The sequence below is a fragment of the Haliotis asinina genome, chromosome 13, assembly GCF_037392515.1.
Source record: "Haliotis asinina isolate JCU_RB_2024 chromosome 13, JCU_Hal_asi_v2, whole genome shotgun sequence".
NCBI lineage: Eukaryota > Metazoa > Mollusca > Gastropoda > Lepetellida > Haliotidae > Haliotis > Haliotis asinina.
This window is the reverse complement of record NC_090292.1, coordinates 376443-479898: the sequence shown is the minus strand read 5'-3', so window position 1 is coordinate 479898 and position 103456 is coordinate 376443. Positions and strand designations below refer to the sequence as shown.

At 41.2% G+C, this 103456-nt stretch overlaps 4 protein-coding genes and 1 pseudogene across 4 annotated transcripts; 4 read left to right on the top strand and 1 right to left on the bottom strand.

Moving 5' to 3' along the window:
* The first annotated feature begins 6042 nt into the window (after window positions 1-6042).
* On the top strand, window positions 6043-7078 carry LOC137260303 (uncharacterized; annotated as a pseudogene).
* Window positions 7079-7189: 111 nt separating this feature from the next.
* Window positions 7190-73166, top strand: LOC137260300 (E3 ubiquitin-protein ligase DCST1-like). The gene is made up of 17 exons (XM_067797984.1): window positions 7190-7469; window positions 25652-25783; window positions 35289-35492; window positions 36450-36589; window positions 40164-40232; window positions 40527-40704; window positions 43195-43332; window positions 47019-47152; window positions 52577-52731; window positions 59758-59857; window positions 60273-60368; window positions 61861-61987; window positions 63619-63735; window positions 65669-65811; window positions 68896-69009; window positions 71533-71718; window positions 73062-73166. Exons 1-17 carry the CDS (start codon window positions 7190-7192, stop codon window positions 73164-73166), a joined length of 2418 nt encoding a protein of 805 aa, XP_067654085.1.
* Window positions 36786-40041, bottom strand: LOC137260275 (uncharacterized). Its single transcript, XM_067797966.1, has 4 exons — window positions 40025-40041; window positions 38175-38291; window positions 37020-37169; window positions 36786-36792 (listed from the first exon to the last, which is right to left on the bottom strand). Exons 1-4 carry the CDS (start codon window positions 40039-40041, stop codon window positions 36786-36788), a joined length of 291 nt encoding a protein of 96 aa, XP_067654067.1.
* LOC137260274 (uncharacterized) lies at window positions 53930-56531 on the top strand. Its single transcript, XM_067797965.1, has 3 exons — window positions 53930-54717; window positions 55130-56084; window positions 56505-56531. The coding sequence occupies exons 1-3, from the start codon at window positions 53930-53932 to the stop codon at window positions 56529-56531; spliced, it is 1770 nt and encodes a 589-aa protein (XP_067654066.1).
* On the top strand, window positions 56909-57997 carry LOC137259877 (integrase/recombinase xerD homolog; the record flags this gene model as incomplete). The annotated part of the gene is made up of 1 exon (XM_067797509.1): window positions 56909-57997. A coding segment is annotated over one exon (1020 nt), but the record flags the coding sequence as incomplete, so codon positions are not given.
* Window positions 73167-103456: the final 30290 nt, after the last annotated feature.

The following is a 103456-nucleotide window of genomic DNA, read 5'->3' as shown; positions in this document are numbered from 1 at the left end:
AGGTGGTCGTGCAGATAGTCTAACAGAACTGTTCCAGCAAGCAGGGATATGCCGTAGGATCTGTTTGCCACACGGACAGAAAGACATATGATTTTAATATTACTTTTCATCACTTTATTTCTTTAAGTGGGTACCATACATACTTCAACATAACTTTAGCATAATCATTTCTCTTCTCTTTTTCACCGTTTCATTTGTGCAGTTACAAAATGTACATAGCGGCGAAGTTTTAAGTTTATGGATAAAGGCATTTTGATTTGCTGTACGTATTCGGTGGAATTATACATTTCCCAATCATGTTTATTAATATCTAATCCTATTTCTATTTCCCGTTTTCTTTCACTAGATATTTGATTCGTAAATGTGTTTGCTTCAATTAGTTTTACGTAGAATTCTTTGACTGTCTCAAAACTGCCGAGAGGTGGTCCAGGTGCATTTAGCAAGAGCTCAATATTCACTTGCTAGTTGTGATCGTCAAGATTCTCAACAATGAAAACCAGCAACGAGGATCTGCATGACAGATGATTTGGCTATAGCGTGGGACAGACATTTTAAAAAGACAGAGTTAAAAATGATATGGCTGAACAAGTAATTGGTTGAGTGAACGTGAGAATGTCGCTCTCCAGGCAATGGACATGGTTGAGTGAACTTGTGACTGTGGCTCTCCCTGCAATGGGCATGGCTGAGTGAACGTGAGAATGTGGCTCCCCCGGCAATGGGTATGGTTGAGTGAACGTGAGAATGTGGCTCTCCCTGCAATGGGTATGGTTGAGTGAACGTGAGAATGTGGCTCTCCCGGCAATGGGTATGGTTGAGTGACAGTGAGAATTTGGCTCTCCCTGCAATGGGCATGGCTGAGTGAACGTGAGAATTTGGCTCTCCCTGCAATGGGTATGGTTGAGTGAACGTGAGTATGTGGCTCTCCCGGCGATGGGTATGGTTGAGTGAACGTGAGAATGTGGCTCTCCCTGCAATGGGTATGGTTGAGTGAACGTGAGTATGTGGCTCTCCCGGCGATGGGTATGGTTGAGTGAACGTGAGAATGTGGCTCTCCCTGCAATGGGTATGGTTGAGTGAACGTGAGAATTTGGCTCTCCCTGCAATGGGCATGGCTGAGTGAACGTGAGAATGTGGCTTCCCCGGCAATGGGTATGGTTGAGTGAACGTGAGAATGTGGCTCTCCCGGCAATGGGTATGGTTGAGTGACAGTGAGAATTTGGCTATTCCAGCAATCCGCAGTAAGCTATTACACGTTACCGTAAATAATGTGAAATATTCATTATGTCAAATCTAATCGAATCTAAAATTATTTTTTGAAGCATTTTAGCTTATGGGATAGTCAATTCAATGCTTTATGTTTTCTGATAACTGCTTGAGATATGAGCTATGCCGGCTGCCCCAATTACCTACACTAATGCTAAAAACTGGGCAAATAAAATATGCAAAAGTTATGACTAAATTTTCAAAAATCAGTATTCTTGCCATGGCTGCGGTGATGACATTTTGATTAAAAGTTGAAACGTCAAAATAAATGTGATGGACAATTCTTGTCTTAACTTCTGTGCTCATACAAAATGTCAGTCATACAAACCAAACTAGTTTACATGAAGATATAAACGAATAAAAATACAGTTGTCTTAACATCAAAGGCTGAAATTGCCATTGCCCACAGAATGTCCATTAGCATGCATGTCAGAACACATGGTATCAGAACACATGGTATCAGAACACATGGTATCAGAACACATGGTATCACTTCTTAACTAAAAACTTCAACAAGAGTTAAGAAGTCGCCCATCATATGTTAACGTAACAAAGAGAACAAGTCACTAAAACAATTTTAATCCTTTGTGATCAGTAGGTGACGCTTATTTGGAAAACAACGGTATTGATCCCCTTACTTATTGCGGCTTTCTCGGCGATTGGTATTTTTCAAATGTGGCTTTCCCGTGTGGACACTGATGTACTCTACTCTGCCATACAAAGTAACAAAGTTTCGTCTAAATGTGCAATTAAAATGAACACCCTCGTGCTACCAGGAAAGCACTTTTGTTCGTTTGTGTGGCAAGTGATGCTAAGTCGTTTACCTTCAACTGTCAGTTCACAGCTGAGGTCCATCTTGTCCTCTAGTTTCATTCAAAACTGTGATTTCTGTTTCATACTCACTATCCCATTAAGGGCACGATACAATTGTCTCCGCTAAGTGAAAATATACGAGTAATAGTCGTGGCTTACAATAATATGTGATCGTGTTCATTTGAAAACGTAATTTATAAATATCATAACTAACAAATTTACCCCAAACCAAACTTTGGGCATTAATGATTTAACGCTGCCATCACCAACATTCAAACTATACGCCGGCTGGCTTTAGATACACACGTTCCGAACCATGATTGACTTCATGATTATACTTACACTGATGCATTCTGGGATGTTAAATACAAATACCAAGGTAACATAACTTTTGTTATTCAGTTGTATTTCAAACTTTTTCCCGAATCACCAGAAATTAACCGTTTCTTGGTTTGCGACTGCTTCGCTCGGCTAACGTCACTGGAGGAAACGTTACGTTTAACGTTTTTCGATGCGCATAGCGAATGCGCAATGGACAGATTTGCGTGACTTGAACCAGGATGTCTGGGTGGATGTTCCTGTCTGGGTGGATGTTCCTGTCTGGGTGGATGTTCCTGTCTGGGTGGATGTACCAAGGAGGCGACTCGTAAAAACACAGCAAGTGATGCGTGCAAGGATCATTGGTGTGGTCGAAGACGGAGAACAGAAGATGTTTCTTCTGATTACAAGCTAAGCATCTTGGGTTTTGTAAAAAACACACTTGTTCCATAGTTTTTCTTATTTTCTTCACGTCTTGATTTTGGGGTTCGCAGATTTGTCGGTCGACGTGTACGTCAAGTTCAAAACACGCCACGGACACTTCTACAACTGGCCATCGCATCGCAGGAAGAGAGGGGAAGACTTCGCTTGAGAGACTTCGTTGACGTCGACGTGTGTGCCGAGACGAAGGCGACCAGTAGGTCACTGCTGCCAGTGGTGGCCATACAAAGACTCCCGCCATCTTGTGGATTCAAGTAAACAGGGATGCAACAAGTAATGCTGACTTTTATCTGTAGATGTGTGAATTTTCAGGGAATAATTGCTCTGAAACTAAAGCAATAAATTCGGCATACGAGTTTGTTGGGGTTTTTTCCTGTTATGAAAAGTGTAATAAATAATCTTTGTTTAACAATAAATCACCCATTCTAACTGATAAATTAGAAGTGTACATCCAATAATTTCAAAAGATTCCAGAATACTGACAGGGATCACATGACCTTGACCTATTCACGTTTACCGTGACGTTGCAATTGGAAATTATACCACGACATTGTAGGATACCCGATACTGATTGGTTGATTGTTACATGTGACCGTGCACGTGACCGTCCTTAAACCCTAATAACCAAACGGCAGCCAGTTACACGCAGAGCGCGTTACCTGTGCGTATGAATACATATCACGCGCTGACCCTATTGTTAGTGAACAAACATTTCATCTGAAATCAAACTCCGGTAGTCTGTACGAGATACTGGGGAAGAATTTGATTTAAAATCGAAATGGTTCGATGACAAGCTACTGGAATATAAATGAAATTCTTGAAAAAGAGGAGACAGGCACATCTATTAGCATGCATTCAGTGAATGAGTGAGTTTAGTTTTACGCCGCAGTCAGCAATATTACATCTACATGGCGGCGGTTTGTAAATAATCGAGTCTGGATCAGACAATCCAGTGATCAACAACATGAGCATCAATCTGCGCAATTGGGAACCGATATCATGTCAACCAAGTCAGAGAGCCTGACCACCCGATCCCGTTAATCGCCTCTTACGACAAGCATAGTCGCCTTTAATGACAAGCATGGGTTGCTGGCGGCCTATTCTACCCCGGGGCTTTCACGGGTCACCATACATTCAGTGTCACTAAATTAACTTAAGATTAACGCTAGGTGGAGTCGTAAGGAACACAATGCACTTAACTATTTATTTCTGTTGTGACATATAACGGTTGTTTATGTATTTGATGATTTAGGAATATCAGATTTGTCAGATACTGAATTTTTGCTTATTTGTATATATGAAATATTGTGTATGCACACCATGTTGCATGCAATATTAGTAAACTTAAAAATTTCACTCTATTATCACAGGAGTCATATTCGTATGTTTGCGAGTGCTATGTGCAATAAACAAAATGTGATAAACTGTTTGTCCGCAATTGCCGGCATACGTCCATTTCTATTACAGACTATAGCTTTAACAACACAGCATTTTGGACAACAATTCGCAGTATCTATATTTCTCAAGCCGCCGTGGTAGTCGCACTTACATTCATAGCAACTTTGTAATTTTATGGCCATACGTATCCAGGACCACACGAGCGCAATTCTCGCACAACCTACACTTTTTGTATATGACCGCAAAACAGATTACCTTTATCTCCTGATTTGAAAAGATTTGACAGGAGAGGTTCGGGCAGTTTGTCTTATGTTAACATGGTTGTTAGACTGAGATAGAGTCCACGGTGTCTGATTATTATTGGAGCCTTGCACACTTGAAGAGCTGTGATGAAGAGTTCCTCGTGTTTGAATTTACAGACTGTTGGGGGCGGTGGGGTAGTCTAGTAGTTAAAGCGTTCGCTCGCCACGCCGAAGACCCAGGTTCGATTCCCCACATAGGTACAATGTGTGAGGTCCATTTCTGGTGTCCCCCGCCGTGATATCGCTGGAATATTGCTGAAAGCGGCGTAAAACCAAACTCACTCACTCACTACCGACTGTTCTGGCGTCTTGAATGCTGTGACAGACAGCGCACATAGGCAATATCGAACATGGTTCCAACATCGCAAGGTGAGAGAATTATTAACAAGTAAAAGACTAATCACTCATGAAAATTCGTCCGTGGCAGCGATGTTCGCTTCGTCCTCTCTCAGTGGCGCTCTAGCCGCATCTTAGAGTGCGGAAATACACCATGACGTCACAATGCCTTCGATGGCGCCAAACTAAACCTCTATGACGTAAAACCGCGCATGACGTCATACATTCATAAAGAATGTTCTCTGTGATAGAAACTGGGACGGTTGACTAAAATAACGCCAGTTACGCAGGCGACAGTGTATACAGTGACGGGGGCGACAGTAACAACGAAAGTACGGAAAGCAACGATGTGCACTCACGACCAAGAACAGCCATGAATAAGCAATTAGACAGTGAAGATACGGGTGTGGATGAAAAGACATCTTTGATGTTGGCAACAAGTACAAGTAGCAAAGGTAACACATCAAAGACTGATATATTTCTTTGTGTACACACAGAACATATTCACTACACTACATTTTTCATTAAAAAAAAAAGAACGAGGAGCACTATTGCTGTCCCCCTAAAATTCTTTTATAGATTACTTTTTATGCATTATATCCTGCCGTCTCCTTTTTTCGACGTTCTCCTATTTTCGACGGTCGTATTTATCGCGCTATCGTACGAGAGCACGAGCGAGGTCAGAGGTCACCGGAGTTGTAAACATCAACATCGGACCTCCGCCGCTCCCACACCGACTGGCTTCAAATATGGAAATCCGTAAGGTACTTACAACAAAAACTACTCACCAAATAACATTTTTCACCAAGATCACTTATGTCCAAAAATTTCTAACTTCTGATGCAAAAATTGAAGGTTTCACTTTTCACATATTAGTGTCAAAACAAGTCGTCTGCATATCTCGTGTATTTCCAAAAATAGCAACACACTTTCTAATGACGTCATTCGCTGCAAAGAAAAAAAAAGTATGGAAGCTGAAAAGGGTCATCCCTTGCGGCAAAAATTACGATATTGGGTTAAAAGAGACGATGTAATTTTCTTTCCGACTCTTAAGAGGGTTAAATATGACGTTATAAACTTTCGCTACAAGCAATAAACGGTACTTTTTCAGCAAATCACTTCATCTAGAGGGTCATACAGAAAGGGCTATACACAGGATGACTTACAGAACGCTTACACTCTTGTACTTGAAGAAAACATACTTGTCCAACAGGCTGCAATTCGCTGGGGTGTTCCCATCACAACTTTGAAAGATCGTGTTAGAGGCAGGATCCACATTGATACAATAAAATCTGGAAATTCAACCCTTTTTTCACAAGAAGAAGAGTCATCGCTTGTATCCCACATCCGGGTAATGAGTGAGATAGGCTACGGCTACACTCGTCAGGAAACCATCAACTTGGCAACAGATTACGCCCACCACCTTGGCCACAGAAACAGAGCTACACCGCTGAGTTTACGATGGCTGTATAGTTTTCTATCACTCTGGCCCGAGATACGTGTGCAAAAGCCAAGAAAGCTGGAATACGCTGGCGCCAGATCTGCCACTCGTCAATCAGTGGACACACAATTACTTTTTAGAGCTGGAGAAAATTATGACAAGATACAGCTTCCAAGACCGTCCCCAGGATATCTTTAACATCGACGAGAAGGGGTTACAGGCTGATATTACGAGAGAGGAGTTGTTGGCGGGAGCGTCCCCAGGTGTTGATGGGACTGTGTCTGAGACGGGATGGTCCAACACGGACATTTTCAAGACTTACATGGAGTCCCATTTTGTAAAACATGTGGCAGGCGGCAATGTAAATTCACCTCTACTTGTTTTATACGATGGACATAAGAGTCACGTCTCTCTCGGCCTTCTCCAGTGAGCAAAAGCACACAACATCGTTTCGTTTGTTTTGCCGCCACACACCAGTCACCTATTTCAGCCCCTTGATATTGGTTGTTACGGGCCCGTCGAAGCAGGATGGACGTCGGCATGTCACAGATTTCTGAGGGAATCTGGTGGAAAGGCCATTACAAGTTACGATGTTTGTGAGATTGCTTGCAAGGTACTCACTTCTACGTTGACACCTCACAACATCATATCGTCTTTCCGACGTTCAGGCATCTTCCCGTTCGACCCTGACTTTGTGACTGACGAGCTGTCGCCCCTTCCCTCACATTCAAGCCTACGAAAGTCTCCGAGGATTCGTCAGACATGACAGATGTACGTGATTTCCTAGGCAAGAGAGGTGGCGAGATACTTGCTAACGTGGAAACAGCAAAAGTCAGAAAAACTGTCCGTAAAATTGTCGGCGGAAAACCCATCACTGATGACGACGTCACTAGCAAACTCGTACAACATCACAAAGAACAAAACAAGCAAGGTATCTGGGGACAGTCTTCCATCAGAACAAGGCAAAGCGACAGATCGGACACACAGCAACGAAAACAGGAAAGGTAACTGCAAGGCTAACAAACGTAAAGGGAAGAACATCGTACGTAATATTCCATCATCGGACGAAAGTGACACTGACCACTCAACCGACACTGAAGATGATAAGTGTTGTGTTGGTGGCAAATTCATGCCAAGCGATTTGAGGAACTGTGCCAGTTTGACATTTGTCAAATGGGCCGAGTGTGTTACATGTGGACACTGGTTGCACTTGAAGTTCTGCACGTCCGTTGCAAGTGTAAGAAGACATGCTGTTTTCTTTTGCCCGCATTGTCTGCCTGAAGTTGTGGAAGAGTAGCGATTACTTACCTACTGGACTGTATATATCCCAATGTTAGGGGTTTTCGACGGTATAAGACAAAAAAGTATTTTTTATCCTTAATATCATTCTAAGTTTTGATATTGCTAACCTTGTGTGATAAAGGTATATTCATCTATTTCACCAAAAAGTTTCATGTGTTTCCAACAAAAATAGCGTTTTTACATCGTATTGGAGAAACTGTCGCTTGTCACATCCGGGTATTTTTGTATGTGTTTTCGACGGTGAGCCATACTTTTCCCTCCGCACTGCAAGAGAGTGTTTTGATCACGTGGCTTCCTGTTTCATACATTACCTGTCACTAGCAGACTACTGATCTTGTTGAAGTTTGCTCGCTATGTTTTGTTATATAGGCAGTTGATATTGCATCTGAAGTGGTATTAACGATCGAGGGGAAATAATATTGTTGTTTAATTGCTCTTTACATAACTTAATTTCTTAATTTCAATCGTCAATACGTACTTCCTCGATATAGCGCTAGCAATGGAATCGTCGAAATCACCAGAACGTCGAATTTAGCTCGCTTTGGGATATGTTGGAGTTTGCTACCGTTATCACCTTCATTGTTGATGAGTTCATGGAATCGCTGTTGGAATCATTTGTTTGATTTTCCGAATTATGGTAAGTAAAAATATTACGTCTCCATACATTTCTTTTCCCCATTTCCAGTGTATTACGTGACCGTCGAAAAATGGTGACGTCACCATTTGTGTACACAATGATGGGTCCGCCATTATCGATCGCCGTAGCGGCATATCCAAAACAAATCAAAGAAAACCTGATGTAGCCAATAATACCATGATAGATAGGCTTTATTGCTCATACAAAAGGATACGCCTGTTTCTTCCGGATTTCCCGTATGTAGCCATTATTCTGTTACACCGTCGAAAATAGGAGAAACCAGGGTATAACGTTGACAGTGCTCCCTTATTAAGAAAATTAAACTACGGACCTGTATAAGATTTATTGAAACTAATGTTAAAAATCATCTTTACAAATTATAGGCTCGTATACGGTTACTCGTACTTTACTACAATATAAGGACGGGGCATTCGGTTCGTGTTTCTTCTCAGCCAAATTTACATATCTACTTATCAATATGTCACATACTACTGATGAAGCCTTGATGAATCCGCATATTTAAATTTGCATACGCGATCTAGTCTTGATGGATTCACATATCTGCAGAGTCGTGCCAAAGGTATTCCGACACTTGACGTAATCATACTAGACTTAAATGTTAAATTAGTGCAGCATAAATCATATTCATGAAATGACACAGGTTCGCGTAAGTATCAAATATGCCGGCGTAAACAGATTTACTCATTGCTAGGGGCTTTAACTTTTTGGATGCCGAGCTTATGGGGTTTTTTTCAAGAGCACATTTTCGTTAGGTTTGAAAAGTGGACGTTGTTCGAGAATTGCACTGTGATCCTCGATCTGCGTACGGCTATAAAATTACACAGAAATGTAGAATATTTAATTTCCTATCCGTTGGTATAAATATAACTGCGACTCCATCAGGGGTTTGAGAAATAGGCACCGCTAAATGTTGTCCAAAACTTTTGTATGCGTTAAAAAACAGTAAAGGACAAGGCATGATAAGGGTGATTTTTGGTCCAGTAATAGAACTGGCTGATAACATGTTATATTTGGTTAGAGACAAGTTAGCTTTGCATAAAAATGTTACATTTTATATGATCTTTATATGATACCATAGATTACCAAACTTAGGAAAAAATGCAATATTTGAAATAGAAACAACAGTTCATCATTGAAACCATTAGGCCACACATTCCCCTGCCTCACAATGTGAAATTAAGCTTATATATTACACTTTACAACAATGTATCACTTGACGTGTTCATCATCTGCTGGACCTTCATACAATGTTTTTATTCCAGTAAAAGAAACATCCTTTTCATATGACAGTTAAGTGTAGTCATTTTGGTTCTATGAAATCTAATATGTCATTGGAAACATCAAGGTGCATAAATTCTTGGAAAATGTATATGTTTATACATGGCAATCCTGCTGAATTGCAGTGTTATTTTGACAGTTACAGGTGACTCAAAGGTTTTTGAGATGATAGAACGACTATGATCAAATTCTGACATAATAACAAAGATTCTCATCTCTACAGTGCTGCTTGATCGTATCTTGAAAATCTTCAGACGTCTTCTTACTTTTCTAGCAGAAACCAACACGGTCTCCAAAAACCAATGTTTACCTCACATAAATGCGAGTGCCTTATGATATTGAAAATTTTAGTAAAGATGTTTGATACGTGTATTTTAGAACACAAAACCATTCAAAATGTTATGTATGATGGCATAGATGTGTAAATGTGATGGATAGTTTCTAAAGACGTTATTTTATGTCAATGTTTATTTTTTAGATGTATGGGGTAATTTCATAAACCGAAAAACGTACTTTTTTAAACATTTTGATATGAGCAAAAATGGCGGCTTCGCTGACAAGGGTGCACAGGAAGTTCGAGGACTCTTCCCTTGATTCAGGGATCGTTTGCACATAAATATGAGATGTAAGTAATCAGAATGGTTCTGACTATATGGGTATTGTTATGTGTTTTTATGGTTTACACTGTAAATAACGGAAGAAGCCAGAAATGTTGATAAGTACCGCTGTCATTCTGCGTGTCTTTGCGTCAGTCAGTCGTCACGCTGCACGGAAACTTTGACAGTTTCTTATCAATTATCAAATGATTGCGTTGAATCTATTTTTAATTTGCTTTTTCTTGCTACGATGTTCTTCCTCTGAATATTCTATACGTATAATTGTAAGCAATTATTAGACGGCGGGATGTCGGAAATTTTCCGAAAAATATACGCAGTGTAAAATCGGAATTTTTCTTTGTTTCTAAGACGTATGGGGATTCTAATGATGCATTTGTCGTAGGTGAACATGAAATATACGCGATGTAATAGGAGTCTGAATACTGGCCTTCTCAAAACGTGACATTGTAAACACTATCAAATATTGCGGAAAGCGCATTTTGGTGTTCGTGTAAGCGTATTTTTGAGAACAGCCCAACAGATTCTGGCTTCATCGGCGACGTTTCAGAATTAACATTACTGGTTACATGAAAACTTGTTATCAGTGATCATCAATAGGCTAGTTTTGCAATTCAATACTCCAAATAATTATCCGATTTTCACATTTCAAAGCATACAGCAAATAAAGCTGTGAATCGCGATTTTGTATAGTTCGAAAAATGGCGACATTTGAAAGGTAATTTTAAGCACTTTTTTTAATTTTTAGCTTTGTCTGTGATAATTGTGGATGGTATCAAGTTTAGTGTCCCCAAGCTCGTGCAGGGTCCAACACAAACATTGTCAAGCAGCTAGTCGATGTGACGCCGAGGAAACTGTTAGCGATTCGAACTTTATAGGACAGCATTCCTGTTTTCTCTAGAACTACTCCAGTCGTCCACTTCTCAAGTGTCCTGTAAGACCTGATGAGGACATGCTGTCCTGGTGACAGCTGTCTGACTGCTTTCTCTGAATCCTTACTTGCAGCTTGTCATTCTTGAACAGTCTTGTGAAGATTTGGCTTCACCTAGTAAAGCCTAGTCTTTAGGTGTCTTCCACACAGCAGGATGGCTGGTGTGTCTTCTGTTGTTGCATGTGGCCTATTTCTGTAAGCTAACAGGAGGTTTGCAAGTTTCTGTTCAACTGTTATATTAATTTTCTTCCTTTCTGCTTTCAGTCAGTTCTTGAAAGATTGGACGAATCGCTCTGCTAGTCCGTTGCTTGCTGGATGATACGGTGCTGAGAAAGTATGCTTGAGACAATTCTTCTTTGTGAAACTAGATATTTCTCCTGAGATGAATTGTGGACCATAACCTGTGACTATGCTGTCCGGTATTCCATGACGAACGAACATCTGGCGCAGGGCTGAGACTGTCGCTGTAGCAGTAGGTGATTTCATGATTTCCACTGCAACCATACACATTCTCTCCATTAAAGGTCCAGCAAAGTCTGTGTGCTCTCTTTCCCATGGTGCCGTAGGCCATAGCCATGGATGTACAGGTGTGTATAGAATGCAGATTCTTCCTGGTCTCCAGGCATCAGCGACAGATCTTGGCCATCTGTTCGATCTGGCAGTCGATGTTGGGCCAGCATACATAGCCTCCAGCGCGGGCTTTCATGCGAACCACACCCATGTGACCTGTATGTATTTCTTCTAAGCACTGGCTCTGATGACAGGAAGGTACGACAACTCTAAGCTCCTACATCAAGCAACCTTGACTCACAGACAGTTCTCTGCGTCTAGTGTACAATGGTCTGAGCTCTTCACCGGAACACGGGTCTGGCCAACCTTTTAATGTAAGTTCTAATACTTGTTACAGAACAGGGTCTGCTTGCTCTGTTCTTGAGTTGGACCTCCCCTCTTCACATCGATGAGGTCGACGTCACACTCGTTCACGTTTACCTCTGTTCTTGAGTTGGACCACCCTCTTCACAACGATGAGGTCGGCGTCACCCTCGTTCACGTTTACCTCTGTTCTTGAGTTGGACCTCCCCTCTTCACAACGATGAGGTCGGCGTCACCTTCATTCACGTTTACCTCTGTGTTCTGTATCCTAACATGGACAGTCACCTGCCGCAAAGTTGAAAGTTTTTATTCTGTATAAGTCTTCAGATGAATGTCAGTATCTATTTGTGGTACTCCAGGCCCCGATTTCTCTGAACAAAATTAAGTCTAAGTTTTGACGTAAGTTGAAGTTGTTGCTCAAATTTGAGAAAATGCAGGGAATTGGTATCCAGTTCAAACATAGTAGATTTCTTTAGTTGTTTGGACTTTTTAGTCTAAAAAATGCAGTTGAGATAAAAACTCAAATTGTCAAACTCAGTTTGAGATTTGAGTTAAAACCTAAGTTTGTTTCGAGAAATCGGGCCCAGGAAAATACCTATCAAAGTCTAGAGTGAGAGAGAGAAGCCCCAGTATCGGGCTCCATCTTCACTGGTTTATTATTGATAAGCGACTGTACCCATATAGTGTCACTGGTTTATTGTTGATAAGCGACTGTACCCATATAGTGTCACTGGTTTATTGTTGATAAGCGACTGTACCCATATAGTGTCACTGGTTTATTGTTGATAAGCGACTGTACCCATATAGTGTCACTGGTTTATTGTTGATAAGCGACTGTACCCATATAGTGTCACTGGTTTAATGTTCGACAGTAATGGCTTAGGACATGAGTGATTTCTCAAAAGTTCTGTCAATTGTTTTAGAGTTTTCTCATCAGGTTTAGCCGGCGCAGTCAAATCTCACAAGCTGTAAGTCGTCCCTCCTACAAAACTCAACAGTGCAGCGACTCTCACGTCTTGTGCAATTTCACTGGAGATAAAATGCTGATCTAATCTCTCACAGTAAGCTGACTAATTATCCTTTCCATTTCTTCTAAGCAAAACAGTTCATGAATATTCCAGACTATGAAATTCCTTTAACTCCGGTCTACTCAGAGCACCTGGTGTTCGCGTATGGGAGAAAAGAAAATGGCGGATAGCAGAATTCATGAAATTCGTGAAATATTTATGAAACATGACCACCCGGTGCCGGTCTTGTGCTCCAACGGATTTAGCTGGCTTGGATATTGTTAGTAATCATTCTCGTCGCCACTATAATTCCTCTAGACTCAGGTTCCAGCACAAATATACCAACACAGACAACGCGGCTCACAGCACGACCGACCGAACACTCGGGTGGTAGGGGTACGAGACAGTATATCACCGGAACTGTTGATACACACATAACAGGGAGATAATCCACTACACGCGTAATCCGTATTGGTATTCACATACACAAGATCAAGAAACGGGGAATTTTCCGCTGAATTCAAAACTGTGAAGTATCTATATGTGCGTGATATATTTAGAATTTTATTTGACTTCAAAGTGAGGATTGAAGAGGAAGGACGCCTATGCCCCTGTGGCATCCTGGGAGTGAATGAGCAACTATTAGCGTATCCCGAGAAACGTTCCTTCCGGTACCCGGCATAATGCATTCTTTCCTTTGTTTTCCTGGTCATACAAGTATAAATATAAGGGACATAACTGCGTTACCGCCAACACCTGGCTGTAGAGCTTGCGCAGACAACGTGACTTGTACTTCCGTAGTATTTCACACATTGACACATCACAAAAGAGACAGGCTGCAAGTGTTAAAATCACTCTAAGTAGTATACATTGTGGACGTTAAAAATATTGATCCATCGGAAGATTAGACCCGAATATCGCGTGACCATTAGTGTGTTCATAAAAAATGAGAATTGATTGAAAATCACCCTGGCTATGCTGTGAATCTATGACATTACAGTTCGGCCCATAACATATGCAGATTTTAATATGTCTAAACATACCCGTAATGCCAACAGTCACTCACTTTGAATTGGCCTACATTTCCCTCTACGTTGTATGCCATTTACCATGCAGACGATACTGACAAAATATAACTGTCTGTTTTCACTTTTATGTTTACGTTCTTCCCAGCGGAAATAAACTTACGTAAATTCCAAACAACAACTCGAAGTATCAACTTTGATAAGTTCCACTGCAGGGCGACATCTGCATTTTCCTGTCATGTATATCAGCATCTGCCAACATCCACAATGAGAGCGACTTTTGTTCTTGAAATTTCGGCGAGTTTCTTCAATATGTAAAGGTTTGAAGCACAATAGTTTTATGACCAAATTTATGTCACATTTGCTGAGTGAGAAATGGCAATAACTGGTCTTATTAGTTGTTGAGGAAGCACAATACACACAGCCGCGTGTCCTGTAGGCCTCGTTTCAGAGAGACACGGTCAGGAACTGTAAAGAAGCGGGAAACCTCGGTGAACAGCTAATCTATCGTCAAAGTAAAATGCATTTCATTGTGTTATGAAACAATAGAGCAAATAGTTAAAAACCACTGAAAGGCGATAAGTGGCCGCTGGCCAGTAGGCGGGCTATGTAACGCAGATCACATGGAGAAACTTTGGTGTGAATACGGACGCCATATTTGCGTTATGTTTTGTTCCCGGGGAAGAAAACTATTCCAGAACAAAGTCCCCCAACATTTTGGTAGTTTCACAATGTATGAGACGAGATAACAATGTACTACATGAGAAAGCACGGGATAGCGATCTGATGACACATTCCGATCCTTGGTTTGACATTCCCATTTTCTCCTGTTGGTGTAGATTTATTCTGACCAATCTTGCAGCATTAGTAACACAGTACTAGCTAGTTACTGAGAATAGTAGTTGACTTCATTATTTGTTTTATGCATTTTGCGACGTCGGGAAAAACGACATTGTATTTCTGATTAGTGTATATATATCATCTAATGGCCATTAATCATGTGAAAGGTCTCGGTTTCAGTGTCGGACTTTAACACGCTCACATGTTTGGCATCATATTGTCGTGAATGAATAATATTTCACAACACCCGAGTAATTGACGATCTTTTTGAAATTTATCTTCCCTTCACTAGAATCCACTAGGTGTGCTCATCCGGACGGTCCAACCTTAAACTGGCAGCGTTACGTCGTATGTGCCATGTGAGCTGTACGTATTACTAATATACACGGAGACAGTTAACCAGTACAGGCTTCACCTTCACCGGTAACGTTCACGCTGGTGCATGGACCGTGTATCAATTCCGTTTTACGATGATATATCAAGTGTTATGTCCTGAAGTACTGATTCTGTGATACACCTGGGATGACCATAACTGCTTACTTTGCAATAATTAATGACACGCCAAATGGCAGTTCGAAGCGAGGTCGTGGAATCAGCTGATCGTTTTCAGGTCATACGTATAATGTCGTTTTGTTGACGGTAACTGAAGTCTGGCACTAGATGTCTGAATATCACACATTTGAAAATACAGTGTATTTTCGCTTTCGTATTACGCCCGATTAGACTGTATTCGTGTAATTCACGACGTCGGGGAGCTGATGCGGTGTGCGCAGTGTGAAGGTCTTGTGAATTTCGTCGGGTCATACAAGATGGGATTGGGATGTAGACAACACAAATAGTTAGCAGGTGCAGAGAGAGAGGTGAGAAAGAATGATGAAGTAATTGTAAAATAACAGTAACGGGCGAATTATGTCAGTCATCCCCTACATGTAGCCAATGTTGAAATATGATAAACGTGGGCATGACTAAAATATAATATTAAAATACTCATTCATTAAATATACCGCGCAGTACCATGGTTTCGGGGAGAAGCAAGTTTTCGGGGTATTTCTTTTCCCCGTAATTTCTTGCGTACAGTGAGATGACAGCGCCACCAGTAAACACCGTCTCGCGTGGAGAAGCTTCCGTCGCAGTCGGAACACGAAATGTTTGAAATGTTCAGCTTTCACGGAAGTTGTGGCCTAAGTTCTGTCAAAGTACTAAAATTCTACCCTAGAACGTAATGCACTTTGAGAACCTCCGTAAATGTGATCATAACTTTTGAAATAACGCTCGCAACTTGTCAAGCAAACTATCGTCTGCTCGAGTGAAAAGCTAAACATAAATACCACGTGATTCGAATAGTATGTTGCCGACGTAATAAAAAAAAAACATTAAACACAGAATTAGACAACTGTTACATATATTTTTTTCGTGCTGCAGAATTCGTACCAGGCACGTGACCTCTGGGTTCATTGAAAATACTACTGCGATGTCGCTGTACTGCGCAGACATGACATGTTTTATTGTCCCCGCCACGGCGGGCCATGCAGACATGGAAGAATGAATGTGCAAATGGTTGAATAATTTACCTGTAAATATGTTTATTTTTATCGAATTTCACAGAACAAAACATTAAAACAATCAAGAAAATACTTACCAGTACGGTACGTCACTTCTAGCGCTCGTGCTTGCCGACAAGACACGAAATGTAGGCGGCACTGCAAACCAGCGGACGACAGAACATTCTAACAATAAATTTATGAAAGGTGAGGTGATATTTATTGACGGAATTTCAGTTTTGATAGATTACTGATGCGCAATAATGTCCACAATCATCTTTTGCATTATTACCCCGAAAACACGTTACACCATGTGATATTTCAGACACAGAAGAAGCACTGCTACTACGAGGATAAGTACATATTCAATGACACTTTCTTCCAAATTTTATTTTGCATTACTTAGCTAAAAAATACATGTATAATGCCATTAGTATTGGTTATATATTTCAGTCTCTAGTGTAATAAATGACACTGTTAAGTGTTGTCAGCATCAAGTGGTTTACATTTTCCTGCAGTGTCTACATACAGCTACTGTTTACTTTCACAACAATCAGATTATTACAGTAGTCAAGAAGAAGGTCATGCTTTATTTTTAGACCTATCTCTTTAGTCTGTTGCAATAATCCGATTTTTCAAATTCTAGCATTAATATGTTGATAAATGCAATATCATTTCCCGCTTTACATCAATAGATATCTGCACTGCACAATGTTTTCATTTTATTTGGTGTTTTTTTTTGTATGATGGTGCGTGTGTACTTTTATATCACATGACTTTATTCAGTCCCTGTAGATATCATTTACATTTGTGACAATATTAATACATGTATAAACAAATGTTCATAGAGTAGGTGTGGGGTTAAATTCGAATTTATGTCATCAAAAACATAGTTGATGTTTAGCAGTGTTGCTTTCTAGCAAACTGACATAACCTAAAGTTTTCTTTAAGAACTGTGTAATGACAATCAGAATATAACAAGTTACATAGTACTTGGTCTCACATGGAGAATATACTCATGGAAAAATTTAAGGGAACGCATGAAATAGCCGTGACCTTTAATCTTTGAAACAGTAAGAGAAAAGTTCATACAGGTGAAAAGGCTTATGTCAAGTGATGAAAATCAATATCGGATGTGTCCCCCATGTCTCTGGAGAACTGCTTGGCATCGTCGTGGCATGCTGCGAATGAGTGTACGGATGGTACCAATCGGAATTCTACGCCATTCTTCCTGGAGAGCCACGAAAAGTTCATCCAAATTGTTGGGTTGAACAGGTCTGTCCCGAACATTGCGGCCAAGAACATCCCAAAGATGTTCGATGGGGTTAAGATCAGGACTTTTACCAGGTCATTGCAACACCGGGACACCTGCAGCCTGTCTGTCTGTCCCGACAAACATGAGCGATGTGAGGGCGGTCATTGTCATGCTGGAACTCGAACATTCGACCTGCTGTACGCGCAAAAGGGATCACAGTCGGGTTCAAGATCTCATCACGATATCGTACACCTGTTATCCTGCCATCAACACGCACAAGATCTGTTTTGTGGTTAAAGGGAAACCCGCCCCACACCACAACAGAGCCCCTCCAAAATAATCATGCTGTGTAATGGTGCAGGCACTGTGACGTTCCCCAACGCGTCTCCAAACTCGAATTCGACCGTCATTATGGTCAAGGGTGTACCTGCTCTCATCACTAAACATGGTGTTTCTCCATTGACGTACGGTTCTTCCTCCACGGTTCCGTGCAAACTGCAGTCTCAAGCGCTTGTGTTGCTCAGTCATGTTGATTCTAGCCAATGGACTACGACTTTTTAGACCAGCCGATTTAAGACGATTACGCATTGTACGTGAACAAATTCTGACGTTTGTTCTTCGCCTGAATTCCGTATTGATTTTGGAGGAGGATTTGAACCTGTCTCGCAGAGCAATAAGGAGTAGGGTCCGGTCATCCCGTGGGGTGGTTTTCTTTTCCTGTCCCCGACCACGCCTGATTTTGACGTCACCAGTCGCTCTATAGAGATTCCAAAGTCTGGATATCACGCTAACAGACTTGTGAAAAGTTGTTGCAACCTGTGGTAATGAGCTTCCACCATTAACCATACCAGTTGCCTCCCATTTCTGTACCAAAGTTAAGTACTGTCTCGCCGTGTTAACAATGTTTTAAACCGTTGTATTTCACAGTGCACATGCATGTCACGTGTAAATCTAACTGTAGGAGCATGTAGTGCACGTGCATGGAAAGCATTATGGTGAGTTTGAGTGAACTGCTCTTCACGAAAACGATAATACACGATGCTGAAGTTAGTAAAAAGAAATATTGAATTGCCCAAAGAAACATGCGTTCCCTTAAATTTTTCCATGAGTATATATTGTCAACATCATGTTATCAAAACAAGAAACACACATCACATAATTCTATCATGCACATCCTCTTAGGTGGTCAGAATTATCTCTTTTGTTGATACAAATCTCTGTAAATGACTATTTATTTAAGAGCTTCAAGTATTGTTGAAGTTTTGAAGTATTGTTGAAGAAATGAATCAATAAATTCACGTATATAAAATTAAATTCACGTATATAAAACACTGACTTATGGACATATTTTATAAGGGGTAAATATTTTATTTCAAGCTATGTTGACTGATGTTTCTGCAGCAACCAACTAACTAGATACCATGGTGCATTTACGTAAATATACATGAAAATAAAGTATCAGAATTTAAAGCCAAAATGGATGCAGATATAACACTAAATGTTACATTCAACACGGAATTTCTTCAGTTTCATTATTTCATAGGTGCTACGACACCCAAGATTTGCACTGTCGCAGGAAACGCCTTGACAATTTTCCGATTTTTCATGGCGTTTTCCCCGTTATCTTCTAGCTTGTCAACTCGTACTGCACTTGGAAATTGAACAGATGATGCTTTAATAAAACTAATAATCAAAGCAAAACATGTGAAAAAATATTCAAAAGACACGCAAAGCATACAATATAATACTGAAAGTGTAATCTGAAGGATTGGGGAAGGTGTTTACTCTGCTCACACCTCACCGAAATTGTCTAATATGTACAACAATGTTGTATAACACCACTGCCGATGACCGATTTCTTACAAAACGTCAGGTTCATTTTGAAGGGTACACATGGATTTGGCGAGGATTCATCTCTTGATTCAGGGTTCGTTTGCACATAAATAGTGAGTGTGAGTGAGTTTAGTTTTACGCCTCACTCAGCAATATTCCAGCTATATGGCGGCGGTCTGGACCAGGCAATCTAGTGATCAACGGCATGAGCATCTATAATGTGTGTGGAATTCAGTTATGCATTATGTCGCGGATGAACACGACAAATGCGTGATGTAACTGGCTTCTCAATTCCGACCATGGCGAAACGTGATTTTTTAAACACTATGCATCATGGTGGAACTTCGCAGTTCGTATTTTCGAAAGATCCCAACCGATTCTGGGTACATCGGCAACGTTTTAGAGTTATCCTTTGTGATTTCATGTAAACCTGATATCATTGATCATTAATACGCTATTTTGTTTTTAATTAAATACTCCCCAATTTCAGATTTCTAAACACACTGCGAATCGCGATTTCGTATTGAGTCAAAACTGGCGACATTTTCGATGAAGCCTATTTTGAAAGCTTACGCTAAGCACTTCAGCTTTGTCTGAGATGACAAGGGATGATTTCATGAAACACGGATTTTCCAACAAAATGCAAAACTGTGAAATATATTTGTGAGCGTGATATATTTAGAATTATGTTGGACTTCAAAATGAGGGTTGCGTGAAGTTGGGATTCGACAAAGAAGGCCAGTTGTCATCCCTGTTTTGCGACGTTCCCACCGGCGCTATCGCTTCCGTAGAGTCCACTCTGGCTCGGTGATGAATCATGATTTGGAGGATGAACGGTTTGTCCCTGTAGTCGACAGATCCACAGATTCAGTGGGAAGAGTGCAGTGGTGTGGGTTCTGATATCCAGCACACGAATAGTTGATGTATTGGTGGATCAGGAGGATTTGACAGCAAATCGGAACATCAACGAAGTCCTTGCAGTCCCATTATGGACCGACAATGGGAGTTGATCCAGCATGACAAGGCCACTTCCCATACACCACGAATCATGGTCCATTAGTTAAAAGCAATTTCCAGTCCTAATTTTGTGTTTTCGGTCCCACAGTATTTTGTTGCTGATTTTGTTAGTTTAAAATATGTATCTACATTTAGGTCATGAAACAGCTTGATGTCAACTCGGCATCCTCGAGGGTTTTGAATAAAATACTTTAAGACGCACCCTTCACATCGCATGCGTCAGCAGAGGCCCACGTGGAGGAACGATAAGATTCAGGGTAAGTAGCACAAAATGGAGTACTTCCTGTGAAGTCTGTTTACATTAGCTCATCAGCTATAAAATCATCTGCGCAAATAATATGGCACAACGGTAATTCATTTTTGCTGTCCAGCTGGTTCATAATATTTACAACCCAGTACTTTAGAGTAAGTTTAGGAAATATATATGATAAAAAAATCTGATCAAAATACATCTTGGTGTAGAAAAGTCTCCATTCGCTTGAACTTGAACTTGAACCGATGTATTAACATTTGAGTTGGCAACAGTGCCTACTTCTTTGTTTACTGATTAAGGTATCAAGTGAACAGCCACAAACATATACTATGACAAATTGCATGTTCAACTGTCAGAAAGTTTCCTCTTTGACCAAGAAGCATTTATCACTGATGTTTCTGCAAGGCTGTGGGTGGTTTTGACTGAAACATCTCCTATACATGTGGATGTCAACAAAGGTTTATTGATTCCTCAACATGATCTCAGGACAACCCATGAAGGCTGATGTTATCATACAGCAGGTGGTTTCTTTTGCAGAGTCAATTCCCAATGCATTTATAACAGGGATGTGTGATGACACTGATGTGTTCGTGCTGCTGCTACATTTCTACCTGTGTCAACAATACACATGTTAGTTGTGCATGGTGTCGACATCATCCATGAATATGCATGAAAGCCACAGCTGAGAAACATTCTGGTATTATCCCCAAACGCTCAAGTTCTTCCAGCCTGTGACAGTGGCTCGGTGGTGGGGTATTGGAATGTCTGCTGCAGTGAAACTGTTGAAAAGTAATTACCATCATGTTGGAGATTGGTTTGCTTCCACTAAGGAATCATACAATAGTCAGCATTCTATGGAATCGCTGTATCTTTGATGCATGAGCTTCGATTCAATGTATGGAAATCGAAAGTTGGAAGAAGAAATGCTCTCTCCTCTGTGAAGATTACGTTGTGACGAATCACCCAGGAGGCATTTGAACAGAATGCATTGCTCATCAGCAAACCTGCATCTGGAAACAGGCTTTAGATGAAGATCCTCCAACACTAGATCCTCTCAAGACTGGATGTATGGAAGACACTCTCACCACACATTTTCAGACTGTTGAAATGTTGTTGTGAAAACTGTACCTGAGCAAAGTGTGGATGTGCTGTTGCCCTGTACAATGTTCTGTGAATGTGCATGATGTGATGACTGCTATAACCAGCACTCCCTGAGCTGCCTTGCGAGTGCTCCATGAAAGTGACTAACATGTTTTTGCCTATGACTCTCACTCATGAATGCAGGTACAGATTTGGGTAATTATTTGTATGTTGCAAGTTCTTCTTTCTAGCATTGTAAGTAACAATCAGTCAGTGATGGTCATACAAACTACTGACTATGACGTCAGAGTATGACGTGAACTCAAGTAACCAGAAAGAGAAGTATAGACGCCGATGCTGTGTTGGCGACCGCTTTGTGTATAGACGCGCGCATTGTCACCTTATTGCCACGGAAATTACATGAAATATTCTTAAAAGGCACGTGTTCATTAATATCCCCAGACCGGCCGTAATGATTTTGTTTCCGGAGCATAACTCAAAAACGTCATAGTTCAAAGCCCATATGCCCCGGTGTGGTTATTGTTAACATAAAGCTCTCGGTAAATTTGCAAACTATACATCGATATAATGCAAAATCAACTACTTAATTATAGTAGAGTTTTAGCTTGAAACTTCTTGACTAATACATTTATGCTGAAAAAGTGCCAGACGAACAGGTGACTTTTCATGCAATCTTGCCCTTTACATGGAGACGATTATGTACCGTGTCTTTGTCAGCTTCATAATAATGAAAATTATAAAGTCTTTTTGAAAAAGAACACTGAAATCTGCCAAAGTGTTATGAGAAATATAATTGAGTTTCTTCAGGACAAACTATGGATGAGCAACTTTTTTATTCAGGTGAAGCGACGTTTCGACAGTTTCTTGTACTGATGTCAAGCAAGTATGAGGCAGATAAGTCAGGATGGTAGAGAGAAGTGATAATTGACTTTTCTCTCTACATGTAGATGGCACAAAGGAGACTTGCATCCCTGTCAGCAACACATCATCTCGTAGATAGTTTACACTATTTGTTTATCTATTGACATATTTGTGAAACTTTGATACTAAACGCATTTGGCGAAACAATGGCCTCTGACGTCAGATTTTTATCGGGTTACCAAGTATGCCTCAGCTCAGTGTTGTGTCATTGAATATAAGCATCATTACACAGGAATGGAGTTTGTTTCGTTTTTTATCGAAGCTTCGCACATACACCAGGTAAACCACAGAACATAGTTCCTTAGTGAGAACGGCGCAAAGATTAAGTGCCGGTTGTGAAAGGAGGTGTATTATAGAATCTATGTCGAATATATAATAACATGTTTCTTCTTGAGCGTAGAGTAAATATATTAAATGTTCTAACACCTGGATGCTAGAGGCACATGTATGTCCTTCCTCCTCAACACTCACTTTGAAGTGAACAAAAACCAAACAAATTAAAAATTCTTTAATCATCGCAAAGTTACGAGTTAGATAAATATCGGTCTTTCTGACTTCCTTTTTCTTACTTATAGTAAGTATATCTACATACACCATGATAGGCAGGATATTTTTGATTACTTAAATCACACGTTTACGGACAAATGTTTCCAAATCGCCATTGAGTGCTTTCTCATGTAATACGCTGTCACCTTTTCTTATAAATTGGGATACTACCAAAACGTATCAGGTTGTAGCGGGATCTCTGGTTTGGAAAAGTTTTGTTTACCGTGAACAAAACCTCACGAAAATATCGTGTCCACAACAAATTCTCTCCATGTGATATGTACTGCAGTAACCTAGTATTACATGCATGACCTTGTCCTTTGACGTCATAGAACAAAATCCATTTTCCATATTTATTGCGAGTCATTACAATTGTGTGTATGGCACAGGAATCCATTTCATGTAAACCTATGTTCTTCAGTATTTTGTTCGCTCAAAGATGTGCCAGTTTAAACAATCGTCGCACATTGCTTTCATAGCTGCACAATACAAAAGCAGAAAAATACGGGCAGTTAACGCATTGCAAAATTTGGGACATTTATCTGTGTCATTTTTTTCAAACCACCGATGCATAGGTCCATAGTGGCATATCATCAGATAGGACATTTCTGTTTAATTCATAGCCGTATGCAGAACCAGGACCACGCGAGCACAATTCTCACACAATGTTCACTTTTCAAACCTTATGAGAATGTGCGCCAGAATGAAAACTCGGCATCAAGGAGTTAAAGCCCCTAGCAAACGAGAAAATCTGTTTATGCCGGCATATTGGATACTAACGCGAAGCGGTGTCATTTCATGAAAATGAGTTAGTGAGTGAGTAGTTAGTAGTTAGTCAGCGATATTCCAACTATATGGCGGCAGTCTGTAGATAATCGAGTCTGGACCAGACAATCCAGTGCTCAGCAGCATGAACATCGATGAGAACCGGTGACATGCGAGCCTAACCACCCGATCCCGTTAGTCGCCTCTCACGACAAGCATAGTCGACCTATATGGCAAGCATGGGTTGCTTAAGGCCTATTCTACCTCTGACATTCACAGGGCTTTATGAAAATGATTTATGCTGCACTAAATTAACATCTAAGTCTACGTCAAGTGTCCGAATACTTTTTGCACTAATCTGCAGATATGTGGATTCATCAAGGCTAGATCGGTAGTATGTGACATTGCTGATGTAGAACATTTGACTCAGTGGGTTACTTTTACGACGTCGCTGACCCTCGAGGCATCTCCAGACATGCGCATGGCTTGCTAGTTTGTAACCTATTCTACTCTTCATTCCTTCAGGCATGACAGGATTAATATATACTGGAAATACTGGTGTGGACGTGACCAGCTCACTCGGTTAGTTCTCGAGCAAAAAGTCGAAGGTAGCCTCTTGCATGGCTTGCACGAGAAGCTGAAGACATATCCTCGTGTTTTTTCTTTCAATTCACTATTTGCAAGAGTATGTTGTTGCAGGGCACACAGATAAAACGTTTTTACAAGTAGAAACTGCACATTGTTGCAGGTGTCTTGGGTTCGTTGGTTAGTCAGTTAGGCAAGCTCAGTTCAATCAACCTGGTATGTTCGACATACAGAACAACGTCCGTATGGCTGTCTCCAATCACTGGGTGCCTGTATCGTCTTTCATTGCGTGTCGGTTATCTCGTCTACAATTGCATTACGTCTCAGGCGTAACGTGTCCTTCATGTCATCATGTCCACCTGTTCCACTGCATTACGTCTCAGGCGTAACGTGTCCTTCATGTCATCATATCCACCTGTTCCACTGCATGACGTCTCGGGCGTAACGTGTCCGTCATGTCATCATGTCCACCTGTTCCACTGCATGACGTCTCAGGCGTAACGTGTCCGTCATGTCATCATGTCCACCTGTTCCACTGCATGACGTCTCAGGCGTAACGTGTCCTTCATGTCATCATGTCCATCTGTTCCACTGCATGACGTCTCGGGCGTAACGTGTCCTTCATGTCATCATGTCCACCTGTTCCACTGCATTACGTCTCAGGCGTAACGTGTCCGTCATGTCATCATGTCCACCTGTTCCACTGCATTACGTCTCAGGCGTAACGTGTCCGTCATGTCATCATGTCCACCTGTTCCACTGCATGACGTCTCAGGCGTACGTGTCCGTCATGTTTGTGACTTTGCTTGGGATCCGACAGCAGTTGATATTATGTGGGAAGATGGCGATGTGCATTTTGTGACAGGAGTGTCTGTGAGTGTGTGTGGATTCTGAAGGAACACAGGTTCATGTAGCCACGCTTTATGTCGGTAATTGGCTCCTTCATGTGTCTCCACCTCAGAGGAAGAAATTGTGATGTGCATATTCTCCCCAGGTAAATCTGAGCGATGTGGTTCCTGCAGAAGGCTCTTTGGGCTTCTCAAGCTGCTGTTACGTTCGTCACCTGACCAACACCGGACACTGAAAACTGTCATAGCCTTTCCCATCGGAGTTGCCGTGGCTCTTGGTAAGTAACGTCTCACCTGGTACGTTGTGCCACCTTCAGATGCATAATCTTTGGCAAGGTGGGCATCAAGACGCGCTAGGTTAGTAATACTCGGCAGATAGGTAATCACTACACTGATATGTGTAACGCTAGGTTAGTAATACTCGGCAGATAGGTAATCACTACACTGATATGTGTAACGCTAGGTTAGTAATACTCGGCAGATAGGTAATGACTAGACAGATATGTGTAACGCTAGGTTAGTAATACTCGGCAGATAGGTAATGACTAGACAGATATGTGTAACGCTAGGTTAGTAATACTCGGCAGATAGGTAATGACTAGACAGATATGTGTAACGCTAGGTTAGTAATACTCGGCAGATAGGTAATGACTAGACAGATATGTGTAACGCTAGGTTAGTAATACTCGGCAGATAGGTAATGACTAGACAGATATGTGTAACGCTAGGTTAGTAATACTCGGCAGATAGGTAATGACTAGACAGATATGTGTAAAGCTAGGTTAGGTATAACACACCTGGTAAATTATGACTTGCTGGAAGTAAGAAATAAATTGCCTGCTAAATCCTTACTTGCTAAAAGTAAGTAACACCCCACAGGGAGTAAGTAACAACCCACGGGTGGTAAGTAACAACCCACAAGCCACGGGTGGTAAGTAACAACCCACGAGGAGTAAGTAACAACCCACGAGGAGTAAGTAACAACCCACGGGGAGTAAGTAACAACCCACAGGGAGTAAGTAACAACCCACGGAGTGTAAGTAACAACCCACAGGGAGTAAGTAACAACCCACCTGGTAAATCCTGACTTACTGACAATAAGCAATAAGCCACCAGGTCTATAGGTTATAAAGCACATTCGCTCTCAACTCAGTTTCATGCTCAAATCCGTGCTCGTGCTCAAACGGAGGTTGAATACAAGACACATACAGCTTGAGTATGTGCGCAAAGTACTCTTTGTTTAAGACACAAACGGTAATTTGGAACTCTTCCGTCAAGAAAGGTCCGGATGTTGTCGTCTGCCTATTTACAATGACAACGGTGTACCTAAAAAATTATCACCATAGCGATGACTAGTCACTAGCAAGTTCCCCCAACAATCAGTCTGTTGAAAATAATAACATATAGTTCTTAGTTTGTACAGAAATTATGAGAAACGGAACAATCAATTTCGGCGCTCTGTTGTTTATCATCTTAACGTTCTGATTTGAACCTGACTTAGCTATTTAACACTCAGATTACCTGTAGTTGCTGTGGACATTGATATATCAGCTGAATATCTGTCATATGTTGAATGCAGAAAGTGATCTGAAAATTCATGGAGGGCTTGCTTGTCCCGGTTTATTTTATTTGTTTTTTTGTTTTGTTTTTTTCTTCTCCTTTTATATTTTTTCATTTTTTTATATTTTGTTTTTATTTTTGTGCGGTCATTTATATGCTCTTAATAAAGCAAATGAAATTCATCAGACAGTGATCCTTTCAGTCCCATGGCAGGTTGCTTTCACTGTATGCATCAACAGATCATCAAACAACCGTAAATGACAAGACGCATGCAGCTGGTCGTTTCTGTGTAAAGAATATATCTCACATATGGAATATCAGAATATAACATATTCTAGTTATTACCTTTCATATCATGGGTCTTCACTTGTAAACTTTCAGTAGCCAGATCAGTACCACAAGTGACTGAATGGAGGTGAAGAAAAAAAATGTCAACCTGAAGCAAAGAGGAACTCTTAGTTTCACATCTGATGTAAATGATGAGTAACTACTTGGTTATGTATTGGCGATACATGTATATAAGTAGTTAGTACATACATGCTGTCTCCCAGTCTCCCAGTAACGCATGGACACATGCTATATATAAGTAGTTAGTACATACATGCTGTCACCCAGTCTCCCAGTAACGCATGGACACATGCTATATATCAGTAGTTAGTACATACATGCTGTCTCCCAGTCTCCCAGTAACGCATGGACACATGCTATATATAAGTAGTTAGTACATACATGCTGTCTCCCAGTCTCCCAGTAACGCATGGACACATGCTATATATAAGTAGTTAGTACATACATGCTGTCACCCAGTCTCCCAGTAACGCATGGACACATGCTATATATCAGTAGTTAGTACATACATGCTGTCTCCCAGTCTCCCAGTAACGCATGGACACATGCTATATATAAGTAGTTAGTACATACATGCTGTCTCCCAGTCTCCCAGTAACGCATGGACACATGCTATATATAAGTAGTTAGTACATACATGCTGTCTCCCAGTCTCCCAGTAACGCATGGACACATGCTATATATCAGTAGTTAGTACATACATGCTGTCTCCCAGTCTCCCAGTAACGCATGGACACATGCTATATATCAGTAGTTAGTACATACATGCTGTCTCCCAGTCTCCCAGTAACGCATGGACACATGCTATATATAAGTAGTTAGTACATACATGCTGTCACCCAGTCTCCCAGTAACGCATGGACACATGCTATATATAAGTAGTTAGTACATACATGCTGTCTCCCAGTCTCCCAGTAACGCATGGACACATGCTATATATAAGTAGTTAGTACATACATGCTGTCTCCCAGTCTCCCAGTAACGCATGGACACATGCTATATATCAGTAGTTAGTACATACATGCTGTCTCCCAGTCTCCCAGTAACGCATGGACACATGCTATATATCAGTAGTTAGTACATACATGCTGTCACCCAGTCTCCCAGTAACGCATGGACACATGCTATATATAAGTAGTTAGTACATACATGCTGTCACCCAGTCTCCCAGTAACGCATGGACACATGCTATATATCAGTAGTTAGTACATACATGCTGTCTCCCAGTCTCCCAGTAACGCATGGACACATGCTATATATAAGTAGTTAATACATACATGCTGTCTCCCAGTCTCCCAGTAACGCATGGACACATGCTATATATCAGTAGTTAGTACATACATGCTGTCACCCAGTCTCCCAGTAACGCATGGACACATGCTATATATCAGTAGTTAGTACATACATGCTGTCTCCCAGTCTCCCAGTAACGCATGGACACATGCTATATATAAGTAGTTAGTACATACATGCTGTCACCCAGTCTCCCAGTAACGCATGGACACATGCTTATGTAAGGTTTAGGAATTAAATAGTTATTACATTGTCAATCTCTTAATAACACCTGGACAGATGTCAGTGTAAGGATTATGTATTATTTAGATTCAGATATTTTCCGAACGTAAATATGTGCATTAATACGTGAAGTGAAACAACAATTTGTTTATTGTAACTAAACCAAAGATCGATGGTGTGGAAAGGTCAATGGCCTGAACTTGGGAAGAACCTCTAGCACTAGCACTAAGCAGAGCAGATGAAACCAGTGCCCAGCCATTGGAAGGGCAGCTAGGAATTCATGCTCTACACTCTAGCATTGACTCGGATGGTATGGCTGTTTCCATATTTTATATATCAATTATGAGCAACTATTCTGATAATAATGCTGCCTGTGGCGAGACTTGAAACCTGGCACGTATCATTCTGATGACCAAACAAGAAAAAGAAAACTAGTATTGACACCACTATGGACAAATAAGCACAGCCCGAGACAGATGCAGCAAGTATAGGTCTGTTGTACATGTGATCATAGCAAAGACTACAGTAGTTGTGAATTACATCGGCGCCAAATCCATCAGGTCATTAGTCTGTGGCAAAGAATCCAGGATTACAAATTAATCAATCATCATATTCAGAGCTGCACGTGTACATGTATCATGTATCATGTATCATGTATCAATAACACCTTTAGAAATGTTACAATAGCTGCAAAACACATTTCACTTTCCGTTTGCCTTCAGATGACCATGCCTTTGATTACGTAAATGGCACTGCAGCGGAAAGACAACCAACATTTTATGATCTCGTAAAACACGCTAAGCAAGTGTGACGGCCTTCTTCAGTGACGTCATGTTCAACTGTTTAATGACCTCATACACGACGAAATGCAGAAAGAATGGTTGCTTGGCGGAAGTGATATACAGAGGATAATAATAGCATTTTTATTGAACGAGTTAATGATCTATGTCCCGTTTCACAAAACTCTCGTAAGCCTAAGGTCTCGTAACTGTTGTCGTAGCATGAGCGAAAGCGAGTTTGATACTAAATCTTTCACTACGTGCAGGGTGCATTTTTATGGTATGCCAAAGTATATTTCTTTATATAAATATTCAGTTGTTAAATGTATTTCTGAAAATTACATTAGTGATTGCTGTGAAAGAGCTTCAAATTAATTATTATGAAATAATTATCATTGATCTGAAAAACCACGTGTGCCGGTACTTCTGGGACCCGGTCACCCCGAGCAAGCTTGATAAAGCTTACTTATGAATACATTACGTACTAACATGATTGGCAGCGAATCTGATTCTGAGTTGGAAGAAAGTGACAGCAGTGATTGTTCGGGCAGTGAACAAGAACTGATATAAACGGTGAGCAGGATGTATGTAAAAATGAAAGTCTGGTCATCAACCTCGACTCCACAATCACGCAAACAAGCACGTGATATCCTAGTATCAATTCTGTCCATGTCGCACAGCACGTGGATTCCCACAAACCTTACCTTTCCTTACCTTTCCTTACCTTTCCTTACCTTTCCTTACCTTTCCTTACCTTTCCAAAGAGATAGTCCATGATACAAATGGAATACAGAGAAGCGATTTTTCCAAGTCAGGAATAGAAACCGGAGAGACACAGACGTGATGGAAATCCGTGCTTTTATTGGAAAGCTTCTCACAATGGGCATCGTGAAGCCGATCATGCTCGATACTGATGGTCTCTGGAGGAAGACTTGTGACATCGTGAAGCCGATCATGCTCGATACTGACGGTCTGGAAGAAGACTTGTGACATCGTGAAGCCGATCATGCTCGATACTGACGGTCTGGAAGAAGACTTGTGACATCGTGAAGCCGATCATGCGCGATACCGATGGTCTCTGGAGGAAGACTTGTGACATTGTGAAGCCGATCATGCGCGATACTGATGGTCTCTGGAGGACGACTTTTGTGATTCGTATCAGTTTCGTTATTTCGGTTGATATTCAGACAAAGACAAGCAGGTAAAGTTGGGCAGACAAATAACTCTGGAATTGTGTAGCCCTTGCTTTCGGACAAACAGAAATGCTACAACTGACAGATAGTTCACTGATCACAACAGAGTTAATGTCAAATGGGATAACCGATGTGGGCACTATCAAACAAAAAAGACTGAAAGACCTGTGTACAGTATACCGTGTTTGGATTCAGTGCAAGGGCATCGATTGTTCCTTATCGGTGCAAAGGGATTTGTCTTCTTAGCATGATGCATTCTATCAAAAATGTCGATAACACTGCAAATCTACAACTCAATTAAAGGTGGCGTCAACTCACTGGACCAACAGGTTCATCAGTACACCACCAAGAGGAAAGCAAGACGCTGGCCACTTGTCATCGTGTACAATATGTTTGATTGGACAAACATAACAGCTGTTTCAGCAAATATGTCTACCAGTGATGTCTTTTCTCCATGACAACACTCCCGATTTTCTCTGGGTAAACAAGAGTTGTCCCGGGCTTGCCAAGTTTTCCACCATCCTGAAGAAGAAAAAGAAGGGCATCAGAGTTAGAGTACTAACAGATTTGTCATGTTTACACGGTTAACCAGTTGGCTTTTTTGTACTTAAAATAATTTGTCCGTACATGGTTTTGTAAATGCTCTATAATGAAGGAGAATGTGCACTAAGCTATCAGGAGCAATAAGGCTGCAGTAAAATAGGAGAAAATATCATGATTTTGAGATTTGTGACAAAGGTTGGAAAATAAACTCGCACCAAGTTGTTTCAACAAATATTGAAGAAATACAGTTCGTTCTACCACCATGTATAGTGTAATAAGGCACACTTTCGCCCTGAACTATCATAGTGACAGCACGAGGACGCTTGCGTCCCAGTGCTTTAACGATGTAATAGTTCAGGGCGAAAGTGTGCTTTAGTGCTCTATACGTGGTGGTAGAACGAACTGTAATTCTTTTCTAAGATGCCATATTTAATAATTTCTAAGCCAAAGTTCGATTAATCTACTGCTACACACATATTAGATGATTCTGCGCACTAAACGCATTTGTGACAACAGAGGCGGTACAACGAATTGGGCGAGTACACTTGGCTGCTACAGGTAGCTTGACGATTATGCACTTGCAATACATGCTAACCGTGACATGAAATCAACACCGCTACTGATTAACACCTGTCTCGCTACTGCTTTACACCTGTCTCAATACTGTTAAACAGGTTTCAGTTGTAGTAAAAAATGTCCAAGTTAAGAAAACATGGGCAAATTGTTCATTCTCAGGCAAATGAGATAGCATACAATGGTATAATATATACGGACAAAAATTGTGCAACCAAAGCAGATTCTCTTTTTCAAAGTAGCCTTGCTACTGGACTCTCAACGGCAACTTTAAAGCGCATTAAGGCAGGAGGTGGTAGGAGTGCGAGTGGACCTAGATTTATCAGTCCCACCAAGTTGCGCAAACCCAAAACTTGCAGTTACAAACTTGATGATTTCGACCGGTGTGCAGTCCGTCAATTTGTACAAAGTTTATATGGCGTAAAAAAACAACTACCCACTCTGGATACGATGTATGACATGGCAATTCGTTGGGATTGTTCATGTTCCCAAATCGAGTGTGCTATAACAATGCATGCGTGAAACGCACGGGGAAAATGAACTTCTCGATATTTATCAGACAACCTGTCTCCCTCTTGTTTCAAGTGGATCGTTCTGTGGGGCGTTCCCAAGTATGCAAATTGGGGTCATTTGTCAGGTCGTGGATCATCTTATATGTGTTTACCAGTATGGCAGAAAACAAACGACGGTGTCTGTGGAATAAATTAAGAATCCTCGCACAGGGCTAACGGACGCGCTGTTCTTTTGACGTGTAAGCTCCCTACGTTAAGACAAACGTTACTAGAAACACAAACGATGAACAGTTTGGTGACGGCTTATGTCCGCGTTAAATATCTTCTCCAGATCATTTTAATTACATCTGTGATTCTCCTAAACCATACAAGGCAATATGACCGTCTCATTTCTACTACCAACGAAAGTTTATATCCGTACATTCAGCTGAAGCTGACTACGATTGCATTGTGGGAATGTAAACATTGCCAACATGACCGTGTCTCTGTAAAGTTTTGAGTCGAACTATGAGGCATTTTATCCTTCGGAAAACATATGCGTAATGTTTCCACCAGTGATGTTAGCTGTGTGATGCAACTGCAAACCAAGAAACGGGATGCGACGAAGCAGTTTACTGTAGGAGGCTGTACGAGGCGATGGCAAACTGACATCCATCGTGACGTCGGCTACATTGTGACGTAATGCAAAAAGGCTCAATTACGAGGGGGCCGACTGGAATGGCGCATTGACGTCAACACATTGTGACGTAATGCAAAAAGTGCACGTTATCGTCCGATAAAGTATTGTCGGCGACTTAGATCTTTCACCGAGGCATCTTAGAATTTAAAATCTTACCCTTTATCCCTCAAACGTCGCTTGAAATTCTGCAATGTGAATACAGGTGAAAACGCTTGATTGTGAAATAAACAACTGACTTAAATTCTCAAAGCAAGAACATTGAAATTATTCTTTACTTGCGATACCATTTGGTCCCTTTAACATTTTACAGCTGTAGAATACTACATTACCAAAATGACTCGTTGTACTGCGAAGGATTTACCACAGCGACTAATTTACATATCCTTACACAATTTGTTAATGTATACACAGTCATCAGTCTATTTTAATTCAGAGGAACATTCTTACACAATATCAGTTTTATCCATGAAGATTTTAGGCATGACAACAATTTCTGAAGAGAAAAGCTACTAACAAAATCATTAACTGAGGTATAATCGTTATGAGGCAATTGTAACATAAATATAGACTGAAAAACATCATCAGCTCTATCATTCCGACCTGTAACCAACGGTACATAATTATCAGTAACATTTGGTGTTGGACACTCTAGCAAAAGTGTCCGGAAGAACCAACGGAATGGTTAGCCTGGGTCCCCGAGCAGAAAACCATTATGCTGTCCTGTTGATGGCGAAATGTTGATGCTGTCTCTAACCGCCAGATGTAAAGCACCAATCGCCAAAACCGACGACAGAGGAGAAGTTGCACTAGTTGTGAACAGTGAACACTTCGGCCTGTGTCTCCTCGTAAATTCAGGAGACCGAGCAAATCTAAATCGGAATCTTCATCGGATTCTAAATCTTCGAGCGGGTACGAAAGATCTCGGAACACTCCCGGAGCTTTCCGCCGAATCTGTCGCGGGTGAGCTGCCATTATTGATATCGAACTCAGCGGTGACCATGGTCCACAGATAAATCGAGATGACAGGTAGTTCATGGTCAAGTTGACCACGGAAACATACTCTGACTCTCTAATGAACCTATGTTTACTGAGTTTTGCGTTGAGCACGAAATCGGATTTGAGCATGGTATTGTACTCAGGACAAATGTTTAACCAATCAGTGCTGGGAATAATTGACAACCCTTCTGCCTCATCATGACTCGCTCTTTGGGAGTAGATAACACACCCGGTAAATAACGACACAACGAAAATGCGTGTGTCAGTGTTAGATCAAACAAATAATATCTGCCTGTTCTTGTGGGTATGGTCTTAAATATACAAGGCGTCATTAATACAGGGTCAAATGATATATAGCAAATGTAAATGACATTTTTTTCAGAAGGCAATAGAACCAAGAATGTCAGCACTATGTTTGATGTGATGACAAACGTGACACGTTGTGGCATACAGACAAAACGCTCAAACAGCTCTATCAAACATCAGGATCAAACCTTAACCAGTTGTATAGACCCAAACCCCCAAATGAAAAGTAAGCTTTCGATCATTCAGTATATCTTGTGTAGCCTCCTCGTGCGTCCAAGACACAGGGGCACACTTGTTCTCATACACTTTGACAAGTTAACATGAAAGCTTGAATAGTCTTTGCAATACGAGTGCCACAGGTTGAGGTGCCATCCTTATTTCACAGTGATTCACAAACACATGTTCTCTCATCGTATCGCATAATGACAATCACTGGACTGTTTGCTCCAGAATCCATTTGTTTACAAAGGACATACAGTTTTAATACTGCTGATGCAAATATATGCTTATGATACAGTCATAATTGCTCAATCGACAGTGCTTTATCACACCTATCCCATGGTTCTGGAAGGGTTTTGTCGCTTCTATTTATGTTCCCTCTCCCTCATTCGGCATAATTTTCTCTCGCATTAAAGGACACTTTTGCACGAAAATTAACCTTTGTTGTCATTTCTTATTTAAAACACTTACTCCTTTTGTTTTTTTTCTTTTTGTGCACTTTTTCATCATTTCTTTTACAGTTTCCCTATGGTACTGCGTATGCACCTTTCATTTTACAGCCCTCCACTTAATTGTGATCAATTCCATCAAGTTGCCTCTGACAACGCGACAGGCAGTGGGCGGGGTTCTGGGCCTGGCAGTTGCCCTGGGGTTTGGTCTCAGCACGTCCGTACGGTGCATCGTCCTGCTCGTGGTACCCACCTTCTTTGGCAAGAGCGGCCGCTCTCACATTGTTACGTTTGCCATTGTGTATTTGATCTCAGGTAAGACCACACGTCAGTTATACATAACCTCTCGTAGCTGGTGATTTAAATCACCACTATAAATCCACATGTATGATAAAGACTTGTGGATAAAGTGACTCAACTTTGAAAAATGATACAAGTTCAATGACATTTGATGCTAAACTATTCAAGAATGATAATACTACAAGGTCATGGTAATTGATCATGGTATCTGAGGTGTTTGTTTGTTGTAGGAAATGTACAAATGATTGCAAGCTGTTAGACCCTAGGGTAATTCATTAACAGAATAAAATACATAAAAAGGAATTAGTTGATGATGATCTATGCTCTTTTTGTAAAACTGATTCTGAAAATATTCTCATATCTTTTATGAATATCAGAGTGTTTTCAGCTTCTGGCAGAAAGTAGAGAATTTCATTGATAACTATTTCCACAAGGATCTGAAATTAACAAAATACTGTGCAATTTAAGGGTTAGGCCCAAACACCCATATAGTTAATCGTGTCACTCATAGGCCACAGATGTAGCTACACATCAAGTCGTAAACACTTTACCGTATCATCTGACAGATTTATCTCAACAATAAAGGACAATTCATAACAAGAACAAAATGACAGAAGCAACGAAACAACTACTACGGGAAAAAGGGAAACAATTGCTTGAATTATCAGTTGAAGCTCTCATAAAATGATCAGTCACTGTTGGCCATCATGGTCATTTTAGTTTGCAGAGAGAATGTACCGATGGATTTCACTTTAAACAAGAAAGTTAAATCAAATAAAGTGATAACAGATATATTATAATATCATCTTATTTGTGGCGTGTTAATAGATATGGGATATTGTCCTAATAATGGCGCGTGTGGGTACGTTATGATATCATCATAGTCATGGGATGTTTACGGGTATGGTCCTGTTATTCTGTGTTTACATTTATGCAGACGAGTATACGAGTGCGCTGGATGTTGTGTTTTAGGGCCTGTCCAAAACATGCTGAGCAACGCGGGTGAAATGACAAACTCCCTGACCTGCGTCACTGAGCTGCTCGCCAACCATACTGCTCAGAAATGGTTGTTCCGGATGAAGCCAGTTCAAGACGCCATGTCACAGATACAGGTGTGAATATAGATGAATAGAAATGAATTTCTTGGACCTGGTTTTTATACATGCGAGAATACCACGTCATGATACAGGAAGATACTGATACAGGTTGTGATACAGGTGAGATCATGACAAAACGATTGAGGTACACATGACACAGAAGAAATTTACACAGGAGAACAGGATGCCACGATTCAGATAGAGATGGGATTCATGCTCTGTTAAACAGAGCAATCCTACCGTTGCGACAGAGATTGTAGTAGTGCACGAAATGTGATTATTTGAAACCATCGATAGCTTTGTGCAACTGACCATGGACTGCCACGATACGAATGTAATCAGGTTCCCATGACAACTGTGGACCAACTGATTCAGACACAGGTGTGAAGTATGGAGGCTATGGTTCAGATATCGGTGTGAAGTAGGGAGGCTATGGTTCAGATACCGGTGTGAAGTAGGGAGGCTATGGTTCAGATACCGGTGTGTAGTATGGAGGTTATGGTTCAGATACCGGTGTGAAGTAGGGAGGCTATGGTTCAGATACCGGTGTGTAGTAGGGAGGCTATGGTTCAGATACTGGTGTGAAGTAGGGAGGCTATGGTTCAGATACCGGTGTGAAGTATGGAGGCTATGGTTCAGATACCGGTGTTAAGTAGGGAGGCTATGGTTCAGATACCGGTGTGAAGTAGGGAGGCTATGGTTCAGATACCGGTGTGAAGTATGGAGGCTATGGTTCAGATACCGGTGTGAAGTAGGGAGGTTATGGTTCAGATACCGGTGTGAAGTAGGGAGGCTATGGTTCAGATACCGGTGTGAAGTAGGGAGGCTATGGTTCAGATACCAGTGTGTAGTAGGGAGGCTATGGTTCAGATACCGGTGTGAAGTAGGGAGGCTATTGTTCAGATACCGGTGTGAAGTATGGAGGCTATGGTTCAGATACCGGTGTGAAGTAGGGAGGCTATGGTTCAGATACCGGTGTGAAGTAGGGAGGCTATGGTTCAGATACCGGTGTGAAGTATGGAGGTTATGGTTCAGACACAGGTGTGAAGTAGGGAGGCTATGGTTCAGATACTGGTGTGAAGTATGGCGGCTATAGTTCAGATACCGGTGTGAAGTATGGAGGCTATGGTTCAGATACCAGTGTCAAGTATGGAGGCTATGGTTCAGATACCGGTGTGTAGTAGGGAGGCTATGGTTCAGATACCGGTGTTAAGTAGGGAGGCTATGGTTCTGATACCGGTGTGAAGTATGGAGGCTATGGTTCAGATACCGGTGTGAAGTAGGGAGGTTATGGTTCAGATACCGGTGTGAAGTAGGGAGGCTATGGTTCAGATACCGGTGTTAAGTAGGGAGGCTATGGTTCTGATACCGGTGTGAAGTATGGAGGCTATGGTTCAGATACCGGTGTGTAGTAGGGAGGCTATGGTTCAGATACCGGTGTGTAGTAGGGAGGCTATGGTTCAGATACCGGTGTTAAGTAGGGAGGCTATGGTTCTGATACCGGTGTGAAGTATGGAGGCTATGGTTCAGATACCGGTGTGAAGTATGGAGGCTATGGTTCAGATACCGGTGTGAAGTATGGACGCTATGGTTCAGATACCGGTGTGTAGTAGGGAGGCTATGGTTCAGATACCGGTGTGAAGTATGGAGGCTATGGTTCAGATACCGGTGTGAAGTATGGAGGCTATTGTTCAGATACCGGTGTGAAGTAGGGAGGCTATGGTTCAGATACCGGTGTGAAGTATGGAGGCTATGGTTCAGATACCGGTGTGAAGTAGGGAGGCTATGGTTCAGATACCGGTGTTAAGTAGGGAGGCTATGGTTCAGATACCGGTGTGAAGTATGGAGGCTATGGTTCAGATACCGGTGTGTAGTAGGGAGGCTATGGTTCAGATACCGGTGTGTAGTAGGGAGGCTATGGTTCAGATACCGGTGTTAAGTAGGGAGGCTATGGTTCAGATACCGGTGTGTAGTAGGGAGGCTATGGTTCTGATACCGGTGTGTAGTAGGGAGGCTATGGTTCTGATACCGGTGTGAAGTATGGAGGCTATGGTTCAGATACCGGTGTGTAGTAGGGAGGCTATGGTTCAGATACCGGTGTGTAGTAGGGAGGCTATGGTTCAGATACCGGTGTTAAGTAGGGAGGCTATGGTTCAGATACCGGTGTGTAGTAGGGAGGCTATGGTTCTGATACCGGTGTGTAGTAGGGAGGCTATGGTTCTGATACTGGTGTGAAGTATGGAGGCTATGGTTCAGATACCGGTGTGTAGTAGGGAGGCTATGGTTCAGATACCGGTGTGAAGTATGGAGGCTATTGTTCAGATACCGGTGTGAAGTAGGGAGGCTATGGTTCAGATACCGGTGTGAAGTATGGAGGCTATGGTTCAGATACCGGTGTTAAGTAGGGAGGCTATGGTTCAGATACCGGTGTTAAGTAGGGAGGCTATGGTTCTGATACCGGTGTGAAGTATGGAGGCTATGGTTCAGATACCGGTGTGAAGTAGGGAGGCTATGGTTCAGATACCGGTGTGAAGTAGGGAGGCTATGGTTCAGATACCGGTGTGAAGTAGGGAGGCTATGGTTCAGATACCGGTGTGTAGTAGGGAGGCTATGGTTCAGATACCGGTGTGAAGTAGGGAGGCTATGGTTCAGATACCGGTGTGAAGTAGGGAGGCTATGGTTCAGATACCGGTGTGTAGTAGGGAGGCTATGGTTCAGATACCGGTGTGTAGTATGGAGGTTGTGGTTCAGATACCGGTGTGTAGTAGGGAGGCTATGGTTCAGATACCGGTGTGAAGTAGGGAGGTTATGGTTCAGATACCGGTGTGTAGTATGGAGGCTATGGTTCAGATACCGGTGTGAAGTATGGAGGCTATGGTTCAGATACCGGTGTGAAGTAGGGAGGCTATGGTTCAGATACCGGTGTGAAGTAGGGAGCTATGTTTCACATACCGGTGTGAAGTAGGGAGGCTATGGTTCAGATACCGGTGTGAAGTAGGGAGCTATGTTTCACATACCGGTGTGAAGTAGGGAGGCTATGGTTCAGATACCGGTGTGAAGTAGGGAGCTATGTTTCACATACCGGTGTGAAGTATGGAGGCTGTGGTTCAGATACCGGTGTGAAGTATGGAGGCTATTGTTCTGATGTGTACATGAAATCAAGTGAAAACAAAAGCGAACTCTGAAGTCCGAAACTGCATGACTGAATTGTAAACAAAATCAAATATCAGATTGTATACCGTGCGTAACTTAGTGGTATTTTCGTTTTCTATGACCTGTGAACGAAGCACATAGCATATTTACTGTGGCTACACCACCTATATATATGGACTACTTCAGTTGATGAGATACATGTGTTTTATAACGAAACACCCTCAACATAATGCCCTTGTATGCTGTAGTTAATTACGTAGCAGTTGTTCCTTGTTCTACCAAACACCTCTTTCTTACAAATTTCTGGCTAACATTTTTCATTACAACTTTGAAAGCAGCATGCCCACTGATTCCATAAATAACATATGAATACTTATCACTGATAAGATTCACAATTTCTGAACACCTATCGCCCATACTATCTTTCCATGGCCAGAAAGAGGGATTCCTCATAAAGAAGATTGGAAAAGTTGTCAACGAGGCATTTGGACCAATCAGGAGAGAGGTAATATTTGGGCGTCAACCAATTGTTAGACTTGAATACGCAGTAATATAGAGGCTACAGAAACCACAGTAAATGAAATATTTACATACACACCGCTTTAACTGAAATCTTTCCTATCTCAGCATTTGCCATGATACGTGGTAGGGAATGTATATGGCATTTGCCAGCATCTATATCTTCAGCCTCTTTGTCCAAAGGGATGTAGGGACACCATCTCGTTAATTATCATATCTTGCGGTGAAAATGGAATGGTTCACTTTGGGCTACAACACAGTAACTATTTCTCCCCCATAGATGGAAAACAGTGGATCTATAGAGAAGATGAAGAAACGTGCCCGTGACGTTGACCTCAAGACAGGCCACAAGGACAGAACCTCCGCCATAGAAGAGCGACATAGCATCCAGCCCAGCGCAGAGCCGAGCAAGGCTGTGGAGAACACGTGGGAGAGAAAGCTGGACTATCGCTGCGAAGGTGAGCCAGATCAACCTGTCTTCATAAGTCCAGGTTCAGGTTGAGGTGAAGTTTCTTCCTCAGACCTACTAGGAATGGGGAAAACTTAATGCATCATAATTCGACGATAGTCGCGTGATGTAAAACACTGGGACATGCCCGTGGCGTTACAGGTTATAAATCAATCACCCTGACAAACGTCCTGTGAGTTTCCTTTAAACCAGCAAAATAGAATATAAATAAGACTGTGATATTAAACAACACATTGAATGAACAAATAAGGTTAGGGTAAATGACAGTACACCTCTCAGTGCAATACAGTTGATTTACCAGGATGTTAACGAACGGCTAGAGTAGGCTGTGGGTTGCACTCTGCGGTACTTCAGCCCAGATCTACGAACTAAGATCCTAATTCAGACTGGCATACTCTCAAACTGACTTCCATAGACTCTTCGGTGATTGGCTGTTTCCGGCACCTTCCGATCATGGTCTTGAACTACGGTACCGGTGACCACGAGACTTGTGTAACAGGTCATTTCTTGTCTGGTCATAACTTTCCCCTGGGAGAATCTGGCCTGGACCAAACCTTCCACTGGACAGTTTTGTCTAAGGATATCCTTACCCTTGGGAAAATCTGGGCTAGACATTTTCTTTCCCACCCTTGTTTTTACATAAAAAAGAGTTTGTGGCCTACACAGGCTACTTCTTCCCCACCATTTGCTTATATCGATAGGAGGAGACCCAGTTATCACAAAGTGTCACAGACTAGAGTAAACACAAACCCCAAATTCAAAAGAAAATATAATTTATTAACTAAATCTAGCTTATTTACAATAGTTCATATGGGATTGCATTCACAATTTCATTCTCAAAGCACCAAACACACTCACACTGTTTTCCCTGCACGCCCAAACACGCACATCACACCTCACCATTCACATATACTCACATATACCGTCACAATATCACCACACTACAAATGTCTTTTCAAAGAAACACACAATACTTCATATCATCATATCATGTCCGTGGAAGATGGAATAATTCAAGACATTCATTGAAAGCACAAATCAATAAATAGTATATACTGTACAAATCTCTAACAATGTTGCTCTCACTACACGTGCACGTACACTACAGTACCTTAGTGGTAGGTTAGAGGCCCTTCCCATGCATGTAAATCTGTACGCACTTCGGCTGCATGTCACTATGATCTCTGCTGATCATTCGGTACAGCCTTACTGACGGGGCACGTGACTCTCCCCAGACACACATTGCCATGTCACACTGTGTAACACCTACCCCTAGCCTTGGTGCATATACACAAAATACATAAAACTAATGCTCAAAAGAAAGTATACAAATAAACAAGTACATAAAAACATCGCAAAGTGAAAACTTATGAAATTATCCATACTGAGCCATGTTACCGATGTAAAGACCCATCCTTTCCGAGAACAAACTGAACCAAAATTTCGAAAAATCTAAAAACGGCATTAATGCAAGACCTCATACTGCACGACTGACGAACAACTTTCTACAGAACGCCAACATTGATCTCTTACAATGGCCAGTATGTTCTCCAGACCTCAGTCCAACTGAGTACTTGTGGGATTACCTGGATAGACTGCCAGCGCCACCTGTGACCGTACAACAGCTGGAACAATGTCTCCAACAGGAATGGCAACGAATCACACCTGACGTCATTCGTCGCCTGACGTCATCCATGTAGCGACGTGTTGTGGCCTGCATAAACGCCGATGGAGGCATACACGCTACTGAGCTTGATTTCAATGACATTCTAGAGAGACGCGTTTTTATTTGACTTTTGGTAATGTGTAAATACTCTTTTGACAACAGTGAGCCCCAACTGTGTTCTTAGAAGGGACCTCGGCATCTGTGACAATGGCATGCTCAGTCACTGAGAAGTTTAAGTCGTCGTGCGAAGACATCTTGAACCTCGACCAACAATTTGGCGAAACTCCACTTGGTCCTCTAGTCCCAAATCCTATTTCGACCAAGTAAATGCTTCCCACACATGATCTGAGATTTGTTCCTCTAGGTCACCCAACAGGTAATAACTTTAGCTTCCTCAACCCGTCCTGGGGCCAGATCTACCACGTGTGCCCCTATAGCATTTTTATGTGCTGCACCTTGTGTATCTTCCCGAAGATGTCAGCAATGTTGACAAAGCGGGACCATTCCCTTGGTGTAGGGTCTTCGGCATTAATGCATACTGGTCAGCTCCCAGAATGGGTCCTACCGGGTAGTGTGCTAATTCTTTACTGGCAGGACATGGCACCTTGGCAGCCTCTGAACACTTTTGCCGTAATGACACATGTGACTGAAGCACTTTCACATGCACCCATCTGAAACCCTTTTGAACATCCACGTCTGTTAAATACTCGTGAATATAAAAGTTTCGCAATTGCCTATGAATGCTGACAGATCGGAATAGTAATAACTGTTGTAGTCTGTGTCATGATCACTTTGATATGGTTTGTCTCACAGATGTCTTCACGAAGGGTGTTGAGAACTGTCGCAACTGGTTCCGGGACTTGGAGAAGCGCTGTATGAAAGCTCTGTGGCTTCTTGGCTACATTCTCTGCCTTCCGTTGAAACTGACTGTTATATGCGAAATCGTCAGAGGTGAGGCTACCATAATTAAACTTACAGTGGTGTCTTTTTTATGCTGTCTCCGCCGAAGTTCTTTAATGTATCTCCGCGGAATTGTGAAAACATCAAAACGAACTGGATTGTTTAGCATCTCTGCCATTAGCGGATACGTCATCCACTATTTTGTCAATGACAAAATCAGCAAGAGCATTTGACAATGAGTTGGATTCATCAATTGTTCTTATGTTTGGGGCAGCTGCTGTTATGTCAGTAAGCTTCTTGACTGTTGCCATTAACTGTTTAGAATTATTTTTGTTTTGGCTGATAGCATTCCGAATGTGAGCGACCTAGGCTGATCAAACAACGCCGCTCATGTTTGGCTTTCAGAATTTCTTGAAGTCTTTGAGGGAGCATGAGCTTCAAGAGTTCCCTGTAACACATTGTCGTATAGCTGCACCTTAACATTCACATCCACTAGAAATGAGGTGGTCTGTGGTCGTTAAGCAGTAAGTCGTTGTCCTTGAACTTCATATGTAGGTCACACTAAACGGCGTGGACACATACTTCGCGAGTTTTGCGATGGCTTACTGTTCTCCATAATGGTTTAGGTATTTCAAGGTTGAGGGACAGGAAATGATCTGGTGATCTGATATACCGTGATCAACCGCATCCAAGGACGTGACAATAGTATCATCTACTTCTGTAATAACCAAATCCAATATTTGATCACTCCGGTGAGTTGGCACTGCAACATGCCGTGTCAATCCAGAGCTGTACAATTTATTGCTGAATTCTCCCATGAACACATCATTTGGGTCATCCTTACGGATACTGAAATCCCCGACCGTGAGATATCTATGATTTATACATGTTGTTACTTCAATCAAATGAGAAAGTTCTTGTAGAACAATACTTTAGTTACCTTGCTCTTACTGGAAAATGGCGGCCTGTAAAGTGGAAGAAAGCGATACCTCTATTCAATGCACATAGACTAAGGAACTCAAAGCTTGAGTATTTATCCTCGGTATCATCGACAGGTTTGATCACCACTGATGACTTGTTGGGAAGTGCTAAACCCCAACCCCATCTGTCAGGTCTGTTCTGGGTAATACTGGCGTAGACCCGTAAAGGTCCCGTGGTAGAATAGGCCTTCAGCAACACATGCTTGCCATAAAAGGCGACTATGTTTGTCGTAAGAGGCGACTAGCGGGATCGGGTGGACTAGATTATTACTAGATTATTCACGTCTCTCTGTATCTACATCACCCCAGGACCCGTGAAGGTCCCGGGGTAGAATAGGCCTTCAGCAACCCATGCTTCACCATAAAAGGCGACTATGCTTGAGGCAACTAACGGGATCGGGTGGTCAGGCTTGCTGACTTGGTTGACAGATGTCATCGGTTGACTGGATTGTCTGGTCCAGGGTCGATTGTCTACAGCTGGAACTATCTCATTGATAAACACAGAGTCGCTGGCCTTCAACCAGGTTTCTGTAATTATGCATATGTCAATCTCATTTTCAGAAATGTAATTGTTAAGTTCAGTAGTCTTGTGTCTGACAAAGCTTGCTTTAAAAGTTTCTTTACCTTGTTAATTTGCTGTGATTGGGACATTCCACACCTTGTTTCAATTCAGTCCTGTTTTACATTCATTTCTGCCTTCAACTGAAGTGCGCCGCTTAATATGAACTTTTATTGACCTTGGGATTTTTCTGCTAGCTCTGCAACCTCGCCGTTATCTTTTTCTCTTGGTGATTGTGACATCACACTCAAACATAGACAAAAGTTAATCGCTTCTATAGTTTACTCTGTGTCCACTGGTGATGTGATCTTGGTGTGCGGTCGGAGTGCTCGGGTGCTGACTGAAATGAAACTTGAAATTTCAAACCAGAACACACATAAAAATTGCCAATAACATCCACATACTTATTCTCAGAAATAACTTTGTAGAAGTGTTGTCCAAGTCATCACACACTTTCTGATCCAATTGTCTCAGGATTGTGTGCTTATAAACGGGTATAATTCGAATGTTTTGGAGAGCTATCAGACTTGTGACTTGTAGCTACAGAGCGCAGACAGTCATACGTGATTCAATGTTATTTCATATTATACAATTATAGACTGGTGAATGTGGTCAATTAGGAGATAAACATCATGTGTTGGCCAATTTCCGGGTGTTACTGACGACGTCGGTTCCAAATGCATTCCCGTGCTTCAAATACTCAACAACACCCGGAAATTGGCCAACACATGATGTTTATCGACATTGTAAACACAAAAGCAAGCCAAAGGGGTTTTACTGTCTGCACTCGTTTACATCGAGTAGGGGTACAGCAGTGAAGTGTCATCAGCTGGCCGTTTCAGCTCATTTGTGACGTCATTCTGACTTTACGTCACAATATGATTTGAATGACATCACCACTGTGGATGACTCAACAAAACAATTGTTTGCGAGGTCAATACGCAGTGAATAGTCTTGCAGTTTACGGGAATCTAACACCATTTGATCATGTTTTTCAACCAATCAGATTACAGAACACAGTGACTTTTGGTTCACAATACCTCTTTTATTGCTTTTTGCAACCTTATCTCTTAAGGTCGACCTTATCAGTATGACTTTAGGTTGGACCTGGGCTGGCGTCAATATGCTTTTTCTGCCGACGGTCACGTGACCGCCTCTAGACCAATCAGGTAGCCGGGAAAACAAGCTTACATAATAGAAAGAATTACTACCACGAAGTGTGGCATTCCCAGCAGGGGTAGATACAAATGTTTTCGCTTGTAAGCGGGGTACATAAAACAATAATGGAAGAGCGATCAGCCAAACACAAAACGGCATAGATGTGTGAGGTAAGGTAAATGGTTAGGTGACCAACTTCTGACATCATTATCAATGCACAAATCAAACTTTTTTTATATCGATGACAATGAACAGCCCATCTTATTAGATTTCTCACATAGATGGCAATACAACCCTGTCATTTAAATCTGCTATGGACTGAGGTGTAGTTGATTAAAATCTGTTTATTCTGTAAAATGTATATATGAACATCAAATGATGATGATATATGGCCGAGTGACGGAACAACTCACCTCGGCCGTGGCGTGACATGAAGTCGCCAATACGAAATATTGCACAAAGTTTACCATTTATAATATGGCCTTTACAGCTTTTCACATCATACTGTACTTTGTTATCTAAGTAAATGAGCAGACGTCACTCACGTGCTGGTGCCGGTGTGTAAGGAGTAATCTCGTGCAACGCAATGCATTATAATAGATATATAATAGATATATAATAGATTATTATAAATACCACGCAAGCGCGAACCTGTAAGAGAATACCATTCCTAGCAAAGAAAGTATACATGAAATATACATACCTGTAAAATATATAGACGCACATCACATTAAGATGATGTATGGCCGAGAGTTGTACCAACTCACCTCGGCTGTGGCGTGACATGAAGTCGCAAATATGAAAATGTCTACATGATGGACATTTAAGGCATCACGGAACAGGTAACGGACGAGATACTACTGGTATTACACCCAGAGTAAGAGTGAGAGAAGAAGCGCTCGTAAATGAGAGGAATGAAGTAAGAGGTATGCAATGTATTGGGAAATACATAAGAGACAATACACTGATTTTCTCGAAAGTCTCACAAACTGATCGTACTTCTAAGCATCGTTTAGCCAATGCCACTTTTCCCCCTGCAGTCATGCCAGGAGCGATTGGCCTTGATTGCGACTCCATGAAGGTCGTCAACCCAGGTGTTGGTGAGACATACTCGGCATCACGTGACATGATTAACAACATGGACCAGGGATTCAGCGTCAATATGCAGTATAAGGTTGGAAGATCGATATCAGATGATCAGACTATCATGCGTATTTCACGTTTAGTGAAATTGTTCTCTATATTACGACCATCAAGCTTCATACCAGTCAAGCATTCAATATATTAGAGCCCACTAGCTTCCTACCAGTCACGCGTTCAATATATCAGAGCCCACTAGCTTCCTACCAGTGAACTGTTCAGTATATTAGAGCCTACTAACTTCATACCAGTGATGCGTTCAGTATATTAGAGCCCACTAGCTTCCTACCAGTGAACTGTTCAGTATATTAGAGCCCACTAGCTTCCTACCAGTGAACTGTTCAGTATATTAGAGCCCACTAGCTTCATACCAGTGAACTGTTCAGTATATTAGAGCCCACTAGCTTCCTACCAGTGAACTGTTCAGTATATTAGAGCCCACTAGCTTCCTACCAGTGAACCGTTCAGTATATTAGAACCCACTAGCTTCCTACCAGTGAACCGTTCAGTATATTAGAACCCACTAGCTTCATACCAGTGAACTGTTCAGTATATTAGAGCCCACTAGCTTCCTACCAGTGAACTGTTCAGTATATTAGAGCCCACTAGCTTCCTACCAGTGAACTGTTCAGTATATTAGAGCCCACTAGCTTCATACCAGTGAACTGTTCAGTATATTAGAGCCCACTAGCTTCCTACCAGTGAACTGTTCAGTATATTAGAGCCCACTAGCTTCCTACCAGTGAACCGTTCAGTATATTAGAGCCCACTAGCTTCCTACCAGTGAACCGTTCAGTATATTAGAACCCACTAGCTTCATACCAGTGAACTGTTCAGTATATTAGAGCCCACTAGCTTCCTACCAGTGAACTGTTCAGTATATTAGAGCCCACTAGCTTCCTACCAGTGAACCGTTCAGTATATTAGAACCCACTAGCTTCCTACCAGTGAACTGTTCAGTATATTAGAGCCCACTAGCTTCCTACCAGTGAAACGTTCAGTATATTAGAACCCACTAGCTTCCTACCAGTGAACTGTTCAGTATATTAGAACCCACTAGCTTCCTACCAGTGAACCGTTCAGTATATTAGAGAACACTAGCTTCCTACCAGTGAACTGTTCAGTATATTAGAACCCACTAGCTTCCTACCAGTGAACTGTTCAGTATATTAGAACCCACTAGCTTCCTACCAGTGAACCGTTCAGTATACTAGAGCCCACTAGCTTCCTACCAGTGCATTGTTCAGTATATTAGAGCCCACTAGCTTCCTACCAGTGAACTGTTCAGCATATAAGAACCCACTAGCTTCCTACCAGTGAACTGTTCAGTATGATAGAACCCACTAGCTTCCTACCAGTGAACTGTTCAGTATGTTAGAACCCACTAGCTTCCTACCAGTGAACTGTTCAGTATGTTAGAACCCACTGGCTTCCTACCAGTGAACTGTTCAGTATATTAGAGCCCACTAGCTTCCTACCAGTGAACTGTTCAGTATATTAGAGCCCACTACCTTCCTACCAGTGAACTGTTCAGTATATTAGAGCCCACTAGCTTCCTACCAGTGAACTGTTCAGTATATTAGAACCCACTATCTTCATACCAGTGAACTGTTCAGTATATTAGAACCCACTATCTTCATACCAGTGAACTGTTCAGCATATTACAGCCCACTAGCTTCCTACCAGTGAACTCTTCAGTATGTAAGAACCCACTAGCTTCATACCAGTGAACTCTTCAGTATGATAGAACCCACTAGCTTCATACCAGTGAACTGTTCAGCATATTAGAACCCACTAGCTTCCTACCAGTGAACTGTTCAGTATATTAGAACCCACTAGCTTCCTACCAGTGAACTGTTCAGCATATTAGAGCCCACTAGCTTCATACCAGTGAACTGTTCAGCATATTAGAGCCCACTAGCTTCCTACCAGTGAAACGTTCAGTATATTAGAACCCACTAGCTTCCTACCAGTGAACTGTTCAATATATCAGAGCCCACTAGCTTCCTACCAGTGAACTGTTCAGTATATTAGAGCCTACTAACTTCATACCAGTGAACTGTTCAGTATATTAGAGCCCACTAGCTTCCTACCAGTGAATTCTTCAGTATATTAGAACCCACTATCTTCATACCAGTGAACTGTTCAGCATATTAGAACCCACTAGCTTCCTACCAGTGAACTGTTCAGTATCTTAGAACCCACTAGCTTCCTACCAGTGAACTGTTCAGCATATTAGAGCCCACTAGCTTCCTACCAGTGAACTGTTCAGTATATTAGAACCCACTAGCTTCCTACCAGTGAACTGTTCAGTATATTAGAACCCACTATCTTCCTACCAGTGAACTGTTCAGTATCTTAGAACCCACTAGCTTCCTACCAGTGAACTGTTCAGTATATTAGAGCCCACTAGCTTCCTACCAGTGAACTGTTCAGCATATTAGAACCCACTAGCTTCCTACCAGTGAACTGTTCAGTATGTTAGAACCCACTAGCTTCCTACCAGTGAACTGTTCAGTATATTAGAGCCAACTAGCTTCCTACCAGTGAACTGTTCAGTATATTAGAACCCACTAGCTTCCTACCAGTGAACTGTTCAGTATATTAGAACCCACTATCTTCATACCAGTGAACTGTTCAGTATATTAGACCCCACTAGCTTCATACCAGTGAACTGTTCAGCATATTAGAACCCACTATCTATATACCAGTGAACTGTTCCGTATAATAGAACCCACTATCTTCATACCAGTGAACTGTTCAGTATATTAGAACCCACTGTCTTCATACCAGTGAACTGTTCAGTATATTAGAACCCACTAGCTTCCTACCAGTGAACTGTTAAGTATGCTGGAGCCCACTAGCTTCATACCAGTGAACTGTTCAGTATATTAGAACCCACTATCTTCATACCAGTGAACTGTTCAGTATATTAGAACCCACTATCTTCATACCAGTGAACTGTTCAGCATATTAGAGCCCACTAGCTTCCTACCAGTGAACTGTTCAGTATGTTAGAACCCACTAGCTTCCTACCAGTGAACTGTTCAGCATATTAGAGCCCACTAGCTTCCTACCAGTGAACTGTTCAGTATATTAGAGCCCACTCGCTTCCTACCAGTGAACTGTTCAGTATATTAGAGCCCACTAGCTTCCTACCAGTGAACCGTTCAGTATATTAGAACCCACTAGCTTCCTACCAGTGAACTGTTCAGTATATTAGAGCCCACTAGCTTCCTACCAGTGAACTGTTCAGTATATTAGAACCCACTAGCTTCCTACCAGTGAACCGTTCAGTATATTAGAACCCACTAGCTTCCTACCAGTGAACTGTTCAGTATATTAGAGCCCACTAGCTTCCTACCAGTGAACTGTTCAGTATATTAGAACCCACTACCTTCCTACCAGTGAACTGTTCAGTATATTAGAACCCACTACCTTCCTACCAGTGAACTGTTCAGTACATTAGAGCCCACTAGCTTCCTACCAGTGAAGTGTTCACGACAGTATATTAGAGCCCACTAACTTCCTACCAGTGAACTGTTCAGTATATTAGAGCCCACTAGCTTCCTACCACTGAACTGTTCAGTATATTAGAACCCACTAACTTCCTACCAGTGAACTGTTCAGTACATTAGAGCCCACTAGCTTCCTACCAGTGATGTGTTCACGACAGTATATTAGAGCCCACTAACTTCCTACCAGTGAACTGTTCAGTATATTAGAGCCCACTAGCTTCCTACCAGTGAACTGTTCAGTATATTAGAACCCACTAACTTCCTACCAGTGAACTGTTCAGTACATTAGAGCCCACTAGCTTCCTACCAGTCAAATGTTCACGACAGTATCTTAGAACCCACTAGCTTCATACCAGTGAACTGTTCAGCATATTAGAACCCACTAGCTTCCTACCAGTGAACTGTTGAGTATATTAGAACCCACTAGCTTCCTACCAGTGAACTGTTCACCATATTAGAGCCCACTAGCTTCATACCAGTGAACTGTTCAGTATATTAGAACCCACTATCTTCCTACCAGTGAACTGTTCAGCATATTAGAGCCCACTAGCTTCCTACCAGTGAACTGTTCAGTATATTAGAACCCACTAGCTTCCTACCAGTGAACTGTTCAGCATATTAGAGCCCACTAGCTTCCTACCAGTGAACTGTTCAGTATATTAGAACCCACTAGCTTCCTACCAGTGAACTGTTCAGTATATTAGAACCCACTAGCTTCCTACCAGTGAACTGTTCAGTACATTAGTGCCCACTAGCTTCCTACCAGTGAAGTGTTCACGACAGTATATTAGAGCCCACTAGCTTCCTACCAGTCAAATGTTCACGACAGTATATTAGAGCCCACTAGCTTCCTACCAGTGAACTGTTCAGTATATTAGAGCCCACTATCTTCATACCAGTGAACTGTTCAGTATATTAGAACCCACTAGCTTCATACCAGTGAACTGTTCAGTATATTAGAGCCCACTAGCTTCCTACCAGTGAACCGTTCAGTATATTAGATCCCACTAGCTTCCTACCAGTGAACTGTTCAGTATATTAGAACCCACTATCTTCCTACCAGTGAACTGTTCAGTATGTTAGAACCCACTAGCTTCCTACCAGTGAACTGTTCAGTATATTGGAGCCCACTAGCTTCCTACCAGTGAACTGTTCAGCATATTAGAACTCACTAGCTTCCTACCAGTGAACTGTTCAGTATATTAGAACCCACTAGCTTCCTACCAGTGAACTGTTCAGTATATTAGAGCCCACTAGCTTCCTACCAGTGAACTGTTCAGTATATTAGAGCCCACTAGCTTCCTACCAGTGAACTGTTCAGTATATTAGAACCCACTAGCTTCCTACCAGTGAACTGTTCAGTATATTAGAGCCTACTAGCTTCCTACCAGTGAAGTGTTCACGACAGTATATTAGAGCCCACTAGCTTCCTACCAGTGAAATGTTCACGACAGTATATTAGAGCCCACTAGCTTCCTACCAGTGAAATGTTCACGACAGTATATTAGAGCCCACTAGCTTCCTACCAGTGAAATGTTCACGACAGTATATTAGAGCCCACTAGCTTCCTACCAGTGAAATGTTCACGACTGTATATTAGAGCCCACTAGCTTCCAACTGGGGAAATGTTCAGTATATTAGAGCAAACTACCTTCCTACTAGTGATCTGTTCAGTATATTAGAGCCCACATGCGTCCAGCTAGTAAAATGTCCAGTATATCAGAGCCCACTAGCTTTCTACCAGTGAAATGTTCAGTAAAGTACGGCCCGCTTGGATTCTACTGGATATTTAGGTCTTTGAGTTACGAACATGACAAAACCTGTTGACTAAAATGGGCATGTCTTGAACAGAAACATTGAGGTAAGCCTGAGATTGGGCTGGCATGTTGTTTTAGGCTTATTTAGGTGCCTTTATTCAGCACGGTTTCTCAATCTACCAGGTGGTGGCCGACACCGAGGCTCTAGACTACACCAGAGCGGAGGAGGCACGGAAAGCGACAATGTACGAATTTTCTCAGAAACGCGAAGCAATGGAGTTTGTAATGATACTGATCCAGCGCATCCTTGCCTTCATGTTTCTGCTCATTTTCTACAGGTATGTAGCTGAGAAGTAACAACCTCATACCAGTCAGTCATGGTCTGACATTAGTGAGTCATGGTCTGACACCAGTAAGTTGTGGTCTTACACCAGAAAGTCATGGTCTGACCCCAGTAAGTCATGGTCTGACATCAGTAAGTCATGGTCTGACATCAGCAAGTCATGGTCTGACATCAGTAAGTCATGGTCTGACATCAGTAAGTCGTGGTCTGACATCAGTTCTGACATGGTTCTGCCTCTAGTTGTAAACTGAGACTTCGTTATGAATGTGTTTAATTAAGTTGTATTGATGGTAATATGCTGATGTTATCACTTATATTATTTTAACTTCTTATCACACAACAGCCAATCTTCCACACTCCTTCGCATCGTAGCACACGCCACAATGTTTACAAAAAACACAACAAAAACTCAAGTACAAACTACTTTATCTTAAGTCGACAAGGTCCAATGTGAACAGATCACAGAAGTCCATAAGTCGCCCAAATCGGCTTGCGGAGTCTCATCGCAATGCTTCTTCTAGTCATGAAGGGTCCCTCGTAGAGATACATACATGCTACAATGTTACCAGCTCGTTTCATCACAGAGGTATCATAAGTTCAATATGTATGTTATAAGAAGAGAAAAAGTAAAAAAAGAAAAACATATAACCATCGCTATCTGTACACAACAAAATTCAACCTTCGGCAAAATGAGACGCAAAACGTTTCCTGAGAGGTCATACAGGGAGATAACTCGGGATGGCTTAGTTTATGAGAAATATGCACGACTTTGAGGGTTGAGGTTGTTAAATGGCGAGTGAAATGCACAACTAACACGGGTTATACGCATCTCACTTCTCACAGCTAGTATCACAGCGCGAGCATTCTACACCCCAGAGGGATCATTCTACACACTAGAATAAAAGTTTATAAGGGAATAGATTTACAATAGAATACAACATTAGGTATGAATAGTGTACAGCCTGAACCGGTGTAGCCAAGTATAATGTTTACATTTTAGAAAAGCTAATGTTAAATGAATTTATTTTGGGTTAAATACGGTAGAGCTTGCCTACTGCAGCGAAGGTGTTTTGCACGTGAGATTTGTGCTGAAGCCACGTGACGAAGGTGACGTGGTGAGATTGAACATGAGTTGAGTCATTCGAGGTCTTCGCACAACACGGCGAGCAGCTTTCTTAAATCTACACTCTGCTATGAATCAGCGTACGGTTTCACCTTCACAGCATTCGGAGGACTCTGATGCATCCAAGACGAATCAGCAGAAGGAATCCATAGAAGGTTATGAAACTTTTCAATTATTTAAAGATTACATGGATTGCAAACTAAAGACATTTAAACGTGACATTATTGAAGAGAGTGAAGAAAGATCATTCGCAGCGTTCAAAAGGGCTCGTAGAGATTCAGAAATTCCAAGTTTTCGGTTTAAAGGCAACCAACTTCAGTATAAATTTAATGCTGGTTGTTTGGACAAGATTGACACAGCTTTCAGATACATTAAGAGTAGCAGGTATTCTGATTGTGTGGGGATTCTCCAAGATCTTTCCTCAGACATTTCCAGGAGGAATAAGCATATCCGTTTAGCGGATAGGTCACCATCTGGTTGGGCTGTTGTGGCTGAACTAGAGGGAGATGATATTGCCTCTGGATCCGAGGAAGAACGTAGATTCGAGAAAGCGGAGAACAAAGCCCTGCGCAAAAGACGTGCGTCGTCATTCCGGACCAGAGGGAGACCCAACTATGTTGCACCCAGTGCTACTGTGTCTTCTGCTAGCATGGTTGATACTTCTAGGGAAACTACAACAGGTCAGAGCCAGCCATTTCGTTCCATGGTCAAACGAGGTCCAGCTCCCAACCAACAGTGTTATTTCTGTGGCGGGTTCGGCCACTGGAGGGTCGCCTGTCCAGCGGCAGCCTCACTACGTGCAGCCCAGTCAGCCAGCTCCGATTCAGTCCAGTCCAACCAAGACGCAGTTGTCAAGAAGTAAAGATGTCACTTCAGGTAACCACGTTTCTTTAATAAAGAAGTTATTACTTTAGTCAGATGAATAGTTTGTATCGTTCCTGAGAGTATTCTTACAAAAACTTGTTTTAGGACGAGTTGCTGTGAAAAGTTGCAGTTCCGACGTTCAGACGCCATCAGTCAAGAAAACCAAGACACAACAGAGGGGTGTTACTTGTTCTCCAGTTTGTGACATTGACAGTTCTGCAGGCTCAGGAGGTAATGACCTCGCTTCTGAGTTTATTCAGCTAAGGTCTTACGAGTTTGAATCCGAATCTTTGTGTGTTGTGAAAGGTAGTTTAAGGAAACATGTTTCCTTTTGGGTTAAAATTGGAGCTCCTCAGTTTGTGATCGATACTATAACAGACGGTTATGTCATTCCTTTCATTGATAGTCCTCCTCCATCTTTTTCTAAAAATAACCAATCCGCTTTGAGGAACGGTACTTTTGTTGTACAGGCTATTCAAGAACTTTTAAGAAACTCTTGTATTGTTGAGCTTGATAGTCCTCCTTTAGTTGTTAATCCTCTTTCAGTAGCCATACAGCGTTCAGGCAAGAAGAGGCTTATCCTTGACCTTAGGTTTGTCAATCAGTTTGTTTACAAAAGAAAGATTGTTTTTGAGGGTTACAAAACAGCCTTGGATTTTGTGCAAGACACAGGTTTCATGTTTAAGTTTGATTTAAAATCTGGTTATCATCACATCGACATACACTCTAGTCAACAACAGTACTTGGGTTTTGCTTGGAATGCTAATGGCATTATTAGGTACTATTGTTTCACAGTTTTGCCGTTTGGGTTAACATCTGCACCTTACATCTTTACGAAGTGTATTCGTCCACTAGTTACATATTGGCGAAGGCAATCTATTCATATTGTTGTGTATCTTGATGATGGCTTTGGTTATGCTAGATCCAAGGATTTGTGCTCTAGCCATTCGGACATTGTTAGAGACACTCTAGAACAATCAGGTTTTGTTGTTAATATTGAGAAGTCAGTATGGCATCCTGTTACAGAGTTAGAGTGGCTTGGATTCACATGGAATTTAGATTCTAGTGTTCTTTCTATTCCTGTCAAGAAAACAGAAGATATAGTGTCTAGTTTTTCAGCATTCACATCTGTTTTGCCCAGGTTCACAGCAAGGAGTTTGGCTGCTTTAGCAGGTAAAGTCATAGCTCTTACTCCTGTTTTGGGTGATGTTTGTAGACTTTTCACAAGGCATATGTATTCCGAGGTCCAAAAGGCTTCTTCCTGGGATAGATTTCTTAGGTTAAATAATTCTCATTGTGTGTATGAATTGCTGTTTTGGAGAGACAACCTGCGTAGTCTAAAACCAAGAGCGCTGTCAACGGTTAGTAAACCTATGCTATCGGTGTTTTCAGATGCAAGTGATGTAGGTTGTGGAGGTTATGTTGTGGATTCTGATCATGTGTTTCAATATGTCTGGGACTCTCAAGAGATACTTTGTAGTTCCACGTGGAGAGAATTGAAGGCCATAGAATTAGTTCTTATTGCGTTTACCAGGGTTCTAATGGGCAAAACTGTAAAGTGGTTCACAGACAGCAAACCATGTTGTCATGTAGCTTCATGTGGTAGTTCTAAACAACATCTACAACAAGTTGCCACCTCCATCTTTGTGATAGCCAATCAGTACAACATAAGGTTAAGTTCAGCTGGATTCCCAGATCAGAAAATGAAAAGGCCGATGCTCTGAGTAGGTTTGAAGATTCGGATGACTGGAGAGTTACAGATGATGTTTTCAAATTTTTAGATGGCAGATGGGGGCCACATTCTGTAGATCGTTTTGCAAACCATTTGAACACCAAGTTGAAAAGGTTTAATTCCAGGTCATGGGTACCAGATACAGAGGCAGTTGATGCATTTACTCAGCAGTGGTATGGGGAGAACAATTGGGTAGTTCCTCCTGTGTATTTGGTGTGTAAAACTGTACATTTCATCTTAGCATGCAATGCTTCTACTACACTGGTGGTGCCAATGTGGCCTTCCGCTCCATACTGGCCGTTGTTATTCCTGGAAGGGCAACCCAGAAAATTCATTACAGACATGATTCAGTTAAGTGGCAGCAACGCTGTTTCAGGAGGGAGCAAGCAGAATATATTCAATAGTTTCACTGGGTTCATGGTTGCTCTCAGGTTTGACAACTGATTATATATCTTTTCAGGTATATTTTCCGTTGGTATATGGCGAGACAAGGATGATCTGGTGCACCAGGATTTAGTTGACTTATCTACAAAAATGCCTGGAATAGTTTTAAAATCTAAAGCAGATGCTACAGTGGTAAAATACAGAAGAGCTTTTACATGTTGGAAAAAATGGGCCTCAAGGTTTAAAGAAATAACTGTTTTGCCTGCAAACTCTTTTCATGTAGGTTTGTACCTTACGTCATTGATTCAGTCGGGTAAAAGGTCTCCCGTTATTATGAATGCAGTTTACGGTATAAGATGGGCACACAGAGTAGCGGGTTTACCAGATCCATGTCAACATGACCTGATTAAGAATATTACAGAAGCCGCAAGGAGATGTTACAGTGACCCTCTCAAGATGAAAGAGCCTATAGATGTTGTTATTTTGGAAAAGTTAGTTGTTAGATTTGGCAGAGAGGATTGTTCGCTTGTAGATTTAAGGTTTCTGACAATGTCCATTCTTTCATATGCTGGTTTTTTCAGATTTTCTGAAGTTTCCTCTATTAGGCGGTCTGATATTTCTTTTCATGAAGGATATGTTCGTATTTTCATAGAAAAGAGTAAGACGGATGTGTACAGAGATGGTAGATTTATTGTAGTTGCAGCATCTGGTTCCAAACTCTGTCCAGTCAGAATGCTTCACCGTTATATTTCATTAGCAAATATTAAAGAAGATTCGCATGAGTTTATTTTCAGACAAGTGAGTTATTGTAAAAAGCAAAGGATATATGTTCTCAGAGGTAATAAGCCAATCTCTTACACGAGAACAAGAGAAATTTTCAGGGAAAAATGTCATGAAATAGGAATAGATGTGAACAGTTTTGGTTTGCACAGTTTTCGTGCTGGAGGAGCAACAGCTGCTGCGAATGCAGGTGTACCTGATCGTTTGTTTAAGAGACATGGTCGCTGGGTTTCCGACACGGCAAAAGATGGATATGTTAAAGATGACATAAAAGAGTTACTGAGCGTGACTTCTATGTTAGGCTTATAATTTCCTGGATCTGTAATAAATAGTTCTCACTTCTTTGCCCTGTCTTTTAATTTCGAGCTGCGGTAGGCATTACCCATGCGAAGTATTTTGTTGTACATAAATAGATATTTTATGTTCGTTTGATCGAAGAGAATTAGAACATAAATGAATTTATTTTGGGTTAAATACGGTAGAGCTTGCCTACTGCAGCGAAGGTGTTTTGCACGTGAGATTTGTGCTGAAGCCACGTGACGAAGGTGACGTGGTGAGATTGAACATGAGTTGAGTCATTCGAGGTCTTCGCACAACACGGCGAGCAGCTTTCTTAAATCGAGTGTATTGGACCTTGTTGAAGTTATGAAGGTTTCAGTATTGAACCTTCAATCCGTATGGATAATTCTGGATTACAAGCCGGATGGTTCATGTACGCAGTATTGCGATCTGTATTAGCAGTGAGGTACTGAGATTCGGATGTAAGGAGGAGAGGGCTGACCTGATGTGATCTTATATGACATGGAGCGGCCTGGAGATGGGACCTGACCCAAAATTGAGGATGTAAGGAATTGGAGATATGTATTTTAGTTTTGCCTTGCATTTAAACACAAACAAATGAATAATAACAGTAATGATAATAATATATTAATAATATTAATAAAATGAAGTTAGTATTGCAGGAACGTCTGTAGTATACTTCATATATGTGTAAGCAGTTTTTTCTGGTTTTGAATTTGCTTGTTTTTCAGGTACAGGTTGAAGGTGCAGACGAGATGGTATTTTAATATTCTGCCGGCTCTTTGTATACTCTGTGTTAATAAACCTGCTCGTCTGTGAGCTGCGGTAGGCATTACCCATGCGAAGTATTTTGTTGTACATAAATAAATATTTTATGTTCGTTTGATCGAAGAGAATTAGAACATAAAAAAGTTTCCCCTTTTCAGCCGAGAACAGTAGGTGAACACGTGTTCATGTTCAGTACACAGAACCCAATGACAACCACAAGACACCGCGCGATATCATCTTATTGCAACAGATAATCCAATCAGCCAATCAACATCCGCAATATTATCACTAAGACTCCCACTAACATGAAATGGACATGGCGTACGTATTCATAAACCTGGCATACACAGTAGGCAAAGACAAAAGACAAAGAGAATGACACGAATACTGTAGCCCACAACAACTCTACAACTCAATAAAAAAGAGAAATATTTTAACAGCGTTTTACTGAATTTTAAAGCCATTAACTACAACGTATACAATACGTCACTGCTACAACAACAGCTTGGAAAACAAGGAAAACACTTAACAAGTCTATCTTAGTTTACGTCTATGATGAACAACAGCAGAAACAGAACAACTAAATTTTGTGTTATTGTGGACATATGAGGATTTTACTTCATGGTGTCATGAGTCACTACATAAACCTATATCTTGCTGTACAGCAATGCCTATCGGTAAACAAATAGTCAGGAAGACATAACTGGTAAACCTACTAGTGTAAAATGCACGCACACCTGTGGTCAAGCCAAATGTGGTCATGTAAAATGGAAATACACCTATAGTCTTGTAAAATACAGGTACACCTGTGGTCAGGCCAAATGTGGTCATGTAAAGTGGAAGTACACTTGTGCTCGGGCCAAATATGGTCGTGTAGGTACGCCCGTGGTCAGACCCAAAATGGTCATGTGAAATGGAAGTACACCTGTGTTAAGGCCAAATGTGGTCGTACAATGTGGCCACATGAAGGAATATACTCTGAAAGAGACAAAGCACTTACATACTCTTATTGGTAATCCTGTAACAGATGTTAAGTAGAAAAGATGTCCTAACCCACTTGTATTTCACAGAGCCTACTTGTACGAGAAGAACTATCTGACAGACTTCAAGTACGACAACATATACATTACGAAGTACTTCCGCCATATCGACTTTCGTCGCAAGCAGAAGGTACGTGATGACTGATTGGGTTATTTTCACATAGTGATAACTGCCACATTCACACATACTGGAACTTGTCACTGTGCACGGATCGCAGACATGTTACTATCGTAATCGGGTTAGCAACAGGTATGCGAATGTGTGGCACAATTAGCAGTGTAGACAGGAGTGACCTCGTCTTGTGTCCTTGTCACCTCTAGCAACAGATTAGTGAACATGGAGCACACTTAGCAGTGTTGTATTGTGTTGACTTGACCTGAGTGTCTTTTACCCCCCTCGCTCTATTTACGCCACACTTACAGCCATGTAAATTTATTTACATGATCTTGTTCCTTTGATGAGCACAAGAAAAAAGAATCAAATATAAGTTACAATATGACATATGAAAACCAGTTAAAAATGATTTTTCACAAACATCTTAAAGGGAAAGACAGTGCTGTTGCCCCTGAAGAAGATCGAGGAAAAGAAAGTCATATACCCAACTTCCAGGAAACTGATGGCCTCAGAAAAATCCAAACTGGTATGACAGTAGAATCATGTAACCTATCTCGAGATATGTGTCAGCCCTTCACCACATCAGGTTGTGTGTAGATCTGAAACGCCACCATGTTGTGTAGATATTCGTACCACTATCAGGGTGTGTGTTGAATTGTACCACCGTCAGGGTGAGTAGAGATCTGTACCGCCATGATGTTCTGTGTAGAGATCTGTACCGCCATGATGTTCTGTGTAGAGATCTGTACCGCCATAATGTTCTGTGTAGAGATCTGTACCGCCATAATGTTCTGTGTAGAGATCTGTACCGCCATCAGGTTACGTGTTCATCTGTACCACCATCAGGTTGTGTGTTTTGATCTGTACCACCATCAGGTTGTGTGTTTTGATCTGTACCACCATCAGGTTGTGTGTTTTGATCTGTACCACCATCAGGTTGTGTGTTTTGATCTGTACCACCATCAGGTTGTGTGTTTAGATCTGTACCAACATCAGGTTGTGTGTTGATCTGTACCACCATGAGGTTCTGTGTACAGACCTGTACCACCATGAGGCTCTGTGTAGAGATCTGTACCACCATCAGGCTGTGTGTTGATCTGTACCAACATCAGGCTGTGTGTTGATCTGTACCAACATGAGGTTCTGTGTACAGACCTGTACCACCATCAGGTTGTGTGTAGAGATCTGTACCGCCATCAGGTTCTGTGTAGAGATCTGTACCACCATCAGGTTGTATGTTTCGATCTGTACCACCATCAGGTTCTGTGTAGAGATCTGTACCACCATCAGGTTCTGTGTAGAGATCTGTACCGCCATCAGGTTGTACGTTTCGATCTGTAGCACCATCATGTTGTGTGTTGATCTGTACCACCATGATTTCTGTGTACAGATCTGTACCACCATCAGGTTGTATGTTGATCTGTACAACCATCATGGTGTGTGTACATCTGTGTCCCGATCATGTTGTATGTAGGTCTGTATGCCTATCATGTCGTAGGTACCATCAGAATGTAGATCTGTATCCCCATCATGTTGTATGTACCATCAGAATGTAGATCTGTATCCCCATCATGTTGTATGTACCATCGGAATGTAGATCTGTATCCCCATCATGTTGTATGTACCATCGGAATGTAGATCTGTATCCCCATCATGTTGTATGTACCATCGGAATGTAGATCTGTATCCCCATCATGTTGTATGTACCATCAGAATGTAGATCTGTATCCCCATCATGTTGTATGTACCATCGGAATGTAGATCTGTATCCCCATCATGTTGTATGTACCATCAGAATGTAGATCAGTCCTCCATCGGCGTTTGTGTACATCTCGACTACCATCAAAATGTAAATATATCTCCACCATACCTGTTTTCTGATATATATGGTTTGATGATAAACAGGCTGTGTGATAGATAGTTTGGCAGAAGCTGTATAACACGCTTAGACCCAAGTTGGTCCTGAGAAACAAGATATTATACATACAGATCATGTTTATGAGGGATTGTTTGTACAGGTGAAGGGAACAGTGCAGTTGATGTTCCGGGCTCTCATTACCGGTATCATTATAATGATGGATTATCTCCTGTTCTGGGTCCTTGACGTCATCCGCCGCAACAGCAGGGTCGACTACAAACAAAAGGGTGAGCTACTCACGTATAGGGTCGACTACAAACAAAAGGGTGAGCTGGTCACACATAGGGTCGACTACACACAGAAGGGTGAGCTAGTCACACATAGGGTCGACTACACACAGAAGGGTGAGGTACTCACGTATGGGGTCGACTACAAACAAAAGGGTGAGCTGGTCACACATAGGGTCGACTACACACAGAAGGGTGAGCTAGTCACACATAGGGTCGACTACACACAGAAGGGTGAGCTACTCACGTATAGGGTCGACTACAAACAAAAGGGTGAGCTGATCACACATAGGGTCGACTACACACAGAAGGGTGAGCTAGTCACACATAGGGTCGACTACACACAGAAGGGTGAGCTACTCACGTATAGGGTCGACTACAAACAAAAGGGTGAGCTACTCACGTATAGGGTCGACTACAAACAAAAGGGTGAGCTGGTCACACATAGGGTCGACTTCACACAGAAGGGTGAGCTAGTCACACATAGGGTCGACTACACACAGAAGGGTGAGCTACTCACGTATAGGGTCGACTACACACAAAAGGGTGAGCTGGTCACACATAGGGTCGACCACACACAGAAGGGTGAGCTAGTCACACATAGGGTCGACTACACACAGAAGGGTGAGCTACTCACGTATAGGGTCGACTACACACAAAAGGGTGAGCTGATCACAGATAGGTTCGACTTCACACAGAAGGGTGAGCTAGTCACACATAGGGTCGACTACACACAGAAGGGTGAGCTAGTCACGTATAGGGTCGACTACACACAGAAGGGTGAGGTACTCACGTATACGGTTGACTACACACAGAAGGGTGAGCTAGTCACGTATAGTGTCGACTACACACAGAAGGGTGAGCTAGTCACACATAGGGTCGACTACACACAGATGGGTGAGCTAGTCACAGATAGGGTCGACTACACACGGAAGGGTGAGCTAGTCACACATTGGGTCGACTACACACAGAAGGGTGAGCTAGTCACACATAGGGTCGACTACACACAGAAGGGTGAGCTAGTCACACATAGGGTCGACTACACACAGAAGGGTGAGCTAGTCACAGATAGGGTCGACTACACACGGAAGGGTGAGCTGATCACACATTGGGTCGACTACACACAGAAAGGTGAGCTAGTCACACATAGGGTCGACTACACACAGAAGGGTGAGCTAGTCACATATATGGTCGACCACACACAGAAGGGTGAGCTAGTCACACATTGGGTCGACCACACACAGAAGGGTGAGCTGGTCACACATCATACTGCCACGTTCATGTTATGAATATGTAGTGTCACTGACTCTGTATATCATACACCCGTGTCATCAATCTGTAGTGTCACTGCCTCTGTACATCATACAACCGTGTTCATGTCATCAGTATGTAGTGTCACTGCTTCTGTACATCATACCGCCATATTTATGGCATCTGTATGTAGTGTCACTGCCTCTGTACATCATACAGTCATGTTCATGTCATCAGTAAGTAGTGTCATTGCCTCTGTACACCATACAGCCATGTTCATGTCATCAATTTGTAATGTTACCTCCTCGGTTCATCTTCATGCTGCCATGTTTATGGCATCAGTATGTAGTCGTGTCATACTTTTTTTGGTTTTTTTTCAGGGAAACATCGAGTGAATATTAATGTTCAAGGACGAGGGTTTATCAGCGAAATAGTCCGACTGTTTCTTTTTAACTTTAACTCCAAGCACGAAATCCATCATATCAGCACGAATGCAGGTATGTAACAATGTTCTAAACGTAAGGCTTAGGTCTGTATGTATTCTGATCACTGAGTTGGTTAGCGGATTAACAATTATTTGTCGTTGTACACCTTTGTGTCAGGATAATCTGACAGTTTTGGGAATTATCTTGACGTACTATTCCATCACTAATCCTAGCCCTAACCCTCATCATGGCGGACTATTCCATAGGAACTCTGATTGTGGTCAAATAGAAAACGTGAACTGCACGTAAACTGATGGTATCTGTTGTCACGCCGAGTGACGTCTAGTTTCGATAATGTAGTAAGGTAAGGAATGGTTCTATTCAATGAAGAACAACACCTGTTGGGGTGTGAGCTGTGACATGCTCCACAATTTATTCAGCTCAGATATATGTTTCACCCTGTAACATAATAATAAATATAAAAACAGTCGTTTCACATCTGTACTAACATGGTAGTTTACACATAACATTGCTCTTGGAAACACCTATAGGGACATTCCTGTGAAGAATGTCATTGCGGCGATGTCAATCTTGACATTTCCTTGTGTGCTTTTTGTCAAATGATTGTTCAGTCTTGAAGACAAAGAGGGTTTATTGCCTCAGTACGAAAGGTGCTCATGCACAGGACAATCACAATTTTGAGAAAATTGGAGCAAAACACGTACAGGTGTTTTTGGTTTCATTTTGGCAATTGGACTATTCTGGTTGCGTTCTATACAGTGTTCTTCAATAATTTTATTGGTTTGAACGCAAATTTGTGATTGCAGCAACAGATACACTTGTGTACTTTCTTTTGCTTGTCAGTATATATCAGCATCAAGATATCATAATACGAATCATGATAGGGAACACAAATCTGTGGCAATGATATATACGTGACCTATAAACGCATTAACAGGTTACATACCTAGCATACGTGGTATTCAGGTCGACATATTACATAATCTACCATGCTCACATCTATAAGTAATACATATAACTCGCCTTTAAGCATATAAGGCCGGGCGGGACAACTTAGATTTTTGTTTATTTCACTACCAGAATTATCTTAATTTAACAAAATTAGAGAGTATAAGTAATGATACTGCTGCGTGAGTGGTAGTTTCATGTTTAGTCCTAGTAATAAGCACTTAGCTTGATCAACTGATCTGATATTTTTGTTTCGCTACCGGAATTATCTTAGTTGAATAAGATTATACACCATCGTTATATAATTTAATACAGACTTTCTTTAAATGATGTCGTTTTCCCCTGTTTAAAGCCTATTAGTACCAGACAACCGAGTATTTTACAGTGTGAATTTGACTGTATTTCATTACAGCTTTTAAAAGGCTTATGCATTATTTCCATCCATTTCATTATAACACAGTTGTAAAAACTTCTCAGTGGATTCACGTCGTGAAAGGTTAATTTAACAGTATTGGGGTGCATTTTCTAATCCCAAAAAGCCTACATTGTTTTTGTATGCGATATGGGTTGAAGGCGAATAGAGACGAAACCTGACATATACTACATACATACAATAATAACAATGTAAGACATGTGAGCCATAATTTGAATTCATCAACAAGACCAGCGTACCAGTACAGTACCCAGTTTTGGAGGGTTAACTAGTACCCAGTTTTGGAGGGTTAACTCGTATGTTAAGCTGAGGAATGGGATAGCAGTCAGTGGAATAGCATCATGTAGCATGACCTCAGGTAGACAGTTGACGTGTCTGTATGTGCTTGCTCGTGTCCGTGTGCATCTACTTGTGTTCGTATGGTTTTGCTTGTGTCTGTGTTCCTGCTTGTGTCCATGTGTGCCTGTTTGTGTCTATATGTGCTCGCTTGTGTCTGTGTGTTCCTGCTTGTGTCCATGTGTGCCAGCTCGTCTCCATGTCTTCTATCAGTCGACATGAATGTGGTGTTATCTCTGATTCCTATAATGTGTGGTGTGCCTCCAGACTGCCTGCCTACTCCGACAAAGGTCGACACACGCATTATCGTGACCATCTACTGCATCTACGTGTGCGTGTGGGTTTTCATGTACTTCGAGGCATACGGCCTGCGACTGCGAAGGCAAATATGCTGCTTCTTCTACAGGAAGGTAGGTAACCCTGTTTCAGCTTGAGACGTCTCTACATTGATGGAATGATATAGCCACAGTGACACTGAAGAAAGCGGTTTGTTGTTTTGTTACGGTCTGGGAGAACTATCTACAATGCTAATATGGCTCGAATACTGCAAGCTAAATACATCTTGGTGTTGTTTGAGTTTACTCCTAAGAGTTAGACTTCCCCAAAGTCATACGTCCCAATTGTCAGACAAATCAATCAGGGCCCACTTGCACAAAGCAAGCTTAGTGCTAAAATGATTGTAACTCCTATTCACCAGCATAGGCTTAGGATTGTTATAATGCTAAGATCGTTTTGTGCAAGTGGGCTCAGGAGTGACTGCAGTTACAATCCAGTCTTACCTACTGATACAGTGAACCTGTCCCATACACTAATGACATGGTGTTCACGTTTGCACAGAAATACTATGATCAGAATAGTAATGTTGACTAGCTTACTCAATCGCTGGTGATGTACCGTCAAGACGTGCTCAGGGAAGTGCACTACAACTAGAGACGTCATACTGAATGTGTCTAGTACATACGCACGCGCACGCACACACACACACACACACACACACACACACACCAAGAGAGAGAACCTTGGTAAGGTTCATCAGTACATTGAGAAAGTGGACCCGAGAAGAGACTACACCTTTTCAATCCATGTACAACGATGAAGTAGCTCCGCTGAGAGCTGATGTTGCACACAACATGCCTTCTTTCCACAATGTCAGTAGTGCATTTTACAGATACTTGCAAACATCCATACCAACCCTACTACAGAGTTGACGTGACATCAACCTGTTGACATGATGACACAAGATGGTCGACGGTTCCTGCTTTTCAGCAATTGAGACGATGACGAGTTGATAGCCATTTCAACAGAAGACCAGATAGCCAACCTGCTGTGGGCAGACATCATGTACATGGACAGCGCCTTTTACTCTTGCCCGGCCTTGTGGAGTCAACTGATGCCTGATCGACACAACCTCTGCCAGACTACTCAGACTGGTAAAGGACAAAGTTCAAGAGATGCGCAACCGTGCTGTTAGAGTACAGATTTTGAGCTAGCAGCCATCCGAGCTATAAGTCAAGGGGAGGTTTGCTTTTTTTAATTTCACCTAGAGAGTTTGCAAGAAGACGCAAGATCTTGGTCTGGCTGTCCCGTACAATGAAGATGCTGAAGTACAGAGGTGGATACGGCGAGCTGGTGGGCGTCCTCTGCGTCCTGGAGCGGCGTTCTGGACACATAGATGCCACAGATGAACGAGACACCAGACATAAACGACTACATTGTAGACACATGGGTTGATGATGGGGCCCGATTTCCTTAACATCTTCCCACACACAAACAAGGAAGGCTTCAGCAGAAGATTAAACATCCTCCCCTAGTGTTGATGTCCACGTGACCCGCGGCAAGCATCTAGCATCTACCGAAATCATCTAGAAGATTGAGAGAGAGCCAATCCCAGATGATAAACATTGGTGCTGGTCCCTCAAAGACGAAGAGGATCTACGGGGAAACTGAAAACATCTGCAAGAGACACAGTGTACAGGAGGGATGATAAACATGGCAAACGTTCAGAATAAACTACTGTCTTTAAATAGACAAGCACATATCCTTTTGTCAGACTGCATCATGGCAAACATTCAGGTAGACATGTTCAGTATATGTTACTTTGTCTTCAAATGGGCCAGCACGTATCCATTTTTATTACTTTTGTCAGACTGCATCATGGCAAACGTCCAGGTAGACATGTTCAGTATATGCCACTGTCTTCAAATGGGCCAGCACATATCCTTTTGGTAGAGTGCCATGGCAAACGTTCAGGTAGACATTCCCAGCTCTCAGAATGGGGAAAGTTTGGCATATGAATGATACAGATCAAGACAAGTATTGTTGTGAAGGGACGTTTAGTGTTATGTCCAGAGTAGATGACTACTGAACTTATATACACAAACACATAGTCTTAACTGGGGACAAAAGAAAGTAGTGCTGTCTACATGAATATATCTTGTGACCTTATTCTGAGAGGATACGAGTGTTGTACATGGATATATTCACTTGCTGTTTTCAGAGAGTGGGTGAGTTTAGTTGTACGCTGCTTTTAGCAATATCATGTCGGAGGACACCGGAAATGGACTTCACACACTGTACCCATCTTCATAGTAAGAGGACCCTAGTGTTGTGCATGTATACTTACCTTACCTCACACTTGCATTTGGTACTTAACTCGTGGTAATAATTCTTTATCTCGAATAACATTGAATTGCGTATGATGCACGGAAATTACCGATACATCAGCCTGTATGCCCCGAGGACCAGTGAACAACGAATTCATCATACTAAAACCTCAATGATAACTCTGAATTGTTTGACGCGCTACTACAAAACATTTTTGGAGCCATTTGTAGGTCACATAGTTTCCTTAGTATTCAGTAAAATCCAGAAAAGGTGAAATCAGTACAAAGTATATCATACAAGACTATCCAGACCCCAGTTATTCTACCTTTAGAAGGTATTGTTTGACTTTCCCTATATGAAGCCTCTACACATGCTTACATTACAACCTAACCCAGTTTTCCCAGTGGGTCTCTTGTGGTGGAGAGTTATCCATCAAGCATATACTGCTTGACAACGTGGGCTTTTCAACTACAAGGGGCTCGCATTTCGAAACGACAAATCTGAAAGACCTGTTTTGCCGCGTGAGCGGGCATCTCATTATTAGCTACCTGAGGGAAGTTGATATGTACCATAAATTGTACCTACGTAAATCAATAACGGATGGCCTGTTTTTGATTTTGGTGTTTTGAATTGCTGCTTTTAAATGATAATGCAATGAATATACATGTTTTCAAAATAAAACCCATTTTGTACTTTGTACTTCAAATGGGTATGAAACCAGACTTGATCTCGTCACTGGATTTCACTGGAATACTGCTGACGTGACGTAAAACTCAACTCAACTGTGTAGGCGGGTTACATTCAATTGTAATAGAAGAACCCTCAGCCATCAGAAAACGACATTTATCTGTGAGGTACCATAAGTATACAAATTCACATGCTGATTTCAGAGAGAGAAGAAACGAGTGCTCTACATGTACAATGACATGTTGAAGAAGCGGAAGGGGTTCCTCCGTCAGATGAGACACAGGGTTAGAAAGCAGGTGAAAGCAGGAACTCTCACAGTACGTATACTCATTCTAACTGTATATATACCCACACTACCTGCACGTAAGCCATCTTTACCTTTAAATATATCCATTACTTATACAAGTGCACATTAGCCATCTCAAGGTTTTCATGTTACCACTGTATGTGCATGTATATCCACACTATCTTAACATATACCATCGCTATTTGTACGGCTACCAACGGTAACTGTACGTATACTGCATCTATCTGTTCGGCTACTACCAGTAAATGTACGCATACTATATCTGTACGGCTACAACCTGTACCTGTTCGTATACTACATCTATACATCTATACTATCTGTATGGCTACGAACTTTACCTGTACAAATTTAATAATATTTAGAGGATACCAAACGACCTTCCGTGTTATACCATTTTTATTAAACGAGTTAATGATTTGGTATCAAAAGAGCGAAAGCATTGTGACGTCATACCTTAGTAGCGTAATGACGTCATGCGTCTAGCGATATTATACTAGTGTAATATTGCCGTGCAAATATTACACTGCAGTGTCATCCAAGGGTCGAGTAATAAGCCAAAACATTACACACGTTGTATGTGTTGATAGTTAATTATTTAACATGAAGACAAGCGGTTTTTATGGATGACAACTTCTTTATTCATTTCTTCTCTCGAAGAAGAAAGAACATACCTCGAAACTTCGTGACTCTTCACAATAAAGAAGTTGTCATCCATGAAAAAGCGCGTGCCTTTATGTGTATCACTTCTAAACGCCCTTCAAAGACTCTAATTATTTAACACGGATGTACGTGTGCGTGCCGGTGCCTGGTGATCGCCTTTCACTGAAACACTCCAGAACATGCTAACAGCATACGGAGAGGGGCGTGCGTTGCCATGGTGACAGACTAAAGCTTAGTCTCACTTAAGATTTTGCTGAGACCGTTTCAGGATCCAGTCTTAGCCCGAGTTTTACTTAAGCAAAAACAACCGAACCTGAGACAAATTTCATGCTAAATAACTTTCATACTGAAGACACTTTCATGATCCCGGGCCAAACTAATATGGTGTATGTTGGCTTTAATGTGATTGACTGTGGAGGATTTAGAATCGTTGTTTCTCACTGAGGTCTGATGTTCTTTAATCCTAGTGGTGACTGGTCTTGAGGTTTCACCAGCGCAAGATTTGCCACAGTCGCATTCTATGTGGTAGACAACACCTGTGGGATATGGTTATATTTGTGAGCCCAGAGAGGTTCATTTGAGGGCCTCTTTGTATTCACATAAGAAAGTAAATACTAAGTCTAAGTTCCTACCCAGTTTGCCATGATTTTGAATATAGGATTGACTCTAGATTACAGTATTGTCTCAGGAATAAAAGTTTATTTTGGTTTGGTTTTGGAGACTAAGCCATAGAATGTATACATGGTTTTGGGGTATGTATGTGTGATGTTAAACAGTTCCTCCCTGAAATGTCATGCGGCCAACTTATCATGTGACTCGATTGATGGAATTTAACAGCTCAACCAGTCAGGAGTGATAAGGAGGTAACATGTCCACCCTAATATCCAACACAAAATATCCATGTTATCTCTTTATCACTGTTGATAGATAGAATTACAGTCACACTTCACCTTATCAAGTTGTAACTCTCCTCTTTTTATCAAACCGTGAATCAACTCATACAGATCATGGTGGACTGTCTCCGTCATGTTCTGTTTTCTCTCGTTGTGTGAGAATAGATCTTGTTCAACTGTCACCATAGTACAACTACCTTGTGCAAATGTTGCAGTGTTTAACATCTTATCTTGTACATATATTTCAGCGTGTAACATTCAGTGTTGTGCATTTGTCAAAATAATTTACACTGCAACATGTCCGATTTTCACAAAAGTTGTTCATGAACTTTGTAATGTTAGAATACAGATGTTACTTACAATACGTCTCTTTATTGCTTGCTGGATTCACACCTCGTTCTGTTATGGACTGGTTTCATCTTGGGACTAAACATGCAACAGAAATTGGAGGCTCATTCAAGATTGAAATTCAATATATAAACAAAATCCTTAGTTGAATTTTGAGTGCAACCAATAATTCGTATGGTGTTTAGCGAGGAGAAGCGTTCTTGCCATCCTCGGGAACATGTCGAACTTGCCAAATATTACAGACATCAAATGCGTGCCTAAGGCCGATGTCAGGAACATTTAGATCATGTTTCTTGATCAGGCGGAAATGTTGGATGATATTACTTGGGCCTTCATTTAGGAGACTACTGAATTTAGACTCTAAAAAAGAAAAAAGTGTCAATAGAACAAAAGCATTCTGATGAAGTGTTGAAATATAAGTTAAGAAGGAAAAGAAAACATTTGATTGCAAGCAGGAAAAGGGGGGAAAACAAATGGATGGAAAGTAATCGGCTCGAAGTACAAGATTTTCGCGCTGATCGCATCTCAACACATGATTACAATGAAGTGTTTACGTATAATGTATTCCTACAGGTGTGCTCACTGTATTAGATGCTTGTATATGACCTGTTTCCATGTTCACATCATTACAGCGTCCCACAGGTGTGTTCAGTGCCCTCTTGCAAGAGTTTCCGCGATGCTGCAAGTTCCTGGAGAGATTCAATAAGATCAAAATCAAGTGTCTCATATGTGAGGATCCGAAGGACAACGACTTCCACAAATGTGAAACAGAAGGCTGCAATTTCACATACTGTAAAGACTGTTGGCTTGATGTCAAAGTGGGTAACAGGCATGGCTTGTGTGGTTGGGTAAATCCAGGGAATTACATACCCAGTGTATTGAACATCTGTCTCTCTGAAACACGTTGCTTTTGAAAATCATCAACTTTAATGTCTTTGTATTCTCTGTCTTTATGATCTTTGCATTCTCTGTCTGAAACATTATTGTGTTGTCTGTCTGAAACGTCATTGCATTCTCTGTCTGAAACATTATTGTGTTGTCTGTCTGAAACGTCATTGCATTCTCTGTCTGAAACGTCCTTGTGTTGTCTGTCTGAAACGTCATTGCATTCTCTGTCTGAAACGTCCTTGTGTTGTCTGTCTGAAACGTCATTGCATTCTCTGTCTGAAACGTCCTTGTGTTGTCTATCTGAAACGTCATTGTGTTGTCTGTCTGAAACGTCATTGCATTCTCTGTGTGAGACGTCATTGTGTTGTCTGTCTGAAACGTCATTGTGTTGTCTGTCTGAAACGTCCTTGCATTCTCTGTGTGAGACGTCATTGTGTTGTCTGTCTGAAACGTCATTGTGTTGTCTGTCTGAAACGTCCTTGCATTCTCTGTCTAAAACGTCCTTGTGTTGTCTGTCCAAAATGTCAGTGTCTTCTCTGCCTTAACTTCATTGTCCTCTCTGTCTGAAAAACATCATTGTCCTTTTAGTCGGGAACATCGTTGTCTTCTCTGTCTGAAATGTATTGTCGTCACTATCTTAAACGTCGTCGTCCTCTGTCTGAAACATTGCTTTCTGTGTGAGGCGTCAATGTCCTCTATCTCTTTAACGTCATTGCCTTCTCTGTTGTAAAAGTTGGTGCCATATGTGTTTTAAATGTCATTGTCATCTCTGTCTTAAACATCATTTCCGTCTCTGTCATTAACGTCGGTGTTTTCTCTTTCTTTATAACATTTTAGTCTTCTGTGATTTAAATGTCATTGTCTTCTCTGTCTGAAACATTAGCATTTTCTCTAGCTTTGACATTAACTTCAGTGTCTTAAATTTCATTGCATTTTGTCTTCATAGTGACTGCCTTCACAGTAGTAAACGTCAAGTTCTTCTTGTCTTTAGCATCAATCTACTCTTTCCTTAACTTTATTGTCAGTTCTGTCTGAAACGTCAGTGCCTTCTCTTTCCAAACCGTCACTGCCATATCTGTCTGAAACGTGAGTCTGACATGGCAGCGTCTGCACTATAATAAAAAATCATTGCTTTCTCTGTCCTCAACGTTGCTGGCTATTGTGTCTTAATATCACTGTCTTCTCTGTTTCTACCGTCGCTCCCACCTCTGTCTGGAATGTCAGCATTTCCACTGTCATTAACATGATTGTCTTCTCTGTCCTTGTGTTGCAGAAAAAATGCTATGCATGTCAACAGCCTCAAGCTGGAAGTTACACAGACAGCGTATCTGCTACTGACGATGACAGCGACATCACCGATGATGATATCTTCGATTAGTTTAATTTTGTTGTGTTTAGTATCGTCATTTCGATAAATGTGTATCGAGCAAAACTGCGTGTTCCATGTACAGACGATCGCATCCATGATTTCATTGGCAGTATTGATGTGCGGAAGGTGAAACGTCAGCAGTCTGTTTGAGGTATGAGTAACCTGCCTTCAGCAAGGACATTTTGTTCAGAGCCTAGCAGTGCTGAGAGACAAGTTTCGTTTAGACAAGTTTGCATTTACCACTGCAAAAGTAGGGAAAGTTAGTAAGTAAACTTCGTTCATTTTAGCTTACATTTCGTACGTTTGCGTTACTCTCATACGGATGTATTGGCAAACTTACAAATTATGTTTGTGTAATTTCAACTGCTTGGTTTATTTAATATGTACTCGTTCATTTTAGTGCTATTTCATATTTGGCGTAAATAATTTCAGTGCAGCTTTGCCTATTTTAAGAATTACCGTAAATGTCCTGAATACTTGCATCAATTTATTTTCTAAGAAATAACGCTAATTTCGGGTTTTTGTTTGTCTATATGTTTAAGAAATCTTTTCAAGCAGCTTTGGCCGTTGATATTTTATGTACAATATTTCACGGCGTAAAGCAATGTCATTGTTATTTTCATTACATCTTCTAGTTTCCTACTTGTATAATGCATTATCATTCAGTTTCCTTCTTGTATAATGCATTATCATTCATTATTAAGTAATTGTCATTGTGTCAACGTGATGAACATGACTTTAATTTGAATAACTGTGCATTAAAACTTGAAAATACTCACAATGACATTCCGGCATCCATGGTGTATATAACCTATAACATTGTAATGGTGTTTGCTTCTCACACTTGGATAATTGCAGTTGGTGTATACTGATAATTACAATCAGTTACTGGCCATGTGGACGGAGATGATATAAACACACTCAGATGTCTGCAGCTGATAACGTTCTTGAGTCGGTATTCTAATATACGACAAAATGTTATGGATGTCAACTTTTCTTTATTGTTTTCACAACATTTCTGGGCTATTCCTTGCCCCTTCAGAATTAGTTACTGGCCATGTGAACGATGATGATATAAAGATACTCAGGTTGTTATTCACTGAAGGATAACAATGTTAGTACGCATGGTCTCAGTTACAAATGACTTTCAATGTTTCCAACATTCCTGTTCTTATTTCACACTGGTTTTGAAAAGTGAAAGTGAAATCCCAAATATGACATATGTTGCATTTGACCACTTTCTAAATGGCATCGTGTAATCATGGTTTTGAAAAGTCCATCTACTACTAAAAATGGTCACTAATTAAATACAAACTTTAACAAGACATGTTTTTCCATCTCTTCATACAAGCTCAGTTCCACAGCGAGTAAAAAATTATGAAGGGGTGAATATTGCCAACTGCCAGAAAAAATAAGTCTGGTTACGTGAAGATGTGGGTTAGGATTGGTCTTGAACAACTTATGTTTGTTGTAAGAGAGAACTAATGACTAATGGGTCATATGATCATATATGAATTTGGAAATTTTAACTATAAATTGTATATTTATAAACTTATCCCATTTCACGATTTGCATTTCTCCATCTTCCTTCGACGCTTAGTGCAATGAATTAGAACTCTCCCTGTATGCCTCACTTGTCCATACGCCCGTGTCCCACAGACTGCTCTCCTCATAGGACAGTACCATGCTAAGCACGCGGCACGCTGCCCTATCTACCCACGTGACTACCTTAGAGTGATCATTGTCTTCTTGGAGCCACCACCGTTATCTAAGTAGTGGGGAGGATGGGTGGGCATACATTTCCTGAGATATGATAAGTATGTAAATATACAATTTATAGCCAAAATTTCCAAATTTTTTAACTTATCCTATCTCACGATTTGCACTTATCCCACGGTTGGACGGCGGGTCGCAGATTACCCTTTGTCGCAAAGCAATGGTAGTATACAGATACAAACAAACAAGAGAGGCCGGATGCTACCATCATAGTTGGATTCCCTTGAACCCCTTGATTTAGTAAATTTAAATCAGAAAGCTCAAAGATTTAACGTTCAGTATCTAAACAACACCATATGGCTTTCACTACATACCACAGTAAGACCACAACGGTGTGCTAGGGCACTTAAGAGCTAGAACGCTACGAAATCCGCAAAGGAATTCAGGAAGGACTCGCTACACCGACGTGATTGCTCCATGGAGTAGAGGTCAGCAAGCGAGATTGTCGAACTCTTCTATATCGCAAATGCAGGAACTGACCGCTGTAGATCCGTATAGACACTTACTACAATCAACCAATAACAGTGTGCGAAGAGTTCTAACCCCAGAAGAATCGAAAACAAAACTCATAAGTAGATTTCAGAATTTTATTCAGTATGCACACGAGTGCAAACGTATAATGTACACTATAATTATCTGCGTTGACAGGCCGAAGACAATTGCTGGTTCCAAACTGGGGGAGATCTTGGACGTCAGTGACCGATGAGTCCCTCAGACAAGTGGAAGAATGTTTTAACATTGTATCTGAGCGCCAAAAGCAACCCTCCATGATGTACTCTGACAGGGCAAAGAGATAAATCTTCCTCACCATCAGGCCCAAGAATAGTTGACAACGGACGAATAGTAAACATTCTATCCGGTTTGTCCTGTTCTAACACAAACCCAGAAAAACTCTGCCATGACGTTTCCGTTCAAAACGTACATGATTCACATGAAGAGCGTGTAACTCCGAAATACGAGCCCCAGTAGCTGATGCTACTAAGAAGTTTTGAATGTTATTTGTTCAAACTCCTTATCATATTCACTAAACACCAAGTGACGGAGGATGACTGACAAATCCCATGCAAGAGGACTAAACTTCTTAGACTGGTCAGCAAACCTGAACGATCGAAGCAGATACTGGAGCTCGGGAGTAGTAGACATCTTGGTTCCAGTAGTTCTGGCAAGAACTGAATTATTGGCAGCCAGATAGGTTGGCAATATATATTAGTACCTTAGGTTTGTTTGTGGTCCGTTAATGCTGTTGGAATTACGCAACAACCTGAGGTGACGTAGTGGTGGGAGAATGAATTCTCCTAATACAACAGTGATGTTCAAATTTCTTCCATTTATCCTCATACAATGGAACGAGTCGAAGCCTGTGCGCAGGGGTTACATTGTAGCTACTCTGTGAGAGTAACCCTTGGCTATCAGGGACTTTTGTAAATGCGCCATACGTGCAGACTGAGGGTTTGTGATGGCCCGTGGTACATGTCTACAGGTGGATGACGGAGTACGTCGTTGTGAATGGGTAACGGTACTGGATTCAGTTCTCCTAGCTGTTTTAGGCTGACAAATCAACTTCATGCTAGCCAAAGGGTGCCACCAAAAGCAGACGAATCTTGCTGGTTGCAAGTTCTGCCGCCCAGTGTTGAATGGCTAGAATGATGGCCTTGAATTCCAATTCGTTGATGTGAAGGGTCTTTTCTGCGAACAACCACTGCCCGGCCACTGGATGATGAAGAAACACCCCCAACCCCCGAGGGATGCGTCTACGAACAGGTGAAGACTCGATGTGAAGGGCAGCAAAGAGACTCCGGCGCAGACATTCTGTTCCTCGAGCCACCAACAAAACCTGGACGTAGTTGCACTGGAAGACGAATACCCCCCCCCCCCCCCCCCCCCCCCCCGAGGTTGTAGTTTCGGATGTATGGGCACAGAAACATCTGAAGGGGACGATCGCGAAGTTGTAGTTGGCCCCTGTAAGTCAGTGCTTGTGCCGACTTCAACAACCCGAGTAACTCTTGCCGCAAGGTTCTGGGTGAATCCAATGCCAGAGGTAGAATGTGGCGAAATGTGTCCCATCTGCCCTGAGGTACAAACAACATGCGCTGTTGTATGTCGAATACCGCCCCTATGAATTGTAATCTCCGGCTCGGTCTTAACTCTGACTTAAAGTTCAGGAGCCATCCTAATTGCCCTAGCAACTTGGTGGGTGAACTGCCTGTGGGAATGAAGGACAACTGGATCCTGCTGAGCGATGTAGCTCTCAAAAGTGATTCCCCGACAATGCAGGTAGTTTGTTATCGGCATGGTTATCCGAGTAAAAAGCCACTGGGCCAAAGACATTCCAAACGGTAGTACCATCCATTGGTTATGACGCCCTTGGAACGTGAACCGAAGATATTTCCGGTCGTCTAGATGTATTGGTATGTGAAGATAGGCTTCTTGCAGATCGAGAGAAATGAGATAGCCCCCTCTCTTCAATATGGTGCATAGAAGATTGATTGGCGCCATCGAAATTGGAGCGATGGTGACATAAACCGGGCATTGAACTGTTTCGTGTTGAATCTCAAACTAAGTTTGTTTGAATTCTTTTTCGGCACCGGAAAGATGGGAGAGTAGAACCCCGGAGTATCATGGACAGGATCGACCTGTGGCACAGCATGATTGTCCAGAGGTGTCTCTATATAGTGGCCTGAAGAACCAAGTTTTGATTCAGAGGGTAAGTACGTTATAGAGAAGTGACTGTGAGAGGGGGTTCCCGATAACAGGCATCTGATATCCGTGAGTGAGAATGTCCGAAACGTACGGATCTCCGAGAATGTCCAAGTTGGGTGCATACTTTCCTAACCTCCCGCCCACCGGTCAGTCGAAGGTCGGGACGGTCAGACCAAGTCAGGCAGCGATCTCTGTTGCTTGTAAGAGCCACTTCCGGCCTCAGGACCGGACTTAGGGGGCTGATAGGTGGCGCCACCACGAGATTTCCAACTCCTGTTCCGCGACTGGGTGAAATGTTTGTCACGAAAACAATCCTTCAAATCTGGGTTGGTTGGAGAAAACCGTGGCATTCTGCGTTGAAGGGCCAAAAGAGAAAATACAGGGCTCTATTCTCTTCACCATTTGTACCATATCATTTGGGTACACCGCAAGGACACATACGCTATCCTTTCCATCTTTACGCGGACGATCCTGTTTCTTAGATTAAAATCTATGGGGAATATTTCTGCTGAAGACTCATCCCGAGCTATCACAAACTGTGTAAATGGCATCAGCCTTTCGATGCAGCACACTTTTCTACAGTTTAAGTGACTGTGTTTCAGCCATATTTGTGCTGTTATTGAGTGTAGACGTTATGTAGCTAGTAAAGCTCCAGTATCATTTCTTCAGGGTGGCGAGGTTAGTGATCAGATTCATGAGGTGATTGCTAAATTTAACTCACACGTTAATGCCCAACGTTTTTAGGGCATTCAATGTACACAGAATTAGATAAAGTCGCTGTCTTTAATCCTAGGAGCAACAATCCAGTTAGATGTAAATCAAGGTATAAGCCATATTGGTCTCCGGAGCTTCAGTGTCAGTGGGACAAGGTCAGGGTCGCAGAAAGGGCGCGGCTGGATTGTAAAACTATCAAGAGGAAAGGTCTTAAACATATGTTTGTGTCTGAAAGGAAGATGTTTGATAGACCACTGAGAAAGGCTAAACGTATGTATCAGACGGATGAACAGCAGCGTGTATTAGAGAAATATGCAGATCGGGATTCCCGTATTTTTTGGAAGACAATCGGTGGAATAGGTATTTCTAGTGATAGACACAACAGTATGCCATGGGAAGTAATGGCTGATGGTGAGACTTCCACGGATAGAGCAACTGTTCTCGGTAAATGGCAGGCTGACTATTCTTCGCTGTTCTTAGATGTCGATTCTCCTTCCTTTGACAACACCCACCTTCAGCATGTCAACAATGTAACTAAGGGTGACGTGATTCACATGACCCATCCACGCATTGACACCAGTGACCTCGATTCACCCATTCTTCTAAGCGAGGTTGAACATGCAGTCGCACGTGTTACACGTGGAGAGGCTGCTGGCGCCGACTGTTTACCGGCTCTTAAAAACAAATCCTGTATTGCAATTCTACACAGAGTTTATTAATTTTTGTTTTAAGTTCAGCATTGTACCCGATATTTGGCGTCATAGTTTTATTAGTCCAATTAACAAGCAGGACTCGGACCCACGTGACCCACTTAGTTATCGAGGTATATCCATGTTGTTAGTCCCTTGTAAGATCTACTCGGATATACTCAATTTCCGACTTTGTAGTTGGCTGGAAAGCAATCATCTTTTAGTTGAAGAACAAAATGGCTTCCGTACGAGTCGAGGTACGCAAGAGTATATCTATAGTTTATATTCCATCCTTATGAATCGAAATACAAAAAAAACAGTCTACCTTTGTTTGTTTTATTGATGCAATGAAAGCTTTCGACAAGGTGAACAGACAATGCTTATGGTATAAGTTGCCTCAACTGGGAATTAATGGTAAATTTCTCCATGCAGTTCAGTCAATGCATGAAAATACCTCTGGAAGGGTTCGTGTTAATGATATACTTACAAACGTTTTTGGTATTTTGAGTTGCACGATATCTCCGACGTTATTTTCAGTATACATCAACAACCTTACCAAGGAAATTAATAAGCTTGGGTGTGGTGTGACGTTGAGTCTTCTCCTTTATGCAGATGGCATGGCCCTGATTGCACCGGATGAATTGTCGCTGCAGAGGATGCTGAACTTCGTATCTGATAGGGCTTATAATGTCTATAATACCTTAGTTCAGTCTATCGTCTTCTATGGCGCTGCAATCTTGGGTACAAAGGAAATTTGTTGTATAGATGCAGTTCAAAAGCAGACTTGTAGATTTTTTTCTCGGAGTCGGTTGTAAAATCCAAATTTGGCAGTCAGGGGAGAGATGGGTTGGATAAGTCCTTTTTGTAAACAAAATATAGAAATATTGAGATTTTGGAATCAATTGAACCTTACGCCAGATTTCAGATTATCAAGTGTTGGTCTCGGAAGTTTAATAGATCCTGGATAAATGTTACCAATAAGTTACTTTCGAGTTTACAGCTCAGGACCTGAATAACATGACTGGACTTGATGTTAAAATGTCCTGTGAGTGGGTCCAATCTCTTGATGAACAACAGTGGTTGAGAAATTTGTGGTACGATCGTGGTCAGTCAAATGGAAATAAACATAGAACATATAGGCTTTTAAGAGTTCCTTGGTGACCGAGTTTTACGTTACAGAATTCATCCCTCGATCTCATCGCAGTACTTTGGCTAAGGTGCCACGACTGAATGTTAGCGTCAACGTCAAATTCATCAATGTAAACAATTTTGTCGCTATGTCTAAATTGTTACTGAAAAAGAAACAATGAATGGAGGTTCATTTTTCTTGTGTTTATTGACAATTTGTGATCTGGTGACGGCTTGTTTCATTGAAAAAATAAGTAAATTAGAGTCATCCGCCTGTCAAGATAAAAAAAAAAGTATGGGAACATTTTAGGGACAAAATGGCAGTGAAATCTCATGTAATATACACGATTGTAAAAGTTTTATTTTCAACCGTGAGCAGCATATAATTACATATGAAATTGAATTTATTATGATTTCAGATGTCTGATCATGGATGTCTGTGTTAATTGCAAAGAACAACTTGACAATGGACAACCAACTGTTGTGATAAGAGAGAAGGACAGCAATGGGGTCAACAAAGCTAGCATCCTGCGGAAAGACATCATTACTAGTAAAGCGGGCCAATCTGTGCACCAGAATTGTAGATGTCGCTTTTGCAATAAGAACATAATTAACAAAGATACAAAATGTAGCACGGAAAATGAAACGTCTCGAACATTACGCTCTGAGGAACCAGAATTAAAATTTTGTGAACACTGCCTCTTCTATGGCTGCCCAGCCAAATTCTTTGGGAAGAAGAGGGGATGTGACGTGTTTCCAGTCAGAACATCTGATTTCCAGACAACAGTTCGTCAGATCTGCATGGACCGTAAGGACACTTGGTCACAGAAGGTCCTCCTAAGAATTGAATTTGCTCAGGATTTGCATGCCGCTGATGTTGTTTAACACAAAGTATGTAATATCAATTTCAGAACGGGCAAACAGATTCCCTTGCATTTCCAAAGTACCGCAAAAGTAAAATCGACAGGACGACCAAGGATAACAACAGGGAGGAAACATTTCAGAGAGTCACAAAATATTTGATAGAAAATGACAATGAACAGTTAACCATCAGTGATCTTGTTCAGACAGTGAAGGAATTTGGTGCCAAGACCCCTACAATATCAAGTATATCAATAAAAGAATTGAAGGTTACTTTGGTGATGACGTTCCTGTGACAGCTGTAAATGGCAAAGCCTGTGTTGTGACATTTAGGAAAACAGCATCGACACTTCTTCGTGAATTTTATGAGGCTCCTAAGTTGATTCACTTTGAAGCTGAAAAGTTAAGAATGGTGAAAACCGTAGTCAACCTCATAAAAACTTATATCCAATGCATTGATACATGAAAATCAATCTACCCAAAGCCAGAAGATATGTCATGTGTTGACAAGAATGTTTCATTTCTTTTTGATTCTTTGTATCTCCTCTTGAGAACAATGTTTGCAGAGAAAAATGCTGATGTAAAAATTGCATCTGTAGGACAGGCTGTCATACAGAACACTCGACCACGAGTCATCATAGCACCACTTCAGACAGGATTAGCTGTTCAGATGCATCACCATTTTGCCTCTAAATTTCTAATTGATTCCCTTCACAACCATGGCTTCTGTTCTTCTTACTCCGAGGTGAAACGTTTTGAATCTTGTGCAGCCAAATCACAAGGTGTTGCCCTACCAAATGTTCAAGGTCATTTCATTCAGTACATAGCTGACAATGTGGACCACAGCATCAACACTTTGGGTGGATGCAATACTTTTCACGGCATGGGCATTATTGCTGCTATTAGTCCTGGCGTCAAACGCAGAATTGCAGTCCCAAGGGAATTTGTAACTAATGATGAAATAACGCAAATGGCAAAAACTGACATCCGTTTCTTCAAGTCTTCACTTGCAAATATTCCCTTGAAGTATGACGAGCTTGGAGATGTCAGCTGTGACGACCCAACTTGGAAACTGGACCCCCTGTGGAAAGTAGTGTGGCCTCTTCGTTCTCCAAGACCTGGATGGTCTGGAATGATGTAGACAGTAGTCCAAGGGCCTCATTCTGGGAAATCATCGACCTCATTTATGCCAGTGATTGATATGAGTGCTACTGACATGACATGTATTTTCTCCACACTCCATGTTGTTTGCCAGCAAGCAAGGCGTCAAAATGTACATCCTATTCTGACATTTGATCAACCACTATGGTGGAGAGCACAGCTGATTGTGAAGAGCGAACCGTCTGACATCCCACTGAAATCTATTGTTCTACGCCTTGGAGGATTCCACACGGAAATGAGTTAGAGATGGTGTATGCTGCAAACACCGTAGTTCACATGCTCAGTGGAAAGGCATTAGCGAGAGCAGTTAGGGGCCATTTTCTTCTGGACCTAGCATTAAATGCTATACTTGTACAGAAGACGTTCAATCTTCCATCGTGTCAAACAGGAATGTGTTCATCCACTGAAGCTGCAGATGCCAGGAATGACCACAGCATACAAACAGACACCAGAAGAACATTAGACGACATTTGCAAGTCATCATCCTAGTGTGTTAGTGGATTTAGGTTTACGACACGCTCAGCAATATTCCAGCTATATGGTGACAGCCTGTATATAATCTCGCACAGACAAACCCGTGATCAACAGCATCACCATCGATCTGTGCAACTGGGAACCGATGAATATGTCTGACCAACCGATCCTGTTAGCCACCTCCGACGACAGACATGGGTTACTGAAAGCCAATATTCTTACCTAGACTTGCACAGGTCATGTCGTGACTGTAAGAAGTTATACATTAATAATAATAATAATAATAATAATAATAATAATAATAATAATTCAAGTTACAAGGTGGAGGAGTTATTGAGCATCTTGTGCAAGGTCAGGCCTACACCTATCTTGGAATGCAAATTCGAGACAAGCTCCAGAATGCCCAGATTCAAGATAAAATTCGGGCCGAGTATGAATCTCGTTTAAAGAAAATCTGGAGCTCTGAGCTAAATGCTCGAAACAAGGTCAAAGCCACCAATACTTTTGCTGTGCCAGTCCTCTCCTATTCCTTTGGAGTAGTAGATTGGACAAAACAAGACATCCAGGGTCTTGACCGCCTGACCAGAAGGATCGTGTCTGATAACAGAGCACACCACCCTCGTTCCTCTCTTAATCGTTTATATATGCCAATCAATTCGGGAGGACGGGGTTTGATTAATGTGGAAGCTGTTGTTCAAGATAGAATTTTATTGTGTACTTTTTCACACATTTATTTATCGGATGATCCTCTGGTGAAGCACGTCAAGACTCATGATGAAAGCAAGGAATTCCACAGCTATTTCAAGCGTGCCAAGGTTGTTGGACACAATCTGAAATTTGAAGTTGATTTTGTTGATGGCGATGTACTGCTGGAGGGTACAGTGATGGGAGTAAACCAGGTGAAGTCTTTCACCAAATCTGCTCAGAGTAGGCTCTTTGTAAAGAAGCTGTCTGAGAAGCCATTGCATCGTGTGTATATGCAGTGTGTGGAACAGAACAGCAATCCAACCGACTCCTTCGCCTGGATGAAGTCGGCTGGTCTCAAATGTGAAACTGAGGGCTTCCTTTTTGCTGCTCAGGACCAGTCACTTCCCACTCGCAATCGCCAGAATGTTATTCTTAAAGAAAATATCAACATGAAATGTCGTCTTTGCAATGAATTTACAAAGACTGTCCAACACCTTGTCAGTGGATGCCCTTCCTTGGCACAAACAGCATATCTTAAAAGACATGATGGCATGGCTCGCTGCTTTTACTATCGTCTCCGCCATGCCTGTGGCTTTGACTCCGAGGTCCATCCATGGTACGACCCTGAACATGTCCAGGGCGTCCTGGAAAATGATGCTTTTAAACTTCTCTGGAACAGGCCAATATACAGCCTGAGACGAATTCCAGCCAACAAACCTGATCTTGTCATTTTTGATAAAGCCAATAAAATTATTTATATTATTGAATTTTCTGTTCCTTTTGACAGCAATGTGATTGGCAAGATTCATGAAAAGCATGATAAATATACGGACCTCGCCTTTGAAATGTCTTGTTTGCATCCCAAGTACACTGTCGTCAGGCTCCCCATTGTTCTCGGTGCCCTTGGTTTGGTACCTCCTGATCTCTTGGCGCAGATGAGGAGAGTGCCCGGGTTCTCCACCGGGAGCACAGCCCTTCTGACAATCTGGGTAATGCAGAAGGCTGCAGTGTTGGGGAGCCTTCATATTCTCCGGAAAGTTCTTGGTGGGTTCGAATAGGCAGTGTTTCCTGGGAGAAGTCCCATTCTCTGTCTGGGCTGCGTGTAGAGGGGGCGAGGGCCCTGAGCTGATGATGAGCTTGACCAGCCTGACTGTGCCAGGGTCACCCAAACCCTCTCTGCTGCATTTCATTTCTAATCTGTAAAACATAATAATAATAGTAGTAGGTAAAGGATAAAAAACTGTCAACAAAAGGCAGTAGAACAAGTAGACTATGATAGATGATATGATATTTTAAAACTAGTCATAGAATTTAAAACCTTTTAACCGTACATGACAAGAAAATATTACAAAAGCAGGCAGGCTATAGGTCACCAACAACTGAATCAGACCACCATGCTGGGGACCATGGAGATTCACAGCGCCTTTTCTACGTTCATGGTCCCTAGTTGGAGTTGGAACAGGTTAGCTGATAAAGATAGATTGAAAGTTTTGGGATATACAAAACTCCTCAGGATGACAATCATTTTACGACTGTTTAAGCCCCGTTGAGGATACAGCCACAAAGAGTTGCTAGTTTAAACCACCTCTTGTAAAATTCCATTTGTGTATTTACAAAACAAATTATTCAAACTGTATTTATTTCCTCGAAAACAATTAACATCATAAAAATCTGTTACTGTTTTGGCATTAAAATATTTATCCCTTGTGAAGGAAAGCAGGACATGCTGGGCCGTGATTCTTTCATCACAAGGGATGCAAAACGGAAGATCTTCACCTTTTAACAAGTATTCATGAGTATACATAGTAGGACCAATACGGCTTCGTCGCATAATGACTTCCTGAAATCTGGACTCACAGCCCAAGTAGGTGTAACCGTTATAGGGTTTAATTTCGTGTAGGCTAAAATGTCTTCTTTGCGAGACATTTGCAAGTTGGAGTAGTAGGGACAGATGACAATATATCGATGAACAACTTCTTTATCGCTATGATGGCGACGTTTCGGTGTAGGTTCTAACACCGTTATCAAGCAAGTGATTGAGGTAGGGGAGCATACATACAAGTTAAAGGATATGTTTGCACAGCTTGATTGGGATAGGAAGCCAGACACAATGACAACACATAGGTTTAACAAGAGCGAAGCCTGCACATAGGGGTAGTGAAGCCTGTGGTATGCATAAGGGATTGTCAATAATCGCTTGGGACATGGTAAACTGTTCCGAGCGATTGCTGTTGCTGGCTGGTAGGTGGTTTGCCACTCGCCTCGATGGTGTTCATGATGGTGTTGTTGTTTCTTTTGAAGACGACATCTATGTGTACTAAGCTAGTCCTGAAGAGCCAACAGCGTTACATAGCGAGGAGGTGACTTTTTAAATGTGCCAACTGAGCAGTGAGACAAACAAGTCAAACAAACTTTAGGTAAGGGATAAACACAGGTTATAATGCCCCACACGCAAGAGAGATTCTCAAATGTTCACAAAGACGCGTGACCATAGTGTTTGAACACTGTTCTTTTGTGAAGACGTAGGAAGATATATTAAGATATATTAAGATATATTATTTGGATATGTGAATCCATATTTATACACTTTAAATGTAAATGCTAAAATGTTTCATAACATTAGAAACATTAGAAAATTAGATGTCCATAACAACGGCACATAGTATTTTCAGTCTCAACTCCCTGGGGTTCATACAATTCTTGCAGCCTACCAGGCGCACCGAGTTAATGTGGCTTTCCCATCCTTACGAGGTACCCATTCACATCTGGGTGGTCTGGGACACATAGTCACAGTTCTTAGTCCAAGTTTACTGCACGTTGCTGTACACGCAACTAGGTGTTTGTAAGTATTCGTGTGGCCACCATCTGGTCATATACCAACGGATTCGTCTGTTCTTTTAAGGGCACGGGGTTGTGTACTGCACACGAGGGGTTGTTACAACACTGAAAGAGTCTGCACACAAAGTTGACCCCAAGGTTTTTCACACCCTGTCACAGGCAGGCTCGATCCCGGCAGCTCCAAGCTCGCTGGATTAGTAGTCTGGCGCCTTAGCCAGCTCGCCCACCGGAGTATATGCGCATCGCCCTTTTACATACATTCTGCCACCAGGATGAGCACATATCGAACGCTACAACTGGTGCCAAAACACTTCATATATGTTTTATAAACAGAAATACAAATTGATAATAGCATAATGAGAATGTTGATGAACATCTTTATTCATGACCTCAAACATTGAATTTCACATTAAACATTGATTTTTAGTATCAGCAAACTACATAACGTTTTAACATTTTACACAATTGCCTCAATGCCTTGTCAGTAACGATTTCGGCGTTAAAGTTCTCATAGCAAATGTTTCAGATCTATCATTATTAGCATCATGCGATGGCTTGATGGTCTGAAACCATATCCTGCAAAGCAACCACCTAATTATAGCAGCCACATAAGTATGAGGATATTGACGTTATTAACAGAAGTGTTCACGTGTCTCTGTCATTCTATCTTGAAGTGATGAGAGCCACAGAAGATGTTTCTTCTACCTTTGGCGTCTCTGTCCATAGTATGTGTTTCCCACACGCATGCAAGTAACTATAAAAATCAGTGTCAAGTTGTGCAAGAACAAGTGTATGGAAAGAAGTTCCTATAAGAGTGTTGCATATGACATCGGAACTCTGACATGTAATACAGACCGACAGTCGCTAGCGTCATCTTCCTATATTTAACGTAAGACGAACAACATTTGTTTTAGGATAATTATATTCATTTATAACGAAGAAAAACATAACCTCAGAGAAAGTTTCGTGAAAAGTGCATGAATACATCACTGAAAAGTGCATGAATACATCACTGAAAGGTGCATGAATACATCACTGAAAGGTGCATGAATACATCACTGAAACCCAATACATAATGCAAAAATCAAAAGTAAATTGTATCGCAATGTCTAAAACATCAGACACTACCTCTTGCTTATCACATTTTGGCCAAACTTCGTTTTACAGCCTTCCACAGGTGCTTGCTCAATGAAGACCTGCTTTTCCAACACTCGATGTCTCAAAACACATGAAGCTCATGCAGTGTGTCCAAGGTATTATTGTTGATATATTACTAATAAATTTAAGGGGTTTAATTTCATTTAGTTCACAAGTGATCAGTCTAAACAATAAACATCTACTAATCACTGTGAACATGTCAGTTACCGTTTTGCAGGGAAATCATTTGTTCTGAGATACGAGCTGATGTTTTCACTTTTCATCTTGTCCGTATGTCCCATCTCATTAGTTGTGCCCAACGATCAGCTTTGACGGAAAATATTTATTGGGACACGAAGTTCCGAAATTGCTAACCATAAATATTACCAATCATAAAAATAGAACCATAATTCCACTTATCATGGAATGAGACAACTGCAAGGTTTCACATTCCGCTGGCATCTGCAGGGTTAGTGAGGTAGTCTGAATATATTTAGCAATGAAATGAACGATTTACTCTGTATTGACTGTCCGGGGCGAAGTGGCTCCTCTCGTTCATGAACATGATATCTGTTAAAGTAAGTTTGGCTTAATTACAGTTCCACTGGTAGTAAGATAGAAAACGTTAAAAAACGACTTTACTGGTAAGAGATTAGTGCAGAAATACGCAATGCAGATTTTCTCAAAGTCGAAATCGACTTATTTGGGACAGACCATGGCTTTATGCAAATTAGTGTGCGATGAAATTGTATTACAAATGACACTCTTTGAAGTGAACGTAGCTGAATTATAAACCATAGCTTACGTAAAAAAATATTACTCTTAAGGCGATAACTATTTAGGATGCAGCGACCATGGAATGTCACTATCACTTTCAAAAGAAACGGACAGGAGGGGTCGTATCAAAAGCAAACCAAGGACGGGTGTAGTAAACGATTATTAGTTGGAGCACCTTTAGAATCCCTCGAGATGTTTTGTATGAAAGTCCCTTTCAACCCAATGTAACATCACATGTCAATCACGGACACTTTCACTTAAGAAACTTTTGCAAATATTTCTTCCTTAACAGGGTTTCGAACTGGCGTAGCTCAGTTTTACAGTTCTACAAATATGTTTGATTTCATGTGCACTACATTGGTGAGGGGTGGCAACCCGTTTTTACTGTTATTAAGATATTAAAGGTATCTTGGATTGTTTTAAAGATATCTTGAATTGAATTGGAGATATCTTCATGTCAAAACATGATCCCGCATCGCGGCCGAGAACAGCTCCTGTATACACCCGACTCAGATTCGTTGCTATATGGCTGAAATGATACCAATGGGACGTAAAAATCACCACAACCCTCTTCAGATTCTCGTGGCCGATTACCCTTCGTATTTTCTCCAGACGATCTAGAAATATGTCCCGTAGGGTTTTGAATGAAAAGTTGATATCGAAGTACTCCCAGATCATTTCTCTGTATATACTTTTATGACCATGAATTTATATAATAAAAGGCCAGTAAATAGTTCAATTCTTGAATCAAGGGTAGTTAGCTGGCATGTTGGCATGTAGCGAGCTGGCATGTTGACATGTAGCGAACTGGCATGTTGACATGTAGCGAACTGGCATGTTGACATGTGGCGCGCATGAGCCAAGTTTCTATAGTCCGTTTCTGAGGGTTTTCTGCATTGGCAGCACGCAATGCTAACAAACATTTGCCAAATTTAGATTTCAAAATCCAGGCAAACTTAAATTCATGACAAGCAATTCCTTAGTAACTGTTGTTACAGTCATAAAGTACATTTCTCTGGACAAAATTGTTCATATTATTATAGGCTATTACATTTGAATACGTTTATATTTGTTGTCAGCATTTTATGAATATACAGTATTGGATCATGTACACTACAGGTACAAGTATGAATGATCAAACACGCTCTAAGTGTTCACATTAAAGTATCAATGACCCCCGTGTGTGTGTGTGTGCGTGTGCGTGCGTGCGTGTGTGCGTGCGTGCGTGCCTGCATGCGTGCGTGCGTGTGTTGTTACGGTTAAATATTTGTCGTGACAAAAGGTGTAAGAAATCCTTACCGAACCAGCAAAATATAAAACTGAGAAGTTTGAAATTTTCAATATATTTGTATTCAGCAAAAACAAAGGTAGGGTAGAAAGCAAAATACAGAGATTCACATGAGGTTTCATGTACAATACAACCGATTCAATTCTAAAGTAATGTGTCACAAATATAACGTCAACTCACCGAGGTCTTGATGTGAGAGTGAGAAAGGGTTAATATGCAGAATGTAACACAGTGAGCGGAGATTGGCAGATATCTAGAACTGAATATCTAGAAAAGATATCATGAATTAATTTCTAATTATTATACAGTTGTGTACACTATAATCGTAATTGTTTTGCAGATATCTTTAAAACATTTAGAGACATCACGAAATATGTTCTTGATATCTCTGTAACAAATTGAGATATCGGTAATTCTATTTTCGATATGTGAAATTAATTAGCGATATCTTCAATTGTTTACAGATATATACAACGGCTTGTCGGTTAATCAAGAGATAAGACATATTAATAAACACGAAAAAACATAAGTATCTTTGAGATGGCCCCTTGCGCCATTTGGCAGCATATGCATTTCATGCCACGTGAGGTGACGGTCCGTCATTGTACCTGACTGAGGGACCTAATTGTCATCTATGGTCTGATCTATTGTTTTCAGCAACTAGTATATTTTCCTGGTTTTGCCCGATCTTACGAGTAAACATTCGTTTCTGGATATCCTCTAACGCATCCCACTGAATGCCCAGTGATGCCGAAGTGAGTTATTTCGACATATGTTATTTCCAATTGTGTAAATTTTAGGGATACAGAGTAACAACCTAAACATTTTTTGTGTGTTTCCGACAGTACTTTTTACCTTATGCTGTCAGTTACTAGTTTGACTGGTCAAAGCAAGATTAAAAACAAATCGTCCAGATAATTACAGGATTTAGGTAATTAGGCGTTAATCAACATTGCATTGTCATAGTTCTATCCTTCTTGGTATGAAAACATATGAGAAAATCCAATCTTGATTGAACACAGCTAAACCTACAAACATTCTGAACAAAATATGCAAGAGAAACCAGGACTGTTCATCGAGTAACCTTCAGTGCTCCGGGGGAACCTGCAAGTGCCCCATAGGATTACGTTTCAACCCTGCTGACACCTGTGTCAGACGTAAGTCAAAGGTGATATATAATAACATCTCTTTATCTCACGGTTAACGTTTCTTTAGGTTATAAAGCAATGCTTCATTCTTACTACTGAAACATCTTGTTATCACAACCCCTGAGTGCGAGGCAAGTCAACGGTGATATACAATACCATCTCTTTATCTCACGGTTAACATATCTCTAGGTTAAAAGGTAATGTTTTTGTCAATACTGCGCAGTTTTACAAGGGGAAAGGACCTTGTATGACAACACCACTTCCTTATTTACGCATGGAACATGATATGTATGTATGTATGCATTCGTGAAAATGAAAGTTCACAGGAATATATTTAAAACTTGCAAGTAACCATAATCCAATAGTTCTATGCGCTACAACATCTGCTCAACTCAATGCATTCTCGCGATATGAACAGACCAAGTTACCATTAGACCTTATAACTACCTGCATGGAGACACCCATGAAGAGCATCTTCCTGGAGGTGGGTACTGGGTAACGCTAACAGCGCAAAGAAATTTAAGAGCTACGGCCTGGCTGTCTTTTCTTTAAATGCAGGAAACATATTGAGTTAGAAATAGCCTTCGCTAACATATGATCCTGTACAGGTTTCTCCTCAGGGGATACTGCAACAAGAGACATGCCATTCGTTGTCTCTCGGACATGACTTAAACGGAAATCGTGACGAATTTAAACCACAACCTGTCACCGACGTCAAAAGCTTCACATTGAAGAAGGACAAGGCAGCAGAAGGACATTGAAGAAGGACAAAAACAAATTTATGTTCAGTCTTTTCCAGCTCGCCTAGAAATACGTAAAGGTGGCTGCTGGTGCCTTTAGGTCCAGAAACAAACCTGGACACACGTCCAAGTCATGCCATATTTCAGGTAATTCCATGTAGTGGAACTTCCGAGGATGGTTAATCATGTAACAAGCCTCCTTTGTGCGTAGACACTAGGGCTGGATATTGCCCTGAATGTCATATTGCGATATATTGCACTAATTTGACTGGAAGTGTGTACTTCATAAATTCACAGTAGCTGTTAGTGTGCGACATAATTTTCTTAGTTGCTATTGCTCCATACTATCAAGTTTCCCGTCCTCTTAGTGTATGAAATTATGCTAATGGTGTACAAGTCTTAACGTGGGGTGTTTAACTGAAGTATTGCATCCAAATGTTGTAAACATTATGATACAGGCAGTAGTGTAACAGTATTCACAGAGTCAGTATTGTTGTTTCACCAGAATGCGCGTCAGTGAAGTATGTCATTATCAGTGATTTGTTCAGATTCCAAGATAAACGTGTTAACGTGAAATATTGCGTAATGAATCAAAAACATGATGACCATTTGAGCTTAAAGTCTCAAGTGACTTCCAACAACTAAGATCCCTGACTAAAGTACCCACAGAAATAGAAAAAAATAGTATGGCGTTTATTTGTTTGCTTCTTTTTTAAACCAGGTATTTTTACAAATAATATAATGACTATGTTTTTTCCCAACTTGGCCTTTCATTTTGGTTCTCCAGTCATCATCCAAAATACTTTTACTTACTTATATCGGACACACTTTAAATGTATGTTTCATCATGATATTCGCCAGCACAGCAAAATCTCATGCATTTGTCCGGCATGCAGCAATCAACTGCACTACAAGCTGAAATAACTTATGCCACTGCGTCAGCCTGCCTGACTTACAGAGTCAGAATGACTCACTTCAGACATGTTCGTTGCCAGACCGACTACACATGGACCTTGCTATCTATATTTAGGAGGATGAAGACTTTTATGGATATACAACTTCTTTCTTGCAATGAATGCGGCGTGTCGGTAGGAATTTCTAACGACGTCATCAAGCAAACGATTCAACGCATCATCACCAGTTTAGTGTTTATCGTCGACTTTTTAGCGTAGCCACCTACCCATCTACCCACCTACCCACCTACCCATAATAGGCTGTTTGTTAAGTTGTGTGGTATACGGGGCTAAAAGGTTTAAAGTTGTGGGGCCGGTTGTTGATATAGGTCTATAGTTGCAGTGGGGGTGGTGGAATGTAATAGGGGTAGGGGTGGTGTACTAGTAGCGGGGGATAGAGTTGCTGTGTTGTGTAATTGGAATGTGGGGTTGCGAGAGTTAACTGGGCTGGCTGTTATTTGTTTTACGGATGGCTTGACAGTATTACGGGACGAGCGCGCGGACGTCGGAGAAGACGACCACGCTAGAGAGTATGGATGAGTTCCTAGGTCTAACGGTTGTAGGGGAGATGTGATGGTTGTTTCAACGGAGTTAATTTGTTTGAGATTAATCTAAATCTTATGTATTAGGTTTGTGTTTGTGAGGAAGTTTACTTTTAAATATTTTTGGTGGATTTAGTGGGTTAAGAAGTAGTTGAACATTATTGTGGGATTTGGTTGGAATTGTGTTGTGTAGTTGTGATATGTTTGTTTGCTGTAGGTAGCAGGGAGTAAATATGTGTTGTACTATTTCTGGTGTTTTACAGTGGTTGCATAGTCCACCTGGGTGTCTGTTTTGAGTGTATAGAGTGTGGTTAGATTTGTGATGCCTGTGATGAGTCTGGTGACGTGTGTGTGTCTTGGATGGTGGGAGTCTGAGAATGTTGACTGTTTTGTATATGGGTTTTGCTGTGATGGATTTGACCCAGATGAATCTGTTTGGGCTCATGTTGTGTTGGAAGTTTCGATTGAGGGTATGTGTTTTTACGAAGTGTTTAATTTCTGCTTTGGATTTTTAAAAAAAAAATTTTTAGGGGTGGGTACGGGGGTGGAGTTATTCTTCAAAGGCATTTAGAAGTTGTCGTAGCAATACAGGGCACATTTTATGGATTGCAACTTCTTGAATTTATTTTACGACGTTTCGGGGTTTATCCTACCTAGCCCCCTCATCAGCTCATCAAGAACTTGCAATCCATAAAATTTGTCCTGTATTATTTTTGAGTTGTTTCATGGAGCTGAGTGAATCGGTTATTCGGTTATTAGATAGTTAGTGGTAGGGAGGGAGGGAATTAGGTGGAGTGCAGTGAGGATAGCTGTTTAGTTCTGCTGTTGAGTAATGGAAGTTTGAGGTTATAGGGGGTGTATGTTGTAGATGAGTGTCAGTGCCTGTGATTTTGTTTGTACAATTGGATGCATCTGTGTAGATGTGGGTGTGCTGGGGGTAATGTGCTAAGGTGTGATTTTATTGGGGTTTTTTTGGTAATAGTGTCAGTGTTTGTAGGGAGTGATTGGAGTGTGGATGCTAGGGTGGTGTCTGTGTGTTAGACCAATAACACTGTTAAGCTGTTTTGGAAAACTTTTCATATCTGTTTCAAACAGCCGATTAAATAAATTCATCGAATCTAACGAAATTCTTTCCGAAGCCCAGACTGGTTTCAGAAAAGGATATTCACCATCAGACCATATTTTCTGTTTATTTCAAATGTCGGAACTATTAAAATGTCGCAAGAAGAAATCCTATTGCGCATTTATCGATTTTCAAAAGGCATTTGATACCCTCTTGAGATCAGGGCTCTGGAAAAAACGTCTGCAAAATAAGATATCTAGGAAAAGCTTCAAGGTCATTTTTAACATGTATCAAAATATTAAATCATGTGTCTGTAACGGCGGAAATTATTTTTAATTTCTTCTTGTGTAAACAGGGTGTCAGCCAAGGAGAGAACTTGTCCCCAGTTTTGTTTTCGTTATTCCTTAATGATCTTGAAGATGCTTTAGCCTCAGACTCATGCTGTGGTTTACAACTTAAACCCGGTGATTTCAACAACCGTTTAGGTACGCTCATTACACTTTACCCGGTGATTTCCACAACCGTTTAGGTACGCTCATTACACTTTACCCGGTGATTTCAACAACCGTTTAGGTACGCTCATTACACTTTACCCGGTGATTTCAACAACCGTTTAGGTACGCTCATTACACTTTACCCGGTGATTTCCACAACCGTTTAGGTACGCTCATTACACTTTACCCGGTGATTTCAACAACCGTTTAGGTACGCTCATTACACTTTACCCGGTGATTTCAACAAGCGTTTAGGTACGCTCATTACACTTTACCCGGTGATTTCAACAACCGTTTAGGTACGCTCATTACACTTTACCCGGTGATTTCAACAACCGTTTAGGTACGCTCATTACACTTTACCCGGTGATTTCAACAACCGTTTAGGTACGCTCATTACACTTTACCCGGTGATTTCAACAAGCGTTTAGGTACGCTCATTACACTTTACCCGGTGATTTCAACAAGCGTTTAGGTACGCTCATTACACTTTACCCGGTGATTTCAACAACCGTTTAGGTACGCTCATTACACTTTACCCGGTGATTTCAACAACCGTTTAGGTACGCTCATTACACTTTACCCGGTGATTTCAACAACCGTTTAGGTACGCTCATTACACTTTACCCGGTGATTTCAACAACCGTTTAGGTACGCTCATTACACTTTACCCGGTGATTTCAACAACCGTTTAGGTACGCTCATTACACTTTACCCGGTGATTTCAACAAGCGTTTAGGTACGCTCATTACACTTTACCCGGTGATTTCAACAAGCGTTTAGGTACGCTCATTACACTTTACCCGGTGATTTCCACAACCGTTTAGATACGCTCATTACACTTTACCCGGTGATTTCAACAACCGTTTAGGTACGCTCATTACACTTTACCCGGTGATTTCAACAAGCGTTTAGGTACGCTCATTACACTTTACCCGGTGATTTCAACAAGCGTTTAGGTACGCTCATTACACTTTACCCGGTGATTTCAACAACCGTTTAGGTACGCTCATTACACTTTACCCGGTGATTTCAACAAGCGTTTAGGTACGCTCATTACACTTTACCCGGTGATTTCAACAACCGTTTAGGTACGCTCATTACACTTTACCCGGTGATTTCAACAAGCGTTTAGGTACGCTCATTACACTTTACCCGGTGATTTCAACAACCGTTTAGGTACGCTCATTACACTTTACCCGGTGATTTCAACAACCGTTTAGGTACGCTCATTACACTTTACCCGGTGATTTCAACAACCGTTTAGGTACGCTCATTACACTTTACCCGGTGATTTCAACAACCGTTTAGGTACGCTCATTACACTTTACCCGGTGATTTCAACAACCGTTTAGGTACGCTCATTACACTTTACCCGGTGATTTCAACAAGCGTTTAGGTACGCTCATTACACTTTACCCGGTGATTTCAACAAGCGTTTAGGTACGCTCATTACACTTTACCCGGTGATTTCCACAACCGTTTAGGTACGCTCATTACACTTTACCCGGTGATTTCAACAACCGTTTAGGTACGCTCATTACACTTTACCCGGTGATTTCAACAAGCGTTTAGGTACGCTCATTACACTTTTTCACGGCTGTATGCTGATGATACCGTCTTTATATCCTCAGACCCCTGTGATTTGCAAAATATGTTAGATTTTTTTCATAATTACTGTAAAAAATGGAAACTTAAAATTCACTCATCCAAATCAAAAATCCTTATTTTCGGTGGATCCTCTAAAGAATATAAAAGACGTTTCAATATTGGAGATAATATCCTGGAAAATGTAGAGTGTTATCCCTACCTTGGCATTACACTACAAAAGAATGGTAAATTTACTAACACCAAACGTATACTGGTGGAAAAGGCAACAAAGGCAATGTTTTTCATATTAAACCAAGGCAGAAAACTTAAACTTTCCATTGCTTGTCATTTCAAACTGTTTGATTGTATGATCACCCCTATTCTTTTATATGGATGTGAGGTCTGGGTTTTGAAAATACCTCTTGCTTTGAAAGTGTTCATCTACGCTTTCTCAAATCACTCAGGAAAAGTACACCTAACTTCATGTTATATGGCGAGTTTGGCAGATTCCCCCTTGTAAATGTTATTAAAAGCAGAATGGTATGATTTGGGGCTTAACCTTTAATCGGAAAAATTAAGTGTGCTTCTTCATACATACATTAATATTCAACGATTGTATATTTGGCAAATGTGAACGTAAATGGATAATGTATCTCAAAAGCATTTTCGACGATCCTGGACCAAGTTTCATCTGGAAATCCCAAAAGTTTGAAAGTTTACCTTGGCTTAAAACTGTTATGAGAAGTAAATTAAAAGATAAATCAGCAAACATGGATCTGAATAATCGAAACCTCCACCAAAAGAAACATTCACAGCGTTCTCAAAACTCCATCTCTCAAATCTGAACCATACCTCAATTTTCTGCATCATAATAGCTTGCTAGAATTCCGAACTTGCAATCATTTCCTTCCAGTCGAGACAGGTAGATGGCAACGAATCCCAGCAAATGATGGGAAGTGTACTTTGTGTAACCTAAATGATATTGGTGATGAATTTCATTATTTATATAAATGTTCCAAATTCGAAATAGAAAGAGAAAAATATATTCAAAAGTATTATTGTACTAGACCAAATGTATATAGAATGAATGTCCTTTTTAACACCAACAAGCTGGGAACTTGAGAAAACTGTCAATCTTCTGTAAAATAATCTTGGCTCTATTTAAGAAATAACTTCATTAACGTGTATGTAACGTCTCTCAATGTACATTATATCTATCATACAGCTTATATATAATTTGTACAAATGTAAACACTATTCATGTACCTCTTATGCTGCAGTTTTGCAGCCTGAGTGAAAATAAAAGTTCAGTTCAGTTCAGTTCAGCTGAGTGAGGGTATGTTGTGAATGCAGGTTGTAACGGGAGGTGTGTGTTGGATGTTGTCTAGTTGTTGTGAGCGTAGCAGACTGTCTAAGTGAGTGAGTAGAGGGGACCTCGTTAGAGTTATTTGTGAACTTTTTAATAGTTGATTTTTTTAGTTGTATTCCGTTGTGATTAGTTTAAATATTGGGTTGTGTTGGGCCCCAGCACAGTAGTTGAGTGTTGTTTGGTTTATTCTTGTTCTGAAAGAAGGGATGCCTATGAGAAGGAGGACTGTTTTAGGGGAGCCGCCAGTCCTAACGCCTAGGGCTAATTTAAGAGGTTTATACTGGATAGAGTTTAAATTTAGGATGTTACCGGAAGAGAGGGAGTGCAAGAACGGGGCGGCATAGTTCAATCTCGACTGGATAAGGCTTATATATGTGTTGATAAGCGTTTGTTTGCTGGCGCCAGAAGTGGTACTACTGATAGCTCTCACGAGGTTTAAATCTTTTTGACATAATGTGACCAAGCTATTAATTTTGGGTGTCCATGTTAAGTGTTGGTCAAATATTACCCCTAAGAATTTTGTTCCTTCTCCGAATTGAATTTCTAGGTTGTTAAGGTGTACTTTGGGTGTATAATTTTGCATCCACTATTTTTGTTAACAGTATGCCCAAGGGTTTTTCTTAAATTTACGTGGAACCCCCGTTTTGGTGCCCAAATTTGGATGTAATTTAGCATTCGTTGTGTTTTATTGTGGTTTGGTTTACGGAGGTTGAGTCCAAACTGAAATATCTGAATTTAGCTGTTGAATTTTCTTGTCCGGAAAGACACCATTTATCATGAAGTTAAATAATGTTGAGGATATTATGCTCCCCTGGGTGGGTCCATTTTCTAGAGGATATGGGCTCGAAAGTGTGTTGTGAGATTTGATAATTATTTGTCTGTCCTTTAAGAAATCATGAATGAAATTTAGAATTCTTCTGTGTATGGCATTTTCCTGTATTTTTTATAAGGCCGTTATGCCAAACCATATCGAAAGCTGTACTCAAATCAATAAAGATGGCCAGTGTGTATTGTTTTTGTGCTTGGGCTACCTTGATATCTTGTTCCAAATGTAAATTACGGTCCCACGTTTGTCCATTTGGAGTGAAGCCGCTCTGGTCCTGCTTGATTAGGTTGTGGGTGAGGATGTGGTGTTTTAGCCTATTGTTAATTACAGTTTCCATTGTTTTACAAGTGGGAAGTGAGATAAGTGGGAAGTGAGTGAGATACAGGATGCTGAGCGTTTGACGTCTCCGAGTATAAATGTATTGGGCTTTGTAAATGTTGATATAGTGTTCAAATCTTGTGATAGTAGTTTGATTGAGGGGCGTCTATAACAATTAATAGAGGTTAGTTCTTTACCATTAATGGGTGTTTTACACATAAAACCTTACATAAGAAACCCCTTTTGGCGAGATGTCATCTCTGCATGGGGATTATATTTACAAAAGCAATACAAGACTCTAAATACAAGGGATATATTAAGTCAAAGTATTTGGTTTGATTACATGTTAAAAGTAGGCAACATGTCACTTTTTATAAATACACTTTATCTATGATCTAATGAACCCCACTACAGGAGAATTTTACACTCATGAATAGCTACAAAAAATATATCGAGCCAGAATAAATATCTTAAGATATTATAGTATCAAATCTTCCATAACAGCCTGCTTAAAGAAAAGACATATTTCCCTTCCCATAACAATACCATTTTCTCCAATACTACCTGTCAATATATCCAAACTAAATTCGAAGGTTAAAGGCATCAAAACGTTCTATATCTCATTACTAGATTCAAACTGTACTAAATCATATGCACATAAATAGTGGGAAAGGGTCCTTGAAACACAATATGATAACACAATGTTACGAAACATATACATGATCACAAATCGATGTAGCAAATGTAGTACTTTGAAATGGCGACAGATTAGGATAAATAGAGGATACTAAACGACCTTCCGTGTAATACCATTTTTATTAAACGAGTTAATGATTTAACTTTCGCTCGTCTGATACCAAATCTTTAAGGAGTTTACTGAAAATGGTATTTCACGGAAGCGACTTTAGTATTCTGTTTATTACTCGCCAACATAAATTGACAGAAACCGCGGCGAAATTGCCTACAGTGTGAGGACTCTCAGCTTTCAAGTCAAGCAAGGTCTAGTAAAATCGCGACATCAACATTAGCATTGTGACGTCACAACTTTGAACCATTTTGACGTCATACGTCAAGTGGTAGTACACTAGTGTAATATTGAAGTGAAAATATTACACTGCTGTATCTTCAACGGGCGAGTAATAATATATGATATTATACCTACAAACATTTTCTTCAATAGAATTAGACTAAAGGACAGACCTATGTGTACATTTTATTCGAAAGAACCAGAAACAATTATCCATCTGTTTTACGACTGATGTCATGTTGAACAGATTTGGGAGAACCTGGCCAGCTGGCTTAAGACTGAAACTGACGGCAACATTGATTTTACACCAGAAAATATTCTACTCGGGTTTAAAGGCAGAAACGATAACTCTTTAAATGCAATATGTCTTGTATTGACACAGGTAATATATACACACAAAACAAAACAACAAGTTCCATATTTTAACCATGTAGCAAGTGAGATAGCAAAGTACTATGAAATCACAAAATACACTGCATATTCTACATGTAGCAATAGCGAGTTCTCCACCTTCTGGTCATCTCTTCATAATCTATTCAGGTGCAATAATCTATTCAGGATTATATTATAAGTGCATTTGGTATAATCATTTCAGTTTCAGTCATTTCATGATGGAGAGTCTATCTATTTCATGACTGGGATTTGTGAAAGTGTGTTAAAGGTACATCAAGCAAATATCTTTGTAAGCAACTATACACTGTGTAACTACTTATAACTTCTTTAACACATACTTGAATGTATTGCACATGTCTCATGTATATTGTGGAAATAAAGATGATAAAAAAATGTAAAAAACAATTATTGAGTGTTTTAACTGCCAGGACTCCTAGGTTGATTGTTGACGAGGTAGTTTTTCCTTTGTGTTGAGGGTGCTCTTGACTGTTCTGTTGACAAGGTTACCTGGGAACTTAGGAAATGTCAGTTTCTTATTCAACGGTGCATTTCAATCAAGAGCACCCTGAACCCAAAGGAAAAACTGCCGCTTCAACAATCAGCCTCGTTCATCATCAGCGTACCATATGTCAATCTATCAGTCACCACATCCGCAGACTACTTAAGAAGGAAGCCAACACAGACGTTGTTGTCCAGAGAGGCACATCAATTCAGCAAATCCTACAAGCCAACGCTAAACCAGCTACAAGTAATAAAGAAGAACTTTCAGGCGTTGTCTACCATATTCAGGTATCGGAGAAACGTCCTAAACGTTCTAAAGTGCCACTTAAAAGAAAGAAATAGAAATATGTATATTTAAGTGAACCAGAAGTCAGACACATGTCCGGTTCCCCTACTCTTTCCACCCAGACGGGTATGTCTTTCAGTGCATGTTTCCAATGAGCATTTGCATCCTGGCACTAGAACGTATTCTGCTCTTGATTTGTCAGTTACATACTCCAATCTATTAAGTGATAAATGAGTGAGTGTGTGAGTTAAAATTTTATGTCACATCGGCAATATTTCAGCCATATCATGACGACAAAAGGTTATATGCTAAGAACAGATACATTTATACATTTTATCAAGCTGCCAAACATTAAAACTACTAAAATTCTACGCTTAAACTTCTGAAATGATGTGGTCTTGAGAGAGTCAGATGTCAGAGAGTTTCACATGTCAGAGAGAGTCACATGTCAGGGAATGCCAGATGTCAGGGACTGTCAGATGTTAGAGAGAGTCAGATGTCAGGGAGTGTCAGATGTCAGGGAGGGTCAGATATCAGAGAGCGTCAGATGTCAGAGAATATCAAATGTCAGAGAGTGTCAGATGTCAGGGAGTGTCAGATGTCAGAAAGTGTCAGATGTCAGAGACTGTGAGATGTCAGGGAGGGTCAAATGTCAGAGAGATTCAGATGTCAGGGAGTGTCGGATGTCAGGAAGCGTCAGATGTCAGAGAGTGCCAGATGTCAGAGAGTATCAAATGTCAGAGAGCGTCAGATGTCAGGGAGTGCCAGATGTCAGAGACTGTGAGATGTCAGGGAGAGTCAGATGTCAGAGAGATTCAGATGTCAGGGAGCGTCGGATGTCAGGAAGCGTCAGATGTCAGAGAGCGCCAGATGTCAGAGAGCGTCAGATGTCAGAGAGTGTCAGATGTCAGGGAGTGTCAGATATCAGAGAGTGCAGTCACAAACAATGTGTTCATGCGACCAAATTTTAAAATAACATATACATTCCAGTATATGATCAAAATATATTAAGAAAATCAATTTCCTTTAAAAACCAAGAATTAAATTAAGGAAATCCTTTAAGGGTGAAACTGAAATATCGATCTCTTGTGACGGAAACATTTATGTAATCAAGCAGCACATGCTTGACCTTGATTAATTAATCACAACGGATGCAAAATGGAGAATGTTCACCCTCTCACAAAAAGTCTTGAGTGTATGAGTGCTGTGGCCAATACGACATCGTCACAAGATGACCTTGTCACATCGGGACCGACAACCAAAGAAAGTGTAACCAATCGTTACAATCGATAAGTGGTCTAATTCTTAGCCCAAGAGGTAGAACAAGACATAACTTGTTCTTGTACAAATCCTCATGAAGAGGTAGGAAGACATGTGTAAGTTTACCCAGGGTTAGACTGGTTAGAATATAGGTTTGTAAGATATTCAAATTTAAAGAATATTTCTATACGGCGTTGGGTAAGAAAAGGCTCATCTCTCTCAACAGACGTTCTGAAACATCCAGCTTCATTTTGTGATTGGGAATTATCTGTGAAAATGATTGGACTTTACGTGACATAAATTTCGAAATTATATATTTTCTGTGACATTAGGCCAATTCATGGAAATTGATATGTTTTCGCTGATAAAACAGCACATGCTTTATGATGAAAGGATATAAACCTAGTGAGAAGACTTGGTATCATTTTACTCCTTTAAGGGGGCTATTTATCACAATATACCGATTGTTTATCAAAACATATTAATTTCGTGACCATGGTTTTACATGATTATAAGTAGCTTTCTGTAATATTGATTTTATTGCGGTATAAGACATTCACTGTACTTTACCCTTCCTTTGATGATGCCCAAACCTCAAAGACTGTGACGTATAGCGGACTCCACTCTCACTGTATATATACAGTGTATATACACTTAGGGGCAAAAGAAACGATACCACATTATTGAAGCCAATTAATCAAAGATGACAAAATATAAACAGAACATCAATGTTGTAATTTGAAGACATATAGGTGAGGAGTGTGGAACATCAAATTCATTAAACGAGGTCAATAATTGTGAGAGATAATGGCATAAAGCCACACGATATTTATATGTCCTGTATTCGATCACCCCAGTTTTATGAGATAACACAATACCAGTGACACAGAGACACGTATGTGAGTCAATATCGAGTGTGGTCACCACCGGCATCAGTACAGGCTATAACACGACGTCGAACAGATGAGGTCAGACGTCTGAGCATGTGAGGAGGTATCCTGTTCCATTCCTCCCTCAAAGCTTGGATGAGGGTTTGCCTGTTCACTGGGGCGACTTGTCTGGCATGAATCTGTCTCCCAAGATGGTCCCACAAATGCTCAGTGGGTGAAAGATCCGGAGAGCGTGATGGCCATGGCAGGACAACAACGTTGTCAGACGTCTGAGCATGTGAGGAGGTATCCTGTTCCATTCCTCCCTCAAAGCTTGGATGAGGGTTTGCCTGTTCACTGGGGCGACTTGTCTGGCATGAATCTGTCTCCCAAGATGGTCCCACAAATGCTCAATGGGTGAAAGATCCGGAGAGCGTGATGGCCATGGCAGGACAACAACGTTGTTAGCGTTTAGAAAGTCTTGAACACGTTGAGCTGTGTGACATGGGGCGTTGTCCTGTTGAAAGACGGTTGCTCTGCGTCAATGCACTCGTTGCCTGCCATCAGGTCTGTTCAGGAGGCATCTGCTCTCGTCTGTAAATAAGACTCTATCCCACTGTCTGCGCTGCCAAACTTGACGCCAAATGTTGACGCCTCAGTGCTACACCACGGTAGGGTCTGTAGGCTCCT

Bases quoted from the DNA above. Each gene is read 5' to 3' on its own strand.
- LOC137260275 (XM_067797966.1), bottom strand. The intron at 37,170-38,174 runs GTATCTGAACCA...TCTGAACCATAG, and splicing joins AGCCTCCCTACTACACACCG to CCTCCCTACTTCACACCAGT.
- LOC137260300 (XM_067797984.1), top strand. From the start codon at position 7,190: ATGACGACGTCACTAGCAAACTCGTACAACATCACAAAGAACAAAACA. The intron at 40,233-40,526 runs GTAATATTTGGG...TCTCCCCCATAG, and splicing joins TTGGACCAATCAGGAGAGAG to ATGGAAAACAGTGGATCTAT. The intron at 60,369-61,860 runs GTATGACAGTAG...TTGTTTGTACAG, and splicing joins CCTCAGAAAAATCCAAACTG to GTGAAGGGAACAGTGCAGTT.
- LOC137260274 (XM_067797965.1), top strand. From the start codon at position 53,930: ATGAATCAGCGTACGGTTTCACCTTCACAGCATTCGGAGGACTCTGAT. The intron at 54,718-55,129 runs GTAAAGATGTCA...TTTCATTGATAG, and splicing joins CAAGACGCAGTTGTCAAGAA to TCCTCCTCCATCTTTTTCTA. The intron at 56,085-56,504 runs GTTAGTAAACCT...TCAAATTTTTAG, and splicing joins AACCAAGAGCGCTGTCAACG to ATGGCAGATGGGGGCCACAT.